This window comes from Pleurodeles waltl, chromosome 1_1, assembly GCF_031143425.1.
Source record: "Pleurodeles waltl isolate 20211129_DDA chromosome 1_1, aPleWal1.hap1.20221129, whole genome shotgun sequence".
In the NCBI taxonomy this organism is placed as follows: domain Eukaryota; kingdom Metazoa; phylum Chordata; class Amphibia; order Caudata; family Salamandridae; genus Pleurodeles; species Pleurodeles waltl.
Genome location: NC_090436.1, coordinates 331031228 through 331175406, shown reverse-complemented (window position 1 = coordinate 331175406; position 144179 = coordinate 331031228).

The following is a 144179-nucleotide window of genomic DNA, read 5'->3' as shown; positions in this document are numbered from 1 at the left end:
TGTTGCTCCTAGGGCACTCCAGGCAAGTGGACTGGGTCCTATCCAATCCTAGAAAAGAAGGGTGAAGTTACCTATCTGGTAGATTTTAACACCCCCATTAACCCGCACAGGGTCCTGCAGGTCAATAGGTTGAAACCCCACCAAGACAAGACAGACATGACCATGTTGATGGCCACAGATGAAGGTGGGAAGAGGAAACTTAGCCACTGCTGGACTCCCTCGCCTACAATGTGCAAGATGGGTCAATTGAAAAGATTGGAGCAGGATATTTATTGTGTGTTCTGTCTTACTTATTTACTGGATTGATGTATTTAAATACTTTACATACCTGTCTCCTAGGTTAAGCCTGCTTGCTTGTTGGCAAGCTGGCAGGGGCTAATGTTTTGAGACCTTGACTGAGCCTAACACTCCATGAGGACGTTATTGCTAGTGGTAGGTGGGTACTTACCCCTACTAACAACCAGCCTCCAATAGAGACCACTAAAATTGTTAATTATCAAGCAGCCAGTTGGGCTGTGCAAGGAGGAGAAGCTCTGCAAGACACCTGCCTGTGACCAGGCGTGGGGGCCAAGGCCTGCATTCTCCCAGCCAGGTGAGGGGACATCACCCAGGAAATCCAAGACCATCTCCCATTGGATCCTCGATCACCAGTGCCTGACTGCTTGACAAGACCAGTGTGCCCTATGAGGGAGAGGAGGGTGTTGGAGGGAGCAAGATCTAGTGGAGGGATCCTGGTGAGTGAATACCTGTAGTGAGGGGTGAGGAGACTACTGCTCCATTGCCCATTTCCAGGAGGAGGGCTGCTGTGATGTTGCTGCACCGAACAGGCCACTGCCCGTGTGGGACTCCAAATAGGTGACTCTGTATGCCACGTGGGGCTGCTGTAAAGATTGCTGTAGTTCCAATCAGGCCCTGGCCTGTGTGCCAGCTAGGGCCACTGTGATGACTACTGCCATGGCCATTGGGTTGTAGCCCACCTACGGTATAAAGATGGTGACCCCATATGCCAGGTTGGGCCACCGTAGAGTTTGATGCTGTGCTGACTGAGCCTTATCCTGTCTGCAGAGGAGAACTTACCAAGCATTGGAGGAGCATCAAGTCCCCACGTCCCCCTCCCCGGCCACTGCAGGGCTGCATGTGAGGAACTCAAGGGCACCTGATTGCAGTCCTCCCGGGCCTCATGTGAAAGACTTACTGAAGGCAGCTACTGCAGTTTCAGCATGCAAAAAGGGGACTCTCAGAGACTCCGGTTGCTCAGGTCCTGCTTGTGCGGGTAAGACTGATTTTCAGGCCTGACAGACCTGGGGGAACTTGCGTGTCAGCTACCACTGCAGCTCTGGAACACTTTTGACTTTAATAGAGAGTCGGAGTGGAACTACTAAGACTCGTACAACTAGAGAGGCTTAACCTGAATCTTACCTATAGTGAATGGGGAATAACCACTACTGCCTACTGGAGAAGAGTTAGATTCAGGGACCTGCCTTTGAAACACTAGAGACCTGCACTCAAAGTACTGTGTGTATTTTTTGTGACTGTCCTATTTTACTTTGTGGTCATATATAAATACTTTGTTTTTTAATAAAAGCAAGTGTTTGACTGGACAATAATGTATTGCTGCTGATGTATGCATTTTGAGTTGTAAGCCTGTGTTCACCCCCCCATGTCTACCTCCTCCCTGAGAAGCCTTGGACTGCTCGACCAGTGCTAGCACTGAGAGTCAAGTGCTTGAGGGGTACTTCGCCCAGTTGCTCAGGATCCATACTACGTCAGGACCCAGGGCATCAGGAGTAAAGGGCCTATGTTTGGGCACACGAGCTCTTGTTTGCCCCTTAGCCCCCTGAACAGGGTTCTGGCACTATCCAAGAACTCTTGCTTCTGATCTCAACTTCTTATTAGAGAGCATGCCCTCTGACTAGGAATGGGGGTCCTTATGCCACACTTGCCTCTTTGGCAGAGACGGTTGGGGCCTTCATCCATAAAGACAAGGGCAAGGACAACTTGACTAGATATTATGCAAATTATTTACTCTTATTATTCATTACTCTTCCTCGACCGAGTACTCCTGAAATGACCTTCCTGCCCACTGATCCCTGTGCTCTGTTGCTGTATATGATGCGTACCTCTGCGCTCTCAGACACAGCCATAAAATACGTGGCACAGATGAAAATGTTTTTTCAGAATGGAATTCACTATCTTTAGCCACTAAAAACATATGATGATTTGAATCCCACGAGTGTAAAAAACATATAAATGCTTTTATTCTGAATGTGTATTTGTGTTTGCCAATTCCGGACGCATAAACCGCACCCCATCCCTCCTGGAAAAAAAAAACCTCCGAGCAACATTTCAGAGCCATTGATTTGACAAGATCTTGAAATGTTTTTAGCCCAACACAATTCATTTCCTGACTATCTTGGTGAATAGAGAGCCTGGGAGAGTTAGGAACCATGCTGTGTAATGTATGCACGCTAATCAATCTTTGTCTCTAGCAGTCAGATAATGGAATGCGCTTCTGTCATTACATCTTCATGAATAAGCCAACAGGAAGATACGCACAACCATACTCTAACTTTTAAATCCTTTTGAGTCTGCTCTATTCAAAGGCACTATCAATTACTCCAAAAAATACAGTGCTACAAATTGGTTCAATCTCTACTGCCTCATTAGTTCGATTTGCTACAAATCTGAAATCTATGTCACAGTTTCAAAAAACATAATTCGCACATTGTCAGTATAATGAAATCACATTTCGAAATTGTGTTTTGGTGGTGGACGACTCCAGCGCATGTTTAATTCTGCTGCTACACAATTCTGTATACTTACACTTCTCACAACTTGGTTTCTAGGTCTACACAATGACATTTTTGCCAAATAGAGTAAAGCACTGGCAAAGCCAGTACGCATGGGTTTAATCTGCTAACGTAAGTAGTGTGAGCGCATTAAAACCATGGAGACACATGAAAGGCGGGCTGTATTGAAGACTCCCTGTTTTGGATACAATCCTGGTTTTGTTTCGCCAAACCTAAGTCGGATGGCAACGCAAACCATTATGGTCCTTTAATTCCTCTGACATAGAAAGAAAGGAAGAATGATAGTGAAGGCCCCCTTGTCCCCTGACCGTCTTTTGACAAAAATAGAAAGAAAATAATGTATTTAAGTTTCTATAAAAGGTGCTGGAGGCACCTCTGAGCCACTGGTATGGAGGAACAAAAGATGCAAAGGGAAGGAAGATCCGAGAGGGTGGCAGGTGGGGGACAAGGAATGCAAATGTGAATGAAGAAGGAAAATACCAAATGGTGGAGGCGGGAGAATGAGGGCAGGAGGGTGGAATGAGTGGGAGTGGTGGGCTAGAGGAAAGATAGCACTAAAAACAACAGTGATACACATGGCAGGATTGGCAATTTGTTGTAAATAAGCCCCTCATGCTGTGCAATGCAAGCACTGCACTGCTGGCAGAAAGGTAGACATTAACAGCCAATACCATCAGATGTGCGAGAAATACTCCTCTGGGCTGGGAGGTGTTGTGATTGACAAATTTGAAAGCCAATGAGTGAGAGAGACTGGTCAATAAAAGTCAGTGGTTGAAGGCGTGGCCCAAAGTCCAGTCTAAGGTTCCAACTGTAAGCTAGATTTTTGAGCAGGGATACGTTGTCACTGAAATGTATGATTCCGGATGGTATCCCCACACATAAATCTGGCTATTCCCAGGTTAATTCCCCATAGAAAGGGTAATACGTGTGTAGACTTTTTTTTTTTTACCAGGCGAAATTCTGCATGAAATTCCCAACTCTTTGGGAATTAACAATCCGCTTTACCACCTGCCCTGAGCACTTCAAGCACTTGCAGCCCAAGCCAAAAGTGATTTTAGTGGCTGCCAAAACTGGGTCAAGTTTTATATCACCCTTAAAGTCCAAGTGTAAGAACACCAGGCCATTTATCATTGGGCAGAGCATTGCCCAAGCCACAGATACTGATCCTTCAGGGAGGCACACGAGCAAGCTAAGGCCGACTGACAATTTAACATTGATGACTGCGGCTTCTACTACAATCCTGGTCCCCATCAGTTCTTCAGGCAACAAATTGGCAAAAAGATTCTAAGTCCCATTCCTTGCAGTTTGGGGACAGGAGGAGGAGCACATTCTAACACCAGCTAAGGGTATAGGACCTGCAGGGCACCGCTTGGGGGTTAGTACTCACTTCAACAGAGTTGAGCAGCAGGGTCCAAGACAGGTACAGTTGGAACTGCTCCACTGGGCAGTGGCAGGGAGAGAGGACAGTAGTCCAGCCAACTGACCCTTAGAGTAGCTTTTGGGGTCCCCGATTCAAGGCAAGCAGGTTCATTCTTCCTTCAGTCCTTCCTGTGATTCTTCACAGGTCCGGGAGGGTTCTGAGGAAAGTACTGGTGATACCACATTTATACCTAGTGACAGTCTGTGGGTGGGGGAAACTCCTGGTTGCTCCCTAACCAATGGGCTAAAAGTTCCCATGGGTGACCCTACCCATTTTTGCAGCACTGTCTTTGTGTTTTACTGTAAACTACCCCACAATATCCCTCTTTCATCTAAATATAACATGCCAGAACCTTTCATACTCTGATCAAAGCTCTCAGTGCCCACCCAGAAGTATGGCTCTCATAAAGGGCAAACCCTCCCTTTGGTGATTGCAAACCAGTTTGCAGGTAGTTCCCCCTCCCACTGGGTTTGGGGCCAAGTTGTATATGAAAACAAAAGGGAGAAATGCCTAGGTGTGAGGTACATCTGTGCGTTACAGGGTAGGCATTCTTTGAAGCTTTATAGCAAATTTCCATGGACAAACTGGCAATGTGTTTTACCAATATTTCAATTATTTTGGAACCAGGTACAGATTCTATCTTAGGACCAATGCCCTAAGCAATATAATTCTAATATATTTTTGAACTAATATTTTTATTCTCTATTTCACAAGTGTGGCTTCTATAAAGGTTGTTCATGAACTGGCAATTATCCGGCCAGTTCAAGCAGCCAAGAATTATGGCAGTGTGTGTATTTAACCTTTCCCTGAAAGGTTTAAGGTACAGCTGTTAAAGGGTTGTGCTGCAAAAATAAAAGTCTTGTTGGTAGAGAATCTGAAGAGGGCTATAAGGTCTCTTGATATATACATTTTCCCTACCACACTGCTCCTTGCACCCAAAGAGGTAAAATGGAGGGGGCATTCCTTTGAAGGGAAGATCATTGTACCTGATAAATATGGTCCAGCCAGAAGAGGTTCTTTGGAGCCCAGAAAGGTGAGTAAAATCAAAGCTTCTTCCACCTTTTCAAATAGTGGTTTATGCTGAGATAGCTTTAACCATAAACCAAAGGGAGTGCTGAAAACCAAGGATATGTGCAGCATGGGAAAGTCAAAGTGATATAAATGCACCACCACCTACTGCTGGGTGACTAATATAACATAAGTTGCCAATCTGAAAGCACAAGACACTGCAGAATATATACTCATATCACCTGAAAAAAGACAGGTGGAAATTATGTTTCCTTTAGAACTTCCCATGCTGAGGGGGCTTGAAGTTGACTGATGCCTTTGCCTGTGTGGTCCAAACAAATTCTGAAACTTTAGAAGTGACTGGAGTACTAAAGAAGAAGCTAGTCACCTTTTGATAAAGTTGCAACTTTCACATTTTGTTGAACTCTGTAACACTAGAACAAAGTACCAAGGTTACCCACTAAATGTCACCCAATGAATGTGCACTCCATGACGGAAAGATTTTCAGACTGGCCCCAACTGGAGCTTTGCAATGCAAAGTTTAAGGCTACTTCAGGGCCAGAGGAAGATGTCTCCTTGCCTCGAGGAGCGCAGGCCAGCTTCAACATCCAGCCTTTCCCTTCTGAAGGATTTTGAGCTCTGAAAATGTTTATACGTCCAAAGACAAAATGTGTACTCAAACAGCTCATTTATACTTTACCATTGCTCTATTGCTGGTCAGCCATGAGTGCCTAAGTGCCAGTACCCTAAAGAACTTGACTGAGACAGAAATGCAGCCTGTATTAGATCTCACCCCATTGTCTCTCAGCAACAAAATTGGCTAGGTCCCGGTCTCTTATGGCCTATTGACTTACATTGGATTTTGTTTCTTAGGGGGTGTTGTAAGACGTTTAATTAAAAAATTCATAACTCCTAATTACCTATTTGTCTGTTTCTCTATTTCATTCATTTATATTATTGCGCTGGGTATATATTTGAGCTATAATGGAGTGACATAATATAATGTTTCTGTCATGCAGGCCTAATGGAAGGTGTGGTTGCAATTCTGATTTGCATCTGCAAATGGAGTGGACAAAGCAATTCTCTGCATTAATTTAGAATGTTATGCTTGTGAAAGGCCACATTGTGATACGAGTACTTCTGCACTTTTAATCTTTCCCTTGACAACTGGGCCTTGTGTGCCCCTACAAATATTGGCTCAGATTCAAAGCATTTGCAGGTGTAAGTTCAACATACTATGATGAGAGCACATTTGTTCTTGTAATGGTGTGGGATTAGACAAAGTTTTTCACAGTCCACTCCTAACATGTGGAAGCGGAATGAGGTTTACTCCTGTTAAGAGCAGGAGTAAACAACTTTCATGGTTGGGAACAGGCAGAGCATGCCACCACAGTTGGTTCAGGAACAGCTATCTACAGATAATAGAGGGAAAAAAAGATGGCAAAATTGAATTAAGCAAATCAATTTTTGGATCCAATTGTATGTGGTGTACAAATACACATACAGAACTAACTTCACATGAATGTAGATTTTCCAGGTGTACTCTTGCATACATTTGTAAAAGTCGATTTCAAAATTTGACACTTCACTATCTGTGTAAACCTATGAGTTTACATCTATGTAATTATTTGAGAATCAGGCACTGTCAATCTAATTATTTTGCATCTAAAGTGGAGATACTTGAAACTATTTTTTTTACAGTTGATTCTGCAGATTTCCTGATTTTTCTGCAGATCTAGGCAATTTTTCTGCTACTATGTACTTCTTCTACTCCTTATCTTAACCCAGTAGATCTCAATCTTTTGACTTCTGTGGATTCCCGCTCAAAAAACCTACAGCATAGCCACCAACTGTTATCCACCTATTCGCCATCTGTTATTTTGAGGTTTCGGAACTTTGAAACAAATGCAGACACTCATAGGTGGTAACCTTACAATACAGTCTGAGAAATAATTTACATTTAACATAAGCTCCGTTCACTCTCCCTCCGTCTTAGTTTTATCGTATTTCCTCAGTAGCCCTTTCTCTGTGATAACTGACAGTGATTTATAACAGGTTCGTGTTTAGCTGTTTCACGTAGTATGTAACAATGAGGCTATCTGCTTTACATATTTAATATATGCATCCGTTTTGATGGCTTCAAAGCTCTTACGGCCCCAGGGATATTTCTGCGATATATAACATTACAAAATAAATTTATAAAATGTCATTAAAGACATAATGAAGATTTCTATTTCTGGCACTACGCATTTTTTGTTGTCGTTCACAATTATGCGAATCTGCTGTGTTGATATCAGTACTAAGCGGTGCACACCAGTATTATGATGTTTTTTTCGGTCACATGGCTGTTTCCTTGACTGGTGTTGTAGAGCTACCACCTCCTGTTTGTTGTTCTGACTGACTTCGCAGTGGCACGCTGTGGTGCTACTGCTACAACTGTACACACACACATCTACATGCGCCTGCTTCTCAATGTGCTAAATATAGACGCAGTTAGATCTCCAGAGGCTGGGAAAATCACCCTCAGGGTCTCAATGCAGCTAAAGTTGGAAGAGCAGCTGAAGACAGGAGCCCCACCGGCGACTCTCAGTGCTATCAAAGTTAGAGGCACAATCCCGCGTGTCAATTAGTGAGGGCCCCGGAGTACCGGTGCCTTAAAAATCTCTGAGTCTTGGTGCAGATGAATCCTGAGCTACAGTCGCGTGTAATGGAAGACAGGGTTCTTCGAGATTCCTGGCACAAACAATGACGCTCTTCCACCTCACGTACAGCACGTGCTGCGCGGCGGCGCCATAGGAGAAAGGGCGTCAAGTCTCTGTAGAACATTTACGTGTCATCATTTGCTACTGGTTTCAGAGCGGCAGTTCACTGAGGCCGTTCCTAACCGAAGTTTTCCATTTGCAGTGCGTTTAAAGCTGAACACTTCTGCATGTTAATGAAATACACTTTTTTAGTTTTGAAGAGACTTAATCATATTTTCACTTTTGTTGCAAAATGTGTAAATAAATTATGTTCCTAAAGACTTTTACTTCAGTTAGTGTAAATAAAAGCTTGATGTTTATTTAACATTTTTCTGAAAGTGGTACTTCTCACTCAAGTAAACAGCAGCCCAGTGCAGTCCTTCTGCTGGGGCCACATGTGAAGGTCAGGCGGACCACATGTGGCCCCCAGGCCGTACTTTGAGTATAACTGCTCTAGATATACAGTTTCGAGAAGTGACCTTGAGTGGTCACGCCTCCATTTATTTGTGCCCTCAGGCCGTGTCCAGTCCTCAGGATGCTAACTGTGAAACAAAGTATAGTAGAGGCTGGGTGGCACTCAACAGCCCTTCCAATTTTTATTAACTGAAATCACTTAACTTCTATTCAGTCAACTTCTATTCAGTACACACGTAATCTCTCAGTTTCTGACTTGATGCTGGGATGAAGTGAAGACCGTACTTCTAGTTTCAACCTACTCCATCCTGGACACCAGCCGGTGGAGTGCCAAGGTGAGATTGTCCTGTGCACTCTTCTGACTGGTGCAATGGCCCTGTGGGCATGCAGGTGTTGTATAGGATGCTGTCAGGGTATGGTCAGGCACCACCGTATCAGGACAACCACTGGGCACTTGTTGTGGCTGTCAATGATTATTGCAGTGAGACATGCATCTGAGAAGCTCCAAAATACCATGCTGACTTGGGACCAAGGCTGCAGACATGGCTCCTCTGTGACGGCTGATTCTGGGGGCGGGACTTCGCTTGTGATCTCACACGAATGACAATGGCAACCCTGCACCCTTTCGCCAACCAAGGTGTCCATACCGGGGAACCACACCTTGTTTCTCAATCTTGCTTTAGTCTTTACTACTACATGATGGTCCTGATGAGTCAACTCAACATCCCTGGCTTGGAGGCTCTGTGGTGTTATAATTTTCAATCCCCTGAGTAGCAGGCCTTCACTGCTGTGCTCAGTTCATCTCTTACACGCCAGAGCTGGCTCATCGTTCTTTGTACAATCTTTTCCAGAGATGTGGATTGATCCAGGAAGTTCTGCCATTGTTTCCTCAAGAGTGCATCTTTGGCCTTTGAGAGGCTTGTGTCAACAAATGTCGCTTCTGTGATCTCTGCAATGGACAGCTCCCTGGACATGTGTTGGCACCACCTTCCTCACAAATTCGTCTGCCCCTTCCACAGCCATCTCCAGTCCAGGCTCTCCTTGCGGATGTCCAGATAAGTAATCAGCTGGGTTGTTGAACCCAGGGTGGTACAGTACAACAGACTGGTAAGACTGTTGCTGCACTGCCCACCTCTTAATGTAGGGTGAGGCATGCCAAGATGTCCATGCAAACAGAGCGACCAGGGGCTTATGGTCAGTGATGACCCAGAACCATTTCCCACAGAGGTGTAAATGGAAATGGTGGCAGGCCCACCTGATAGCCAGTGCCTTGTGCTAGATCTGTGTGTACCTGGTCTCCTTATCTGACTGTGCTCTACTGGAGTATGTAATCACATCCAGGACTCTTCACTTTTCTCTTGTAGCAGCACGGCTCCTAGCCCCGCTCGGCTCGCATTGACCACAAGCTCTGTCTGGGCTTTGCACTGAAGTAGGCCATGGAGGCATTGAGAAGCAGCTCTCCGGTTACTTGGCAGAAGGCAAAGTCATCTAAGGAGTCCCACTCCCACAGGGCTTTACCTCTTTCAGTATCCTCAGTGGCTCGGACAGGGTTGCTAAGTTCAGGATGAATCTCCCACAGTAGTTGGCCATACCCAGGAAACTCCAGACCTCTGTGGCATTTCTTGGAATGGATGCCAATCTTATTGTCTCCACCTTCTTCGGGTCAACATGCAGCCCTTCCCATGAGAAGATGTATCCGAAGAACTGTATCGACTTCACAGAGAATGAACACTTTTGGCGATGGAGCATCAATCTACAATCTGTGAGCTGCTGGAGAGTGGCTCTGAGTCTGATGAGGTGCTCCTCGACCTTATCAGAATATCAAGATATTGTTGCTAATATTCACGGCACCCACCAAGCCAAAGCGGGTTTAAAGGATGGTGTTCTGAAACACCTCTGCTGCAGACGATATTCAAAAGTTCAACCTCCCATACCTTTGGAGGATTACGAAAGTACCGACTGGCAAGTTCTAACTCCAGCTGATAGTAGCCAGCATTTAAGTCTAGTTTGGAGAACTATTGGGCTCTGTTCAAGTCCGCCATGATGATATCCACTGAGGAGGTGATGTGTCATACTCTCTGTATGTCTTTATTAGGGAGATGCATGTCTATGCACAGTCAGATGGCTCCTAGCTACTTGGGTTTTGCCACAGTTACCATGAGTGAGACCCACAGGGTTGGGCCTATGACCTTCTCGATTACTGCTGCTGCTCCAGGTTCCTCAGCTCTTTTTCCATCAGTGGCTGCAGGTTGAGACACTCCAGCGTTGAAGCTCTGTGGATCTCAAGGTCTTGTCGATGTGTAATCGAACCTTAGTGTCCTTCAGTCATCCCAGCCCTTCGAACAACTGAGGGTACTCTACCATGATAGTGGCAGCATGTGACTCGTGAAACTGTCGGGCAAAGTAATGGAGCACCAGGTCTTCCACTGTGTGGCAGCCTAGCAGCCTGCTGGTGTCTCCTTAAATGACATGGAATTGGGCTTGCGTTGCTCTTCCGTCACCTACCACCTTGACTTCCACAACCCCCTTGAGCGATAGTGACTATGTGCCACCATAATTTAGATCTTCGCTTTCATTGGTGCTAGCTTGGGGTGAGGTACCAACCTGTCAATCTGTGACGAGTCCATTACATTGATAGAGTCCAGGGTGTCAATCCGTGCCCTCATAAATTTGAATAATCTCCACCGTTCACATCTTCCAGTTGCCCTCTCTCACACAAGCAAGATGGTTAATACCTCGCTGTTATCTTCATCATTTGTGTATGATCTCTGGCTGCCACCCCTGTTGGCCTCTCGGTCTTGACCTCTGTGATCAACAGTTGCTGTATTTTGCCTTGTTCCTGTTCCCAGGTTGGGGTCCTTGCCCCTTGCTGTGGCGCACTTTGGCAAATCAGCACCCGATGCCTGTAGGAGGCTGGCCTGGCTTGTAGTGGGTACCAAGGGGTACTTACACTCTGTACCAGGTCCAGTTATCCCTTATTAGTGTAGAAGAGGTGTTTCTAGCAGCTTAGGCTGATAGAAGGTAGCTATAGCAGAGCAGCTTAGGCTGAACTACGAGACATGCAAAGCTCCTACTATACCACTGGTGCCATATGCACAATATCATAAGAAAACACAATACACAGATATACTAAAAATAAAGGTACTTTATTTTTATGACAATATGCCAAAAGTATCTCAGTGAGTACCCTCAGTATGAGGATGCCAAATATACACAAGATATATGTACACTATACCAAAAATATGCAGTAATAGCAAAAGGAAGTAATGCAAGCAATGTAAAGTTACAGTAGATTGCAATAGGAGCATATAGGTATAGGGGTAACACAAACCATATACTCCAAAAGTGGAATGCGAACCACGAATGGACCCCAAACCTATGTGAGCTTGTAGAGGGTCGCTGGGACTGTAAGAAAACAGTGAGGGTTAGAAAAATAGCCCACCCCAAGACCCTGAAAAGTAGGTGTAAAATGCACCTATATTCCCCAGAGAGCACAGAAGTCGTGATAGGGGAATTCTGCAAGGAAGACCAACACCAGCAATGCAACCAAAGTGGATTTCCGGACGAGAGTACCTGTGGAGCAAGGGGACCAAGTCCAAGAGTCGCGACAAAGTCGAGATTGGGCAGATGCCCAGGAAATGCCAGCTGAGGGTGCAAAGAAGCTGCCACCGGATGGTAGAAGCTGTGGATTCTGCAAGAACGAAGAGGGCTAGAAACTTACCCTTTGGAGGATGGATGTCCCACGTCATGAAGAAGCTTTCAGAGGTGTTCCCACGCAGAAAGACCGCAAACAAGCCTTGCTAGCTGCAAGGGTTGCGGTTAGGGTTTTTGGATGCTGCTGTGGCCCAGGAGGGACCAGGATGTCGCCACTTGGATGAGGAGACAGAGGGGGCACCCAGCAAGTCAGGGAGCCCTGACAGAAGCAGGCAGCACCCGCAGAAGTGCCAGAACAGGCACTACGAAGAGGAGTGAACCAGAGCTCACCCGAAGACACTAAAGGGAGTCCCACGTCGCTGGAGGACAACTCAGGAGGTTGTGCACTGCAGGTTAGAGTGTCTGGGACCCAGGCTTGGCTGTGCACGAAGGAAATCCTGGAAGAGTGCACAGGAGCCGGAGCAGCTGCAAATCACGCGGTACCCAGCAATGCAGTCTAGCGTGGGGAGGCAAGGACTTACCTCCACCAAACTTGGACTGAAGAGTCACTGGACTGTGGGAGTCACTTGGACAGAGTTGCTGAGTTCCAGGGACCACGCTCGTCGTGCTGAGAGGGGACCCAGAGGACCGGTGATTCAGTCTTTTGTTGCCTGCGGTTGCCGGGGGAAGATTCCATCGACCCACAGGAGATTTCTTCAGAGCTCCTAGTGCAGAGAGGAGGCAGGCTACCCCCAGAGCATGCACCACCAGGAAAACAGTCGAGAAGGCAGCAGGATCAGCGATACAAGGTTGCAGTAGTCGTCTTTGCTACTTTGTTGCGGGTTTGCAGACGTCCTTTGCAGTCAGCGGTCGATCCTTTGGCAGAAGGTGAAGAGAGAGATGCAGAGGAACTCTGATGAGCTCTTGCATTTGTTATCTAAAGAATTCCCCAAAGCAGAGACCCTAAATAGCCAGAAAAAGAGGTTTGGCTACCTAGGAAGGGGGATAGGCTAGCAACACAGGTAAGAGCCTATCAGAAGGAGTCTCTGGCGTCACCTGATGGCACTGGCCACTCAGAGCAGTCCAGTGTGCCAGCAGCACCTCTGTTTCCAAGATGGCAGAGGTCTGGAGCACACTGGAGGAGCTCTGGGCACCTCCCCTGGGAGGTGTAGGTCAGGGGAGTGGTCACTCTCCTTTCCTTTGTCCAGTTTCGCGCCAGAGCAGGGCTGGGGGATCCCTGAAGCGGTGTAGACTGGCTTATGCAGAGATAGGCACCATCTGTGCCCATCAAAGCATTTCCAGAGGCTGGGGGAGACTACTCCTTTTTCCAAAGGGAGAGGGTGTAACACCCTCTCTCTGAGGAAGTCCTTTGTGTTGCCTTCCTGGGCCAAGCCTGGCTGGACCCCAGGAGGGCAGAAACCTGTCTGAGGGGTTGGCAGCAGCAGCAGCTGCAGTGAAACCCCGGGAAAGGTAGTTTGGCAGTAACCGGGTCTGTGCTAGAGACTCGGGGGATCATGGAATTGTCTCCCCCATGCCAGGATGGCATGGTGATGACAATTCCATGATCTTAGACATGTTACATGGCCATGTTCGGAGTTACCATTGTGACGCTGTACATAGGTAGTGACCTATGTCCAGTGCACGCGTGTAATGGTGTCCCCGCACTCACAAAGTCCGGGGAATTTGCCCTGAACGATGTGGGGGCACCTTGGCTAGTGCCAGGGTGCCCACACACTAAGTTACTTAGCACCCAACCTTTACCAGGTAAAGGTTAGACATATAGGTGACTTATAAGTTTCTTAAGTGCAGTGGTAAATGGCTGTGCAATAACGTGGACGTTATTTCACTCAGGCTGCAGTGGCAGGCCTGTGTAAGAATTGTCAGAGCTCCCTATGGGTGGCAAAAGAAATGCTGCAGCCCATAGGGATCTCCTGGAACCCCCATACCCTGGGTACCTCAGTACCATAAACTAGGGAAATATAAGGGTGTTCCAGTATGCCAATGTGAATTGGTGAAATTGGTCACTAGCCTGTTAGTGACAATTTAGAAAGCAGAGAGAGCATAACCACTGAGGTTCTGGTTAGCAGAGCCTCAGTAAGACAGTTAGTCATCACACAGGGAACACATACAGGGCACACTTATGAGCACTGGGGCCCTGGCTGGCAGGGTCACAGTGACACATACACTAAAACAACATATATACAGTGAAATATAGGGATAACATGCCAGGCAAGATGGTACTTTCCTACAATGCCCTAGGCCACAGTTGCTACACTGTCCTTCCAATGGCTTCTCTCCACTGAGTGTGCAGGGTCAGGCAGGTGATCTTTGTACGACATATCCCATTTTGCATTGATGGTGTGGGTTGTGCCCATCTGGGCCATCCCACTCACCAGGGCCACTTCCATCTCATCTGCCCTGGTGTCTGCCATGTAGTGCAACATCGTCAGTACCAGTATGGCGTTTGTGGTAATTCCAAGTTGGCTTTGGATTAGACGTCAGAGGGCTGCAAACTTGCAGCCTTGTATGATTTGGGCCCCAATTTCTTCTGGTTGGTTGATATCAGTGCACATGTTTGCCAGCATCTGAAGTGATGTGTAGAATACGTCTACTGACTCATTCTCTCATTTTCTGGCCTGATGCAGTTTGAACTGCTCATAGCCAGGGTTGAGCTGGGGGTCAAGGTGTTTGTTCAAAGCTGTTACCGCAGCATCAAAATCCATATTGCTTCCTGTGTTGGGCAGGGTCTCAAACAGGTCGTACAGCTCTGCCCTGCCACAGTGAAGCAAAAGTGATCTCTTGACTGCGTTGTCTGTTTCTCAGGTGGTGAAGAACTAGTGCTGTTGGAAACCAATCTACTTTCGCCAGTGTGGCACAGTAGTTGCGGGAATCACCAGCTCGCTGAAAGGTGGCAGCACCATGAATGAAGAGTGGATAACTGGCGGGGGTGGTGCCTGGTGTTGCTGTTTGACGGACAATGCAGGACAGGGCAAGCATCAGTACCCAATTAAGTGATGCAAGCTAAGATTATATGGTGCTACCACTGTTCTCCTGTTCTGCCTTGTATTGTCTCTTTGTCCTTTCTGTCTGACTGTCATTTATACCATACACCTGTTCTCTAGAAGCTAATTAGCTTACTTTTGATCTTTTTCCACTTTTATTTTCATTCAGCTGTTTTTTTCCAGGCTCAGTCTGAGCCTCACGCCTTCTCTCGGCAGCACTGATCCCACTGGGTGGGTCTCCCACTGAGCTTATTTGGCCTCCAGTACTGTGTCTATGTCGGGACAGCCTCATGGCACTCACCATGTTTGGCGCTCATGTTGGAGTGAAGCTTGGGCCTCCTTAACATTCCTTTGGCCCTCAGGCGCGATGGCCAGTCCCTGCAACCAACCCCTATAACAAACCAACCCTGCACGGCCCCCCTCGCCAGGCCAATCTTGGCCTCTAGGACCCCTTCCCCTGAGACCCAGCCTAAATATTTAACTTTTGTTGGGATGGGGAGCTACACAGCCCCCCCTACCCAGGCCGATCTTGGTCCCGGGATCCCATCCCCTTTGGTATGTCCTAATTTTTTTTCTTTTTGCCCAGCTGGCTTCCCACCTCCTGTGGGAGCCAGCATTCGTGTCACAGATAGGGAGCTGCTACAGCAGCTCCATCTCTGCGAGAGCAATTGTCTCCTCAGTCTAACCTCCACTCTGATGAAGGGAGAGCTGTTTGACAGCTTTCACTTCATCGGACCAGAGTGTTTGCTGTGGCTTGGTGGCAGCTTTAAAGCCGCAGCCAAGCCACAGCAAACATCTATCTCCCGGGGGTGGGCACCCAGGAACATAGCAGGAGCCGGCCCCCTGGGGGGTGGAGGTCTCCAGGGCCATCTATGGCCCCCCCTCCTACATGCATATGCCCAGGGAGGTGGCATCTGAAGCAGACCCTCTTTCTATTTTTGTTCACTTTGTCCCGGGGAGGTGGTGGTCCTCGAGGCTGGAGGGGAACCATGCGGCAACCCTGCTCATCATTAAAGGAACACCCTGGGGAGGTGATAGTCCCTGGGCTGCGGGGGGTGTCTGTGCAGTCCCTGATTAGAATTTCTGTTGGCACCATGGAGGTGGTGGTCCCCGGGACTGCGGGGGGGCCACAGGGCCCCCCTTTAAAAAAAAAAAATGCCACAGGACCTGGTCCATGTGGGGGCTTATTAAAAAACAAGCATAGAAGACTGCGCTTGTTTTAAAAAAAAAAATAATTGCTGCAAATTTGCGACATCGCAAAATTGCTGGAAAACTTTAATAAAAAAGCTTTTTTGCTTTGGCGACATCCTGCTGGGACCCAAGCACAAAAGCTAAGGGTCAGGGTGACTCTACCCTGGCCCCTTGTCTTTTTTTTTTTTTACACTTTTTTAGTGGTTCGTAGCTCAAGCCACATCCCAAGATGGCTGCCAACACTTCCTGGTTTGAAGTGTTGGCAGCCAATCAGAGCTGTGTATTTGCCCGGCACGAGCTCTTAATCTTTGCAAAGTAATTGCGGCTAGAGATATCCAAATTTGTTTACCTTTTAATATCTGGAAGACTACTGAGCAGATTCACACCAAATACACAACAGCACAATCTGCACGCCTCAAGTCACCTTTCTGCCAGATTTAGTCTAATTCTGTCCAGTGGTCCGGGCTGTAGTCGTGTCGAAAAGTCCAATGGTAATTAACATGGGAAACACAACTTTTTTTTACCCACCTTTTTTCCCACCCCGTTTGATGGATCACCCCAAAACGTTCTGTGTGCTACACGAATCAATGGGGCACTTTAAAAATTTTTTTGTGAAGATTCATCAAATGGTGCCAAAGGTATAGGCAAGTCAAAAAACGCTTTTTTATGGAAACATGTTGCTAACTACAACTACCTAGTGGCAACTGCCACTAGGCGTTTTTATATAGACAATTGCAGGGATCTGCAATGGGAACTTGCTTTGCCCCCAGCTATGCACATTTATTTTTGGGCTGGAGGAGCAGATTTCCATTGAGATTAAGGAGTTTGGTGAAAAAGTGATTCTGTGCAGTAGATATATTGATGATATCTTTGTGATCTGGAGAGGGGATGTACCTTCACTTATTCACTGCTGCATGCACTTACACATTCTCCCACTGTTGCACTAGCTGACTGAGGCCCTCACTTTATGCTTCACTCATTTACTCTTGTATGCCCATCTATTCATTCCTGTACTTGCTCGTTCACTTCTGCTCTCATTCACTCCTGGTCACACACAATCCACCATGCTGATTAGTTGCTGTACTCATTCTCAACACTCACACCATACAACTTTAACATTCACTGCCTCACTCTTTTTGCTTCTATACACTCACACATTTACTGCCATAATCAGCCAGCTTGTACATTCCATCATTCACTGCTGCATATACACTAACTTGTTTATTACGGCAGTCTTTCTCTCCTGTACTCATTCACGCCCACATTCGCATTCATTCCCTCCAGTATACTCATACATTAATTCATTCACTCACACATTGCCTGCCACAGTCATTCACCCTGTGCACTCATAGATTCCCTGCTGCACTCATTAATGCTTGCACACTTATTCATCCCTGCGTTCATTAACTCATGTAGACTAGCACATTTGTCCCGGTAATCATTCAGTGCTACATTCACTTCTGCATGGCTCTTGGAGATGCCTCGTATTCTTTCACTCTGGATGCAGCCTATCAGCGCTTTTCCAAATTCTGCCTGGCATGCAACTTCTTCCATTTCATGGGACAATGGGACCTGTCCCTGCCATGCTCTTTCCTAGGCATAAGGAAATATTTACTTTACAGCTGCCAACCTGAACACCTATTTACACCATGGCTCTGATTCTCCTCCTCGCTGTCTCCATTTTCAAGCCTTCATTTTTCTTTCCATTTCTTTTTTTTTACTCCCCCACACCCTTCATGCCATCTTCTCTTATTATTTCTTATTCTTTTCTTTTTTCTCTTGATAATTTCTCCTCCCTGCCTCTTTCTTCATTTCTTTCTCATTCTGTCCTTTTCTCCACTCTCTTTATCTTTCCTTAACTACTCCTTCAGACCACCACCTCCCCAGGGCTTGATCATTATTATGGGAGGGGGCAGAATGGAAACCTCTCCTAAGGATCTTTGTGCCCCAGAGACTACCATCTCCCTGGGTTTTCATTAAAAAAAGGGGATTTAATATGCCCTGGGGACCACCACCTCCCCAGGACTAAATAACTAAATAAGTAAGGGAGTCATGCTGACCCCCTCAGCCCCAGGGACCACCATGGCCCTGGGGTCAAATACATAATTTAAACAGGGAGGTCCCCCTTCCTGGCCCATATACATCCCCTGGGGCCACCACCTCCCCATGGCTGGCTAGTGAAAATTAAAGGAGGGGAGCTTTGTGGCCAAAGGAAGGAAGTGGTGTGGGGTTAGTTGCATACAGGGATAGGCTGCAGGGCCTGGCCCTAGGCCAATCCCTGTCGCCAAACCCTGCTGCACATTTCTGAAGGCGGTGTGTAGCACAGGGTGGGATGCTTAACTTAGGGCGCCTAACTCACACCCCTGCCATGCACAGATTTCTCTTCAATAATTTACTGCAAATGTTAAAGTGATATTATTAATGATAATATAGCTGGGGAAAATAGCAGTAATATCTGGGGTAAATAGCAGTGCATGTAGAGGGTGCAAGTTATGGTTACCTTAGGACGCGAGTTATAGTTACTTGAAATACCTCTAACTTTACCAATTGAATTTCTACGGTGTGGTGCCTGGTAAAGTCAGAACCTAACTATAACTTCGCTCTAACCTTTGGGTTTTTTCAGTGAATTTCCATGTTTAAAAAAAAATCTATTTTCTAAATATTACGTCCCTGTAACCTTTGTTTTTTTCTGTGAATTTCTATGTTTTTTTATGCTAAATATTTAATTACTTTATGTTAATCCAACCACTGCTGCATACGGCAGTGCGTGGTTGGCCAAACCCCCGTAAGCACCCAACCCCACACCACGCATGCTTTTGGCCATGTGTGGTGAGGTTTGGCCACAGTCCTGTGCACCTAACCCCACACCACGCACTGCCATCGGTCGAGCGTGGTGGGCAGTTGGCCCTTCCGGCCCTGCAGCTAACCCCCTCTAGGGCCCCTCTCCCTGGCTAATTCGGGCTTCTAGCTCATTTTACATACTTGTGGTAGTTAAAAGGGAGACCAGCGTTGTTAGACCTGACAGCCTTTGGGTGGTCACCCCTAAATTTTTGCCTGCCTCCCTCCACTTTTTGGACACTGTTTTTGCTGTTTTTTTAGACTCTGCGCACTTTACCACTGCTAACCAGTGCTAAAGTGCATATGCTCTCTCCCTTTAAACATGGTAACATTGGATCATACCCAATTGGACTATTTAATTTACTTATAAGTCCCTAGTAATGTGCACTGTATGTGCCCAGGGCCTGTAGATTTAATGCTACTAGTGGGCCTGCAGCACTGGTTGTGCCACCCACTTAAGTAGCCCCTTAACATTGTCTCAGGCCTGTCATTGCAAGGCCTGTGTGTGCAGTTTCACTGCCACTTCGACTTGGCATTTAAAAGTACTTGCCAAGCCTAAAACTCCCCTTTTTCTACATATAAGTCACCCCTAAGGTGTGTCCTAGGTAACCCCTAGAGCAGGGTACTGTGTGGGTAAAAGGCAGGACATGTACCTGTGTAGTTTACATGTCCTGGTAGTGTAAAACCCCTACATTTGTTTTTACACTACTGTGAGGCCTGCCTCCGTCATAGGCTAACATTGGGGCTGCCCTCATACATTATTGAAGTGGTAGCTGCTGATCTGAAAGGAGTAGGAAAGTCATATTTAGTATGGCCAGAATGGTAATACAAAAAATCCTGCTGACTGGTGAAGTTGGATTTAATATTACTATTTTAGAAGTGCCACTTTTAGAAAGTGAGCATTTCTCGGCACTTAAATCTTTCTGTGACTTACAATCCACGTCTGGCTGGGTTTAGTTGACAGCTCCTTGTGCATTCACTCAGACACACCCCAAACACAGGGTACTTAGCCTCACTTGCATACATCTGCATTTTGAATGGGTCTTCCTGGTCTGGGAGGGTGGCGGGCCTGCTCTCACACAAGGGACTGCCACACCCACTACTGGGACCCTGGCAGACAGGATTGAACTGAAAGGGGACCTGGTGCACTTCTAAGCCACTCCCCCACTCCAAAGGCACATTTGGGTATAAAATAGGGCCTCTGCCCTACCACCTCAGACACTTCCTGGAGAAGAAACTTGAAACCAGAACCTGCATCCTGCCAAGAAGAACTGCCTGGCTGCCCAAAGGACTCACCTGACTGCTTTCTGTGAAGGACTGCTGCCTTGCTGTTGCCCTGCTGCCTTGCTGCTCCCTGGCTGTGGTGAAGAAGTGCTTTCCAAGGGCTTGGATAGAGCTTGCCTCCTGTTCCCAGAACTCTCAGGACCAAAAAGACTTGTCTCTTGCAACTGGACTCCTTGTGCTAAAAACGACGCACAGCCTGCTCCGCGGTGAAAAATTCACCGCACTCCGACCCAGGATGACGCCGCTCGACTTCGCAAGGAAAAGATCGACACAGCACCTGTGGTACGACCGGAACTTCGACGCACGGCCCACCAGATCGACACACAGCCGACCTGGGATGACGACGCCTGACTTCCAGAGGGGAAATCGACAGAGCGCCTGCCGTGAAGGAGAAATTTCCCCGCACCGCCCACCGGAACGCCGCAGAGCTTGCCAACAAGCCCAGAATTCCACGCACAGACCCCGGGGCGTCTGAAAACCGAAGAGGATCCACGACCGAGCGCCGGAAATCGACGCCCAGCCGTCCCTGCGTGGAAACTAAACGACACATTGACCGTGTGCGGCCTGAGAAATCAACGCACACCCCTTTGTTTCCACACTTCTGCTCCTCTGCGGCTCTTTGCGGAGATTTTTCACTCAAACCAGGTACTTTGTGCTTGAAAGAGACTTTGTTTGCTTTTAAAAGACTTAAGACACTTTATATCACTTTTCAGTGATATCTTTACATTTTCTTATTGCATCTTTGATTGTTTTTGACCTGCAAATATCCAGATAAATATTATATATTTTTCTAAACACTGTGTGCTGTATTTTTGTGGTGCTATATGGTGTTATTGTATGATTTATTGCACAAATACTTTACACATTGCCTTCTAAGTTAAGATTGACTGCTCAGTGCCAAGCTACCAGAGGGTGGGCACAGGATAATTTGGATTGTGTGTGGCTTACCCGGACTAGAGTGAGGGTCCTTGCTTGGACGGGGGTAACCTGACTGCCAACCAAAGACCCCATTTCTAACAAGCGTGCTCTGTTCCCAACAGCAAATGGCAAAAAAAAACACTTGTCGTACTCAATACAAAGAAATATTGCGCTCAAAAGAGCAACACTGCAAGCACCTCCAGCAAGATAACTTTTGAAGGTGGAACTTCAGAGAGAACACAAGTGCTTTCCTTTGCCTAAGCGCAAGAAGTTTCAATGATTTGTACTTAACAGAATTGGAGCTTCAACTGGGGCACCTGCTTTGTTTACATTTGTAAGTGCTTCCTGTTGAGGTTAACTTTCTATGAAATGAATATCAATGCCAGAATGATTTCTAACCTGCTTATTTATCTAAGAATAGGTCACAGTTTAGAGCAAAATATCTATCCAACTGGAGTACTTTGTACTGGAGTACAGTTACTGGATAATTAGTAACTGCTACCTCGTTGGGTAAATGTATAGTGCACATTCTATACTAAAGCTCCGTAAAAGATGCTGAGGTAATGTCTTCAGTGACCTTGTGTCTTTTTGTTGGCAATGTAATAGTTCCGTGAGCGCCTACATACAGAAATCTGCGGGAACATGAATCCTGGTGTGGAGAAGATGACGAAACTACGACGAGTTGACTCTTCATCAAACAAGGACACTTTTTCCTAATTACCTCTTTATTTGTGGAGATGTGCTCATGTTCCTCCGCATCTGGGATTGCATGTAGAGCATAAATGTCCCTGCAGTCCCTGCTAGCTGTCTGTCTCCTGCGGGAACTGGCATTGCTCCTGCATGCAGGAGCAATCCTTTCATCTGACTGGGGGCAGGAAAGCAAATGAAAAGTCTGAGCGAGAGCAGTTTTCTTGCTCCCACCTGCTTTGAGCGGACTTACAGTTTGATCTCACTTGGCAGGAGCTGTCAAAGCTCCTGCCAAGTGACAGCAAACTGTCTCCCGAGAGTGGGCACCTCGGGAGATAGGGAGCCAGCCCTGACAGTAGCGGTCCCCATGGACATTAATGACTCCATGAGAGGAGGCAGCTTGTCCACCTCCTTTAGTTTGCACAGGCCGGCCCAGGGAGGTGGTGGTTCCTGTAGCTGTATATATCCCAGGAATGGGGCTGCACAGCCCCCTTCATCTTTTAATATAATTAAAGGCCTGGGGAGGTGGTGGTCCCCAGGGCCCTAGGGGTCTATGTAACCCCCACTGCAAATATTGAAATTAAGCCCCAGGTAGCTACAGGAGGATGGTCTGTGCAGCACCCTTTCATATTAGAAATCAAGGCCAAGGGAGGTGGCCTCCCCTTTTTTTTTTTTTAATCTTGCATGCCCCTGGGACTTGGTCCACATGGGTGCTATACTATAAACAAGCGCTTGTTTTTTTTGTGCTTAATGTGTGCATCCTCACAAAAAATGCTTAATTGCCCAGACAGGGTCCTTGGTGGAACCCAGCATCAGGGATAAGGGATAAGGATGTTCCTATCCTGCCCCCTTTTCTTTTCTTTTAATTTATTTTGTGACTCGGCTGAGTCCAAGTCCCAAAATGACTGCCAACACTTCATGTTTGAAGTGTAGGCAGCCAATCAGATCTCAGCAAGAGATCTCTGGGATCCACAGAGGCTCAGTGCCTCTAGAGGTACAAATTTGGTTTTCATTTAATTACTCCAAAACTACTGAATGTATTTACCACAAATAACAAAAAGGGCTCTTTCTGGACCAAGAGCTACTTTTCTGTCAAATTTGGTGTAATCCCGTCCAGTGGTTCAGGCTGCAGTTGTATTCAAAATCCCTATGGGAAATTTCATGGAAAAAAAGCATTTTGGGTCCCCCCTTTTTCTCGGCACCCACTCGACGAATCAGCCCCAAACTTTCCAAACAGCAGCAGAAGTGAGTGGCAAACTAGTTTTGGAACTTTCGTGAAGATTGGTCAGACAGCACAAAAGTTATTGCCAAAATAAAAAATGCTTTTCCTATGCCAACTAGGTCCTAACTATAACTATTTACTGATAAATAAATGTATGCATGTGTGTATATGTCTATTAATGTATCTATCGATCAATCTATCTATCTATCTATCTATCTATCTATCTATCTATCTATCTATCTATCTATCTATCTATGTTTTACCTACTGGCAGTCGTCAGTAGGTAGTTATAGTTAGGACCATGTTTCCATAGAAAAGGGATTTTTTGTCTTGCCTATGTCTGTGGCACAGTTTGAGTCTTCAATACATTTTACAAAAAAAGTGTGCTGGTGATTTTTGTTGTACATGGAAAGTTTCGGGGTGATCCGTTGAGCGGGGTCCTAGAAAAAGGGGGTGGGTTGGCAAAAAAAGTGAGTTTCCCACATTAGTTCTCATACGAGAATTGAACACGTCTACAGCCCGAACTGCTGGATGGAATTACACCAAATTTGGCAGAAAGCTAGAATTTGTTCTGCAGATTGTGCTTTTTTTTTATTTTGGTGTAAATACGTTTAATAGTTTCCAAGATATTAAAGGGAAAATAAATGTCTATATCTAGGGCTGCAGATCCGTTGTCACATTTTCTTAGCCATCAAGGTGTATTCATGAATGTGCACCAGTAGGAAGGCTGTGATTGGCTGGAAAAGCAAAAGCAGAAAGCTGCACCTGCCATTTTTGGTTACGGGACACAGTCCCCGGTGCTGAAAAATTAAATAAAAAGAGGTATAAGAGTACAGGTTGGCGGTACCATGACCACAGGGTGCGATATAGAGGTCTTGGAGGGTCAAATTTGGAGTTTAAAGTGTTGCAAACCATCTAAGCAGGCCACCGCCAAAAACATTCCCAGACTCATTCATACACTAAATCATTCACTCATAAAAGTAATCAGACACTCATGCACCCACTCACAGACCCACTGAGAGAGTCATACACCTACTTTCAGACCCACTCAGACATAGACCTACTCAGGCACCCACTCACACACACACTCACAGACCCACTCAGACACTGACGGACTCACTCACAGACCCACTCAGACACTGACCCACCCACTCACAGACCCACTCAGACTGTCACACATTCACTCATAGACCCACTCAGACCCTCATGCACCCACTCACAGACCAACTCAGACACTGACGCACCCACTCACAGATCCACTCAGACACTGACACACCCACTCACAGACCCACTAAAAGGCTCATGCTTGCATGCACAGACGCACTCAGGCAGTAATGCACCCACTCACAAACCCACTCACACACTGACACACCCACTCACAGACCCTCTCAGACACTGATGCACCCACTCACAGACCCACTCAGGCCATCACACATTCACTCACAGACCCACTCAGACCCTCATGCACCCACTCCTCACAGATCCACTCAGACACTGACGCACCCACTCACAGACTCATGCATGCACTCACAGACCCACTCAGGCCATCACACATTCACTCACAGACCCACTCAGACCCTTATGCACCCATTCCTCACAGATCCACTCAGACACTGACACACCCACTCACAGACCCACCCAGACACTGACGCACCCACTCAGGCCATCACACATTCACTCACAGACCCACTCAGATTCTCATGCACCCACTAACAGACCCACTCAGACACTGATGCACCCACTCACAGACCCAAACAGACACTCACACACCCACTCAGACCCAAACAGACAGACAAACACCCACTCAGACCCAGACACTCACACACCCACTCACAGAGACACTCACACCCAGAGATACCCTCCTACACCTTCTCTCACACTTTTGCACTTTTGAACGAATAACTTCAGAACCTAAGTATATTCACGTAAAAAATTAAAGGTTACTGGGATGTTATAATTAGGTTCTGAATTTACTTACACAAAATCATAGAAGTTCTGCAGTTTTAGTTAGAGATATTTCAAGTACCTATAACTCATGCCCTAAGGTAACTATAACTCGTGCTCTCATTCAGCAGGGGAGGAGGGCCACGTGGCACCCCTCCCCAGGCTGATTTTGGTCCCAGGGACCCCATCCCCCTGGGCCCAGCCATCTCTCCTGGGGGTCCACCCAACGGGAGGGCATCCAGTTTACGGTGGGACCACGGAGCAAGCCTCAACGCTCATGTGGTCCCAGTCGGCTCCCCACCTTGTGCTGGAAGCTACATTTCTTTTGCAGACATGGAGCTGCTAAACATGCAGCACCCTGTCTGCAAAAGCAATAATTTCATCTCTTTCCCTGCCTGCATCTCTGTGGACAGGGAAAGAGAATTAACCTCTGCTTCCAACGGGCGGTAGGATTATGACATCTCTCGCCCCTGGAAGCAGCATGTTTGCTCTGCACTTGATGGGAGCTGTCAAAGCTCCTGCCAAGTCAGAGCAAACAGCTATGTCCTGGGGTCAGCACCCTGGGACATAGCAGGAGCCTGCCCCGGGGATGGTGGTCCCCAGGGCCATTATTGGGTCCATGAGTGGGGCCCCCTCCAATGTTTAACTTAGCCCGGAGGAGATGGTGGTCCCTGGGGCAGTGGGGGTTGTCTTACAGGTCTCTCCCATTTCAAGTTACCATTTTGCCCTTGGGAGGTGGACCCCCTATTAATTGCAACAAATTGCCCCGGGAGGTGGTGGTCCTTGGGCTGTGGGGGGTCTGCATGGGCCCCCCCACATTCATTTTATTTTAGCTCCAGGGAGGTTGAGGTCTCTGGGGCTCTGGGGGAGGCCATATGGGCCTCCCCCATTATAAATTACTGTTTTGCCCTGAAGAGGTGGTGGTCCCCAAGGGGCCGTGCGGTCCTCCTGCATATTTTTCGTATAATCGCCCCAGGGAAGTGGTGGTCCCCGGGGCTCAATAAGCCACAGAAGGGGGGCCGAGTGCATCCCCTCCTTTTTTAAAGACAAAATGCCCACAGGACCTGGCCCACCCGGGGGATCTATTCAAAACAAGTGCAGGAGCCTGTGCTGCTTCTTCTTTTTTTTTATGTTCACCAAATTCATGGATCAGCCGCAATTTTCTGAAAAACGTTTTTAAATAATGATTTTTTTTTTTTATCTTGGTGGGGTCACCCTGGGACCCCAACACTGGAGCTAAGGGTTCAGGGTGTCCCTACTCAGCCCCCTTTACATTTTTTATGTTTTATTTGGGACTTGCCTGAAGCTGTGTCCCAGGACGGTTACCAACACTTCCTGGTTGAAGTGTTGGCAGCCAGTAGTCATGAAGCCTTTGCACCTTTTAATATCTCAAAAACTACTATACGGATTTACACTAAACAAAAAAGGCTTCTCTCTGGTCCAAAAGCTGCCTTTCTACCACATTTGGTGTAATTCCGTACAGCAGTTCGGGCTTTAGTCGTGTTCAAAATCCCCCTGTGAATTATAATGGGAAATGCACTTCTTTTGACCCTCCATTTTCTCTGCCCTGCTTGACGAATCTCCCCAAAAATTCCTGTGTCCAACAAGATTCCCGGGAACACTTGTTTTGGAAAATTTTGTGAAGCTTCATCAAACAGCATTAAAGATATAGGCAAGTCAAAAAATGTTTTTTCTATGGAATCATGTTCATACTGATAACTACCTACTGGTCACCACCAGTAAGATGGATATTATTGTCCAAATCTTTAATATAAACTTCATGTAGATGAATAGTTAGTTCTGACATAAGTTTGGAGATCCACTTTTAAATAAAAGAAGCACAGCTGTGTTACAGTAAAAAAATGATATCTTGTAAATATAATATAGCTGTGTAAAAAAAGAACTAAAAATGTTAAAAAGAGAAACAGTGTAATGAAAATACCTCTTTCATACCCTAACTCCAACAATTGTCCTTTATCCCATGTTGAAAAGCCCGGGGCTGCAAACTGCACAGATTGTCAACTTTTTTCTCCACTGCTGGTTCCAAAGTGAGGTTAACAGTCCTTTAAGGGAAATTCGGATATGTCTAACCTTCCACCTGCAGGAACAGCCTTGTACTCTTGCACTATGTCAGGTATACCGATCCACATCTCTTCTTTCCTCAAGCCTTCTTCGCTTACCGGGGGAAGAGCATGAAGCAGCAGCACGATAAATCAAGGGGCTTCTTGGGATTGACAAAAAAGCTATATGGATTTCATAGTGTCTTTTTAGCTTCAAAAGGATGAGTCAAAGTCAATAATGGAGCAGTTCTAGGGTTACCACAACCCACAGACAGCTGGTACGAATGCTGAAATACTAAGCACACAACACAAAAGTATCAAGGAATAAGGGCACAAGCATAACCAGCCACTTCTGTGGCTCAGAAAGAAGACTGAAATCAGTTCACATTGTGTCATTCTAGCATAGGGGGAATGAATTAGGCCTCATAGTGACTGGAATCAGGAGACATATAGCATATATAACCTGAGAGTTATAGGTCACCAAATTCTTAAATACGAGTGTCCGAGCTTTTGGGTGATTATTTTAAAAAAGTTGTTTCTGTGTAAACTAGGAAGATGATGGATGATCAGTGCAATGTGAATCCCAGGGGTACACACCTTCCAAGGGTCCTGTCACAGAATACACTTCTTGTGATCAACTCAGTGCTGGTCATTGCCCTGGATTATGCATTTCATTGTAGATTATTGATTCCGTTGTGCATTTATTGTGCCTAATACTCGTGTTTTGTGATTCATCACCAGATTGACTAGAGGACCAAAATAAATCAGTAAGACTTGCCATGGAACTGTAACATAGCTTTTCCTTACATCTTTCGGTGCCTTCATCCACCTTGGTCACTTCAGTGCTGGGAAAGGGTCCAACGCCTGAATAAACTGTGCCAAAATATGGTTGTGCTCTGAATATGCAACGAGGCACTGGTTAATATCTCATTCCAGGAGTTTGAAGAGATATGAAAAATAAATTACTCAATACAGAGCAGTTATCCAAGTGCTTTTTCAGAAGGTGGACCGCCATGTCTTGCTACCATATGATGGGGGTAATAAGTTTAAATAATAGATTTGTTGCAGGTTAACTGGACCAAAGGGGTCATAGCTGATTTGCCAAGCTGATAGAAATGGGCTAGCAATGGCTCAAGGGAGGAGCCAGAATGAGTCGATGAGAGAAGCCATTCTGTCTATTCCAGGGATATGAGAGAAAAGTAAACACAGTAAATGCCTTGCATATCATGCTGACTTTTTCTTTTTTTGGTAAGGAATGTGGAAGAATGACACAGTTGTTGCAAAGAGTTGAATGAAGTGGGCAGCACTCAGGACTTGCAAAGAGCTGACAATTTTGTCCTCCTCTTTGAATGAGCTGCTGGAATAGATAAGTTGAGTGGCGTAACAGAAGGCACAGGTAGAGCAAAGAGTTTTTGTAAGAATTCAAGCATGTGGATTAATAGTTCTACTGGAGGAGGAGTAATAGCACCACTAGGTTCATTTTAATTCCTGGAACTGCAGTTTGACATGTTTAGGTTGTTGACGGAACCAGGTAGCGGAACATGGGAAGTGATGTCTCTTTGAAATTTTGACATGAATAATAGATTTTAGAGAGATGCCAACTTATTCATTGGAATTTGTAGGATTATTGTCAAATCAAGAATTAAGGCTAGGGCTCATAAAGCATAATGAAGTTGGGGCCATTTCCCTGGTTGACTTGGACCAGTGATGGTTAGCAATGAGGGAGTACATTGCAAAATTATTGTTGGATAATTTTGGTAGATATCGGAATATGTAATTGATCAGACCATGATCAGGAGATCATCAATCCTTTGGGGGAACAAATAAGATCAGTTGAGTGGCCTGCATGGTGGGTGGGACTGATAATCAACTGAGAAAGATTTGGGGCACTAGAGCCATACCTTTATTTGTCAAGAAGGAAATAATGGATGTACTCCAAGCACTAACATTTGTCTTCATTTGGAACACAAAATTCGCATACATTCACAGATTATCTCACTAGATGATCATTAAAGTGAGAATTAGCCATACCTGACTTTCATTTGTATTACCAGGCACTCCGCTTAAAATATGTGATCACTTGGCAATGACTAATGTACCAATAATAAATATTAAATGTTAGGAGCCATGGTAACCACAGCAGAACTGTCAAACTGTATTTTTAAATTTGCATTACTCGAAAGGGCCCACAGAGTCCCAACATTTAAAACATAAAGCTTCAACGGTAGGGCCCAAGACCGATAGTCTGTAACCGCTTTGCTGCCAACACACTGAAGCAATAGTAGAATTTGCTTGCTGTAACAAACAAATTATATGGGAGGCCACAAAGTTTATTATCACCTACGACTACTTGAAAGATACTCTGTCATCGTTGAAAAGATTCCTGCCATTGAGACCAAGACTGAGAACGATGACCATGTCATTCTCATTCACTGGCCCATTAAAGTTCAAAATAATCTACAGTGGGAAAACCCATCTCCCTCAAGATCACTGCATCCTTTGTGGTTAGCATTTCTAAATCAGAAGCCCCTGAAACTGAATTATACTGATGTATGACAGTCAACCTTTTCCTATGAACCCTGCAGTTCTCATTACTGACCCAATACTGACAGTTCATAATTGTACTTTGTTAACCCACTTTACAATAATATTGTTTGCCCTTGCTTAACACACACTCCCCACCTTTTATGAAGTATCCTAAGTCATTAATAATTCACTAAATGTAAGAAAATGAAAGTGCACTGTTGCTTAAAACAGTATTACAGCAATAAACTACTAAACAAGCCTAACTTAGCCACTCTACCCTTGAATAACCTAAGCCTTTATTAGGCACAGAGGCACAGAAAAAAGGCGAGTTCTAAGAAATAGACCCCTAGTTTCCTAGTAGACAATAAGAGAAAAGTGTTTGCTAGTGAACTTGGAGTAAATGCCAACTTTATGTATCCCAGCAGGCTTTTTAGTACAGTTTTCCAAAGAAGTCAGCTGAAAATCCATTTTAGTACCCCAGGCCATATCTCGGTAACCTTTTTTGCGCAGAAGCAAATAATGCATGTGGCTCTCAAAGAGTGTACATATGAAAAAAAAACAAATGCTGCTGAAATATGTCACATATACAATACATATGGATGACATTCTGGTGATGGATAGTGGTCACCTATGCCAGGACAACTAAATTTGCACGTAGCTACACCAAAGTCCACCTAAGATGAGTAATGTACCATGAAATATTGCTGTTGTGAAGAAAGGCTGTCAGTTACCTGTAGCCAGAAGGAGAAAGGCTCTAGCACAGTGGTTTTTAATCTCTGGTCTAGGGGCTTCCAGGGCTCTGCAAAGCCTGCCTTGGGGGTCCGTTACTGCTTAGGTCATTAAATAAAATTAAGAGATTAATAAAGTGTACCAGACAAAGATGATACACATACATTTGAACATTTCAAACATTCTGTAAATGTGAAGAAATTTGAAATTGGAGCAGTGCAGTTGCATCAAACAGAGCATAGTATGGACCTCAATTGAGTTTAGAAACGCTCGAACCTTCTTATTAAGATGTAGATTTCTTTTTATATTTGTGAATCAAATAAAGTATTTTATCGTTTGTGTATGTGTTCGATGATCTTTTATGCATTGTTTTGCATTTCAAATCATCGGAAATGATTAGGCTGGGGTCCCTGGCTTGATGAATGATTCAGAGGGGGTCCCAGGTGCCAGTAATCATTAAGTAGGGCTCCTCGGAAGTAAAGTTGTTTGCAGTTTTAAGTAGTTCGCACATGGTCAAAGAATGATTGAACACCTATAACTGAAGGACAAATTTGCAAGTATACTGTATTACGCACCTCTTTACACACAGGATCATTGCAGGTACAAAAATATACAGGCGCACAGAAAAAAGGCAGTGGGATGGCAATAGAAGAAAAACAATGTACAAATGGGAGAAGGGAACAGGGAGATTCCTGAAAAGGTAACATTGTGAAAAGTTTTTATCTAAGGTGAGAACAAAATACCAAATGTAAAACTTGTGATAAGGCAGACAAAAACAAATGAAAAGACAGGACTAAAAGAAGAGAGTACTGTAGAGTGCAGGCAGTGCTAACGAGAAAGAATGGCTACATCAAGACATGGTAGTAAGATAGTAAGGCCCATATTTATACTTTTTTAGCACCGCATTTGCATAATTTTTTGACCCAGAAGAGGCGCAGACTTACAAAATACAGCCTTATGACCCTTGGAATCCACTTATTCATCATGGGTACAAAAGGGAGAGCAAATCTGCAGGCCTCTTCTCAGGTCACTGACAGCTGGTCCAATTCTCTTCTGTTTTTTCTTAGGTCCAGAAAGTGTTCTGAGGAGAGTACTAAGGGTGACCATTAATGTCTGTTGCCAGACTATGTGTGGGGACAACTTCAGGCCACTCCCCAACCAATGGGGTGAAAGATCCCAGGGGTAACCCTACCTACATCTGCAGCCATTCTTGGATGCCAAACAATCCCAGTGTCCCTTTCTCCTTAAAACCAATATGGCAGACTCTTTCATCCCTGTAGAGAGCTTCTGTGCCCACTCTAGAGATGTGGCATGGGTAATAACCAATCCCTCCTATGTGGTGACTCAAAACCTGTTCCTGGGATAGATTTTCTCCCACTGGGCTTCTTGCCTTGATGAATAGAGGTGCAAAGGAGGGTGAAGGCCCAGGTGCCTGTTTAATCTACGTGTGAAAGAGAAGGCATCTTTGAAGCTAATTAAGTTCCTGTACAGAGCCCCAGTGTCAACCTGCCAGAGGAACGAACACCTTCCCACACTGAAGGCCTTTGTCTCCGCTCTAGGAACAAGTTCACACTTCATCAAAGAAGCTATTCATCTCCTGGGTGACAGCTCTAGCTCATGCAAGTGGGTTGGGGCCCTTAGAGGCATTAGGCGGGGCACAGGTAGTTTTCTAAAAGAACCTTTGCCAAAATATTTATTAGAAATCCAACTTCACCAGTGAATTGGGCTTGTAATAAATATGTAAAAAAGTCCAAAATGAGCTTTGGAGCAACTTCCTAGTCAGAGATAGCAATATTCAATTTTAATATTGTATCCCAATGCTTTCCTATATCAGCCAACTCTGCTACTGTGAAAATTGTTTTTAGGACTTTTTCACTGTAAGGACATGTTTAACATTAACCTTTTATAAGTCCTACTTTTAAATACCATGTGTCCTGCCTCATGGGCACTAAGGTCTAGTTAATGATGACTTAGTAATTTTTAAAAGGTGGAATTCGGCCTGTCAAAAATGGTTTTTGGCCTGATGAATTTTCAGTTCAAACCTGCACAGTTGTGCTACAAAGGGCAGGCCTGAAGTCATGTTTGCCTTGTCACTGAAGTGGGAAGTGCAATGTGTGCTGCAGCCCACTTGGCATGTAACTTAACAGGCTCTGAGTACAGTCTGAAGCATATAGCAGGAACTTATAGGTACGTTAAAGATACCAGTTAGTGGTGTGTCTATTTAAATATATTGAAAGAGGGAGCACAGACACTGAACTTCTGGTTAGCTGGGATAAAGTGCACAGAGTTCAACAGGAAGCCAAAACAGTCAAGGCCAAACTCTGTGGTACACCATACAAAAGATGGTCATTTCCAACATGGATTCTGCCCAGGAGAAGGCAGGGAGAACTACCCACCCCCACGGGAGTTCTAATTGCTAAGGCAGAAAAACTTGGAAAGATCATCAGCATTGATGTGGTCAGCCCTAGGGAAATGTTCCACCATAAAGTATATACCCTATAGGATGCTGGACCACGACAACAGTTTAGGATTCTCACCCGCATTTGCATTAACCATCTGAGAGGCCTTCGGTCTGTCTGAACTCTGAAACTGATCTCAAACAGGTTTATCAAGTTGAAAGGGGGAGCAAATGACAATTTACCGCTGGTTAACGGGGATAAAGTGCAGAGAGTTGAATAGCCAGACTGTACCTGTAACAGAGGTAAATGGAGAAGGAACTGAAGACTACATTGGGTTGCTTGGAGAAAGCTTAAGACCACTACTAATGTCCATCTAGAATATGTTATCTTTCACTCCTGCGGATAACTGTTTGCAGCTTGCCATTGCAGCTACAAAATCTGATTGCAGGTTGGCCCTACTCCAAACTCAATTTCTACACACAGAAGCAGCCAGACCGTTCTTATCATCACTCCACCAAGTTTGCCTCAAACTGTAGGTTATCAAGTGGACCTTCTTCTCAGAGTTACACACTTAATACAAACTTTTATCCTAAATTTCTGGATCTGTTACCTTGCATCATGCTCAGTATTGTGTGGTCTATATTTCTTTATACAAACGTTTGTCCTAAATGGCTACATCTTTAACCTTGCTAGTGTTCAGCACCAAGCCGTGGCCAAAACAATAGGCAGCATTTGACAGAAAGTCTGTTTTCCACACCTAGAAGACTGATTGTAAACTGTAGTAAAAAAAATATGTGATGTGTTACGCATCAGGAGGTCCCGATAGCCTGCACATATTATCATTGAGGTCATTGTAATTGACTATTGAGCAAGGTTCACTGCTGATTTTGGTAGCCATTTTCTGGCTATGATACATCATCATGCAAAGTACCCCGAGGTGGAAATCGTTCAGACCAGCTCAGCTGAAAAGGTGATTTCAAAATTTAATAAGGCTACTCATGGACTGAGTTAGTAATTGCACCACGACAATGGCCCTCAATTCTAGGGACATGAGTTAGCCAAGTACCTCCTATGTTTGCAAATCAAACACTTAAAAGTAGCATCTTGTTGTCCCCAAGCGAATGGTGAGTGCCTCTGGAGTCAATATTGAGTGGTCTATTTGTTCCTTTATCTGGAAATATAGCAATACCCCCTACGTGCATCTGCTTTTATGAGCAGTGAGTAATGCCACTATCTTTCATAATGACCTACAATGATGAGTAGTGAAGCAGGGTCTGACCAGTCACAAACAGAACAAGGAAAATTGTCAAAGGAATGTTCACAACTCTGAATGGCATAGCGGTGTCAGGGTTCGTGCCAAGGACAACCATCCAGGCAGTAAAGTTTGGCTACCTCAGAATATCCGATTGATAATTTCAGATATAAAATGAGCTTTGTTCATGCGAAAGGTGGAGCTGAAAAGTTAAGACGCTCCAGTACTGATCCCACCCCAAAAAATAAAAATAAAACAAAAATAGGCCACTTTTGTGTTGAGTGCTTCCTTCTACTCTACCTTCAATTTCCAGCACCTCTTCCTTTCCATTCCTCACTCAAACCAAAATATTTATAGCCCCCGCCCTCCCCTTCCAAACACCATCTCACTGGCGGAGTGTGGCGAAAGTAAACATCATTAATAAACAAGTCCCACTTGACATTTTCATCAACACTCACAAATGTACCCTTCTGTCTGGTGCTGTCTGATAAGGAACGCATACTATAAGAAATATTACAATATCATCGTTGATTACAACAATTTAGTGATATAATACTCAGCGGATTGTCTTTCAGAGAGTATTAAGAGCCGCACTGTTTGTGCCTGAGATTAAAAAATATTGACTTGACCTTGTAGCTTTTGACTCGTCACTATACATAAAATATAACAAAACAGTAAAGCACAGTTTTCAAAAAATGAGAAGCTTTACTATTCTATTATATTTTTTGTTTTTCAAAAAATGAGTCTCTTTTTAAAAAACAACGGCTCGTCCTAAAAACAGCACTCTCTGTACAGGTATTTGTTTTTCTTTTCTCTGGGTACATTCTTGCAACCTGTGCATATTGCGAATGTTTCATGCATAGAGCGTTGTTCAATCAGTATCATCCCTGCTGAACTAATCTCAAACAGGCACATATTTTATGTCAGAATGTCGTGTTAGAAACTGTGTACACGCAGTTTCTTTGAGCGCATCTTGATTTTGTTGACTTGGGGTGCGTTGAAAGGGATTCTTAAGTGATATGAGCTAAAGTGAGAGTGCCATAAAATGGTCTTAGTGCTTAAGCAGCCCTTCTGTGCTGATGTCTCCCACTGAGCAGAGGAGCAGCAGCAGCGAGACTATTTACATGCCGTGATGTGCTATCTCTGCCTCGCGCCGTCGCACGAGTCACCTTTAGTGGCAGCCAATGAGGGTGAAGGCTCTCAAGTTGGTTCATTCAAGCGCCCTTAGAGGCCCCCACATGGCTGGATGAGATCCTGCAAGCTTAAGGGGCCAGGTCCTGTGGACCCTTCCCAGTACTTACATGCTGATTAATAGAGCTTGAAATATGCTAATTTATAGAATTAACATGCAGATGTCTGGTCTGTGATTTGGAGTTTGCATAACAGTTTCTTGTCTGCCCTTCATGTAAAGATAGATTATTATGCGCAGTCTACGCGTTACGCGCAAAGAAAATATGAAACACGTTTAATGAACATTAGACTTCGTCGGTGTTAATACTAAGTTAATAAAAAGAACAAAACATATGTAAACCAACACTTCAGGAACTTGCTTAAGGTTTGAAGCACACCTTAATATCATCAGATGCAACTATGTTTTGACTTTTTTTTAAAAGCATACACAAATGATGGATGGAATGCTTGAATTAATTTCAGCTACTGGTTATTACTCCGGGCAGTATTCCAGTCCATCGTTATTTTGCACACAATGTCAGCCTTGACCATGTTCCATTGGGAACAGTCAATCCTGAACTGCCAGGCCAGGTCCTACCTTGACTTGAACACTCAATCAAACATTTATAGAGCATAGCAAATCACCCATGAGTGTCTTGAGGCGTTGGAGCTTTATGCTGCCACCTGGTAGGTTGATCATTTGAACATCAGATCTTTACTCCTCTTCTGAGTCGCTGGAGTGACAGTACAGTCCTGAGGTGCAGGGAAGGTTGTTCCAAGCCGTGGCAGCCAGGTGCGAGAAGGAGCGTCCCCCGCTGTTGGCTTCACGGATCCGTGGGGTGTCTGTAAGGGAGTGTCTGGTCGGTAGATGAAACACTAGCAACCTAGGATCAGTGTTGCCCTGCTTAGGGATCATCAGCCAAGTATACATTGGTTCCTGTGACACAATGTATACAATACCTGCGTTTGGGCACACCCATCCCACTTGAGGCGACATGCTAATGTACACAAAAAGTGATGGATGGAATGCTTGAATTAATCTCAGCCACTGGTAATAACATTGGCCACATTCCAGACCATTGTTATTTTGCACACCATACAACCTCAGTTTGATTCCAACCATATGCAAATCAATCTTGACCTTTCTCCAGTGAGAACAGTTCAGCCCGAATGGCCAGGTCAAGTCCTCCCTGAACCAGAATACAAGCAACCTAGGACTGGCTTTGCCCTGATTAAGGCTCATCAGGCAGGTATAGCTTGGTTCCGAAACTGTTGGATCCACCACCTTCCCCGCTCCGCCAGCAATACACTGCCCTCCAAATTATGGCCAATGAATCACCACACCGGACCTTCAGCGGCATTCAGCCATTGCCAGTCCAGCCCGCCACAGTAGAATTGGGCACCTAACACCAACAGAAGCCAACATTGGCCAGATGAAAAAACCCACACCTGACACATATACACCCACCGTACACACCCACCAACAGCACAATAAAACACACACCCCACAATCCTTTGCAAATACCAAAATCTAGCTACATGTTGCCAGGCCAAATATTTACAGAACTGCACACACAAACCACAACCACCTATACACCCATCACGTATCACACACTATATCTCAACACCTAACACCCTCTGCACAACATACACACTACAACCACCACAGAAGAATCCCTGTTTCACAGATGAGGAGCTGCGGTGATGGTGGAGGAAATTGTCAGGGTATAGTCACAGCTGTTTGGTGCACAAGTACAGCAGATATCCATTGCCAGGAAGATGGAGCTATGGTGGAGGATCGTGGACAGGGTGAACTCTGTGGGACAATATCAATCCACAAGGGACGATATTTGAAAGAGGTGGAATGACCTACAGGGGAAGGTACGTTCCATTGCATCTAGGCACCAGGTTGCCATCATGAGGACTGGCGGTGGACCTCCACCTCCTCCCCCACAGTTGACAGCATGGGAGGAGCAAGTCTTGGCAATCATGCATCCTGAGGGCCTCACTGGAGTCACAGGATGGCTGGACACTGGTAAGTCACCATTACTACCCTACCTCCACTGATACCTGCATGGCATGTCACCCCCTCACCCTGACTCACCACACCCCACTCCATCTCATACAGTGCACCACCCCAATAACCACCCCCAGCTGTGTACCCCTGCATGCCCTACCCACTGCAAGCACACCCCTCCCAGCTCAGCGTACACACACAACAGCACTGCATGGGCAGCATGTAGCACTACCAATCCCACAATCCATCACCATACACTAACCAAAGGTAGGAGGACAACACCAAACCCATAGGGAAAGCCAGACATGTGGAATATGTGGGAGACAATGACTGTAACAAAACACTTACATGTTCACAGGTGCCCCTGCCAATGTCAGCGGCAAACATGTGCCACAGCAACCCAGTCCTCCACCAGAAGATGCCCTCAGTAATGACAGCAACTCTGGATGTCCAGATCTGGATGAACTCCTTGGCCCATCTAGGACCACTGGTCAGTCGGCTACCACATCCCACTGCCAGACCACCACAGGCCCCCTCCACTTCCGACTCAAACACCACAGCAGCCAGCCAATGTCCCCAAACCTCTGTCACCATAACATGTGGATCAATAGCATGCCCACCTGTACAGGGACCCGGGTTGACACCACACAGGCAGGATGGTGAAGGTCCTGGTGTAAGTGGGAGTGGGCACACCATTCAGGTGATACGGGCATAGGGGCCAGGGATAGTGGGAGGTCAGCTGTGCTCCCGGGGGAGGCCAGACCCAGGGATCCAACTGCACAGGAGGCACTCACACATGTCCTGAGGGCATACCAACAATTCCAGGACATCAACATCATGCAGGAGAACCAGCGGCTGCGAGGGGTACACCACCAGGAGGTCATGCAGCAGTTGCAGGGCCTAAATGTGAACATGGCCTCCATTGCAGTGGTGCTGGGTGACATGGCCAACACGATGCAGTAGGACAGAGCACACCAGCGGCCCAATTCTACTAGCCAGTCCACTCACAAGCCATCAACATCTGCTGCAGCTGATGGACAGGAGGGCCTACCTGAGTGTCATTGGAAGTACTACTGTATCATATGGGTCCTGTTGTCCACATTCTCCTCCTCCTCCTCACTGTCATCAATACCCTTTGCTGCCACAGGTGCATTGTCCCCGCCCCCCTGCAGGTAGGGCACATGGCATCTGATGGCCAAATTGTGCAGCATGCAGCAAGCCACCATTATCTGGCAGACTTTCTTAGGGGCGTAACGTAGGGATCCACCTGTTAAATGGAGGGACCGGAACCTGGCTTTCAGTAGACCAAATGTGCGTTCAACAACCCTCCTGGTACGGTCATGTGCTTCAATATACCGATTTTCTGACCCTGTCCTCTGATTCCTCTCTGGGGTCAACATCCAGGACAGGTTTTGGTAGCCTGACTCACTTGGAAGTGGTGAGGGGCACACATTGCTCATGTTCAATGGCATGGAGTACAACTTCCGTTGACATAGAGTGACATACCTTGTGTGAAGACTCAAGCTCACCAATGAGCCACACTCTCTGCCTCTGTAGTCGTGCCATCACATATGGGACAGTGCTATTCCTCAAAACATAGGCATCATGCACAGATCCAGGAAACTTGTCAGTGACGTTGGAGAGGTATTGATCAGATAGGCACACCATCGGGACATTTAGAGAGTGGTAACTCTTCCTATTCCTGTAGACCTGCTCATTTGCCCTGGGAGGGACCAAGGCTACACCTACCACTAAGGGGCACAAGAGTGCCACACTGGCTGTCCATCCCAAGCAATCACCTCTGCCCCCTAAACAACGGACCAAGGACCAGCCCCCTCCCACACCCAAGTCCAAGGACCCCCCTCCCAAGAAACCCCCCCACCCTCTGAGGTGCCTGCCTACCAGCACCATGATGCCTCTGCCCGGTGGAGTGACTTGGGCTGTCAGGAGTCAAGTTGGGACTTGCACGTTGCCCTGTGGCTTTTCAATGACATTGGACTGGCCAATGGCCCTTTCTGTAACGTATGCATGTGTGTGTATATATATATATATATATATATATATATATATATATATATATATATATATATATATATATAACATCAATAATGCATCTTCCACAAAGAAGACAGTTTTGCAGCCACTTACTTGCTACAGTCCAAATTCCTTTAATCAGGCAGACAAACAAAAATATTGTTTGCAAGGGTTTGCGACCCTTTTTGCAGCCTGCCGTGTTGGACGCTGACTGACACGTGATTATTCAGTATTGTTTTGAGATATATATATTTTTTCTATTGAGGTTGCTGTTCCCACCTAATTACACCTAATTACAGTGGTTGGACCAAAGGTATATGTCCTGGCTTTCTTTGCTCCTGGGTTATGTTGTTGTTGAATAACTCTGCAAATAGTTCTCAGTGTGTGGTATGTATGTATGGTGTGTGCTGTGGGTGTGTCACTCTCCTCTCCCTCCCTTGTGTGCTAGGTGGCTGCACTCATGGTCTTCATTGGCGTTGCTGCTCCTGGACTGCCATTGCGTCGTACAGCATTGGCAGGACTTCCAGTTCGGGTTCCATGGCGGCCGCAGACTCCTCTGTGTCCCTGGAGGTGAGTGTCTCCTTTTATGTGATGTGTTTCCGCCAGGCTTTTGGTGGCAGTGGTCCCGCCCTGGAAATCTGAGTCTACTATGTCATATGGTAGGTAGGTGTTGTCTTCCACCAGCCTGAAGATGACAACCGCCGTGGTCAGTGGACGGACCACACTGGTGGTTCGGGTGGTACATTGGCTGTCTATGGGAAGGATCACCGCCATGGTCATAATTTGGTGGTCTTCACCACCAGCCTGGTGACGGAACTGCCACTATTGCAGATGCAGTGGTCAGATGACCGCCAATGCATAATGAGGGTCATAGTGTTCATGGGACCCACGTAGATGCCATGAATGCTGTGCCACTGAAACCAAGCTATGCCTGGCTGATAAGCCCTCTTTAGGACAGAACCGGTCCTGGGTTTCTTATGTTCCAGTTTAGGGAGGACATGTCCTGGAAGTTCGAGGTGAACCTTTCCCATTGGAGCTGGGTCAAGACTGATTTCCATATTGTTGGGTCCAAACTGAGGACTGCGTGGTGTGCAAAAACAATGCACCCTACCAATTACAAGTGGCTGAGATTAATTCAAGCTTTACATTGTATGAGGCTGGCCTGGCTTGTAGTGGGTACCAGAGGTACTTACACCTTGTGCCAGGTCCAGTTATCACTTATTTGTGTAGAAGAGGTGTTTCTCGCAGCTTAGACTGATAAAAGGTAGCTATGGCAAAGCAGCTTAGGCTGAACTAGGAGACATGTAAAGCTCCTACTATACCACTGGTGTCATATGCACAATATCATAAGAAAACACAATACACAGAAGTACTAAAAATAAAGGTACTTTATTTTTATGACAATATGCCAAAAGTATCTCAGTGAGTACCCTCAGTATGAGGATAAGTTATATACACAAGATATATGTACACAAACCAAAATGATGCAGATAATAGCAAAAGGAAGTAATGCAAGCAATGTAAAATTGCAGTAGATTGCAATAGGAGCACATAGGTATAGGGGCAACACAAACCATATACTCCAAAAGTGGAATGCGAACCACGAATGGACCCCAAACCTATGTGAGCTAGTAGAGGGTCGCTGGGACTGTAAGAAAACAGTGAGGGTTAGAAAAATAGCCCACCCCAAGACCCTGAAAGGTAGGTGTAAAGTGCACCTACTATCCCCAGAGAGCACCGAAGTCGTGCTAGGGGGATTCTGCAGGAAGAACAAACACCAGCAATGCAACAACAGTGGATTTCTGGACCTGAGTACCTGTAAGACAAGGGGACCAAGTCCAATAGTCGCGACAGTGTCAAGAGTGGGCAGGAGCCCAGGGAATGCCAGCCGAGGGTGCAAGGAAGCTGCCCCCTGTTGGAAGAAGCTTGGAGTTCTACAAGAAGGAAGAGGACTAGGAACTTCCCCTTTGGAGGATGGATGTCCCACGTCGCGAAGAAGCTTGGAGAGGTGTTCCCACGCAGAAAGACCGCAAACAAGCCATGCTAGCTGCAAGGTTCGCGGTTACGGTTTTTGGATGCTGCTGTGGTCCAGGAGGGATCAGGATGTCGCCACTTGGATGAGGAGACAGAGGGGGCGCCCAGCAAGTCAGGGAGCCCTCACAGAAGCAGGCAGCACCCGCAGAAGTACCTGAACAGGCACTTAGAAGAAAAGTGAACCGGAGTCCACCCGAAGTCACAAAGGGAGTCCCACGACGCCAGAGGACGACTCAGAAGGTTGTGCACTGCAGGAAGGAGTGTCGGGGACCCAGGCTTGGCTGTGCACGAAGGAAATCCTGGAAGAGTGCACAGGAGCCGGAGCAGCTGCAAATCACGCAGTACCCAGCAATGCAGTCTAACATGGGGAGGCAAGGACTTTCCTCCACCAAACTTGGACTGAAGAGTCACTGGACTGTGGAAGTCACTTGGACAGAGTTGCTGAGTTCCAGGGACCACGCTCGTCGTGCTGAGAGGGGACCCAGAGGACCAGTGATGCAGTCTTTTGTTGCCTGCGGTTGCAAGGGGAAGATTTCGTCGACCCACGGGAGATTTCTTCAGAGCTCCTGGTGCAGAGAGGAGGCAGGCTACCCCCAGAGCATGCACCACCTGGAAACAGTCGAGAAAGGCGGCAGAATGAAGCGATACAAGGTTGCTAGTAGTCGTCTTGCTACTTTGTTGCGGTTTGCAGGCGTCCTGAGCAGTCAGCGGTCGATCCTTTGGCAGAAGGTGAAGAGGGAGATGCAGAGGAACTCTGATGAGCTCTTGCATTTGTTATCTGGTGAGATCCCCAAAGCAGAGACCCTAAATAGCCAGAAAAGGAGGTTTGGCTACCTAGGAAGGAGGATTGGCTACCAAGAGAGGTAAGAGCCTATCAGAAGGAGCCTCTGACGTCACCTGCTGGCACTGGCCACTCAGAGCAGTCCAGTGTGCCACAAACACCTCTGTTTCCAAGATGGCAGAGGTCTGGGACACACTGGAGGAGCTTTGGGCACCTCCCCTCGGAGGTGCAGGTCAGGGGAGTAGTCACTCCCATTTCCTTTGTCCAGTTTCACACCAGAGCAGGGCTGGGGGATCCCTGAACCGGTGTAGACTGGCTTATGCAGAGATGGGCACTATCTGTGCCCATCAGAGCATTTCCAGAGTCTGGGGGAGGCTACTCCTCCCCAGCCTTCACACCTATTTCCAAAGGGAGGGTGTTACACCCTCTCTCAGAGGAAGTCCTTTGTTCTGCCTTCCTGGGCCAGGGCTGCCTGGACCCCAGGAGGGCAGAAACCTGTCTGAGGGGTTGGCAGCAGCAGCAGCTGCAGTGGAGACCCCGGAAAGGCAGTTTGGCAGTACCCGGGTTCTGTGCTAGAGACCCGGGGGATCATGGAATTGTCTCCCCAATGCCAGAATGGCATTGGGGGGACAATTCCATGATCTTAGACATGTTACATGGCCATGTTCAGAGTTACCATTGTGACGCTGTACATAGGTAGTGACCTATGTACAGTGCACGCGTGTAATGGTGTCCCCGAACTCACAAAGTCCGGGGAATTTGCCCTGAATGATGTGGGGGCAACTTGGCTAGTGACAGGGTTCCCTCGCACTAAGTAACTTTGCACCCAACCTTCACCAGGAGCAGGTTAGGCATATAGGTGACTTATAAGTTACTTAAGTGCAGTGGTAAATGGCTGTGAAATAACGTGGACGTTATTTCACTCAACCTGCACTGGCAGGCCTGTGTAAGGATTGTCAGAGCTCCCTATGGGTGGCAAAAGAAATGCTGCAGCCGATATGGATCTCCTGGAACCCCAATACCCTGGGTAACTCAGTACCATATACTAGGGAATTATATGGGTGTACCAGTATGCCAATGTGAATTGGTAAATTTAGTCACTAGCCTGTTAGTGACAAATTTGGAAAGCAGAGAGAGCATAACCACTGAGGTTCTGGTTAGCAGAGCCTCAGTGAGACAGTTAGGCATCACACAGGGAACACATACATATAGGCCACAAACTTATGAGCACTGGGGTCCTGGCTAGCAGGGTCCCAGTGACACATAGCAAACATACTGACAACATAGGGTTTTCACTATGAGCACTGTGCCCTGGCTAGCAGGATCCCAGTGAGACAGTGAAAACACCCTGACATATACTCACAAACAGGCCAAAAGTGGGGGTAACAAGGCTAGAAAGAGGCTACTTTCTCACACACATCCATCACCTTATTTTTCTATCCCTGCTTTTTTTATTTTAGTAAAGCATGGGTTCATTTAATATTTAAAAAAAGCTGAGTCAAAAGTTAGAAATGAAGAATACAGAACTCATAGTATATTGCAGTGGTTGACAGCAGTGCTCCAGAAGGTTTACACCATTCGCAAGATGACCACTGTGTAAACGATCCCTTTATAGAATTATCGTATTTGAATGTATCTATTATGGACACCTCAAAAATATGACACAAATTGGGGATCTGATTGGACACTTGCTCTAATGGTTGGGATAGGCCCTATGTCATCAAACATTTGTGTCAAGTGCAGCCAGCACTGGTGTGGTATTGTTGCAGTTAGGTTGACCAGAGCTATTATAGGCATACGTATGTGTTTATTTGGAGTGTATAGTTGTATTATGTCTTACTTGGAAGAGGAGGGTGTGGTGTACAATGTCCTAGCATGCTGTCTTGTTATGTTGCTACAAACATGTAACTGTAAGTTGGTTTATGGGTGTGAGAGATTATTATGTGCTATTTGTGTAGAATTTATTCAGCATACTTGATCTCTGAGCCATCAGATGTGCACATTAACAACTGAGGGGATTCATTTCAAGGCAGTTAAAGGCTTTTCTGTTAGTGAGCACACAGCTGATCTAAATGTTTCATGACAACAGATAGAGTTATAGTTGGGTAACAGTATGAATTGTGGGGATGGTTTACACCGAGGGGTTCTGGGCGATGTCAAATAGACAAAGCGAGAGAAGCTTGAGTTGTCTATGATGTCAACCAGAGTGCAGAGGTGAAAAAGGTTCCAGTAATTCACTTTTTACCCATAGATAATTTTATGTTATGTATGGCATAATTCACTTTTTACCCATAGATAATTTTATGTTATGTATGGCGCCTCAAATCATCTGCCCCTGCCTTCAGCTACTGCACACAGGGCCAAAGAAACTAGGAGAGCTTTACATAACATGTCCTCTATTCCCTGATGCAAAAGTGGTATCCTCAACCACAGCACACTATCTTCCCTACCTTTTGTTAAACCTGGCAGCTCTAGGCGTGGTTTCCCTGTACTTTTTGCTTCTAACCACCTGTTTTTGGACCCTGTGCTGCAATTCATGCTAATCAGTGCTAAACTGCAAGTGCCGTCTGTCTAAATTGTATTCGTGATTGGTTATCCATGATTGGTGTATTTGATTTACTAGTAACTCCCTAGTAACTAGCACTAGAGGTGCCCGGGGCCTGTAAATCAAATGCTACTAGTGGGCCTGCAGCACTGATTGTGCCCCCCACATGAGTAGCTCTGTAAACCTATCTCAGACCTACAACAGCAGTGTCTGTGTGTGCAGTTGTAAAGTGCCCCATTGAACGTTGCAAGGGCAACAACTTGCCAGGCTCATCCCTTTCATATTAGTATGTGTAAGGCACCCCTAAGGTAGGCCCTAGGTAGCCCCATGGGCAGGGTGCAGTTTATTTAAAAGGTAGGACATTTACTGATGTGTTTTAAATGTCTTGATAGTGAAATACTGCCAAATTCGTTTTTCGCTATTGCAAGGCCTATCTCTTTCATAGGTTAACATGGGAACTGCCTCTAAATACCTTTTAAGTGCAGTTTCCCATTGGGAGCAGATAGCAATATGGAGTTTGGGGGCCTCTGAACGCACAATTTAAAAATGCATCTTTTGATAGATTTGGATTTAGATTGTCTGTTTAAAAATGCAACTTTTAGAAAGTGGGCATTTTCTTGCTTAGCCATTCTGTGTCTCTGTCTGCTTGTGTATTCCACGTCTGGGTCAGACTGACAGTTTGGCTGTTGTGAATTCCCTCTAGACAGTGACACAAAGGGATCTGGGGTATAGCCTGCATATCCTGATGAGCCTCCCGGGCTAGAGTGGGGAGGGAGGAGCTGACAATTACACCTGAAAAGGCTGTGCCTGTCCTCACACAATTCAGTCTCCAACCCCCTGGTGTGTGTCTGGGGCCAGGCCTGGGCAAGGCAGGATCTTGTGAACAACAGCAACATTCTTTTGAAGTTTGCCTACTTCAAAGGCAGAACTGGCTATAAATAGTGGACCCAAACCCCCAGACTTTTAGATTACTTCTGGATCAAGAGGAACCTCTGTCAAGGAGAGGAGCTTGATGCTTGAGAAGGACCTGCCACTCTGCCTGTTGCTTTGCTGGTCTGCTGCTTCTCCTGGAAGAGGGAAAGAACTGGACTTTGCTTTCTAAAATCCTGCTTGTGAAGTTTCTCCAAGGGCTTGGACTGAGCTTGCCCCCTGTTGTGAAGTCTCAGGGACAGCAAAGAAGTCATCTGCCAGTGCCTGGGCTCTTCTGCTGGAAGGCCTAACTTGCTAAGTAGTGCCAAATCCGGTCCCTGGGCCATTAGATCCACGCACAACTGTGTGCGCATCAGAAGCATTGATGCACAGGCTGTCCCACGACTGAAAATTTGACGCAGCGTCTCCCTTGTGGCTGAAGAAATGACACAGCGCCTGTTCTCACTGCGGACCCTTAGAACAGCACGTCAGAAATTTCCATGCACGAATCCTGGGTGTCAAAGTCTTCAACATCCCCCGAACAGACCAGAGGCTGCGCACCCAGAATTGATAAATAGCCTATCTTGCGAGAAAATAATCAATGCACGGCCTCTGGTGCGAGCAAAGAATCAATGCACGGCCTCACTTGCCAGTAAGCAATCAATGCATTGCCTGCTTTCTGACACACCGCCGCCCTTGCGACTTTATGTTTGGCGATACCAGGTCCTTTGTGTTAAAACAACACATCCATTCATTCATTTCAATGGATTAAGACTCTTTTTACTTTAATAATTCATATCTTTACTTGTGTATGTTGGATCTTTGTTGTTTTGGTCTTATTTAATTTAGATAAATATTGACTATTTTTCTAAATTGGTGTGGATTCCTTTTGTGGTGTTTTCACTGTGTCACTTTGTAAGTTTTGTACAAACACTTTACATATTGCCTCTGAGATAAGCCTGACTGCTTGTGTCAAACTCCAAGGAGGTGAGCAGGAGTTATCTGAGCTGTGTATCTCCCTTACCCTGACTAGACTGCCAACCAGAGACCACATTTCTAACACCTTTCTTCCCCCTACCGTAGCTGTGCTTTCTGCTTTCAGTTGAAGCAGAGAAGCAGAATTGTGCCTACAATCTCTCAGAGAGCCCTATAACCTGGCCTTGAAGGCGATTATGACCTCACAACAATTAATAACCAGTTTTACTATAGGCTGTTGTGATGTCATTGCAAAGGAGTTATGACTTTCAGAAACTGAAATAAATGATAGAGCCGTACTTAACAGTATATGTATGTGCCAGCTGAACCTTATTGAAAAGAAAAAATATTGAAAGCCCATTGTTTTATTTTGCAGGCATTCTCTGTGAAACATCAACATCACTGTGCTCTGTCAGGAAACTAACATCTGTTTCAAGAAATATGTGAGTTTAAGAGGTTTACTTTATACCTTCCTTCAGATTGACTTTTTACCCATGCTTGTCGTTCTGACATGCATACTCACTAAAAATACGTTTAAAGTGAAGTTTGGTTAACTTTGCTTACAAACCATAATTTATGTGTAATCAAACCTCAGAAAGTCACTGAAGTAACCACAGGTAAAGTACACTTTTGGTTACAAAATAAAAAATTGCAAACCACTGAACTTCACCAATTATGTTTGGATGAAATTAATATAACATGCACAACCATCATAATTTGATTTTAACCTCACAAGTTACATCAGTAATGGTATGTTAAATGACATCATTTATGATCTCACTGGCATCTCAAATGACATCACTGATGAAATCATCCACTAAATTGCTGTTGATAGTTTTTATTTTCCTGATGATGTGAATAATGGACTTAGGCCCTCATTTCAACCTTGGGGGGCGGCGGAGGCCGCCTGCCAAGGTTGAACCCCCAAACGGCCGCCTTTGCGGCTGCAAACCTGCTGACCGCATTTCAACATCCCCGCTGGGCAGAAACAGAGGTACCTTTGCGGTCAAAATGTGGCATTTCGTACCCCCAGCCTGTTGGTGGTACGAACGCCACTTTAACCAGAGGCCCTAAGTTATGTAACAGGGTTTAAACAAATTTTTGTAATAAGTTGGTTTAGCTACTGTTTTTGTGACAGTAATGAAAATGTTTCTATTGGTTACAAATCTTTTTTTGCAACATATTGTTGGGCCTCTTCTTCTGTAGAAATAGTTGAATGTTTATATGATGTTTATGTGGGTGTATGTTGCATATTCTGTGATTACATATTAAGGTAGGTGTATTTTTATCTATGTTTCTGTTTGCTTATGTAGATGTTAGTGAATTTTACATGATGATTGAGGGAATTAGTCACAAAGGTAAATTGAAATGTTAATAAATCTACACTTGTAAGATAATTCGTACACTTTTGAGTAACTTTTTTACTTTGGACTAATCACCATTTCTGAGTGTTAAGTTACTCAATAATTAAGCTTTACAGGTCCCCACCTCTTGAAATAGTGGGCAGAGTCATTAAAAATGTCAAATACAACTGTAAAGTTACTACTAGTACTGGCTGCATGACTGTATTTGATGTTCAGCACACTTGGCGGAGACCTCTGCTATTATATAAGATATTTATATCTATATATTGTAAGTGTAGAATAATATAACATGTTACAGCATCACCTTCAATTTAAATTAAATCTGTCATTATTTGAATAAATACACTTTAAAATGGAACTATTTTTCAGAATTTGAAAAAAAATCCCACCTAAAGTAACAAAAGTATTATGTATTTAAACTTATTACAAGTGATATATAAAATTAATAGTAAATGAATTATGTTCAACACATTTTAAACTGACCTTATTTTTAAATTAAAAAGGCTAATAAAATATCTTGAACTAATAAATATGCTAAATGTATAGAAAAGTGATTATTTTTATCATTAAATAAAATGTCTCTATACTTCTGAATAGTTTAAATAATGTCATTTATTTTAACATTGGTTCCTATGCACTTTTATTTTAAGTCCCCAGGATATAAAGTTCCTACAAATTTAGTAGAAATGTGTATTAGGTCAATAAAAACTTCACAATATGGAGACTAAGAGGCATATTTATGAGAGGCTTGTGCCACCGTTGTGTCACTTTTAGTGACGTAATGGCTGTGAAAACCTATCAACCATAGCTATGAGGTCAAATAAAGCCACTTTTCTTAGTTTTGAATCACCTCATAGATATAGAGTACATCAAGTCAGTGTAAATCGCTGTTGTCTTACTCTGCATTAGGGAGGTGTTCCATTCACACGGCGGTGGGTGTTCCCACCCAACACCCATGGATTTTGACGCATCCCCAGATTTACAAGGCCATGTAAACCTGAGATGCAAAAACGTACGCCTCCACAGGGGAGGCACAATAAGGAGAAATATCTTTATTTCTCGTTGTGCATTCTGCAGCTCACATAGAAAGAGGAAATAGCCTCACAGGATTGTTTTTTGGGCAGTAAGGTATCCCCTCCTGCACACAAACAATCCTGCATGCAATGCAGACACCTTTGCATAGATACAGTGCATTCCTGCCCCTTCCATTTGATGCAGGGCAGTGCAGCAAGGTGACTGGCTGCGCTGCCCTGTGTCAAAAGCCCATAAACCTGGGCCTAAGTCCTCTTATAGCATCAGTAAATGTTGGTTTGTTTAGGCTAGCTCACAGTACCACATCTACTGTAAAGCCCCTAACCTTTCAGGGTGATAGATGTTTTTGCTAACCTAGAACATGACTACTACTAGTCCCAAGGAATTTGTAGAACCAGACCTAACCCTTTTGTTTGTCACTTTTGCATGCCCAAGGTGTCATGAGGAAAAGATGCTAAAGTGCATTTTTATTTACTGAAAAGATCGAATCCTTGTAAATAAAACATGAGCTGTGATTGTTAAGCAGATGATACACATGACTGTAACAAGTATTGGTAGAATAGTGAAAAACGCGAACATTTCAACCATGTTTCATTGTTTGAAATATTATTCCTATCTGTCACTAGTTCCTAAACACTAAAGGTACCCTTCTGACAGACCTGTTGGAATGATCTAATTGCATACCTTGGCATTATGTGTCAGGAAAGTGGCCTTAATGCATTAACAAAAGCACCCATCTAAATGTACAGCCAGAACATTTCTCTTACGGAGCTACCTTCCTTCTGCAGGTAAAGGTGAGGGTCAGCAAGGCTGCATATCTAGATAAATGATTAGCAAAAGTTTCACATACTCATGCTGGCTGTGCTTGTCTCATCCCCCTCTCTCTGACCAATTGCCTGTAGAGTCCTGAAAGGAAGGAGTAGTACGTGTATCTGAATACTGATACCTGTTAGAAACTGGATCTCCATTTGGCAGAGGTAAGCACCCTGTTCAAATAGGTACCACAATCCAGTCAGGGTAAGTCACAACACACTTTAATTTATTCTGTGCTCACCCCCTGGTAGCTTGGCACAGAGCAGTCAGGCTTAACTTAAGGGGCAAATTGTAAAGTATTTGTGCAACATCCAAGCAGTAACACAGCGAAGACACTACAAAAGCACTCCACACTAGTAAGAAATGTTAAAGTATATTTTTATAAACAGAACATGGACAAAATGACAAAAATCCCATAAGTAGACTCTGATGGAAGGAAGGTAGCTGATTATCTAGGACTGGAGATAGATCTGCTATATATAGATTGAAAAGGAGTGGAGCTAAAACACAACCCTGCCTCAAGCCAGTTGTGGTCTTAATAGACCTAGATAGATGGGAGCCATCCCCAAGTTTGATTTTTACCCAGGTGTTTGGGTAGAGCATAATAATGGTATCAGTAGGTTTTCTGGGAGCCCCCATTGCTGTAATTTTTCCCACAGTTTGTGTCGAGGAACACAATCAAATGCGGCTTAAAAATCCGCAGAGCATACGTAAAGAGACATCCCTGTAGCCTTTGCTCTATTGATAATTAAACTAAGTGCCATGAGGTTAGTTAAAGTGCCCTGCTTCTTAGAAAAGCCTGTTTGGTTAATGGGGAGCATACCACTGTCTGAGGCCCACCATTCTAAATGCTGCAGAAGACCTATGGAGAAGTATTTGAGGTCCACATCCAAAAGGGCAATTAGGCAATAGTTAGATGGTTGGGATGCTTTCCCTCCCTTATAAAAAGGATGGATTATCAAGCCCTTACAATTGTCCGGGATTATACCTGTTGCCAAGATATAGTTAAACATTACATTAAAAAAAGCCACCCATCTTGTTGTCAACTGTTTAAACAGGGCCTGGGGTAGGCCACTGGGTCCAGATGCACAATCTGTACGTGATTTTTCTATTATTTTAGGTAATTTGAGTGGGGTAAACATAATGGAGTCCTGGGCCTCAGACGCACCGGGTCCCCTCTCCCATTGAGCTGGGCCAGCATATGCCAAGAATGATTCCTTAAAGTGGGATTTCAAATATCCCACCCATAACTTCTCGTTAATATTTGTGTTGCTGGCGGCCCTGGGGCCTTTTTCAATACTATTTTGACCAATCTCCAGAAACGTCTAGAGTTTACAGATGCCGATACATTATGTAGTTTTTCCCATAGTGTTTCTTGTTTTGATTTGTTAAAGAGCCAAATGTCCCATTTTAGGAGCTTACTTTCCTTCCATAGAGATTTTAAGATTGATCCATCTTCCGGTTGCCTCAAGAGTCTACTCACCACTGATTTCCTCAACCGTACTGCACGTGGCATACGTATGTTATTATTATGTCCAAGGTATGCACCCCTAGATCTACCCTTCGTAATTATTTGAGGGTTATGGTCGCTACCTGGATGATCTTGTATTCTGAAATCACTCACAAAATGAAATAAAGAAGCGTTTACCAGGGTATAGTCTAGGTATGAAACCACCTTTTCTGAGGCTATTGTCCAAGCAGGCAGAATATCCACCGGCAGCCGCCTATAAAGTGTACAGAGACCTGCTAACTCACAGCTCTTAATTAACTTTCCACCGATTTTATCTTTCTTCCTCTAGGGTGGCAGATATTGAATGGGCAGTGGGACTGCTATTTGCCCATGATGCTCACTTGCACATAATCCTCACTTGGTGAATGACATAGATTAGGATTATAATCACCTGAGACAAGCCAGTGGGCATAATTCAATGAATTTTTTATGTGAAGCAAATGATCTATGAGTTTACTTATGAGAGCGAAATTACTACCCACACTCTCCTATGGTACAGAAATAATGAGGGGAGCGGAGGTGGCCCTGTTAGATAAATTACTAATTAAATCATATAAACAAGTCTTTCGGCTACCTAGATCGGCCTCTCCGGCTCAAGTTAGATTGGAATTTTCCCTAGTAAAGCAATCCCTGGATAGGTCAGCAGCTTTTATCAAGGCTTGCTATAAATTACGTTTTACCACTAAGGGAACACTAGCTAATTTAATTTGGCAGGAAATTAATCTTGAAAGGGGTAATAGTAACTTCAAGGAGCATTTGGAAAAAGGTTTAGCACAGTTGGAGCTGGGTGATCTATGGGGTAAATCATTGCCGTCCCCCGACTTTAGGAAAGCAGTAAATAAATCAGCAAAAATTCTAAGCGTGCTAAGAGATTTGGAAGAGCTATCTAAAAGGTCACATGGATGGTCGGTTTTAAACTCATATAAACAAGGTATGGAATCACCCATTCTGTCTGCTCCCTTACCCCTGAAATTTAAACAGAACCTTTTAGGGCATAGATTGGGAGTTTTTCCAAACATTGATTTCTTTTCGAAATGGTAAAAGGAGGCTGAGATACACTCCCAGGATTGTAGATTATGCCACCAGACTAGGGAGACATTGATCCATGTGGTCTGTAGATGTCCAGTTCTCCAAATTAAGAGAAGGGAACTACTGAGAAGGAAATTTAATGCCCTAGGAGTTCGATCCTGTAGGACAGCAGTCATGTCAGCACTAAACCCAAGCAATGGAATGTTAAACATTAGGTTAGTTCAATTCTTGAGAATTTTTGCCTCCCTTGTCGCCTCTCCCCGTTCCCTCTAATGAAGGAGTAGGGGCTGCCTGGATGAATTTTTGTTTAGATCTGGTGCTTAAGACAAAGTGAAAAGGGTATGGCTTCCTGTCCATGACCTTTTCTATGTCAAGGAATGTCAGCGATACAGATGTTTTTAATGTAAATTTAGGCAAAGCGGGGAAAAATAACCCACTTAATAACTGCCCCCAGGCCTATAGGTATGTTGAAGCATCTAAGAGAGGGCTAGGCCGTATTTTTATTATTACTGTGTCGGGGCATCGGGGCTTTTATCATGATTGTGTTCTTTTATAAATGATGAATTATTGTTTTAATGTTTGGTGTGTTGTTATTTGTGTATTGCACTTTATACTGTCAGTATAACAGCCCTGCTTGCAAAGACCAAATGTGATATGTAATGATGTAATGGATAGTAGGATCTCTGTCTAAGAATTGTTCCCGGGTTTTAGTTGTTTTTAATATGAGGTATTTTTATCATGATTGTGTTATGATATTTTAGTATGTGTATGTTTACTTGACACTTTTGCACTTGCACTTTATGTAGCATAAGAGTTTTGCATGTTAACCAAATGAGGTTATGGGTGAATGGGTAAGATCACCCTTGGTATTGCTAGCTTAGTCTGCCTTTTCTATATGTTTTGTGGTTTTTATTAACTAATAAAGTACTTTTTCATTCATTAAAAAATAAGAAGAAGTGGAGATGCTAATTTTCAAAGAATAAATTAAACTGTAGTGCTTAGAAGCAGAAAGCTCCAACCGGATCTATCTGGACACGCTAGACTGGGCTAAAGCCAAAAGTTCATGCCGACCACGATGGAGCGCAGGCCAGCTACAAGACCCACACCAGACCCCCTGAGCAAGAGTACCTTAGTCCTTGAGATGCCTTGGATCTGATCAGCACAATGGTGTTGATACGTCGGTTCTGGGTCCGCAATGAAGAAAGCAGTGAATCGATGAGTGGGCATCAATCGAAAGAATGACAAAGATGTGTTGATTCCGGGTCATGCAGAGGGGACAATGCATTGCACAATCGGCAATGCGATTCTTCGATTCTTGCAGCAGCGGCACGCTGTCGCTGACGGAGATACAGTGACCTTGACCCATGCAGCATCAGCAATGCAGTAGAGAAGCGTCAATGGCAAAGACGATGCATTGCTTGCAATCGGTGCAACAAGGCCGATGCATGGATCTTTGTAGGAGCAGCCAAAAAACCCTCTCCTAAGGGCCCTGGGGTGGGGTGGCACCACTTAGCAGGGCAAGACAAAGTTGGCAGAGTCCACAGGCTGGATCAGGATTGTTGGAAGTCTTTTGTGTCCCTGAGACTTCAGAAAACAGGAAGCAAACCAGCCTTGGTGTCACTCTGGGTTCAAATGATGCAGGTCCAGTCCTTCTCACCCAGGCAGGGGAACCACAGGCAGCAGGACAGCCCAGAAAGCCAAGAGTCCAGCAAGACAGGGATCCAGCAGAGTAGCAGTCCTTTAAGCAGCACAGCAGTCCTTCTTCCTGGCAGAGTCCTCACAGGTCCAGAAGTATACTGAGTTGGTGGTGTCATAGGTCCAGTAATTATACCAAGTTGTACCTTTGAAGTGGGGGAGACTTTAAAGAATGGTCTTTGAAGTGCATGGAGCTCCTTTCTTCACAGCCCTGGCTCCAGACTATCAGTGGGGGATAACCAGCCTTTTGTGTGAGGAAAGGCTGCCTATTTAGGTATGAGGGTCAGCGCGCCCCTCCCTTCCTGCCCAGGAAGAGCCATCAGAATACAGATGGGTGCTCAGACACACCTAGCCTCCCTATGTTTGTGGCTGTCTAGAGGGACTGCACAAAGTGTACCTGTCACCAACCCCAGACATGCATTGGAGACAGGTTTTAGGCACACAGAGCTGTAAGAGCAGAGGAATGTCCACTTTCTAAAAGTGGCTTTACTAAAATAGTAATGTTAAATTCAACTTTACCAGTAGAGAGGATTTATCATTACCATTCCAGTGATATGAAACATGACATACCTACTCCTTCTCAATCAGGAATTACAGCTTAAAAGTATAATGAGGAATTCCCAATGTTAACCTATGAGAGGGGTAGGCCTCACAGTAGTGAAAAATGAATTTGGGAGTTTTTCACTATCAAGACATGCAAAACTTATAAGTACATGCGCAACCTTTTACTTACACAGCACCATGCCCTTAGGGCAACCTAAGGCCTACCTTAAGGGTGACTTATGTGTAATAAAAGGGGAGTTTAATGCTTGGCAAAGTGCTTTCAATGGCAGGTCAAGGTGGCAGCAAAACTGCACACACAGGCTCTGCAATAGGGCTACTGGAGTGGGTGGCACAATGAGTGCTACAGGCCCACTAGCATTTATTCTCCAGGCACAAGTATTACACATTATCAGGGACTTATAAGTACATTAAACATGCCAATTGAGGTTAGGCCCATGGTATCAAGATTTAGGGGAGATGGCACAAGCACTCTAGCACTGGTTAGCAGTGGTTAAGTGCACAGATTCCTAAACCATCAAAAATTAGGTTAGAAGATGGAGGGAGGCAGGCAAACATTTGGGGGAAAGACCATCCTAAGGCTGTCAGGTCCAAAACATGTTTTCTCCCAGCTGAAAGTAGGAAGAGGTACCCAACCCCTTGGGAGTTCTCTTCACTAGGGAGGAAAAACCTAGACAGACTATCAGCATTGGCATGGCCTGACCCTCCTGTGCATGAGCCATTGAGGGGCCTGTGGTCTGTCTGAACCAGGAACTGAGTCCCAAACAGGTATGGTCTCAGCTTCTTCAGTGCCTAGACCACAGCAAAAGCTTCTCTTGCAATGGCACTCTATCTTTGTTCCAGTGGAAGTAACCTCCAATAAATGAAGGCTACTAGTTTTCTAGGTCCTCATCATTTAGCTGTGCTAAGACTGCCTCCAAGCCTTGCTCTGAAGTGCCTGTTTGCACGATTAATTGTTTGGAGAAGTCTGGTGCCTTGAGTACAGGTGCTGTGCACATGGCTTCTTTGAGTGTGTCAAAGGCTTTTTGACAAGGATCTGTCCATATCACTAATCTGGGCTGCTTCTCCAAAATCAGCTCAGTTAAGGGGCCAACAATGCTGCCATTATCCTGAACAAATCCTGTTTAGAAGTCCATGAGTCCTAGGAAGGTTCACACTTCTGTTTTGGTTTTAGGTGGTTGCCAGGCCACAATGGTTTAAATTTTGGGCTGGAGAGGATGCACCTTGCCCTCTACCGCCAGGTGTCGCAAATACACCACAGAACCCTGCCCGATCTGGCACTTACTGGCCTTGATAGTACATGAACTTCATGTATGTAGACACAACATCTGTGCCTCTGTCAAACACTATCTCCTTTGGGAAACCCACATGGGTAAAGATCTCCATAAAAGCTCTAGCCACCATGGGTGCAGTCACTGACTTCAGATGGGATTGCCTCTGGGTAGCGGGTGGCATGGTCCACGAAGACACATCTGTTGCCTAGGGCCGTCTTTGGGTCCAAGGGTCCAATGAGGTCGGTGCCCACCCTCTTAAAGGGGTGCCAATGACAGATGGTGTGTCAGGGGTGCTTTGTGCTTTTTCTCTGACTTCCCACTGGACTGGAAGGTAGGAGAGGACCTACAGTATGCGTCTGAAGCTGTCCTCATTCTGGGTCAATAAAAGAGGGAGTCAGGAAGGCCCTGTAACACTGGGGGACCACCAGCACTTGGACTGTAATGGTACCAGAAGCCTTATCATTCTTCTAGTAGATTAGGTTATCCCCAGAGGCCTTACATGCTGCATGAGCTAAGGTCTGTTGCCTCAAGCCCTCAAGAGTGGGACACTCTCTCTGCACTTGGCAGGATTCCACCTTGGTGGGCCCACCCTCAACCCGCCAGCCAGCAAGCTTGGGTAGGTCACCTAGGGTGGCTATGCCTTTCCTGGTTGTCTCAGAGGCCTCCTCCTCAGGCACCCTGTCAAGCTCCACCTTGGGAACTTCAGGGACCAATTTTCCACCCCTCTTGCACCTCCCCTTGGCAGCTGTTTAGGCCATTGTTCCAGGCTCCAGGCGCCCTCAAATCCCTTCCTGGGCAGCCATGGACCATGTGGTCATACAGAGCCAGGCAATCCCATCATCTCCAAGTGAGACCTGATCTCTACTTCCTTCCAGGCAGTGTGCTCCAGGTCATTGCCTAACAGGCAATCAACAGGCATGGCAGGGCTCACAGCAACTTTCAGAGAACCTGAGATTCCCCGCTCACTCAAAGGGAACAAGAGTCACCAGTAGATGTCTCTTACAATTGTCTGTGACTATGACTTGGTGGGCTATACTTGTTAGGACCAGCTCTGCAGACACCAGCTACCACTTCACAGCTGTCATGCTGGCTCCTGTGTCTCGCAGAACCTCCACCTGTTGTCTATTAATGGTGACCCATTGTCTATACTTCAAAGTATTTTAAGGCACGTGGGCTTTTGGCACAATTTCTCTATCCCCCAGGGAAACTAGGGTCACCTCTGTCTGCCCAACCACCTTCCCAAGCAGTACACTCACCAACCCAGGTGTCTGCCCCCCAGTGGTGGGTTGTGCCCTCCTCGGACATTTGGAGTCACCCTTAAAGTGTATGCTTAATTGTAGCACTCAGCACATTGGGGTAGAAACCTCCCCGCCTGCTTATCGAAGAATCCCTTCTTTTCATGCTCACACTGGGACTGGTCACCACTACACTCAATAATTATTTTGGGGTCCTTTTTAGAACTCCTTATTTTTAAGATTTCTCCCCCTCTTTTTTCTGTTGAGAACACTGACCACCTTTGAGGGTGTCCCACCACCAGATAGCTTTTTGAACACTCTGGTGCTATCTCAGAGGTCGGCCTCCTCAGCAAGCTTCCTTTGGTCAGTCAGCTTACTGTTAACTCTGTAAGACAGACACTGGGCATTTGCTCTCTCATGATTAAATTGTATAGCCCAACATAATCATTAACTTTGCTGCCCCTCACCTAGCCACTCAGTGCCTTACTGGAGTAATCAACAAAATCTACCCAGGATTGGCTGCGGAGCTTCTGGTGTCCCTGAATCTTTGGTGATACTTTTCAGGAATCAGCCCAAATTTGGCAAGTAATATAGTTTTCATGGGAGTGTACTTGGTTTGGTCCCCAACCTCTGTCAGCAGTGTGACCTTCCCAAGTGTTGGCATGTGTTTCCACAGACCACCTCACAGTGCTCCTCAGGAGCCTTGTGAACCCTCACTGCAACTTCATAAGCAGAAACCCAGGTATTAATGTCATCACCTACAACATAATTGGGCAACAAATCCTTAGGGATATGAACCCTCTTGTCTCCATCAGGTACTGCATGTATGCTGCCACCATTGCTAGATTCTGATTTCTTTTCTTTCAGTTCTAGCTCTTTCAGGCTTCTCTCATGAGCCAACGTTTCCAAGGCAAGATTCTTCTCCATCTTTTTTTGCCATCTTCAACCTGAATTTTTTCTCCTCCCTGCTCTCTGCAAGGTCCTCTGGCCGCGGAAGAGACACTACTCCCTTGTCCTTGCAGAAAGCTCTAATTCTGGAGTCATTTCTTCTCCCTCTGCTACAGGTGGTTCCTCTGAAGGGACCCTCTCAGGGTCATCCATCTCCTCATCCTCTCCTGGGGTCACATTCAAAGCACCACAGCTCCTGCCCAGGCCCTCAGGGCCTTTTGCAGTTCCACCTTCCTGGTGGCACTCATGACAGGAAGCCCGGCTTCCTTTTGGAAGTCCTTGAGCTGGGCCACAGTATAAGTCTCCAGGTTGGCCACTCAAATCCCATTCTTGCAGGTGCAGATGTAGATCCTTCTGTTAGAAACATGATTTTAGGAAAAAAAAAAAAATGCCAATGATCAAGAATTTAATATTCAAAATGGCCTTGGATGTGAGTGGGTAATGTACACTTAATGTAGCACTGCACTAATACAAGTCCTATCCTCACCGTTGATCACCAATGTTAGAAATTGGGTCTCTAGTTGGCAGAGGTATTCACCCTGTCCAAGTAGAGACCACAATCTTGGTCAGGGTAAGTAACAACACATCCTAAATTATTTTGTGGTCACCCCCTCGTAGCTTGGCACAGAGCAGTCGGGCTTAACTTAAGAGGCACTTTGTAAAGTATTCATGCAACACCAGAGCTGTAACACAGTGATGACACCACAAAACACTCCACACTATGCTAGAAAAATAAAGTATATTTTTATGAACAAAACAAGCCCAAAATGACAAGAAATCCAATAGGTAGAAGTGGAGGTATGATTTTTTTTTTTTTAAGAATAAATTAAACTGTAGTACTTATTAGCAGAAAGCCCCTACCGGGGCTATCTGGTTGTGCTAGACTGGGCCAATGTCAAAAGTTCAGGCCGACCGCGATGGAGCACAGGCCGGTACAGGACCCACACAATGCCTGCTGAGCAAGAGTACCATAGTCCTTGAAATGTGTCGGTTCCGATTAGCACAACAATGTTGATGTGTCGATTCTGAGACTGCACTGAAGAAAGCAGTGAAGCAATGCATTGGCATCGATCCAGAGAATGAAGGGGATGCATTGTTTCCAGGTCACTCAGAGAGGACAGCACGTTGTGCAGTTGGCAATGCTGTGCTTCAATTCATGCAGCAGTGGCATGTTGTCATTGACGGCGATTCGGTGGCCTCAATCCTCGCAGCAGTGGCGATGCAGTAATGAAGCATCAGCGGTGAAAGTGATGCATCGGTTCCGATTAGCGCAACAAGGTCAATGTATGGTTCTTGCAGTAGCAGCCAGAAAAACCCACTTCGAAGGGCCCAGGACTGGGTTTGGTAACACTTGGCAGGACTCACAGTTGACAAAGTCCACAGGCTTCAGAAAACAGGAAGCAAGTCAACAAGCCCTTGGAGTCACTCTGGGTCCAAGTGATGCACGTCCAGTCCAGGCAGAGGGACAGTAGGCAGCATGGTAGGTCATCAAGGTAAGAGTCCAGCAACTCTGGGATCAAGCAGATTAGCAGTCCTTTAAGCAGCACAGCAGTCCTTCTTCCTGAGTCCTCACAGATCTAGAAATGTACTGAGTGGGTGATGTCAGATGTCCAGTACTTATACCCAGTTGTGCCTTTGAAGTGGAGGAGACTTCAAAGAAGGGTCTTTGCAGAGCACAGAGGTCTTTTCTTCCCAACCTTGGCTCCAGACTATCAGTTTGGGGGTACTCAGCCTTTTGTGTGGGGACAGACACTGCCTACTCAGGTGTAAATGTTAGCCCTCCCCTCCCTTCCTGCCCAGGAAGAGCCATCAGAATGCAGATGAGCATCCAGACACTTAACCCTCCTGTGTTTGTAGCTGTCTAGAGGGAATACACAAAGTGTAGCTGTCACCCACCCGGGGCGTGTATTGGAGACACGCTGCAGGCACACAGCTGTAAGAGCAGAGAAATGTCCACTTTGAAAAAGTGGCTTTCCTAAAATAGTAATGTTAAATTCAACTTTACCAGTAGAGAGGATGTATCATTACCAGTCCAATAATATGAAACATGAACTAACTACTCCTTCTCAATCAGGAATTGCAGCTCAAAAGTATAATAAGGAATTCCAAATGCTAACCTATGAGAGGGGTAGGCCTCATAGTAGTGAAAAATGAATTTGGGAGTTTTTAACTATCTGGACATGCAAAACATACAAGTACATGCCCTACCTTTTACGTACACAGCACCCTGCCCTATGGGCAACCTTGGGCCTACCTTAAGGGTGACGTATGTGCAATAAAAGGGCAGTTTAATCCTTGGGAAAGGGTTTTAAATAGCAAGTTGAGGTGGCAGTAAGACTGCACACAGTCTCTGTAGAGGCTAGGCCTGAGCCAAGGTTAGGGGGCCTACTGGAATGTGTGGCACAATGAGTGCTGCATGCCCACCAGTAGCATTTAATCTAGAGGCCCAGCGCACAAGCACTGTACTCCACCAGGGACTTGTAAGTAAATTAAATATGCCAGTTGTGGTTTGGCCAATGTCACCATGATTTAAAGGAGAGAGCACTTTACCTCTGCTAGCCAGTGCTAAAGTGCACAGATTCCTAAAACCAGCAGAAATGAGGCCAGAAAATGCAGGGAGGAAGGTAAAAAGCTGGGGGGAAGACCACACTAAGGCTGTCAAGGCTAATAATACCTATCAGGCTATATCACGGTTATGTAAAGTGTAACGTTTATTGGAAGACTGCAGTTGTGAAGATCCAGGCCATGTCTTAGTTTTAGTCCTATCTTTATTTTTATCTATGCACTTTTTAGAAGACTCAAGTGTCTGCTTGGTAGTATTTGTATCAAATTAATCTTTAAGTTGTGGTTTATTAGACGTGGTTCCCAAACTATCACAGCATATAAATTTATATGATTCAGGAATTATTGTAGGCAGTGGGAAACAACATGAATCAAAGGCATATCGCCAAGAAAGTGCCTCCCCTTTAATATTACTTAAAATTATTGAGGACACTGTGGCAAAGTTGCCAATGAATTTCATCCCCAAATCCAAGTCAAAGCTGATCCATGTTCAGCCTGAATCTGTTTAAGGACTTCAAGTAAAACTGCAATTGACAGAGTGTCATGAGTAATACTATAGATGGCAGCAAATACAGAGATCCTTGTATTAAACTCCTCAACAGTGGGAGCCATATCAAGGGGAAGACACAAAGGGGGTCATTATGACCCCGGCAGTGAGTGGTAATGTGGCGGCAGCTGGCAGTACATACCGCCACATTATGAGAATGGCGGGTTGGCTGCAAACCAACCCGCCACTTCTCCACTCAGACTGACATGGTGGTAGCAGCTGCCGGGTCGGAGATATCAATGTCTAGCCTGGTGGCCGCTATAGTACCAGCAGTAGCATTTTGAGCCAGCCTACCACCATGGTTTTCGTGGTGTTAGCAACACCACGAAAACCATGGCAGTAGGCCCTACTGGTGACAGGGAATTCCTTCCCTGTCACTGGTAGAAGGCTCACCCACCCCCGCAAACACTCCCAGGACGCCCCCTACCCCCCTCCATCCACGCTTCCCCCTTCTGATCCCCCATACATGCACGCACCCGCAGGCACGCACCACGCAGACACCCACTCACACTGGCATACATGCATACATAGACGCATACATCCAGTCATGCTCGCACACATTCGTACACACATTCACACTGACATGCTGACATGCACTCACACTACCATTCTTACAGGCATTCATACACATGCATACACCCACACGCACAGACGCATTCACGCACACGCACACACATTCATGAGCACAACCCCACACACAACACCCCCCACCCCTCTCCCCTGTCGGAAGCCCAACTTACCTTCCTCCAGGTGGTCTTCCGGCAGGGAACAGGAAGGGGAGCTGCTACCGCCAGCAGCGCCCGCCAGCAGAACACCACCATGCAGTATCACAGGTCATGATACGACTGGCAGCGGTTTACTGGCGTGGCGGTGCTGGTGGTAGCAACACCACCTTACCACCATCTGCCAGTATGATCACTGCCGGATTTCTGCCCTTCTGCTGTGGTCATAAATGGGCGGACGGATGGTAGCCACGGTGATGGTCTTTTGGTGGCCGTCACCGCGTCAGTAGGCGTTATTTACTGCCAAGGACATAATTAGGGCCATAGTGAGAATTCTAAATTTATCTTGTAGTCCAGTATGGGGAAACACTACTTCAAGCTCATTTGTTTTTGTGCAATCCGAAACAGAATTACATCACGTTTGATAGGTATTTAGCCAAAATGGCACAAATAGTAACTTGACTATTTGCAGTCCCAGCTAGAAAAGCCCTTGCTGGGGTAGTAGTTGATGTATAATAAAGTGCATCAAACTTTGATAGACTCTAACCAAATGGTTTAATAAAGCAAGCCTTTCATACTCTTTTAACATATTTCGTGTGTGGGTAAGGCATATAGCCTGCTAAGACTGACCAGGTTGACCCTTCATTACTGAGAGGACCCAGTCTTACCTTTTGAAGTGTGTGTAGAAGAGCACCTGGGAACCAATTATGATGTTCCTGGTTAGTTAAAGGTTTTTCTAAGTATATGTAAGGTCAATATGCAACAAGAAGTGCAGTCTCAGTGTATTTGTGAAGTGTTTGTAAATTAGCACTGACTGCAGGAAATTTAACCCAGGAATAACAAAGCGTCATATTTATAAGCTTTGTGTGCCTCAATCACAAAGGTAAATGTCTTCACCGTCATTAATGAGCCCAAATCTAGTTAAATCATTAGTGACAGCTGGTTCGGCAATTACCAGCAAAAATCACTCATTGCACCATATTTTGATGAATGGAATTCAAAGAAAGGAAATACTATAGGCGGGGGTAATCCTTTTAATAAGTTAAGTTTAATCAACCTACAGACATAAATAGGTGTTTCCATTCAAAGCAGAAGAGGATAAATCCTTGCCGTCATGGATGGCTCCGTATAGAGGCAATCATGGATCCTTGGACACATGCAAGAACCTATTCAGGAGCCCTGTTAAATAGATGCCTGACCTAGAATATTGGTGGTGCCATGTTATACAGTTCCTATGAATTAAGTAGAACTGTGTGTTAGGCAGGGCGACTGGAATTATGCAATTATGCGGCTGCAGCTTTTTTGCAAAATTGTCGATTTCCAGTATTTGCCATATAATCTATCATCTGCTGCATAATCTGCATATTTTAACAAACACAAAGTTGTTTGTAGCTCAAACTGTTCAAAACTTACTGAAAATGCAGTAATGCCTTTTGCTGCACAGTGGATGGCCCTTTGCAAAAGTTGACTGCTCACCTCTTGGTAGTTTATTTCTACCTATGTTTGGGTGTTAAACTGGTAGTAAAGAGGTGCAACCAATGTGAAGACAGTGTTGCCAATTGTCAAACCGAAAAAATGATGAAGTAATACTATCAAAAAGGGTGACACATTATGCCACATAATTTGGCTTTTCTTGCCACATAATTTACTCAACCCTGCTGCATAATTTGACCATCCCCTCCTGCATAATTCCAGTGGCCCTGGTATTAGGTAAAAGAAAACTTCACAATATGGAGATCAGGTTTTCTTATATGATCAGTAAATGTTGGTTTGTTTTGGCTAGCTCACAGTACCACATCTAAAACCCCTAACCTTTCAAGATGATAGATGATTTTGGTAACCTTGAACATGACCTCTTTGATTCCCAAAGATTATGTGGAAACAGATCAAACCCTTTAATTTGTCAATTTAGCATGCCCAAGTGCATTTCAATTGAAAATGTCTTATCCTTGTAAATAAAATAATGTGCTGTGATAACTATTCAGATGAGACACATCATTGTAACAAGCATTGTTTGAATGATGAAAAATACAAACAATTCAACCATGTTTATTGTTCCTAATATTATTCCTATCTGTCACTAGTGCCTGTACACTAGATAGAGCATAGCAAGAGTACCCTTCTGTCAGACCTGTTGGAATGATCTACTCCATACCTTGCATTAGGTGTCAGAAAGATGGTAGTTATGCAATAGCAAAAGCACCTGTCCAAATGTACAGCCTGCACATTTCTCTTGCATGGCTATCTTCTTACTCAGGATGAAGGTTGGGGTCAGCAGGGCTGAATCTCAGTCACAGCTCACAGTAGTTCTGTGATGACTTCAGTGCAAAGTGCCTCTCGCTGAGGTCAGAATGGAGGCTATATATATAATAAAACACTATCCTTATCGTACTAAGCCAGAAGAGCAGAATGGCATCTTTAGTTAGTTTGGAGATAAAGAGGCATCCCTATGAGCACACAAACAAAGTATAACAAGGGCATCACATTCTAAATGTTTACCTTGGAACTAGTTGTGACAACTACAGGGCGGCAAATGCCTACCATGAATAAATATGTGTGTGGCACATTCTCGTGTTAGGGGAAAAACATGTGTAAACCACCATTTAGAAAAAGATGCTAACTTAAAAGAAAAGATAACATGGAGGCTAAATGTAAGTCCTACAATACCCACATTTATTATTTGTAATGGGTGAGGGTTGTAGTACCGGTGGTCAGCCATGTGTGGTGCTGGACTTACCCCAGCACTGAGCTAAAGTACATTTGCGACTGGTATGGGTCCTTTTTGGCTGTAGTAGTTATAGAAAGGTAGTTTAACAGTAACAAAGTTATTCGTTTTGTGGGCATGTCCCTCCTGAAATCCCTCCCTAAACCCCTTCTGTCTCCTCCCTTAACTCCTCCCTGTAAGAAGTAATTTTTCCTTATTTCCAAACGCTTCCTACTGCTTCACCCACTTTTGCCACTAAAACGTTAGTTATGTATGCTGAGATTTTGCAGACAGAGCAGAGATATTCCCACAGAAAAAGTTGAGAGGCTGAGGCGTTACGTGAGTATGTTGGTTTTGTAATACATCAATAGTAGCACATTATTAGTGCTATTGCAGTACTACTAAACTGTTAGAATTGGGGTCTTTGGTTGGCAGTCAGGTTACCCCCCTGTCCAAGCAAGGACCCTCACTCTAGTCAGGGTAAGTCACACACAATCCAAATTATCCTGTGCCCACCCTCTGGTAGCTTGGCACTGAGCAGTCAGGCTTAACTTAGAAGGCAATGTGTAAAGTATTTGTGCAATAAATCATACAATAACACAATATAGCACCACAAAAATACACCACACAGTGTTTAGAAAAATATATAATATTTATCTGGATATTTGCAGGTCAAAACGATAAAAGATGCAATAGAAAATGTAAAGATATCACTGGAAAGTGATATAAAGTGTCTTAAGTCTTTTAAAGGCAAACAAAGTCTCCTTCAAGCACAAAGTACCTGGTTTGAGTGAAAAATCTCCGCAAAGGGCCGCAGAGGAGGAGATGCGTGGAAAATGGTGTGTGCGTCGGTTTCGCCCCATTCACACACGGACTTGCGTCGTTATTTTCCACGCGGGGAAGACATTGCGTTGATTTCCGGCATGCGGACGGGTCTCCACTTCGGGTTGCAGGGTTTCCAGGCGCCCCGGGGTCTGTGTGTGGAATCCTGGGCTTGTTGACCAGCTCTGCGTCGTTCCGGTGGGCGATGCAGGGAAATTTCTCCCTCACGGCAGGCGCAGCATCGATTTCCCCTCTGGAAGTCGGGCAGCGTTGTCCCAGGTGGGCCAAGCATCAAAGTTTCGGTCACACCGCAGGCGCCACGTCGATCTTTTCCTTGCGAAGTCGAGCGTCGTTGTCCCGGTTCGGCGAGCGGTGAATTTTTCACCGCAGAACAAGCTGTGCATCAAATTTTTCGCCGCACAAGGAGTCCAGTTGCAAGAGAGAAGTCTTTTTGGTCCTGAGACTTCAGGGAACAGGAAGCAAGCTCTATCCAAGCCCTTGGAGAGCACTTCTGCAGCAAAGCAAGAGAGCAGCATGACAGCAGGGCAACAGCAAGGCAGCAGTCCTCTGCAGAAAGCAGTCAGGTGAGTCCTTTATGCAGCCAGGCAGTTCTTCTTGTCAGGGTACAGGTTTTGGTTCAGGTTTCTTCTCCAGGAAGTGTCTGAGGTGGTAGTGCAGAGGCCCTGTTTTATACCCAAATGTGCCTTTGAAGTGGGTTGGAGACCTCAAAGAGTGGCTTAGAAGTGCACCAGGTCCCCTTTCAGTGCAATCCTGTCTGCCAGGGTCCCAGTAGGGGGTGTGGCAGTCCTTTGTGTGAGAGCAGGCCCGCCACCCTCCCAGCCCAGGAAGACCCATTCAAAATGCAGATGTATGCAAGTGAGGCTGAGCACCCTGTGTTTGGGGTGTGTCTGAGTGAATGCACAAGGAGCTGTCAACTAAACCCAGCCAGACGTGGATTGTAAGGCACAGAAAGATTTAAGTGCAAAGAAATGCTCACTTTCTAAAAGTGGCATTTCTAGAATAGTAATATTAAATCCAACTTCACCAGTCAGCAGGATTTTGTATTACCATTCTGGCCATACTAAATATGACCTTCCTACTCCTTTCAGATCAGCAGCTACCACTTCAACAATGTATGAGGGCAGCCCCAATGCTAACCTATGAAGGGAGCAGGCCTCACAGCAGTGTAAAAATGAATTTAGGTGTTTTACACTACCAGGACATGTAAACTACACAGGTACATGTCCTGCCTTTTACTCACACAGCACCCTGCTCTAGGGGTTACCTAGTGCGCATATTAGGGGTGACTTATATGTAGAAAAAGGGGAGTTTTAGGCTTGGCAAGTACTTTCAAATGCCAAGTCGAAGTGACAGTGAAACTGCGCACACAGGCCTTGCAATGGCAGGCCTGAGACAAGGTAAAGGGGCAACTAAAGTGGGTGGCACAACCAGTGCTGCAGGCCCACTAGTAGCATTTACTCTACAGGCCCGGGGCACATATAGTGCACTCTACTAGGGACTTATAAGTAAATCAAATAGTCCAATTTGATGTGATCCAAGGTTACCATGTTTAAAGGGAGAGAGCATATGCACTTTAGCACTGGTTAGCAGTGGTAAAATGCGCAGACTCTAAAAACCAGCAAAAACAGTGTCCAAAAAGTGGAGGGAGGCAGGCAAAAAGTTAGGGGTGACCACCTTAAGGCTGTCAGGTCTAACATAAACGCACTGCAAAATGCTGTTAGTGAATAAGTCCATGACAATATGTTGCTATATATGTGTGGCTTTGTTTTTCTTCATATTCATCAGGGGATCCGTGGTCATAATATACTAGTGGAATCTTTCCATTACCTTGGAGTATTTTAAATGATGGTGTGTGTTGTGGTATGATATTCAGTTTTTCTTTACAGCAGTTGTGTTGTTCATTATAGTATTTGCTTTATGTTGTGGTGCCACCAAAGTCCCAGACACTTGGAAGTGGGTCTAAGGTGCTTACCAGCCTCTGTGGATACAGCAGAACTGATGCATCTCTTCTGCTGTACGACACAAACCTAAGCAGAACTCGTCACAAAGACCTGCATCATATCACAGCTCTTCGGAACCACAGAAACTCCCAACTGTGTATTGCATTCTTGGCGCAGGCCCTCGCAAATCTCAATGGCAACCTGGATGATGACACCAGACTTCACATTGCAGCCTCACAGCTCCTTGGAACTGACAAATCACCCCAATTGTGTGCCGCGTACTTGACACCGGGCTTCGCATCTCAAGCTCTGTTGACAGGATCCTCAACAATGATGCAACAGAAACTCACACCGCAGCCTCGCCGCATCTCTTAACTGATGCAGCGAGTCAGCTGTGAGACGCATCTTCAATGCAGATTCTTGCAATACTCCACAAAGCTAGAATGACGGTACTTTGTTCATCGGGCCTAACTGGGTCCCTGTAGCCAGCCAGCCCTCCATCATCATCAGCCTAAACTTGTAAATTTATCCCAGTCCACCACAACCAGATGTCCACTGTTGAAGCTGTATGCCTTTTGACAATATCTTAACTAAAAAATTCTAAAATTGAACATATCTGGTTCTGTTGATTGGATTTTTGTCCTTTTGGTCTTGTTTTATTTATTAAAAATACTCTATTTTTCTAACTCTCCTGTGGGTTGCTTTGGTGGTGTGTTTCACTGTGTTACTTTTTGAAGTGTTGAATAAATACTTTACACATTGCCTCTGACTGAAACCTGGCTGCTCTGTGCCAAGCTACTCAAGGGCTGAACACAGGCTAATTTAGGGTTCTTTGTGACTTCACCATGAGAATAATTGTGGTTGCTGCTTAAGAAGAGTCACCCCCCTTAATCAATAAACCAGTTTCTCACAAGCGACATAATAGGTTTCCCTGAAAATTACAAATAACCAAGAAAATATATTGCTTCATGCAGATGGTGCATTGACATTCCTTGCAGATCCAGCAATATCAATCCCAGCTGGTCAGTCAGCTTTTCAAAGTTTTGAAACCTACTCTGGCTACCGTACAGCTGGGAGCAAACCATTGCCTAGCAGATGGGATACTAGGAGCACCTAGACAGGTTGGCAGGGGCCTTCTGTGTAACACAAGTAGGCCTTCAGTACTTAAGAATAGAGATTATGATGGGCAAAGAAAGGTTCATGGAATTGAACCTGAACCAAGTCTTAAGGTAATTCCATGAAGATGCAGAGAGGTGGCATAAAATCCCACTATCGCTTATGAGCAGGGCCTCTGTTTTTAAAATGATCACACTTTCTACATTGCTCTATATGTTGCAGAACACTCCCTTCTTAGTACTTCATGCATATTTCAATAAATTAGATAATACACTTTGAACGTTGCTTTAAGATAGGTGCACCCTGAGATTAGCCTTACGAACACTTCAGTCTACAATGGGGGCCTTGTGCTGCCAGGCATGAGGGCATTTCATAGGGCCACACAACTCCATGTCATCAGTGAATGGGACTACAACACAAACAGTGAGCCGGCACCTAGACTAGAAAGAGCAGTAATGATGATGGGTACTCATGTACACTATATTTGAATGGGAAGAAAGATCATGTGCTTATACTGACCAAGGTGGGTATGAAAGCCTGGAATTATACAACTAAAGGTCTAGGTTAGCAGAGGAAACTCATTCAGCTACATCCTTGTGGGATGATACACTACTGAAAGAGGTCAGCAAACTCATCGTCTTTAGTCACTGAGAACAGATTGGGATAGAATTGCTGGATGATGTATTGGAAGGGAGAGGTAAAAACATTTGAGACAATTCAGCAGGAATATAAATTGGCACCACCCAATGGTTTAAACATCTTTAATTAACACATGCCCTTATGGCAGAAGGTGTTCTCGTGCTGGACATCCCAGAGCACAGCCAGCTAGCGAGCTGAGTGATCGGGGGCACACTCACTCAAAGGGTAGTATCCCAGTTATATCACACCATAATTACAACACACACCAAAATCTCAGAAACCTCTGGGATAGATGGGATGCTGATCTGGTAGACCTAGAAGATATCGACTGAGAAGCAGCCCTTATGCATCCCAGAAAGGTTGCAATGAAAGCCAGACTGAGATTAATACAATTCATCGTTTTGCACGGTTTATACTATATTAGGTCTAAGCTACTTATAAGGTTACAATGAAAGCTAGACTGAGATTGACAACGCAACATTTTGCCTGATTATACTATATTAGGTAATTTAAATGGGGAGAGTGAAAGATCCCTACTGTCTCAGATGTTATCACATGAGAGGGAACGTTCCTCCTACAGTTTGGAGCTGTCTCAGAGTGAGTTCGTACTGGGGGGAAATCATTTGAGAATTGGAAGCCATAGTGGAAAGAAATATTCCTAAACCACCCGACCAAGTTGTACTGGGCATCCCAATGAACTGAACATCCCTAGAAAACAATTGTTGTTATGCATTTTGGGCTTCATTGTAGCAAAAAAGGGTGTGGCTAGAATGTGGGGGCATGTGCAAACACCAGCAAACATTCTGTAGCAGGAGGGCATGAACAAGTGCCTGAAGGCAGAAAGGGTGGTGTATAAAGGATGGGGATGCCCAAATAAGTTCAATAAGGGTGTGGGGGAGATAGAGAACCTACTACAGACTAAGTGAAAGTATATGTGGTATAACAGGTATGGTTGTCCCAAACCTAAAGCTCCTCCTACTGGTGGGAGTGATGGAAGACTGTACTCAAGAGGAAAACTTGAAATATCTGCATCTATGCCAGGACCGTGGAGAGGCAAAGATTGTGGTTGTTGACTGTCACTATGGAGGAAAATGTATCCTCATGTGATTGACATGTGTGCATTCCTTTGTGCCAAAAGCAATTCAAAAATTGGAAAGCCTTTAACATATTTAGGTTATGTCCACATGTCATGTTTAAGCAGATGAATTCAGGAGGAGCAAATTTAATAAAGGGGATCTAACAATCTCAGAAATGCTAATAACTATGGATCTTCTTGAAATATGGCAAAAGCTTATCAGGTTTGGCTTACTCTTGATGTATTGGATTTCATGCAAATCCATGAAGGAGGGGCAGGGTTCAATAGAAGGGGTCAAAATGTGTTTTCTTGCTTATAACTTTGGCCCTGCTTAATGAATTGGCATGATGTTAGCATGCTAAGCCCTGTGCAGGAATCTCTGGTGTTACCCAACAACTGAGAAAGAAGGCAACGTTAAAGTGGGATTAGAAATTATTTTATTTGCTACTTTCTTTGGTGCTATATCACAGACTGATATTTTGCATAGGGAGTTTCATGCAAATTTGTCAAATGACACAATCCCAGGTGGGGAGGAGACACAAAAGTACTTTTTTGGTAAGCATTTGTTAGCCTGCTGCAGGCCACCAGTCCCCATTGTCCACAGTCTTCTAACATGCATAGGAGGGTTTGGCTGTAGGGCTTGGCTAGATATTTTTTTAATATATGTTCAGGTCTTTGTGGACCGTATTTTAACCCCTTTGCTGCCAGGCCTTTTCCCCCTCAGGTGCCAGGCCTTTTTTTGGCTATTTGGGGCAGTTTGCACTTAGGCCCTCTGTTAGACCTGACATGCCTTAGGGTGGTCGCCCCTAACTTTTTGCCTGCCTCCCTCCACTTTTTGGACACTGTTTTTGCTGGCTTTTAGACTCTGCGCACTTTACTACTGCTAACAAGTGCTAAACTGCATATGCTCTCTCCCTTTAAACATGGTAACCTTGGATCATACCTGATTGGATTATTTAATTTACATTATAAGTCCCTAGTAATGTGCACTATATGTGCCTAGGGCCTGTAGATTAAATGCTACTAGTGGGCCTGCAGCACTGGTTGTGCCATCCACTTAAGTAGCCCCTTTACCTTGTCTCAGGCCTGCCATTGCAAGGCCTGTGTGTGCAGTTTCACTGTCACCTCGACTTGGCATTTAAAAGAACTTGCCAAGCCTAAACCTCCCCTTTCTCTACATATAAGTCACCTCTAATGTGTGCCCTAGGTAACCCCTAGAGCAGAGTGCTGTGTGGGTGAAAGGCAGGACATATACCTGTGTAGTTTACATGTCCTGGTAGTGTAAAACTCCTGAATTCCTTTTCAGACTATGAGGCCTGCTCCCTTCATAGGCTAACATTGGGGCTGCCCTCATACATTATTGAAGTGGTAGCTGCTGATCTGAAAGGAGTAGGAAGGTCATATTTAGTATGGCCAGAATGGTAATACAAAATCCTGCTGACTGGTGAAGTTGGATTTAATATTACTATTCTAGAAATGCCACTTTTAGAAAGTGAGCATTTCTTTGCACTTAAATCTTTCTGTGCCTCACAATCCACGTCTGGCTGGGCTTAGTTGACAGCTCCTTGTGCATTCACTCAGACACACCCCAAACACAGGGTACTCGGCCTCACTTGCATACATCTGAATTTTGAATGGGTCTTCCTGGGCTGGGAGGGTGGCGGGCCTGCTCTCACATAAAGGACTGCCACACCCCCTACTGGGACCCTGGCAGACAGGATTGAACTGAAAGGGGACCTGGTGCACTTCTTAGCCACTCTTTGAAGTGTCCCCCACTTCAAAGGCACATTTGGGTATAAAACAGAGCCTCTGCCCTACCACCTCAGACACTTCCTGGAGAAGAAACCTGAACCAGAACCTGCATCCTGCCAAGAAGAACTGCCTGGCTGCTCAAAGGACTCACCTGACTGCTTTTTACAGAGGACTGCTGCCTTGCTGTTGGCCTGCTGCCTTGCTGAACTCTTGCCTTGCTGCAGAAGTGCTCTCCAAGGGCTTGGATAGAGCTTGCCTCCTGTTTCCTGAAGTCTCAGGACCAAAAAGACTTCCATATTTCAACTGGACTCCTTGTGCGCCGAAAAATTAGACGCACAGCTTGCTCCGCGGTGAAAAATTCACCGCACACCGATCAGGAAAGACGCTGCTTGACCCCACAAGGAAAAGATCGACGCGACGCCTGCGGTGCGACCGGAACTTCGACGCGCAGCCCGCCTGGACAACGCCGCCCGACTTCCAGAGAGGAAATCAACGCGACGCCTGCCGTGAGGAACAAATTTCCACGCACAGCCCACCAGAACGACGCGCAGCCAGACGACAAGCCCAGGATTCCACGCACAGACCCCGGGGAGTCTGAAAACCCTGCGACCCACAGAGGAGATCTGTCGGCGTGCCGGAAATCGACGCACGTCTTCCCCGCGTGAAAAATAACGACGCAAGTCCGTGTCTGAAGGGGCGAAACCGACGCACACACCATTTTTCCATGCATCTCCTCCTCTGCGGCCCTTTGCGGAGATTTTCCACTCCAAACCAGGTACTTTGTGCTTGAAAGAGACTTTGTTTGCTTTTTAAAGACTTAAGACACTTTATATCACTTTTCAGTGATATTTCTACAATTTCATATTGCATCTTTTATCGTTTTGACCTGCAAATATCCAGATAAATATTATATATTTTTCTAAACACTGTGTGGTGTATTTTTGTGGTGCTATATTGTGTTATTGTATGATTTATTGCACAAATACTTTACACATTGCCTTCTAAGTTAGGCCTGACTGCTCAGTGCCAAGCTACCAGAGGGTGGGCACAGGATAATTTGGATTGTGTGTGACTTACCCTGACTAGAGTGAGGGTCCTTGCTTGGACAGGCGGTAACCTGGCTGCCAACCAAAGACCCCATTTGTAACACCCTCATAACTTTTTGTCCACATAAGCTACCCATGCCAACCTTACGTCCTTTTTTTCCCAACATCCTAGGGATTATAGAGGTACCCAGAGTTTGTGTGTTCCCCTGCAGGAGACCAAGAAATTAGCCAAAATACAGCAAAAATGTTGTTTTTTTCAAAAAATGGGAAAAAGGGCCGCAGAAGAAAGCTTGTGTTTTTTCCCCCTGAAATTGGCATCAACAAAGGGTTTGTGGAGCTAAAATCACCATCTTCCCAGCTTTCAGGAACAGACAGACTTGAATCAGAAAACCACATTTTTCAACACAATTTTGGCATTTTACTGGGACATACCCCATTTTTACTAATTTTTGTGCTTTTAGCCTCTTTCCAGTTAGTGACAGAAATGGGTGTGAAACCAATCCTGGATCCCAGAAAGCTAAAAATTTCTGAAAAGTACATAAAATTCTGAATTCATCAAAGGGCCATTTGTGTAGATCCTACAATGTTTTCCTACAGAAAATAACAGCTGAAATAAAAACATATTGAAATTGAGGTGAAAAAAACAGCAATTTTTCTCCATGTTTTACTCTGTCACTTTTTCCTGCGATGTCAAAGTTTTGAAAGCAATATACCATTACGTCTGCTGGACTCTTATGGTTGTGGGGATATATAGGGCTTTTAGGTTCATCAAGAACCCTAGGTACCCAGAGCCAATAAATGAGCTGCACCTTGCAATGGGTTTTCATTCTATTCCGGGTATACAACAATTCATTTGGTGAAATATAAAGAGTGAAAAATAGTTATCAAGAAAACCTTTGTATTTCCAAAATGGGCACAAGATAAGGTGTTGAGAGGCAGTGGTTATTTGCACATCTCTGAATTCTGTGGTCCCCATACTAGCATGTGAATGACAGGGCATTTCTCAAATAGACGTCTTTTTTACACACTCTCTTACATTTGGAAGGAAAACATGTAGAGAAAGACAAGGGGCAATAACACCTGTTCTGCTATTCTGTGTTCCCCCAAGTATCCCAATAAAAATGGTACCTCACTTGCCTGGGTAGGCCAAATGCCCGCGACAGGAAATGCAACATGGATACATCAAATTTTTACATCGAAAACTGACGTGTTTTTTGGAAAGTGCCTAGCTGTGGATTTTGATCTCTAGCTCTGCCGGCACCTGGGGAAACCTACCAACAGAACACCTTGGGGAATCTGTTACCCAAAATCCTATGCAAACGTCAAAATGTGGCCAAAAAAAATACTTTTTCCTCACATTTCGGTGACAGAAAGTTCTGGAATTTGAGAGTAGCCACAAATATCCTTCCACCCAGTGGTCCCCCAGGTCTCCCGATAAAATGGTACCTCACTTGTGTGGGTAGGCCTAGTGAATGCGAAAGGAAATGCCCCAAAACACAACGTGGACACATCACATTTTCCCCCAAAAAACAGCTGTTTTTTGCAAAGTGCCTAGCTGTGGATTTTGGCCTCTAGCTCAGGCAGCACCTAGGGAAGTCGACCAAACCTGTGCTGTTTTTCAAAACTGGACACCTAGGGGAATCCAAAATGGGATGACTTGTGGGGCTCTCACCAGGTTCTGTTACCCAGAATCCTTTGCAAACCTCAAAATGTGGCCAAAAAAAACACTTTTCCCTCTCATTTCGGTGATGGAAAGTTCTGGAATCTGAGGGGAGCCACAAACTTCCCTCTACCCAGCATTCCTCCAGGTCTCTCAATAAAAATAATACCTCACTTGTGTGTGTGGCCCAGGTGCCTGCAACAGGAAAAGGCCAAAAAATTGTAGAGATTGAGGGGATAGCACAGCGAGTTGATAAGCACATATTTTTCTTTTATACATTTTTAGACTGATTCTGCTTTGGGGTCCCACACAAGTGAGGTATCATTTTACTTGGGAGACTGAGGGGAATGCTGGGAGGTAGGAAATTTGTGCCGGCGCGGTGATCCTAGAAAGAAAAGTGAGGAAAATATGCTTTTTCAAGCAAATGTTGAGGTGTGCAGAGGATTCTGGGTAAGAAAATGTTGGGGGATCCACGCTAGCCACACCTTCCTGGACTCCTCTGGGTGTCTAGTTTTTAAAAATGTCTGAGATTGGTACGTTTCCCTAGATGACCGCCACACCTGGGACCAAAAACACAAGTGCCCCCCCCTTGAAAAACAGGTAGTGTTGCAATAGATAATTTTGATGTGTCCACGTCCTTCTGTGATGTTCCAAACACTAAAAGTGTGAAAAGAAACACACTTGGGTTATTATAAAAAGACCCCTCATCCACCAACACAGTTGGTGGCATGCTTCATCATCGGGGTCCCACCCGAGACACCTAGCTTGTCACTGGTGTGCTCCGACGCCTGATTACAGTGGAGCAGGTTTTGTCATTTTTACCACACATACTGCTTGGATTTGGCATGAGTGTGAGTAATGACTCAGCAGATCAAATTTTATTAACAAGAGATATCACAAAAATGAAGTTCACTATTAAAAACTGAAAGGCCAAAAAACTGAACCAATGACTCACAGCTTGTGAGCTGTAAAGCTCCATCAAGGCACCAACTGCTTTACAGTCTACTCACACACCTTTCATACATGACATGCACAAGACCATTCACGCCGCCAGCCGCGGGCCCAGCACATTGCAACACTCACATCAGCAGAGAGAGCCATTCAAGGGCCCATCACTTTCATACGCCCACATCCCTGATACAACAATCACACCAGCTGATGGGAGTGTGTGTACTGGCGTTTGGCTGGCAGTGTGTTGCAATGGTCAACAGCAAGTCACTATTTACACTGCCAGCCAAGCGCAACTCCACGCACCACTAACTAATTACAAATAAGTACAAAACTACAAACTCAAAAGCTCTAACTAAATGCATGACAGTAATGCCAACCGTGAAACTGAACAAAAAATATAAAACAATATAGAACAGGCAGTTTTCACTCATGGAAGTTCCCAATAATTATTTTGGGTGTGGTAACTTCTAAAACAGCCGGCCACACACAGCCCAGGCTTAGAAGGGCACTCAGGGCAGTAGATCCGAGTCTTCCTCAGGATACCTCTTTGGGCACAGACTCTACATTTCTTAGTGGGAAAGTATTTTTGGGGAGTGGGAAGAATGTGATCAGGGAAGTGGCGATCTTTCAATCTAGCCACATCCTCCACCACTGCTACTCTAGGAACTCTTGCCTGTTCCACCACAATAAGGCTCTTTATCACCGACTCCTGAAAATTAACAAATTCCATCCTTGACTCAGGGAAACATTCCTTGAACACAATAAAAGCAGTAAAATTTGCTAAATGAAACAAATGGATGGCCAACTTTTTATACCAAAAGTAAGACTTACAAATAGGAGTGAAAGGTTCCAACCGCTGGTCTACTCTATCAACACCACCCATGTGCTTATTGTAGTCTAAAATGCACACAGGTTTGCTCACTTCAGCAACTTGACCCCAAACAACCACAGGTGAAGTACTCTCATCATGTATGGTAGTTAACATGTAGACATCTCTTCTGTCTGGAATTTCAGAGCTAGCAGCTCATCATTCCGCAAGGCACTGCACTGTCCCCTCTCAATTGTTTTACAGTCAAGCTACCTTGGATAGCCTTTCCAGTTAGAGCGGATTCTGCCACACACAAGTGTCCACTCTGAACAACTCCTAAATAACTGCACTCCAGTGTAGAAGTTATCTACATACAAAAGGTGACCTTTGTTAAACAGTCGTCTACCAAGTTCCCCCACAATTTTCTCACTAACTCCAAAAGTGGGCGGACAACCAGAGGGGGTCAATACTGGAATCCCTACCAGCGTAGACCCAGAAATTATACACATATCCTGTATTATTTTCTGAAAGCATATACAATTTAATTCCATACCGTGCCCTCTTGCTAGAAATTTACTTCTTAAAAACCAAACGCCCCTTGAACAGGACCCAAGATTCATCTACAGATATTTCTTTCCCTGTAACATAAACCTCTGAAAACCGATCTACAAAATGATCAAGGACAGGCCTAATCTTAAAAAGACGGTCACATTCAGGGTGATCTCGTGGCAAGGCTAAAGCATTGTCAAAAAAACGCAGCATCCGAAGAAGAAGCAAATACCGATTCCGAGTCATGGCTGCAGGAAATATAGTTGTTGCCATCAAGGGACTAGTAGACCAATAAGAAGCCAGTTACTGCTTCCTTATCAAGCCCATCAAAAACGTAAAACCTAGGAACTTTTTCAACTCTTCCAGATTTGTGGGAATCCACTGGGTAACTCTAGACTGAGGCCTAAATCTGGCAGCGTTGTCCCTCAAATACTGCTCCGGATACAAATTAGTCTGCTCAACAGTCTCTTCCAAAAATACATCGTCCATAAACAACTGAAAGAAATTGACAGGCAAAAAGTTTTCCGTATTAACTCTACACCCTGGGAGAACTGTAAATGCAGACAAACTGTGGCTGCTCCATGTTTGGGGCCATCTAGGAGTCAGGTCTTTCAATGGGAAACCCTTCAGCCCCAAGCTGCTACACTATTGGCACATCAATGTCCTCCTCTAAAACAGGCCCTTCATCTTCACTGAGAGTGGCTTCCTCATCAGAAGATTCCTCCCAGACAGAAAACTCACTGCCAGAATCTCTCACTTCCTCCTCTGATGCAGAGTCAGTCTCATAATCATAGTCAGACGACGACTCAAAAAAGCATGCCAACAACCTGCTGAGTGGTCACTCTGCGGCTAGCCATGATCCTTTCTAAGAAGTGTACCTTCACAAAAGCGCCAACAACAACCAGCACTTTCTAAAATAAGTAATAAACAGTGTGGCTTTATCAAAAAGAGTTATTCAAAAACTGTACCAGTCACTTGCCTGAAACAGCTAGACTCACCAGCAACTACTCTGCACAGACACAGCAATCACCAATGATATCCCACTAAAAAGAAAAAAGGAAAGCAAATTAGACATAAGACAACACAAATATCATTGTGTACAAATCTAAGGACAATTTCACACACAATCCTACAAACATGTCATCCATGCATATCAACAATACACCTTTGGAGTAAATTGCTTTTACTTACCTAAAACATACAACTACGCAAACCGCAGGTCAACTACTGCCAAAACAGCAAGGATCTACAGGAAAGGAAGCAAAAGCTTTGAACTAGAACAAAAAGGAGAAATAAAATGTTATAATCACAAATACAAATACTTCGCCAGTTGACAAACACCCTGCCACCAAGCATTTCCAAATTTTCCCTGGTGCTTAAGTGGATTCTGCCCCCCTGGGGGCATATGGGTCTACAAAAAATAGTCCAAACTGCCCCCAAGGGGGGCAGAAATGGTCATCAGTAATGTTCCCCCTTTGGGGGGGGTGACCCTTTCCAAAGGGGCCGCCCCCACACAAAACACACACACACAAGATCCCTGGTACCTAAGTGGATTCTGCCCCACTTGGGAGCATATAGCCCTAAAAAAAAAGGCCCATCTACCGCCTGGGGGCAGAAATGGCCAACAGTTCTGTGCCCCCTTTGGGGGGCGACCCTTGCCAAAGGGGGTGCCCCCAGCACAAAAAAAACAAAGGGGAACAAAAAATATATATATTCCCTGGTGTCTTGGTGGATTCTTCCCCCTTTGGGGACAGATGGGCCAAAAAAATAGTCTGATCTGCCCCCAAGGAGGGTGGAAATGGCCAACACTAATGACCCTTGCCCAAGGGGTGCCCCCAACACACAAAAACACACACACACACTCACACAACATAATTCCTGGGGCCTAGTGGGTTTCGACCCCCCCTTGGCAAGATCGGCCAAAAACATTGCCGATCTAGCCCCAGTGGGGGGCCGAAACTTTTTTTTAAAAAATGCCCCCAGGGCAGCGACCCTTGCCTAAGGGTTCGCTGTCCTAAAACATTATGTAAAAAAAAAACTCCTCTGGTGTTTAGTGGGTTTCGACGGCCCCCACCCCGGGCGGCTGGTCTGCCCCCAGGGGGGGCGAAACATGGATATATTTATGCCCCCAGGGGAGCGACCCTTGCCCAAGGGGTCGCTCCCCAAAACAAACAAAGAAAACATCCCTGGTGTCTAGTGGGTGGATTTCTGCTCCACGGTTGCGGGCCTCGCCCGTGATCGTGGAGCAGGAATCCACTCAAAACAGGCACAGGGGAAAAAGAAAATTGTGGAGCAGGAATCCACTCAAAACAGGCACGGGGAAAAAGAAAAACTCTTTCCTTTCACCCTGTGTCTGTTTTCCCCCTTCAAACCCTCCCCCAAGGAGAAGGACTCACCTTTACTAGGTCCTCTTTCAAATCACGCTGGAAGCAAATGGCTTACAGCGCGTCCCCGGCAGCATTTGATGATGCCGGCAAGCTGTGAGTGTGCTGACCTCATCAGATTGCCGGGAGGGGGTAGGGGGAGGAAGGGGAAGTGATTCCCCTTCCTTTCCCAAATGGGGTGTGTGGGTGGGAGGCCCAAGGGGGGTACTTGGGCCAGGTGAAGGATGAGCTGGGCTCATCCTCTGCATACAGCAACCGTGGCCGAGGGCGAGCCGAGCTCATCCAAGGCACCCAAGGGGTTAAGGGGTCTGTGGACCAAATGTTGATAGTGCAGACTGCAAATGAACAATGGGAGCTAAAGGTTTCCTTATCTAATGGGGCTTTTATTTTTTAAATATAGGTCCATGGACAGTCTGCCTAGATGTGTTAAAGGTCTGACTGCAGACATAGTCCAAATATCTCTAACCTTTAACTATTACAATCTCACTTGCACATTACTGTAATGCTATGTTTTTGAAAACTATCAGACTAATGTATACCTAACCAGACAACAGCATTTCTTTGAATGAAGTTTTAGTTCAGAAGTGACTCCAAGGGCTCGTTTGCTGGCCTTCTGTTCAGAGCCACAGGGACATAACAGACTCCCAACATCTTAAACCCGCATGAGGACCCATCCTGAGTAGTCCTGAACCCCCGAGAGGTCTTCATCCACTCCTGGGCCCTTGGTTGTGGTGATAAAGGTGTCCAAATGGGCAATATCCAAAACTGAGGACTTAGACAACATTTGCCCAAAAAGTGCTTTGAGCATCAGTAGGGGAGTGGCCAAAAAGTGCTTTGAGAACCACGAGACTGGGACCAACCTGCTTGCATACCGCCTGAGGTGCATCGCCGGTTGTATTGACTTTGCAGCTTCTCTTGCTTCGTTCTTCTCCACAGCAGGAAATCAATTTCAGTGGTCCTTCGCCACAAGGGTACCTGACCTCATGGAACTGTCTTTGGCTACAGCCTTCTGCTTCGTCCCGATGGAGATGTTTGACTTCCATCTCGATGACTACGTCCAAAGGTAAAAGCCGTCACTGTGGCTTTGTTCCATGGCTATCCGATGACGATGCTTACTTCTTGGACACTCCTACACCTTGCCCCGCTGAACTTCTACCTTCTCCAAGACTTTTTTGTTCAAAACCTTTTTAAGCCTGAAGGTAGGCACTGACCGGGCATAATCCACTTTCTGTATCCGAACTGCGCTCTATCACAGTTAGCCTTAACTTTTAACTTTGCGCAGATCTAGCGCAACTAGATGTCTGTGGTTGTTGCTTTTCACTTTCAATGCTATTTTGAACCTTGGACTTTAAAAATTCATAGCTCCAATTCTACTGATTAATTATTGTTGTTTTGGTGTCAAATAATTTATTAAAATTTACCCTAGTTTTCTAAATTGGTTTGGGATCTTTATTGTGTTTTCACTTTATTACTGTTTATGTCGTGCATCAATACTTTAAACATTGTCTCTAAGTTAAGCCTGACTGCTTTTTTGTGCCAAGCTACCCAGAGTTAAGCACAGGTTAGTTTATTGACTTTTTGTGGTTCATCCTGCAAGGAATTGTGGCTGTTGCTTGACCAGGAATCACACCCCAGTCAACCAATAACCCAATTTCTCACACATATATGAGAAAAACTCATCCCATGTCATCCATTCTATTGCTAGTGTTATTGTATAGTTAAGGACATTTTAAAACACTGCTATTCTACTGCAGGTTATAAAAAATCAGTACCTCTGAACCTAGAAATGTAGTGATATCATCTAATGTCTTTCTGAAATCAATATACTATCACAGTGTCAGCCTTGGCGACCATTCATGTCCCAATGCTCAGTATTATTTCAGGCAAAGGCTGCCTGTCAAAGTCTATACATACCTTATATAAGTCCAGAGGGCAGGAGTAGTGGTTATAAAATGTAACATATCACATTTCTAATTACCTTGGAAATTAATTGAAAATAGTGCCGTTATGGTCTAACATCCTGCATACTACGTTGTATAGCTTGAACCCCATATGATTAAAAAATTAATAAGTGAAGTATACCGGAGTCTGGCTCATGTTATCAATAGATATCAGTTCTATACTTGCTACAATCTTGTTATTCCTTCAACCAAGAAATCAACAAACAAAATTTAGACCATTATGGTGGTGGGAGTTTATTTTCAACCACCTGGGATTTTGCTTGAAGAGGAAAATCCATACCTCTCCTTCCTGTATGCAAAAAATAGAATTACATTAAAAACTCATAGTAACTATGTATATCATTTAATTCACTGTCACAACAATTTTAACTGTAGTAACAATAAATTAAATCAAGTCTATGCATATTTTTTCTTCGGTAGTAAGTCCAGATAGGAACTTATTTTTTAAATCAGAAATGTAATTGGATATCAACTAGGGGTGCACAAAATTTACATAATTTGCACTTGAGTAATTATGCCAAAAAAATAAAAACATATATGAAATTACACATCATTATGTGACAAGCATCTCTGGTGCCTCAAATTAAACACTGACACTAGAGGCGCATTTCATATTCAGAAAATAGTATGAAACTGTATTGCCCTTTTTTCAACATTATTTTCACTTTTTGTTACTTTTTTGTCTGCCCCAACGCAGTTATTTTTCATTCTTAGCTCCTCCTTTGTCCTTTTTCATATCTACCATTTACTATCTATTTTCACAGCTATAACAGAGTCAGGCAGAGCCTCTGTGCTCTCCAAGACCCTTAAGGTCAGCAACAGTACAAGGGGAAGCCATTGCACATTTTTAGTGAACCAGATGTGGCAGTACTGATTATTTATAAGCAGTGTCACCTCCCCTCATGTGCCACCACACTGGGGTCTACTGGCTGCCTGTGGTTTGTTGGATGCAGAACCTGGCCCTAGGCCAACCCCACACTGGCCAAAGGTTGTGCCCAGTGTGGGGTTGACATTAGGTATGGTAATAAAATATTACTTTATATTTAAAAGAGCCTAGAAATTCACTGAAAAAAACAAAGTTTAAAATGACATTATAGTTAAATGGCTTACTTTCACAGTCGGTGTATTGCCATATATGCTTGCAGTATCATTGTTCTAGAATGCTTTCTGTTAGCTTTCCTGGCATTCACACAAATTCTGTACATAACCACAAGACAATATTGCCACACAATCCAATTCATAACCAACAGTGAGGTTCACATGATTACAGTATGAAGGGATGCCCGAGAGATGGGCTGATCACTCATGACAGTGAAGTGGAGTATTTAAATAAAACAATTGAAGTCAAAACAATATTAAATAATTTTCAGTTGTTTTTTTTTACTCTCCTCAAGCCACATAATTCAACAAAAAACCCAACCATAAAGGGCCCCTGTATTCCTAAGCTGAAGAGCAAGCTGTGGGAATACTTCAAAATGATCAACATTTCCAATGACCATCTTATATAGACCCCAGGAAACATAGTTATTTTTTAATGAATTTTGAAGGGCTGCTGTACTCCCAGCAGCACTTAGCAATACTTAAAAAATATTACGGTGGTGCCCCTTGCCAGATTACTTTTAAAACGGGATTTGATCCAGTTAGTTCAGGTATAGGGTGCAAGGATCGTTTACATATAAAGAAAACATCAAAGATACCCCAACAACCGTAAATTCAATCCAATCTTTAATAACCCTTGTACTCTATATATATAAAATATATGTATGTCACAGTAATGTAAAAAAAAAATTACTGTAACATATAACTCTTCAGTGGTCCCATGCCTATGTGCAATGACCCCCCCTTACACAGCCAATGCAGATTGCCTACCTTCGTGTCCAGCAACGCAGGGTCATGTTTTCTCCGGGGACGTGTGGCAGCAGCGGAGGGGCCTGTCTAGTCATGTGGAGCTGGAAATGGAAGGAGAATTGGGAGAAATGGTGAGCTTTCACCCCCTTACTCCCCAATCCGCCAAGTCAGAAGTAGAGGTTGGACCGCCACCTTTTGCTGGCAATAAGGCACATCCAATTTGGCAGTAAGTGTGGCTGGAGTCCTGCCATCAGCCACTCTTTCCTATGGCACCATGGTGGCAGATATGATTCCATGGCGGAGTTGGCGGGACTCAGGCGGGTTAAAGTTTATGGGACCGCAAACATCTAAATACAGCAGGCGGACCACCAAGGCGGCAGGCAGGATCTCCATCGGAAAACGGGCGGCAGGATCGTTACTACCAACATCTAAATCAGGCTCTATGTCTCTCTGAGGAGCCCTAATATGAGCGAAACATGCATCAGGGACTGCTTCTATTCATTACATGGTCCCTTGAATGGCATTTTACCAATCTAAATCTGTAATAATGTGCCTAGAGTGGTGAAAGGCTTTTGTCATTTTTCAGCTCGGCAAGGGTGGCACTAGCTAATCCTATGCTTAAATACTTGCTTGAAAAATGACTAAAGACTTTGTCACTTTTCTAGCTCAGCGTGGTTGGCACTATACTAATTCTATGCTTAAAACCTCTACTAGTAAAACAGATATTTGAGGTGAGAGGGTTTGGAATGTTGGTGGTGGTGTTGTACAGTGCTCTATATAAAGGAGCTGCTCTCCACCTAAAACTTGAGAACTACTCAGTGTTCCCTACTTTCTTTTTTTGTATACATATATGTCCACTGTTTTTGTTTTAAATGAGCAGATGTATAATATGTTAGAGTTTCCCGTTTACACTTTGTAAGTTGGGAGTGCTTGTGGTCCAGATAGTAATGGAGTATATCTGTGTGTCAGGAAATGTGTAGGACTGGGGGATTGGAAGAGGAGTGGAGTAGACACTAGGTGTATCATACTACCTGTGTCTGCGCAGAGTGGACCATCACCTGGTAATTTATTAGTTTATTTTTTTAGATGAAACACAAGCCTGTTCCCATTCTTCTGGAGTCACTCATCACCAACCGGGTGCACCCTTATTCCCGCTGCTGTGGTATACCTGTACATCCCAACATGGGCACCATCATGAGCAAGACTTATCCTGCGAAGCTCACCAAGATGCTAAGATGCTATCCAATGAAAAAGGGGTGTGTGTGTGTGTCTTCTTGAGTGCAGTAAGATTTCTGTGTCGGAGTGCGGGATGAGTGGTGGAGTGCAAGGTGGCTGGTGTGCCAACATGAGTCTTCAAGACCCTCAGCATTCACTGCCACTGCTTCCTTTCCAAGCTGCATGAGCTGGAGTGCCAAAACAAGCTCCCCAAAAAGCAGCTGGCCCAGGTGCTAGACAAGGGCGGCACACTGTTGAAGATAGTGTGCTTGGGTGATGCTTGCATAGCTCCTGCCTGTGCTGTAGCTGGGGTATGTGTCAATGTGAAGTTTTGAGCGCCGATGCCATGCCTCCAAATACACAGTCGGGCCAAGCCTTTGCTCTGTGTGCACGTGCAGGCCTTGTAACATGTTGGAAGGTTGCTCTCCTCCTTATGCTGTAGCTACTGTGTGTTAGGGAAGCCTGCAATGATATTGCACATTTACGCCAGTTTTGTATGTGGTTGAAGCTTGCCTTTGCTGTTTCCTTGGTTGCTCTTGGTGTGTGGGTTAAGAGTGGGTGGTTGTTCCTCTGCCACTTGTTCTGTACTGAGGTATGGGTTCTGTTGTATAATAATCTAGCACTTGTTAGTGCTCCTGACTACCTGTTTTGCATGCTGCCTCTGCTACATACATTTTTGAGTGCAAGGGACGCTTGTCTAACTTTCTGGGAGCAGGAAGCCTGCACTGTTCTTTAAGATGCTGCACCTGCTCTGTGTCTGGCTGGCACTGTTATGTTGTATCTGTTCTAAGTTTGGGAGGAACCATGCAGTGATGCATGTGATGTCATTTGTTCGCTGCTTCTGTAATTCCAGTACCGTGTATAAAACAAGAAGCATCTTCTAGCTTTGGAGATTACCAGTGCTTAAGGCCACATTCAGAAAGACCCCTACAAGATGAATTTGCTTTTAATAAAAATAATTGTTCTATGATTGTATCTTTTACTCCCAATTATTTTAAGCTTCAAACAGAAAGATTTTAGTCTGCAGACTCTTGCGGACCATACAAATAATTTGCAGCCATCTGAGAGCCTGCCCAATGTGCACCATTGGTTGGTTTTAATGTCGCTCTTGAGAGAGCGTAGCTTATAAAATCTATATTTACGTGAAATGGTTATGAACTAATGTGTGATAATGCTACATAGAAATTGTATGAACCTGTTTTGCTAAAACATGCGTTTGAAATGTGACCACGGGGGATTAATAAAAATGACTAATGCCTATGAATATTTGAATTAAAGAATGGTTTGCACTAATTATTAATGATGATGCTATTAAAGTTATGCTAAATAAATCTTGTAGGCCTTAAGTTAGCATGAGCCGAAGCTTAGCTGCCTGGCTCTCATATTAAATGTTTTTTTCTAACGTGCAGTGTGCTGACTCGCAAAAGGACATGACCTCTTGTTTTCTTCAAACTAGAAGCTGAATGTAACCATAATGGATCCGTTCTCATGAAATTCATATTGCTTGTAGAAATGTTTAATCGAAATGCAACAGTGTAGACTAATATAATGTACAAGGTCGTTTTATCCGGTGAAGACAATGGAGCTACTGACCAGAAGATGTGCAAAGAATTGCAGAAGGATGAAATCATACCGGACGTGCTACCTCTGAAGATGTCAATCATATGGACCAATAAACTATCAGTGAACTATCGTGGGGTGACAAAGTTGATGAGCTAATTCGAAATTAATTGGGTAGAGATAGTAGGGTGCAACCCCTTACCAATTAGATATTAGGGGAATGTACAATGAAAAAGGGATAAAAACCCATGACACGAGGAGCCTGAGAGAGGTGTTAGGGAATGCTATTGATTTTATCCAGAAACTCTGTCACTCTGTTTGGTGACTGATTGGTTTATTAAAACCATCCTCTTCCTTAGATTGCCCATTTACACTTTTCCTCCTTATGAGGGAAGTGCCCCACTTTTTGCCCTGGAGCTGAGTTTTGACTGATGGCGAATCGCCTGATGTCCTGAAGACGAAGACTGAACCTGAGTACTGATCTAAACCTTGGAGGGTAACTATGACAATGAAATTGTGATTTGTCTGTTTGCTTTTCCTTTCTAGGTACCAACTGCTTACTTTTGATAGAGACCGTAGTTAGATGTTTTCCAAATTGGTGTTCTAAATTGTTTTGCATGAAGCCCAACATGCCAATGCTAATCAGTGGTTAGGACAGGGTTCACTAAACTGACGCAAATAGACATATGACTGAATCTATGCTTTGTTGAACCGACGCGTTAATGACACTCTGCTAAAGTTGATCTATGTTCACGCCGTGTTATGTTTTGATGTTTGTGATCCTTGCCTTGATGAAATCTTATCAGAGTTGCCAAATTGTGACTATGCTGTTTTGCTTCTTTGTTTTGAGATTAACACATTTGCTCTTAGAATTGTAATTAATAGGGAATAAAACTCATGAAATTCTACTAAACTGGTGTGGTTATTCATGACTGCCAGGTCATGGCGGTGTCTTGAATTGATTAATGTCTCTGACTAAAGTGAAATGCATTGTTGTAATAAATATTGATGACATTATTGACATATTGATTGACATATTTATTAGCTATCTCGTCCTAAGGTGTCTCTCAACTGGGTCAAAAGATTCATTGGCCTAAAACGAGTCCTGATGTGTAATAAATTATCATAAAGGGACGCGTTAACAGTTCTGGTAGCAGAGCGATGGTTTGGCCCTTTGGGGCCCTAGGACGGAGAATTATTGTTTAGATTGTTTTTCTGAGATAATGCAAGTTGGAAATATGATGTGTTTCTAAATTCTCCATGACTCTCCCGGGATCTCGGAGCCTGCCTAAGTGAGTTGGGAATGTTCTCAGCGTCTTAGTATGTGTGGTGTAGAATTTGCGCTTGTTCAGCTCATGCATATTTCAGGTGTTTTGTGAAGATTATGTGTGTTCAGGCCAGGTAAATGTTGTTTTAGTAGGAGTGGGCGTTCTCCACAGTATGAGAGTAGGGAAGTCAGCGTACTTCATGTGAGTGTGGCGCTTTGTGCTAAAAAATTATCCAAGTGGTTGGTTGTTAATGTACGGACCCATCGTGGTCTAAGACTCCGGAGTATATTGATGAAGTGTAGGAGACACTTGGGTTTATGTTGTAATTTGTGCGGTTTAATAGGTCAATCGGGCGTGGTTGACAAGTTGAGTTTGAGTCTAAATGTGTGAGTGAAACCTTCGATGGAGATTTGGCAAGTTCTAAAGTGCACTAGAACGAACCATTGACAAGTTGAGAGTAGGATTTGCAGGTCGAATTCTGCTTGCGTATGCAGGAACTGAGAAGGAGAGAGTAGCGGCCGAGGCTTCAAGTGAAATCTCTGTAAAGTTCTAAAGCGATTGTGTACCCTTCCTGTAGTAAACCGGCAAATTTAAGTTGTTGTGTTAAAAGTGCTCGCAGTAATTTTGCATTAGTTTGGTGTGAATCCAGTGAGGGGCGTACAAGCCGCAAGACTTTGTCAGCTGCAGTGTGTGAGTGTGACATCAGTGGTGCCCTGCTGGGATAGGTCATTTTTTGAGAGGGGTCGCGCATGGATTGGCAGCCGTTCGTGAGAGGCAATAGGTTGAGAAAGGTGGGTGAAGAGTGTCCTGGGAATTAAAGTCACTTCCTGATTAAATACAAAACAAAGCAAAGACGCAAAGATGAACTTTATCAAGGCTTTTAGGAGCGCTCTGAAAGGAGATGCATACATTATGGCGAGTGAAGGGGAACCTACACCCCTTGGGGGTACTCCAGCTTATATAGTAACGGAGGAGAAGGGAGTCGCGCCTTGCTTGTGGATGAAAAAGTGGCGCAAATTGACAGAAAAGGAGGGATGTTTGGTGTTTCCGGAACACGGAACGTTCAATACAAGGATTTTAGAGCATTTGAGTTGGATGTTAAGTGTACAAAAGCCACCTCTGAGGCCAGTTCAGTATGAGGCATTAGCAACCTGGGATTTAATGGCTATCAAACAAAGACAGCAGAAATTCGAGAGAAAAATGAGGAGGGCAGAAAAGACCTTAGCCGAGGCTAGATGGGACAATGAGAGCAAAATGTGGAGAAGGGGAATAGTTGACGGACTCAAATAGTTTCCAGCAATAACACAGGGAGATGAGACACAGGGAAATAAAGCCACCTGCAAGACAGACAAAGACTCTAATAAGCTTAAAGAGACTAAGAGGTCCTGGATGGAAGAAGACGACTCAGACGATAAAGAGTTTCTTAATCAGTTATTGCATGATCGCCCGCCACCTTATGCAGTAACCCCATTCGTACCTACATCAGCCACTGGGAGCCAAGCTTTGGGATTTACTGCTCCACGGAGTTTGGGATCAGGGCAGACACCAGCTGCCATATTGTTACCAATTACTGTTGGTCCACCTGTGCCACTGTATGCACAGGATAAACCTGACACATGTGATCAAGGGGTGGGGACCCAGGAGATAATGAGAGAGGGATTCACAGGAACCCCTCAATCAATATCACCAAGATCGCAAACAGCCGAACACCTCAGATCTCTGTTAAGCCTTAGCCCAGTTGGGGCTCCTTTAGAGGCAATGAGACAAGTAGGGTCAAGTGTGTTAGCCCCGCAGACACTGAGTGTGGAGACATCACAGACACCATTAATGCAGACAGGAACTATCTCGTTGCAAGGTTTTTCCATGCAGCAATTAAACGAGTGGCTGGGAAATAACAAAACTTCACAACCTGCTACAGTGATCACAGAGAGGTCAGAAAGAGCTGATTACCTAAACTTTGTAAGACTGGGTGTGGAAGCTGCGTTACTAGTGGAAGGGACAATGGGGGTGAACAGATTAGAGTCATACACAGAAGCAGAATTGAGATATTTGTGCCCCAAAATCACTAAAGAAGTAGGTAAGGTACATCAGTGGTTGGCAAACCTGGCAGACAAATATAATGTTGATATCGAGAATACTAAAGATTTGAAAAGAAGCTACAGATTGGACTTTGACTCTAAGGACTTTGAGCACATGAGGTCTGCGGGAATGAAAGCGCATCTTAAAGAAATACTGCAAAGTGCGCAGATTTGGGGAGCTCTAGTGAAATGGGAAGGCAGATGGGCAAAGAAAAGAGATGAGGAGAAAAGTGATAGTCCGGGATCAAGTCAAGCTAAAACTTCACCAGATACAGGATCAGTAAAGATGTTACCGATGAGAGAAACAGTCGGTGGGGTTCTAATCCATGTACCGTGGACTAGGGGAGACATTCTGTCATTTACAAATAATTATCCCAGGTTGAGGGAGAAACCGATAGAGTGGTATCAGCAGACAGACCGGTTGTGAAGCTTGCGAAGTGTCTCTGGGAGGACTTGAATACCCTGTTTGAGATCATTGTTCCAACTGACTTATGGCTTGAGTGTAAAAGAGGTGTAGACTGGCCGACACAGGAACCGGCAAGGGATAAGGTGACTGAGCACCATCTGAGGAGGTGATGAAGTATTACCATAAAGAGATTGAGTTTTTGAAACAGAAAGTGTCGCCGAAAGTGACTGATTGGCAGAAAATCGACCGGACCTCACAGGAGGTTAAAGAATCAATCCATGCTTATTATGAGAGGCTGTTAAAAGCGTTCAAACATTACAGTGGCACTGAGACTATTGAGCCAAAAGACATGAACCATCTTGTGTTCAGATTCGTTGAAGGGCTGAGACCAGAGGTTAGCCAGATGATTAAGAATCATTTGATCTGTTGGGAAGCGAAGCCTATTGATGAGGTGCTGCAGTATGCGAAGTACTGTAGTGACGGGATTGAGCTGAAGCAGAGAAAGTTGAAGGAGAAAGTGATGGTGATGCAGATTAAGGCAGCACAAGCAGGTATGCAGGGAAATGGAATCCAGCAGATGATACAACAGCAACTGCAAGGGAATAGCGCGTTTCAAGCGCAACCGAGAGGCCGAGGTCGAGGTTTTGTGAATCGCGGTCCAGACTTGAATACTGTAGTGGTTTAAAATGATGCTCAGGGAATGAAAAAGATGTCACTATGTCACGCGTGCGGGGGCGTGGGGCATTGGAAGCGGGAAGGCCCAAATGTGGTGCATGATGGTGATGTTCAACAAAGCACTGATGTCGGTACATTTCAAAATGTGAGGGGTCCAAAATTGAGAGGTCAAAATCAAAACTTCCAGAATAACATGGTCCAGATGCAGGGGTTACAGCCCATGCAGCAAATACAAATGCTGCGTGTTCAACCAACACAAATGCAGCAGGCACAACAGCAGATTCCCATTGTACCTAGACAGCAAATGCAATTACCATTAGCTCCAATGGGGCAGCAACAGGTGATGCTTCCTCAGCAGGTCACAGTTCAAGTGATGAGCCAAAATAACACAGTACAGCAATTCCCATTGCATGGTGAAGATGGAATGAATGATGAATGGTCGGATGACAGTTCAGATAGTGAGGAGTGCAGGCTTGCAGCATCCCTAGAAGTAGATCAGAGAGGACCCTATGTAGAGGGGAAGGTGATGGGTCACAAGGTTTCATTTTTGGTTGACACAGGAGCTACACGCTTTACAGTCAGAAGTGCAGAGGTTCTGAAATTACCACTATCAGGGCGTACTATAAGAGTGGTAGGAGTACCAAACCAGTACCTGACAAATCCGATTACTGACCCGGTTCAAGTTGAGATTGGCAACTTTCAGGGACTGCATAAGTTTGTAGTCTGTGATTCGAGTCCCATGTCCCTACTGGGAAGAGACTTACTGTGCAAGACGAAATGTTCAATTACTTTCTCTAATGAAGGGATTGTAGTGCAAACCAACAGTGATGATGAGGGAGATGATGGGCAGTTTTCAGAATCAGAACAGAGACCGTAAATGAAGACTACCCTTTGATAACCTTATTCCCGATGCTTACAGTAACTGACTTGCCAGTTGAGTTGCAAGGAACTGTGACAGAGAAAGTGTGGGACCTGACAGGAAAGGAAGTGGGACTGATAAAGGGAGTGGAACCAGTTAAAGTGCAAGTGAAGCCAAATGCAGTGTTTCCCCAGGTGCTGCAGTACCACATGGCACAAGATGTCTTTATTCAGGTGTCGCAGATAATTGCAGACTTTGTAAAGCAAGGTGTCTTGAAAGTAAACGAGATTGTGGTAAAGTGTTGCCCCATAGTGCCAAATCCAGCAGTGATTATGTTCCAGGTTCCATGTGATGCAGAATGGTTCACAGTTGTAGACCTGTCACAAGCATTCTTTTCGGTACCTCTTCATGAGGACAGCCAATTTTTATTCAGTTTCAAATTCCTGGACAAGGTGTACAGTTGGTGCAGAATTGCATCCAGAACGAAAGATGACTGTAGGTATGACACAATTGCCTTACTGAACCATTTGGGAAAGAATGGACATAAAGGGGGTCATAGACCGTCATAACACAGCCGCGGTCGCGGTAAACCGCCACAGTCATTCTGACCCGCAACTGGCAAACCGCCAAAAACCCGACATCAACAAAAGTCCGCCACAGCAACGGCCAGCGAAAAACTGGCGATGACCAAACCTCCACCGTCACGCCAACAGAAATACGCCCATGCCATTCCGACCCACAAATCCCCGCAGCGGTCTTTCAACCGCGGTATTCCATTGGCGGTACACACCGCCGCGGTCAAAATACACACACCTCTACAAAACACAGCCACATTGGACAATTCAAAATACACACACCTGAGACACATACACACACCACTCCCACACACCCAATTAAATATAAAACACACACCCACATCACCCACAAACCCTTACGACCACAATTGCGACTGAAGGACAGAGATAGACAGCACAGAATAGAGTAGACCATCACACAGAGGCAAATCACAACATCACCCACACAATATCCACGCACAAAACACCATACACCACCACACTCACCACACTCTACAACACATACACCACCCCTCACCTCATCCACACCACCCCATGGCACCCCAAAGACACCCCAGGTTTTCTGACGCAGAGCTCAGGGTCATGGTGGAGGAAATAGTTCGGGTAGAGCCCCAGCTCTTCGGGACACAGGTGCAGCACACCACCATTGCCAGGAAGATGGAGCTATGGCAAAGAATAGTGGACAGGGTCAACGCTGTGGGACAGCATCCACGAAATCGGGACGACATCAGGAAGCGGTGGAACGACCTATGGGGGAAGGTGCGTTCCATGGTATCAAGGCACAACATCGCGGTGCAGAAGACTGGCGGCGGACCCCTACCTACTCCCCCAGAATTCACAGCATGGGAGGAGGAAGTCTTGCACATCCTGCATCCTGAGGGCCTCGCAGGAGTAGGCGGAGGAATGGACTCTGGTAAGTCAAATCTTCACTACTTCATTCCCCCCACCCCACCTGCATGCCAAATCATACCCCCACCCTCACCCCCACCCCCATCACACCAACTCCTTGCAAATGGCTCACCATCACAACCCACCCATCCCAAAACCTAGCCCTGCATGCGTCCACAAAGCATGGACACCCATCACCAAAGCATGCCCAGTGCACATACCCATCTCCCACACAAGCAACCGTCACAAAAGCCCCCACTGGGGTACACGGCCACCCACCCATTACACGAAATGGCACACACAGAAGCAATAACCATACTCTTATACCCCTGCAGGATCCGAACGCCACCACACCACCCAGGAGGGTCCAGAGATGTCCATCCCACCCCCAGAAGAGGCCCCCAGTGATGACAGCAGCTCTGTCTCCCTGGACCCAGATGACCAGCCCTGCCCATCGGGGACCTCGGGACAGTCGGTTCCCCACAGACAGCCACAGGCTACAGCAGACCTAACCCCCTCTGGGAACACCAGTACAGCTCCCACCCAGCGGGCCCATGCCTCTGTCTCCAGGACACGTCAATCAGCGGTGTGTCCACCACTACAGGGCACCCAGGTTGACCCACCACCCCAACAACAACAGGGACCTGGGGGCAGTGGTAGTGGGCACACGGTCCAGGGGACAGAGGCCCAGGGAAACAGGGGAACTGGGAGGGCTGCTGTGCGACAGGGGGGGACAGGCCCAGGGAACCGACTCTCCAAGAGGCCCTCTCCTCCATCATGGGAGCATACCACCGCTCCCAGGAGACAATGGCTACGGTACTGGCCAGGTTCCAGGAGATCCAGGTACTGCAGGAGGAACAGTACATGGGGTTCAGAGAGGAACTGAGAAACATTAGTTCCGCAATGGGGGCCATCGTCGTGGCCCTTAACCAGATAGTCACCACATTGCGGGACCATGTGGCACCACAAAGGGCCCCTGTCACTAGCATGGACCCAGACCAGGCTACCACCTCCGCCGGCGCTAGTGGACAGGAGGCCCCCACACAACGACAGGCCACCAGAACCCCACCTCCTGCAGAAGAAGAACCACCCCGCAAGCGGTACCTGAGATCTCAGAAGAAGACAGAGTAGGATGCCAAGACCCCTGCCAGCAAACGAAACCCCCTGATGTCATCCCACTGTCCCACATTGTCACCCTGTCCAAACTTAAACTGCCCCTGCTCCATCCTTCCACAGGCATATGGACAATGCACCTGTGAGACTGAAAACTGGACTCTGCCATGGACATTACTCCACCATCACCCATCACCGTTTTACAATCATGTCCCTAAATTTAGCACTTTAATAAAATCACTTATTGCACTTAAAAAATCTGGAGTCTGCTTGTATTTTGAACAAATGTATTAGACATAACGGTGCCAAAATGTTCAGTTACATTGTGATGACAACATACCACTGTCACACAGCTGTAGTCCATGGGCAAACAAAGCAGAGGTCACGCAGTGGGGCCCACAGCTCTGAAAACGGAAGGGAAAGTCACAACTCAGTTAACAGGAACTGGGGGGAAACACAGACAGTAGAGAGGCAGGAGACTTTAAGTAAATGTAAAATGGCGGGGTTGATTCGTGCCTGTGTGCTACTGAAAATACTGTTGTATCACTGTGTCCCTGTTGTCTGTGTCGTCCCCGTCGTCTTCCTCCTCTTCACTCTCCACAGGCTCCACAGCTGCTACAACACCACCATCTGGACCATCCTCCTGCAGGAAAGGCACCTGGCGTTGCAAAGCCAGGTTGTGAAGCATACAGCAGGCCACGATGATATGGCACACCTTCTTTGGTGAGTACATTAGGGATCCACCTGTCACATGCAGGCACCTAAACCTGGCCTTCAGGAGGCCGAAGGTCCGCTCGATCACCCTCCTAGTACGCCCATGGGCCTCATTGTACCGTTCCTCTGCCCTTGTCCTGGGATTCCTCACTGGGGTCAGTAGCCACGACAGGTTGGGGTAACCAGAGTCACCAATTAGCCACACACGGTGTCTCTGTAGCTGTTCCATCACATAAGGGATGCTGCTATTTCGCATGATGTACGCGTCATGCACTGACCCAGGGAACTTGGCATTTACATGGGAGATGTACTGGTCAGCCAAACAGACCACCTGGACATTCATCGAATGATAACTTTTTCTGTTCCTGTACACCTGCTCACTTTCACTGGGGGGAACCAAAGCCACATGGGTCCCATCAATGGCACCAATGATGTTGGGGATATGTCCAAGGGCATAGAAATCACCCTTCACTGTAGCCAAATCGCCCACCTCAGGGAAAACAATGTAGCTCCGCATGTATTTCATCAGGGCAGACAACACTCTGGACAAAACCTTAGAAAACATAGGCTGAGACATCCCTGATGATATGGCCACTGTTATTTGGAATGATCCACTTGCCAAAAAATGGAGTACTGACAGAACCTGCACCAGAGGGGGAATCCCTGTGGGTTGGCGAATGGGGGACATCAGGTCTGGCTCCAGCTGGGCACACAGTTCCTGTATAGTGGCTCGGTCAAGTCTGTATGTCAGTATGACATGTCTTTCTTCCATTGTCGACAGGTCCACCAGCGGTCTGTACACGGGAACATTCCTCCATCTCCTCGCAAGTCCCAGCGGACGGTGCCTAGGAAGGACAACATGGAGCACAGAGTCAAGCAACCCACAGGTACGTAACCACAGCTTGCACAGAACACGATTCGCTATGCATTGAATGGCTTGTATGAGTGGCAATGCAAGGCCTAGGCCTGTGTGACGCAGTAGAAATTAAGCCATGTGGGCCCTTGAAATGGCGGCTGCCTGACCTGTGAAGTGTGACAATGGGATGTGAGGTCAATGCGCTGGCGTGGCACACCGTGGCGGTAGGCGGTCGAAGACCGCGTGCAAAGCAGCATTGGTTAACATTGAACCCTATGGGTCTTAGGAGCCAATGACGATGTGCGCCGGCGGTCGCGGTACGCACCGCCGCGGGCGTGACCGCCATTTTCTATCTGCTTAATCACTCGAGACCTGATCATCCACAGGAGAGGACCTATACTGCAAGTGCTGCTGTGACCTCGGTCTGGAAGAGACAATGGCTGCTGTGATTGGGGAAAGGGCCCCTGCCTTCACATCTGAGGAATTGGAGAAACTTGTTGATGGGGTCCTCCCCCAGTATGCGCTACTCTACGGTCCTCCAGACCAACAGGTAAGTACACTGGGACCATGCTTTGTGGGCAATGCCTGGATTGAGTGGGGTGGATGAAAGATGGTGGGGAGGGGAGCGAATGAGGCATGCATCGCACGACCGATGAGAGCATGTGTCATATGGCAAGGTTGGGGAGGGGGGGCCACTCACATCGACCATGCAGAAAATGATGATATTTATTTTCCCACCCTGTCCATGTCACATAGGTCAGCGCCCATCAAAAGATTGACATTTGGCGTGCCATCGCCAAGGACGTCCGGACCCTGGGGGTCCACAACAGATGGGGCACCCACTGCCGAAAGAGGTGGGAGGACATCCGCCGCGGGAGCAGAAAGACCACGGAGGCTCTGCTGGGAATGGCCTCCCAACCTAGGAGGGGTGCCACACGGCAATTGACCCCCCTGATGTCCTTGATCCTGGCGGTGGCCTACCCCGATGTGGATGGGCGCGTGAGGACATCACAGCAGACACAAGGGGGTGAGTACAAGCACATTCTGCTATATTAGCGCACAGTGGAGGTGTCTGGGTGGGGGAGGAGGGCTGTGGGTATCTCTAGGCCAGGGCGATTTCTGTAGGCTAGGCCCCTCCGTAAGGCATGACCCTGTGCCCCCGCCCCCCACCTCTGTAGGGTGCTAAGTACAGCTATCCATGGCCCTGGGTCACCTATGTGTGCAGTTGTCGTCCATAGGCTTGTAGGCCAAGTCACAATAATTGAGTAGTGTACACCGAGTGCGCGGCGTAGTGCAGGGGGCTTCTGTGTCTGTCCTCTCCGCCAACGTGTCGCCAATGCATGCACTCAACATGTCATTCTTTCTCCCCCCCCCCTTTTTTTTGGTCTTCCTGTTCATGTGTGCATTAGCATCATCAGGCGGAGGAGAAGTGGCATCGGAGCACGAGGGAGCTGCATCTCACATGGCCCCGGAGGGCCATGCAACCGACTCCGAGATCACCAGTGAGACGGAGGGCGAGGGGAGCTCCACAACGGGGACCCGTGGAGACGTCAGCGACACAGACACGTCCTCGGAAGGGAGCTCCCTTGTGGTGGCGGCAACATCCGTGCCCACCACTACAACAGGTACAGCCGCCACCCAGCGCACCAGCTCTGCCCTCCAACTGCCCCTCAGCGTTCGTCCCGTGCCCGCTCGGCCAGGAAGGCGGGCATTTCCTTCGCCCCAGGCACCTCAGGCCCTCCCCCAGTTACCCCTGCTGCCTTCAGTGAGTAGATCATTGACCTCCTCCAGACGCTCATTGTTGGGCAGTCTACCCTTTTGAATGCCATCCAGGGTGTAGAAAGGGAGGTGCACCGGAGCAATGCATGCCTGGAGGGCATTCATTCGGGTCAGGCTGCCCATCAGCGATCGTTCAACGCTCTGGCCTCAGCACTGACGGCAGCCATTGTCCCTGTCTCCTGCCTCCCCCCTCCAATTTCCTCATCCCAGTCCCACTCTCCTGTTCCTCCGCCTATCCCAGCCACACCTACAGACCAGCCTGCACACACATCAACACCCAAGGGCAGCTCATCCAGACATAAGCACCACATATCACACAAGCATTCACACATGCACCATCCACATGCAGACATGCCAACAGCCACTGCCTCCTCTGTGTCCCCCTCCTCCTCGTCTCCCTCCTCCCTCCCTGTGACGTCTCCACTCACACCTGCATGCACACCACCATCAGCCAGTACGTCCATCACCAGCACTCCCACCAGAACACTCCGCACACGTGCAGTCACCACCCCCACTGCCATTTACACATCCCCTGTGTCCTCTCCCAGTGTGTCTGTCACCCCCTCTTCCAAGCCACACAAACGCAGGCAGCCACCCACCCAACAGCCATCCACCTCACGACAGCCTCCGCCACAAGCACTGGCACCCAAAGACACCACACTTGACTCTCCTACAACCACATCCTCTTCCTCCACTCCCATACCCACTGCACCTACCCTTCCCACGGCTCATAAAAAGTTTTTCCTCTCCAAAATTAACCTCTTTGCCTCACCTGACCCACCCCCTCCATCTCGTAAAAGTCCAAACAGCACCTCAGCCACCACAAGCCCTGCACCTACAAGGACCATAGTCCAGGGCTATTGGAGTCCACCAGCTTCTAGGGCAGCAACATCGGCCAGCAGCAAGGGGACAGCCAGCCCACCCCCTGGGAAAAAAACTAAAAAAGAGAAGGCCCGGCGCGAGAGGCCAGAGACTGCAGCCCCCAAAGGCACTACCCTGCCACCGTCACCTGGCACATCCACAAAGGGAGGCAAGGGCCCCAGCGAATCGGCGAAGGAGGGCAAGGGCAGCAGGGCGGACAAGTCCGGCAGCAGGCGAGCTGCCCCGGAGGGCCCCACCAGCCCCATTTCGGGTGTGAAGGAGGACACCCACGGGCCCAGGACTCCAGCACAGGAGGGCCCCGCAAGCGAAAGGTCGGATGGCGACTGAGCGGAAAATATTGGGCCGATCTGGTTCCCTGGGAACACATGTCAAGCACCGCTGGACAGGGCCCCGCCGTGACAAGCACCGCTGAACAGGGCCCCGCCGTGACAAGCACCGCTGAACAGGGCCCCGCCGTGACAAGCACCGCCGAACTGGGCCCTTCAAGACAAGCACAGCTGAACAGGGCCCCGCCGTGACAAGCACCGCCGAACTGGGCCCTTCAAGACAAGCACCGCTGAACAGGGCCCCGCCGTGACAAGCACCGCCGAACTGGGCCCTTCAAGACAAGCACCGCTGAACAGGGACCTGCCGTGACAAGCACCGCTGAACAGGGCCCCGCCGTGACAAGCACCGCTGAACAGTGCCCCGCCGTGACAAGCACCGCTGAACTGGGCCCGCCGTGACAAGCACCGCTGAACAGGGCCCCGCCGTGACAAGCACCGCTGAACAGGGCCCCGCCGTGACAAGCACCGCCGAACTGGGCCCTTCAAGACAAGCACCGCTGAACAGGGGCCCGCCGTGACAAGCTCCACTGAACAGGGCCCCGCCGTGACAAGCACCGCCGAACTGGGCCCTTCAAGACAAGCACCGCTGAACAGGGCCCGCCGTGACAAGCACCGCTGAACTGGGCCCTTCAAGACAAGCACCGCTGAACAGGGCCCCGCCGTGACAAGCACCGCTGAACAGGGCCCCGCCGTGACAAGCACCGCTGAACTGGGCCCCGCCGTGACAAGCACCGCTGAACAGGGTCCCGCCGTGACAAGCACCGCCGAACTGGGCCCTTCAAGACAAGCACCGCTGAACAGGGCCCCGCCGTGACAAGCACAGCGAATCGGCGAATCGGCGAAGGAGGGCAAGGGCAGCAGGGCGGACAAGTCCGGCAGCAGGCGAGCTGCCCCGGAGGGCCCCACCAGCCCCATTTCGGGTGTGAAGGAGGACACCCACGGGCCCAGGACTCCAGCACAGGAGGGCCCCGCAAGCGAAAGGTCGGATGGCGACTGAGCGGAAAATATTGGGCCGATCTGGTTCCCTGGGAACACATGTCAAGCACCGCTGGACAGGGCCCCGCCGTGACAAGCACCGCTGAACAGGGCCCCGCCGTGACAAGCACCGCTGAACAGGGCCCGCCGTGACAAGCACCGCCGAACTGGGCCCTTCAAGACAAGCACAGCTGAACAGGGCCCCGCCGTGACAAGCACCGCCGAACTGGGCCCTTCAAGACAAGCACCGCTGAACAGGGCCCCGCCGTGACAAGCACCGCCGAACTGGGCCCTTCAAGACAAGCACCGCTGAACAGGGACCTGCCGTGACAAGCACCGCTGAACAGGGCCCCGCCGTGACAAGCACCGCTGAACAGTGCCCCGCCGTGACAAGCACCGCTGAACTGGGCCCGCCGTGACAAGCACCGCTGAACAGGGCCCCGCCGTGACAAGCACCGCTGAACAGGGCCCCGCCGTGACAAGCACCGCCGAACTGGGCCCTTCAAGACAAGCACCGCTGAACAGGGGCCCGCCGTGACAAGCTCCACTGAACAGGGCCCCGCTGTGACAAGCACCGCCGAACTGGGCCCTTCAAGACAAGCACCGCTGAACAGGGCCCGCCGTGACAAGCACCGCTGAACTGGGCCCTTCAAGACAAGCACCGCTGAACAGGGCCCCGCCGTGACAAGCACCGCTGAACAGGGCCCCGCCGTGACAAGCACCGCTGAACTGGGCCCCGCCGTGACAAGCACCGCTGAACAGGGTCCCGCCGTGACAAGCACCGCCGAACTGGGCCCTTCAAGACAAGCACCGCTGAACAGGGCCCCGCCGTGACAAGCACCGCTGAACAGGGCCCCACCGTGACAAGCACCGCTGAACAGGGCCCCGCCGTGACAAGCACCGCTGAACAGGGCCCCACCGTGACAAGCACCGCTGAACAGGGCCCCGCCGTGACAAGCACCGCTGAACAGGGCCCCGCCGTGACAAGCACCGCCGAACTGGGCCCTTCAAGACAAGCACCGCTGAACTGGGCCCCGCCGTGACAAGCACCGCTGAACAGGGCCCCGCCGTGACAAGCACCGCCGAACAGGGCCCTTCCTGTCAAGCACCGCTCCGCTGGGCCCTTCCTGTCAAGCACCGCTCCGCTGGGCATCGCCGTCTCTGCTCCGCTCCGCTGGGCCCTTCCTGTCAAGCACCGCTCCGCTGGGCCCTTCCTGTCAAGCACCGCTCCGCTGGGCCCTTCATCTCAAGCACCGCTCCGCTGGGCATCGCCGTCTCTGCACCGCTCCGCTGGGCCCTTCCTGTCAAGCACCGCTCCGCTGGGCCCTTCATCTCAAGCACCGCTCCGCTGGGCATCGCCGTCTCTGCACCGCTCCGCTGGGCACTTCCTGTCAAGCACCGCTCCGCTGGGCCCTTCCTGTCAAGCACCGCTCCGCTGGGCCCTTCCTGTCAAGCACCGCTCCGCTGGGCACCGCCGTCTCTGAACTGCTCCCCTGGGCCCTTCATCTCAAGCATCGCTGGCCCATTGGCAGGGCCGGATCTGTGTCGGCCAGGGCTTCACGAAGCACTCTGGGCACCATGCCTCCTCCAGAACCAGTGGAGTCTGTAATCCACTTGATGGACTGTGGCTTTGCACTCCCCAGGATGGTACAGTGGGCAACCCACCCACTGTAGAGACTTGTGAGACTGTGGCTTTGCACTCCCCAGGATGGTACAGTGGGCATGGAGGCCCCTCGTGGATCTGGCGTCGTGGACTCAACAGGCTGAGGTGCCCCCCCTTCCCTTCCCCCTGAGGTGCCTGTAGTTTTACTATCTGATGCCGCTGCAGTGTTCTCTCCAATGGAATCGGGTCTCGTGTGTGGGCTTTGCCCATGTGTTTAGGCCCATTGGCCCACGAACAATTGATGATAGCCAATATGGGCCGGACTTTTGACCTATGTATATATTGTTCATGATGTAATATATTTTATTTATATATTTCATATTCACTTAACTTCAATTATGCTATAATATACTTCATTTTTAATGATCATTTCATTTTGTCTTTGCATTCTTCTGCGGGGTTCGGGGGGGTGTCACTCTGACTTGTTGCTCTGCATTGATGTGTGTGTTGTAGTGGGTGAGGGTGGGGGTGGGTGTGTGGCGTATGTGTGTCCCCGTAATTTTTTGCCTCACCCATCCCCTGTGTCGTAGGTGCAGTACTCACCGTTGTCGTCTGCGCCGGCGTTCGTGCTCCTGGTAGAAGAGCAGGAAGACAATGGCTGGGAGGATGTGTAGTTCCGGTTCCATGCTGTCCAGATTCCTCGTGGAGTGTGTAGAGGTGAGCGTTTTCCCGTTCGTAGTCTGTTTCCGCCGTGTTTTTATCGGCGGGGCTCCCGCCCCGGAAAAGATGGCGGATTGGTGAGTTGTGATAGGGTGGGCGGTACATTGTCTGCCGCCTGTCTGTTGGCGGTGACCGCCACGCTGCTTGTCTGTCCCGCCGTGGCGGTCGGAGTGTTAAAGTGGCGGGCTGTGTTGGCGGTTCCCGCCAGGGTCGGAATTCCACTTTTTTGGCCATCTGCCTGTTTGCGGGTTGGCCGCCGCTTTAACACCGACCGCCAGGGTTGTAATGACCCCCAAAGTTTCCCCAAGAAGCTGCAGTACTGTCAGAGAGAGGTAAAATATTTAGGGCATTTGATTGAGAAAGGGTCCAGGAGAATATCAAAAGAGAGGGTGACAGCCATACTGCAGATGAACCCTCCCGACAACAAAGAGAGATGTTAGAATGTTTTTGTGAATGATGGGTTACTGTCGTCAGTGGATTCCCAACTTTTCGATTATCTCTAAACCATTGATAAAGCTAACAGGCAAGGAAACTAAGGATGAACCGTATGCCATAACTCTATCTGAGGAAGAGCTTGAGTCATTCATAGAATTGAAAGAGTGCATGTGTAGGGCACCAGCCTTAGGTATGCCTGATTATACAAAGCCTTTTCTACTGTTTTGTCATAACGTGATGCTTGTTCTCTGTCTGTCTTAACACAGGTCCATGGAGGTGAAAACCCCCCTGTAGCATATTTTTCAGCTACTCTGGACCCAGTCGCAGCAGCCTTACCAGGTTGTTTGCGCGCAGTTGCAGCAGTTGGTCAGAGCCTCACACAATGTGAAGGCATAGTGATGGGACATCCCCTAACAGTAATGGTTCCGCATTCAGTTGAAATTCTGTTGACCCGAACTAAAACCCAGCACATGACAAATGCCCGACTTACCCGATATGAGGCAATTATTTTGTGGTCACCTAATGTCTCCTTAAAGCGATGTACTGTATTGAACCCGGCAACTCTACTTCCTGTTGAAAACACTGAGATTAATAACACAGAGGAAGTGGAGCATGATTCTCTTGAGGTAACAGAACTATGTACCAAACCCAGGCATGACATCAAAGATACACAGTTAAAGGAAAATGACTACATTATGTTTGTGGATGGATCATGTTTGAGAGACTCAGTCGGAATTCTGAGAGCCGGATATGCTGTGTGTACAATCACCGGTATTGTAGAAGCCTCCTGGCTCGAAAGAGTGTATTCCGCACAAGTGGCTGAATTAATTGCCCTTACTAAGGCATGCCACGCAGCTGAAAATCTGAAAGTTACTATCTATACTGACAGCCAATACGGATTTGGAATTGTACATGATTTTGGCCAATTATGGTCACAGTGGGGTTTCATGACCTCCTCTGGTTCACCAGTGAAAAATGGCGAACAGATTAAGGATTTGTTGCATGCGATTCAGTTACCTCTTGAAATTGCCATGGTGAAATGCAATGCTCATGTTAAGTCACAAGACTTTGTGTCGATGGGAAACGGCTAAGCAGATCAAGTCGCAAAGTTTTGCGCATTGAACTGTATATCATTTAAGGATCAGTGGGAATTGTTACCGCAAACAGAAAATGAAACGTGGTTAAACTTTGCAGTAAGGGTTGTTGACACATTAGATGAATTGAAATCACTGCAGGGTCGTGCTAGCAGGGAAGAAAAACGCTCCTGGCAGAGAATGCAATGTGTACAAAGAGCTGATGACTTGTGGGTCTCAGAGAAGGGAAATTGGTTTTACCAAACAGTCTTTTGTCACAATTAGCAAGGTTGTACCATTGACAGGCATATCTTGGAGAGATGCAATGATCAGATTGTTCACAATTGACTGGTTTCATCCAAAATTCAGACAAGCCACAGAGGTTACTTGTCACAGGTGCATCCTCTGTCAACAGATGAATGCGGGAAAAGGAACTGTAGTGACTTGAGCCACTTGGTCCGTTTAGCAAGATGCAAATGGATTTCATTGAAATGCCTGTTTGTGGAGGCTTGAAGTACGTGTTGGTAATTGTGTGTGTTTTCAGTCACTGGATTGAAGCCTACCCTACACGTAGAAATGACAGCCTCATAGTAGCAAAGCTGTTGCTTTGAGAGCTAATTACCAAGGTTCAGTTTTCCGGTCTCATTAGAATCAGATAGGGGCAGACACTTCGACAATGAGGTGATAAAGCTCCTGTGTGCCGCATTAGACATTGAGCAGAAGCTGCATTGTAGCTATCGCCCCGAAGCATCAGGACTAGTGGAGCAGATGAATGGTACCTTGAAATCGAGAATGGCAAAAATGTGCGCAGCTGCCAACATGAAATGGCCAGACGCATTGCCCTTAGTATTGATGTCAGTGAGAAACACACTGAAAAGAAGACAGGATCATCTCCCCATGAGATAATCATGGGCAGAGCTATGAGGTTGCCCGCAGTACCTGCAAATGTTCTTGTGAATATCACGGATGATATGGTGTTGGACTACTGCAAAGGTTTGGCTGATGTGGTCCGCTCTTTTTCCCACCAGGTGGAGGCCAATACTTTGCCACCAATCAGTGATCCAGGTCACACTCTGCAAGCCGGTGACTGGGTGGTTGGCAAGAAGCAGGTAAGGAAGTTGTGTTTGGAGCCGTGCTGAAAGGGGCCGTATCAAGTAATACTGACAACAACCACTGCTGTGAAGTGTGCAGGAGTTCCAAACTGGATACATGCCAGTCACACAAAGAAGGTAACATGTCCAACTGATGAGGAACTTGAAGTGCCCAAAACAACAGCTCCAGAGACGGAAGTCTCAGGGCCGGAGAGTATTCAAAGGGAAACTGAGACTGTAAGAGAGCCCACTGAGGACGGCCTAGTCCCTCAAACAGTAAATGAGATTGAGAGAGGTGACGGTGAGCCTATCTCAGTAGAGGCAGCAGGAAAACCACAACAAGGAGAGGTTCTCCCAGAAGTAGACGGATACGGGTTAGAGCTTGAACCTGTTACAGACCGAGAAGACGTGGGAGAGAGAGTAGAAGGAGATCAAAACACAGAAATACCTCCTGAGCCTATTGCAGGTCCGTCAAGAGAAAACACCATAGTGCAAGAGGAGGGTGCTGTTCAGTGTCCTGAAAGGCTAAGCAGGAAGAAAACACATAAAGGTGATAACTGGCCAGAGAAACAAGCTGCCAGGAAAGAGGTCGTCCCAGGTGAAACAATAGAGGAAGAAATTGACAAACCAGAAAAGAGGATCATAGTGAAGGAGAGTTGCAAAGCGAACGCAGACTGAAAAGAAAAAGAATCGCAAACAGAAGGTACGCAGGTCCTGAATGGGCATATCCAACGACATCTGAATGGCAGAAAAGACTGTGTTGAAAATTGAAATTGAAATTGAAATTGAAATCTGAAAGCTGAGAGACTTATAAATTACCGGATGTGACATATAAAACCTGAATTGACTCTGAAAAACCGATTATGACAAATTGCTAACCTGATTTGACAAAAAGAGGTCCTGGGGTGAGTGAAATGCTGTAAATACACGCAGAAAGAGAAAAAAAGAGACTTTTGCATAAAAATAAAAAAGAAAGAGCTTTTAATCGTCCTCAAGTTGATTGTTTGTTTTGAGTTATTTTCTAACTGATTCTTTACAGATCATGGCTTACACTAGGGGTAGTAGCAAAAAGAGTAAAGTGTGTGGTTGGTTAAGTGTTATATTGGGTATTGTGTGTGCAATAATCATTGTGGGTGTGATTGTGGGAATGCCATGGTTGGATAAGAAAGTGACTAACAATGCATCAAAACCTGAGACTGCTACACTAACACCATGGGAGAAGTTCGAGCAGGATACTAAATACTTGTATGAGGGAACTAATTCAAAGGTCCTGGAACTCTCTACTAACGTCTTCTATCGCTTGCTAAATGAGTATGTTGACACTATGGATGCGAGAAACTGTCATGTGTGCACAAAGATTCCTTCATCAGTACAAGAAGGGGTCACCTACCATAGTCTTCCATTAACTTACGGGATAAGCTTTAGTTTGCTACTAACAAGATTCTATGACCAGGAACATGTGCAATATTTTTATTCAAATGTAGATGTAGTGTTTTCTTTTGTGTCTGTGATTGAATTTTTTAATAAGTTAGCTAAAGAGCACAGTATAAATTAGAGGTTTCTTTGAGCTGACACTAACATTTGACACAGCTTATGCACACCGCGAAAATCTGACCTGCTTATTAACACCTGTGGAGAAAAGCTTCTTAGATCACACTGATGATAGACGCAAAGCACTGAAAGAAACATTAGAGAAAGGGCTGGAGAAACGCACACACGCAAATGATTATGCTTACACCGCAATAAAAACACAGGGAAAATTAGCTATGGATGCATTGCATGTAGGTAGGCTTTGTGTATATAGGCCGAAATCCTGTCATGACACTTTATTTGTAGAACGAGTGAATGCAGGCATGTGTTTTTGTTTCAGAGTAAATGGACATTCATGTTAAATGGACAGGATCCAGCGATCCCTGGGATCTATTACATCTGTGGACTCAATGCTTATTACCGTCTCCCTAAGGGATGGTATGGGACATGTTATTTGGGGATAGTTTTCCCAAAGATTTACCAGATTGATGACATAAAGCAAAAACCTAAAATGTCTGAATTACAACATACTAGACAAAAACAAGAGACAGCGGCTGCTGTCGTTGGTGACATATTTGGAGCCATAATTCCTTCAGTAGGGGTTATTTTAAACTCCATAAAGATTCGAAGGTTGTCTACGATTGTGGATAACATGCTGACAAACTTCCAAGGGGCTATACTCCTGATGGATACTGAACTTGCTGCGGAAAGAGCTATGACTCTTCAAAATCGGCTTGCTTTAGACATTCTTTTAGCAAAGAGCGGCGGTGTCTGTAAGATGTTTAACGAGCGTCATTGTTGCTCGTTTATTCCGGATAATAGTAGAAAGATTAGAGGTATGCTTACTAACCTAACTAGGGATAGTGCAGATTTGAAAGATTTGAAGGAACCCGGAGTTCGGGAGAAAGTTGGACAAGGAATTACCAGAGTAGGGAGCTGGTTTACAAATATTTAGAATAGGGTATTAGGGGTCTATTAATTGTCCTGGCTTGTTTATTGGGTCAATGGGGAGCATGCAAAATCAATGAGAAAATTAGAAGAAATTTGACCAAAAGGAATAGAAGAAACGAGGAAAGTGAAAGGGAGAAAATGGTTAATGAAATTTGGGAGAGTTTACACAAAGAACAGGGTGTTGAAATGCGCATTATGCGCAAAGTGAAAAATTAAAAGTGAAAGGTCGAAAAGGAAAGGTTTGTGTGATGACGAACGTCATCAGAGGAGGGACTGAGAGAGCGTACCTTATAAAATCTATATTTACATGAAATGTTTATGAACTAATGTGTGATAATGCTACATAGAAATTGTATTAACATGTTTTGCTAACACATGCGTTTGAAATGTGACCACGGGGAGTGGCCGTCAATATATACGTGGATTAATAAAAATGACTAATGCATTTGAATATTTGAATTAAAGAATGGTTTGCACTAATTATTAATGATTATGCTATTAAAGTTATGCTAAATAAATCTTGTAGGCCTTAAGTTAGCATGAGCCGAAGCTTAGCTGCCTGGCTCTCATATTAAATGTGTTTTTCTAACAAGCAGTGTGATGACTCGCAAAAGGACATGACTTCTTGTTTTCTTCAAACTAGAAGCTGAATGTAACAATAATGGATCGGTTCTCATGAAATTCATATTGCTTGTAGAAATGTTTAATCAAAATGAAACAGTGTAGACTAATATAATGTACAAGGTCATTTAAACCGGTGAAGACAATGGAGCTACTGACCAGAAGATGTGCAAAGAATTGCAGAAGGATGAAATCATACTGGACGTGCTACCTCTGAAGACGTCAATCATCTGGACCAATAAACTGTCTGTGAACTATCGTGGGGTGACAGAGTTCATGAACCAATTCAAAACTAATTGGATAGAGATAGTAGGGTGCAACCCCTTAGCCAATTAGATTTTAGGGAAATGTACAATGAAAAAGGGATAAAAACCCATGACATGAGGAGCCTGAGAGAGGTGTTAGGGAATGCTATTGATTTTATCCAGAAACTCTGTCACTCTGTTTGGTGACTGATTGGTTTATTAAAACCATCCGCTTCCTTAGATTGCCCATTTACACTTTACCTCCTTATGAGGGAAGTGCCCCCCTTTTCGCCCCGGAACTGAGTTTTGACTGATGGCGAATCGACTGATGTCCTGAAGACGAAGACGGAACCTGAGTGCTGACCTAAACCTTGGAGGGTAACTATGACAATGAAATTGTGATTTGTCTGTTTGCTTTTCCTTTCTAGGTACCAACTGCTTACTTTTGATAGAGACCGTAGTTAAATGTTTTCCAAATTGGTGTTCTAAATTGTTTTGCATGAAGCCCAACATGCCAATGCTAATCAGCGGTTAAGAGAGGGTTCACTAAAATGACGCAAATAGACATACGACTGAATCTATGCTTTGTTGAACCGACGCGTTAATGACACTCTGCTAAAGTTGATCTATGTTCACGCCGTGTTATGTTTTGATGTTTGGGATCCTTGCCTTGATGAAATCTTATCAGAGTTGCCATATTGTGACTATGCTGTTTTGCTTCTTGGTTTTGAGATTAACACATTTGATCTTAGAATTGTAATTAATAGGGAATAAAACTCATGAAATTCTACTAAACTGGTGTGGTTATTTATGACTGCCAGGTCATGGTGGTGTCTTGAATTGATTAATGTCTCTGACTAAAGTGAAATGCATTGTTGTAATAAATATTTATTACATTATTGAAGTATTGATTGACATATTGATTAGCTATCTCGTCCTAAGGTGTGTCTCAACTGGGTCAAAAGATTCATTGGCCTAAAACGAGTCCTGATGTGTAATAAATTATCATAAAGGGACGCGTTAACACTCTCATGCTTCTTATTCATTGACTTGTCTTCCTCTGCGTGTGTTTGTCCCTCCACTGGAGCATACCATCTTTACCATACATTTCATTGACTTGTATTCTTTTTAGAAAAATGCTACATTTTAGCTTTCACCCTCAAGCTGGTTCTTACTGCCCTGCATGCTCCGTGTTGCTTCCTCATCCCTCCCGATAAGCTCATTCATGCTTTCCCAACCGGCCACAGTTTTATTTTACTGGGCTCCTCGAGCCCAACCTCACGTACCTTTGTTGCTGCATTGCCTTGCCCACTCCGTATTGATCCCCACCTCCACATGCTTACCCCACCACCTCCTTGTCCATTGCTCCCAAAACTCCTTTTGGTCCATGACAATTTTAAAATTAATTGTATTTATTTATTTTTAACGGGCCTAGCAGCTGTCATTTACTTCCTGGTCACTCTGCAATACAAGAGTCTTTTCGCACTACTAAAATTACATTTTTTTATTTACCAATCTAAATGGTGCCAGCGATCAGTTAATAAACAATGCACTCATGCCATTTATGTGGCACGCACCTGCATGATGATGCATGCGCATGCATATGTCATCATACATGGGCGTTCCAGGAGAATGGACAACAGTGACCTTGTCATCAACCATTTTTGCCGACTCTACACAGCATCATCAAAACGTATTTTGCTTTACCAATGCTGCACAGCATCAGCAAAAAGTCTTGGCAAAGCAAATAGGTCCCAAAGGCAATAACATTCACAATGCTAGTTTGTTACTGTCACAGAAACCTTTCCCTTACACTTCTTTTACATATCTTCTTTCCATTTCTTTCCCCTCTTTTTAGCATTGTTTTTTATATCCTTTCCTAACCATGTCCCTCCATTAAAAAACTGTTTCTACTACTTGATTTTTAAAATGCCAAATAAACCTTTCCAAGTGATACTTTGGCTAGCAATAACTTCACTTTCATTAGGTACTGCTTTTTTGACTTGTGCAAATACTGTGGTTTTTACTTTTATTCTCTATAGGTGTGTTATGTTTCTGTTTAACTCAAACCTCAACCACAGCGGGCTGCGGAGGATGGCAAGGACCACCCTGTGCAGGGGGATGAAGTGGCTGCTGGGATGAGTGGTAGTTCACTTTTCTTTCTCAATGAGAACTACTGCATTTGTTAAGGTAATCCTTCCTCTCTTCCAAGCCCGGATACAAGCCATTTATGTTTTATTCACCTTCCCACGCTTCTGTCTCAGCCTCTCTTCTATTGAAAGTAATCAGGAGCAGAAAAGGTGTGTTGCTCAGTGCCCACTCATACCATCATCTACCACCTACCCAATATACACCAGCAAAGCCCAAAATACGATCTGGATACATATCAAAATTCTCCCATACTTTGCATCTAAGTGTCTTCTTCTCATGACTTCCATTTCATTGTTCTCTCTTCTAGCTTTCTTCTAGCTTCCATTAACCACACAACTACCCCTACTACACATGATACAACCCAACCGAACAATAGCTAAACCTAGCCTAAACATTTTATTAGGCCTACCTTAACTGACAGTCACTTGATCCATAGAACAAGAATAAAATATTTGTTATATATTTAATGAATTTGGGGTGGAGGATGTAGTGTGGGATACAGTCTAGGCTCAGAGTGGGACTCAGGAAGAATTACCACAACATCTCAAGAAGGCATGCTGCTCCACCAAGCTGGCTTAATTAATATTGAACAATATGTATGGGCAAATAAAATGTGCAGCATAAATTTGAGGTGCCATATTTTTCTGTGCTGCTATGCATGTATTTTTTCCAGCTCAGTCGCTTCATACATAACACATTAAGGTCATTCTTAAAAGTTTGGCGGGTGGTGGAGGCTGCCAGCCAAACTCTTTGGGTCGGAAAACTGCCACTCTGCTTTTCCGCTCACTAGCCCTATTATGTGTTTTCTGCTGGGCCAGCGGGTGGAAACAGTGTTTCCGCCCGCTGGCCCAGTGGGAATTTCACCACAACATTGATGCCAGCTCATAATCGAGCCAGTGGCAATGTTGCAGTACGTCAGGTGCGACAGCACCCATTGAGGTTTTCACTGCCAGTAACTCGTGCAGTGAAAAGCACAACGGGCTGTCTAAGGAGGCCCATGCACTACCCATGCAAGTGCAGGGGCCCCTATTGGGCCCCCATCTCTGCCAGCCTCTGCATGGCGGTGGGACCGCCGTGTAAAAGACGGTGGAGAGAGAGGAGTCGTAATCCCCAGGGCAGCGCTGCCTTGATGGATTAAGACTGTGGGCACCGCCAGGCTGTCTAATGGCAGCAACCTGGCAGTGCCGGACATCGGATTGTGGCAGCTCCTCCAGGGTCATAATGTGGAGGCTGGACCGCTGCTTTAGAGGCAGTCCGACTGCCACCGTGAGTCTAGCGGTCCCAGGACCACCACACTCGTAGTTAGTGGCTAAGTATGTAGTTAGAATATCTTCTATCAATTTATTTAATCTTTTCATCAATTTTAGCAAAAATAAAATAGTTTTGATTGTGGCCAAGGCTGTGCATTAACTCACACCATATACCGCATTATATGAATTATGTGTAGGGGAAAAAAGGCCATATGACAAATAACCACAAACATTTCCAGGGGCCATTGGGAAGCAGCAATGTTGTGTTACTGTCTGACTATATAGCCACATGTTTGCGGTGAGTGTTACAGTTTATGTTCTTTTATTCTTTCCTTAAATTATTCAGCTACTCCTCCCAGAGGCCAGACCATGGAATACTGGTGGAAAATAGGTGCTCTGCTGCACCTCCATGAAATGGAGGGCGCTGGGGTGGAGTATCGCCAGCTGGTGATCTTAGAGGAGAAGGAGGAACAAACTACTCACACCTTGGCTTATTTGAGTAGCCAGTCAGAAGCATTACAACAACGCCATCGCTGCGGCCATAGGCAACTGAGGTCCAGAGCGGCCACTCTGCCTCAACTAAATCAACTAGCAACATAGATGTGAGTTATGTACCAAGTTAAGCATAATGAAGCCATCAAGGTTCATGACTAGTAAAAGGTTACTTCAGTAGAATCCTTGGGCATAGATTTTGTAAACAAAAATAAACAAAGCATACACATGACCTATTCCTAGTCAACCATTGTTGAAATTTATTATCTGCACTTTGATGTCCCTTTCTTGCCTGAGTAGCAGAGGTGGCATGGGCAAATTTCACATTTATGTTAACCTCCTCCTATGACAGCTAGCTTAGCTTTCACAACATCTGCCTACCAAGTGTGCAATCTGAGAATGTTGGAAATTAACAGCACAACAGATCGGTCAACTTAGGGAAAGAGGGTTAGGCATTTCATGAATGGATAGGAGGAGGAAATTTGTGAAACACAACACTCATCAATTATATGAGCACATCACAACTATCATGGAAGGAAGATAAGAGTTCAGTTATCAAATTCAAACAGTCTTTCTCTTAGTGATGCCCAGAACCCCTGGTTAGTTTCCTAAGATGGAAATACCTAAAATATATATTTATCATAAAAGAAAAATGATAAATGGCCAGTGTATCTGCAGTCTTCTGGGATTGTCTGTCTAGGGTACCACAGAGCAGGAGGTCTGTGAAGGTTCCTTGCAGAAGCGAAGTTATGTTGAATACAAAAAGATAATGACAATATTGAAGACTCAAGGCAAGCATGGGGCACAACCATCAGAGGGTGGAGTATAGGCTGGTGCAGTGGTGTAGAATTGACTGAGATGAGCTCATAACGATACCACACAACCAGACAAGTAGCTACATGTACTTTGCTGATCATCCAAACTAAAAATGTAATTGATCATCATGTGATATATCCAGACTACAAACCACCTTATAAGAGTTCTCCTCTTGAGCCACTATTCTGCATTATCTTAATCAGCACACCTCTAACCAGTCCACAGGGGTTCCACTTCATTGAGTACTCTTGTTTTTCATAGAGATAGATAGGCAGTGGTGATTTTTATGGCTGTCTTAATGGTACTCGCAGATTTTATGTCACCCCCCCAAAAAGCAGCCTGTTGAACAAGAAAATGAACTGAAATTGAGTTTTAGCCTAGTGCAGGTAAACTGAGTGGTTTCAAAGAACCTAGAGATGATTGAGTTTAGTTAACAAAAGGACAATCAACTAATGTAACAATCCTAGTGACACGTGGAAACATTGGTGATCCAGAATGATCACTCAAACATCTCATATCAAGTTCAGTTTACCTGTACAAATCCTCCCAGCCATAGCATGAATAATCATCATTTAGTATTCATTGGTGCAAATTACTTGTTCCAAGTGTGATGTTTAAGCATCTATTTGTCTCTCATTTGCATCAAAGCAGTATTTTAATACATGTAAGTAGTGCAACCTTTTGAAACTTTACTGGCAGTCTACCATGGGAATGAAAGAAAGGATAGAGACTGGAGGCATCCTCTCAGTCTTTTTATGACATGGGGGCTTCTATTGTAGGCTGATACCATTGTCCATTTCAAATTATTGAGTTCAATCAATGATTGAATTACTCTTTGTCAACTCACACAGCTCACTCAGTCCAAGCAAGAAAATGGCTGGCCCATTTAAGTTTATTTACAATAGCTGTCATATGCCACACTACCGCACAGCAAATATACATAAATGTAAAATACATAGTTTGAGGATTGACTGTAGCTCAAATAAGAGCAAAAACAACAAACAGATATGACTGCTTTAAAAAGCATATGTGTGTATATATATATATATATATATATATATATATATATATATATATATATCTCGTACAAAAGTCCCGGAATGCAGGTGCTCCACACAGCGGTCCTGGATGGGCCCTGAGAGGCCCTTATACAACCTCCAACACTCCCTTAGATATCAGGAGAACCAGGACACCTCCAATGTGAAAATTCAGTTTATTTCAGCACAAACATCCAACGCATTTCGGCAACAGCCTTACTCATGGATAAATCATTGCTGGAGTGCTCCAAATAAAAAAAAGTTAATCATAAACATAAAAAACAGACAAGTCCTAAAATCATCCACCATGAAGCACATATTACAGCGGCCATCTTAAAGTGCACCTTCAATCCTATTACACAGTAGTTTGTACCATAGTCTTTCAAGTTGTTAATCCAGTTTAACTCTGATATTTGTTCAAAATCTATCAGAAAATTCATCATGATATCACTGTCCAACAGATAAAAGCTAATTGCAAAAGTACAAAATTATAAAATTGTTCATTATAACATTAGGGTAAAATAAATGTATATGTTTTCAAATTAAAATCCAATATATTTCTTATAAACATTTAATATTTATACACATGTCTAAATTACTAACATCGAATCTAATAACGCCCAAGTGGGCATACATACTTTCAAAAAGCTTTCTTGGAAGATATCATATTACTTCAGATGTTGTTCACAAATCCTTCTCCTATATTGGGACTTCTTAACCCAAGTGGGTAGACATACAAGATCTTCTACTGTAATAACCTACTAAACCCCAACAACTATTTTCTTAAATAAATAAATATCAAAATATCACCATCACTCAAAGTGCTCTTCTGCTAAAAGACCGCCATATTACCCCAACTTACTTGAAAATATATCAATTACCCTAGATGGATACTCAGCTCTTCACTCGAGTTCAGCCCCACAGGTTCCAATGTCTCAAAGTCTATTATATATTTAGACTCTAAAATACGCAGCAACCTTTCTCTATCGCCACCCCTTCTACTGATCTTCACTTGATCAATAACTACAAACTTCAACAAATTCTCATTGCCAAAATGTTGGTTGAAGAAATGCCTAGCTACTGGATAGTTTTTGTCATAGTTCTTAATAGCTCGTCTGTGTTCCAGAACTCTCTTCTTAGCATTGTGTATTGTACTGCCCACGTATAACTTCTCACATGGGCATATCAAACAATAAACACAATAAGACGTGTTGCAGTTGTAATTTCCTCTAATTACAAAGCTATCTGCCCTTCCTGGAACATTCAATGTCCTGCAGCTATTGCTGGTTTTGCAAGCTTTACATTTCATACAACAGGCAAAACCCTCCACTCTGGTATTCTTCATGTGTCCTTTCGATGTTACATCATTACGACACAAATTGTCCTTTAGAGATCTATTCCTCCTGAAAGTTATTTGAGGATTATCATCGATCCAGTTAGTCAGAATTGGGTCAGTCTGCAAAATATGCCAGCTCTTACTCAGAATGGAACGTATTTTGTAAGACTGATTACTGTAAGTTGTGATGAATCTAATGGCGTCATTATCCTTTTTCTGACTCCTGTTAGTCCCATACAAGACATCATCTCTATTCAAAGTCTCCACTTTCCGTCTGGCTGATCAATAACTCTAACCCTATAACCTCTGTTCCTAAACCTTTCACACATTACTTCACACTCCTGTTGAAAATCAGCTGCCTCACTACAGTTTCTCCGGGCTCTCAACAGCTCTCCAAACGGAATGCTACGTATCAGAGTCCCCGGATGCGCACTGTGGGCGCATAACAGACTATTACCGGCCGTTGCTTTCCTATACAATTTGGACACCAATCTGCTGTCCCTCACAGAGATTTCTACATCAAGGAACTCAATGCACCTCGAATCAAGATGTTTGGTAAATCTTAAATTACATTCATTAGTATTCAAATCCCGCACAAATTGCATAGCTGCTTTCTCATCACCCCTCCAAATTACAAAAATATCGTCAATAAAACGACACCATAAGACCACATTAGTATCAAATTGAGTGATCTCTTCTGACACCTGTTCCTCCCACCAGCCCATAAACAAATTTGCATAGCTGGGGGCAAAACAGGTGCCCATAGCTGTCCCTTGCAACTGCTTGTACAAATGATTATCAAAGATGAACAAGTTGTTCTTAAGATAGAACTCAATCATAGTGCACAGCATTTCTGAATGAAAAAAGAAAGACAATGACCTCGCTCTAAGAAAGTGTCTAATAGCTTTCACCCCCAAGTCATGATCTATACTTGTATAGAGGCTGGTCACATCTAGGGTTAATAGTAAAAAGTCATCTTCCCATTGGATGTCCTCAATGATTTTTAAAAAATGTGTGGTATCTCTCACAGAGGAAGGTATTGGCTCAACAAAGGGGCGTAGAAAGTAATCAATATATTTCGATGTGTTCTCCAAGAGGGACTCCATAGCCGAAACTATAGGTCTCCCTGGTGGACTGACTATATCTTTGTGAATCTTAGGAAGGAGATATAGTATTGGAATCTTCAGATGATCACACTTGAGAAACAGTAATTCATCCCATTCTATCATTCCCTGATCTATCCAATCATTAAGCATGTCATAATATTTCTCATTCATTGATTTAACATCTCCCCAGCTCACTTCTTAACAACACTGGGTGTTACTGAGCTGTCTCACTCCCTCTGCCACATATTTGGTGGTATCCTGAATGACTACATTGCCCCCCATGTCAGATTGCCTAATGACAATAGTATGGTCGTCTTTCAATTCATGGAGAGCTTGCCACTGTTCACCTGATAAATTGCTATTTTTCACATTCATCACACCATATCTCAACTTCTTCAATTGTTTAGTCATTTCCCGTTCAAAAACATCAAGAGCATCACAATGAATTTCAGGTAGAAAGGTAGATTTCGGTTTGAAATTGCTTGGACAAATTCTATCCAGGGCAATACCTGTTCCCATCAAATTCAAGATAGGATCCTCATGGGCATCCACCCCCTCACATAAGTCCGTTGCTGTATGTAACACATCAATAACAGAGATGCATACATTTCTAACATTTTTCCTCACACCCACTTTCTCATCACTTTTGACCTTAGTGTGGTGCCACTTTTTTAATTTCAATTTCCTAAAGAACTTGAAAGTATCAATCCTAGTTTGAGTATAGTTGAAACAGCCGGTTGGGCAGAACGACAGACCCAGAGATAAGAGGTCCTCTTCAACAGCAGACAACACTCTGCTGGAGAGATTCACAACATTCATAGTTTTTACTTGCGTGCACGAGTTACCACTCCCAAGGGCCTTGTATCGTCTCCTGCGTCCCCTCTTCTTGGCCTGTCTGTTCCTCTTCCTCTGACTCCTCGTCCTCTGCCCCTCTCGGGGTGAGCTCCTTGTGTTGTTCCATCCTTCCCTGGTTCAACAGTCTGAATTGTTTTAAAAAATTCAATCCATCCACTTCTTTATCTGATGTTGAAGCCCCAGACAAAACTGTGTCTGGTACATCCGAAAGGTTTCCATCGGAAATATCACTTTCTTCCTGTTCCTCAACTAGTTGACTCACTCGTTCAGATATATATATATCTTACCCAGTACCAGTCACCAATGGGAAGTTATAGTTAGGATCATGTTTCCACAGTAAAAAGCATTTTTTGTTTTCCTAAGAACTTTGGTGCCATCTGACAGCAGATTTCTTCTCCTCACTGGCCATTATCTTGGCAAGAACCACCTTCTTTGAGAGCCATGTTCTTTATTTCTTGAACGGATTAGCACTCAGCACGAGCAGAAGCCTTTAGCAGAGAACCTTGGTGTCACTGTCAGCCAATTCACAGTTTTCTCTCAGTCTCAGTATTGTGTGTGACGTCTTGTGCACTAGTAGACTGCGAAGAAATAGACAGTGAGTCAGTGAAACTTGGGGAATCTAGTCAATGTAAAACAAGGCATCATCATCATCACGAATGCTTAACAATAGTGTATCCAGGCATAAGCTATTTTGCTAGACATTACACAGGAAAATCTAACTTGGTTTCCTTCCAGGGATGATGCAAACCATATGGGAGGCATGCAAAAATCAAATAAATTAATTATCTAATAGCTAGCATTCCTCAAAAGCCTATGGGAGTCAGGGAATAAATTAATACATTAATTAAATAAGGCTGGTGTCCCTCCCAGGTCCACAGTATCCCAATGGGAGGCAGCCAACATTTTAAAAAAATGAATTCAATTATTGCTGGTGTCCCTTTAGAGCCTATGGGACCCATATCAGAGGCAGGCAAAAATTGAATGAATTAAGTACAAATTACAGCTGTAAACAACTACAATCAACCACAAGTACATTTATAATGAAAAAACATTAATAAAAATGAAATAGGCTATTTTTATTGATGTTCTTAGATAATGGCTTTTAAATGTGAAATGAAATGATTGAAACACACAAATGTCGGTCGCTCATCACCACTACATGGCCAGCAAAGAGGAAGGCTTGCTCCACAAAATGTTGGTTGCCAGAAGACCAGCTAAGAAAGAAGCTTACAGAACAAAGACAAAATGGTGGCCTATGACAAACATATCCTACCCTCCTCCCACCACAAAAATATTTCAGCACTGGAGGGAAATTTTGCACACATATGTATGCCTAAAATGTGTCTGAGGCCAGTCATTGGACTGTCCACCAGTAAGTCAGCAACTTCGGAAAATAAAATAAACTTTAAAAAAAACAATCACAAACAGCTCAAGGCAACATCCATTACACCTCCAAAATACTTTTAATAGTGCAAGAAAATCACATTAATCGACCATCTCACAACTACAAAAACTCATAAAAATAATTTTGCTGGTGGGAGGAGCAGGTGTTCAGTTCGCAAAGCCTTGTAGAATAAATTGCACATGTGATACTCTGACTGCAATTTTTTGATCATCTCTTTATACTCTAGAATGACCCTGAAAGCAAACCCAGATAATTCCATGGGTTGCTTAATGTCAGCTATTTCAAGCTTGGCTTCACATGTAAAATACAATTGTGTTTCTAGATGTGGAGGCTGTTATTGGTGAATGTGGTATAACAATGAAGTTACATCAGAAACCAACAGCTGGTAATAGCCTCCTACATGTTCAAAGTAGTCACCCTGGCCCCTCAAATAAAGTATACTGTATGTGTATGGAAAGTTACTATTAATAAGGTATATCATTAACAGTGAAATTGTTTTTAAGAAGTAACAGAAGATAATATTAATAGGTTCAAACAGAGAGGGTATCCCACATGGCGCATCAAGAAAACAGTACACCTGGGAACGTGGATCTCCCGTCATGCTCCGTGACCGAGTCTGGGTTCGGGTTGGAGGCAAGATGGTGGACCGGTGAGCTGAAGCGCTGCACAGCTAGGTCAACATGGCATTTGCCCGGCAACGAGTGAGCAGACGATGGTCGAGGCGGTCACCTAAGAGAGGCAGATTAGTGCAAACAGTGCGAAGCTGAGTAAGACATTACAGTATGCAGCACAATGGCGGCAGCAACAGTCGCAATGGGTGAGGAGGTGATGGTGGAGGCGGTCTACTAAGAGAGCCAGAACAGTGCGAAGCAGAGCAAGGCAACGGGTACGGTAACGGGTGGAGGCAGTCGACTAAGAGAGCCAGAGTAGTGCAGAGCTGAGCAAGGAATCACAGCACACAGCACGACGGCCGCAATGGGTGAGGGTGAAGGTGGAGGTGGTCGACTAAGAGTCAGAGTAGTACAAAGCTGAGCAAGGCATTGCAACACACATCATGTTGGTGGCGGCAGCAGGCGAGGTGGCGATGGTGGAGGCGGTCGATTAAGATCATTGCGTGGGAGCGGCAGACTAGAGCTGAACACGCCGTAGTGCTAGCAGGAACGGATCTGGCTCTCTTTTCTTGCTCATAATGCTGCTGCTGAGGTTGCATAGTGGCTCCGCAGTCTAGCGGTAAGCGGCAAGCTGGTTTCAAGCAGCAGATAACGGTCAGGTGGAGGGTGCCCCCACGAAGACGAAGGCAGAAAAGGTCACCTTAGCACATGCAAGGGGGAGAGGCATAATAATTATCTCGAGAGAGAGACGCATCTAATTTTTGATTTACAAACCTATGACTCTGGCATATCGGTGCTTAAGAATTGAACTTTTGGAAGCATCTTTTCAAATTAACTGCACGATTGTTTGTCTCCAAGGGCTAAGGGGGCAAAGACAATCTCTAAAGAGGCACAGTCAGCATCAGATCGCAACATATAACTCTGGCATTTTGTCATTACGGCTCATAACGCCCAAAGGGCATCAGAGAGCATGTAAAAACACTATAGCATCTTTAGCAAATCAGTGAGAAAACTCTAGAGAGGTGCAACTAATACTCAGCTCCATGCCCCCCCCCCTCCAGTGATAGATTCCACCTCATGACTCCAGCATAGTAGCATAGAAACAGCAAGCCAGCATATAGCTGACGAGACCAGAAGCTCGTGAACCCCTTAACTCGCCGCACAATTACCTCCCTCCAACTGCCAAGGGTTAAGGATTAAGGACCATAGAGGGGTGTAGCAGCCTCTGGTCCTGCTTGAGGCAGTTCCTGGGGCAGAGTAAGAACCCTGGGCGGCAGCGGAAATGGCCTGTGTAGCACAGATGCAGCCTGTTGTACCCTGGCTTCCCTCCGGCTCCCTCTTTAATACTTACTAGGGGCAGTATGAAACGCATTGCCCTGGATGCTTCATCTAAAACCCGTGAGGCAGCAAATCAAACAAAATAAAAATGTCTGACTCGTTTACTATCAGGAAATCAAAAACAGGGCTCAAAAAAGGACCAAACGGACCATATGGAATGTCATCAGGATAAGTCAAACGTTTCAATGATGCCTATGCCATACCCCTAATGAACTCCTCCACTACTCTACAAAAGACAGGGACATCCTGGCTACCATTCTGTCTGGGTCTACCGTCACCCTCTTCAGCTCTAATGAGCGGGGGAATCTCCCTGCCTTTCTCTTGACTATGGGACAAGACTTTCATTTACAAATATGGGTACCTCTGCTCCTCCTGCTCCGTCTCTTGTTGATGCTCAGCTTATAGGAAAGCCCTCCTTCCCCCTGTTTTTGGTATCCAGTAACAAGGGGGGCGAAAAAGAGAAAAGTTCCTCCATGGCTGAGAAAGCACTAAGTAATCAAATCACCAACAGCATAACAACTTCAGTCACACCAGTGTCTCACGATCCTTCCCCGCTGTCATTTGACTTATCATTTGATAGGGATGACGGGAATAACAGGGAAGTCAGTTCTGCTCTGATCTTGAATCCCCTACACTTGGCAGTATCAGCCCCTTCATCTAGTTCGACAGTCGAGACCATGCTGAACCAGATGTTAAGGGAGTTGCGTGACGTTAACATATCTCACGAGGAGGCCCATAAAAAAAATCAATGATCACGAAGCTCATCTTAATTCTAATATAACACATTGACAACACGGATCTCCCAAGTGGAACAGAGGGTCTCTGACCTCGAAGACACTCATTGTGGACATGCAACGGTGGCAAGTCAAAACCAGGCCAAGCTTGAGGAACTCCAATTTAAACTGGATGAGACTGAAAATTGATGTGGGCATTCTAATTTGAGATTCGTCGGAGTCCCTGAAGAACTTGAAGCAGAATCCTCAGTTGCAAAAGTGATAGCAGACCTAATTCATAAGTTCATTCTTCCTGACAAGACTACAGTCCTTCCAGAACTTACCATTATGAGGGTCCATAGGGTTCCGTCAGTACGGTCCCAGAACTCCAAATATCCACGCATTATCTTGGTCAATTAGGCTGACTACAGGATAAAGAAGCATATTCTATCTCAAGCTATTAAAATGAGAATGTTCAAAGTAGAGAGTGACTTCTCCTTCCGGATCTTCTCTGGAATGTCCATAACTACAGCACTTTGACACCGTGAATTTGTTATCCTTATTGATGATTTTAAGAAATTGGGGTCCCCTGCTGGCATAGTACAACTTCAAAACTGAAGGTTTTTCATGAGGGCCAGGCTCATATTTTTCAAGTGTTCAACAAGCAAAAGACTTTCTTGCCTCTCTCAAGTAATATTGGTGCTAGGGAAAATTTTAAGAGCAAGGCAAGATGTTACTAGGTCTTCATACAAGAAGTGTCTTGTGATATGGTCCCAATAACCAAAATCTATTATTATTTTCTCGTTGCAGTATGTATCTCAAATGCATTCTCACTAGCCTACACTTGCTATCTTCTCCAGACACAGACCTAATGGGTGCCATGTCAGTGCACTCCTACCAGGGGTTTGAGGGTGAGGCTATGACAGGTAGGCCCTGTTTCATGGGTGGGGGGGTAGGAGCACTTGGCGGCTGGGTCCCTGCACTGGGATGGGTGAAAAGAGCAGGTTACATACACAAGGAATCTAGCAACTCATGGTCTAGAATGATTGTGCTGAGAAAAAATGTTTTTTTTATGATAAAAAATCATCTTGAACATGCCTTGTACTCTCTCTAATAGGTTGCAAGACCAGGTTCAGTGCCAACAAGCTCTCAAATCTTCTTAACAAATGAGTGATAGTCAAACTAGTATGATCTCCTCTTGCTTCTTCAAAATTGCTTCATGCAATGCGAATGGGTTGAATAATTCACATAAATTTAGAGCAATACTCCATTGGGTAAGATCCTCCCAGGCGATTTTATTACAGGAAACACATTTTAAACAACAGGCTAACTGTCCTAGCAGCCCGAACTTCATTTTTCATTCCTTTTTTGCCTCTGCTAATGCGGCCGTCTGTGGGGTGGCAGTTCTCTTCACTCCGGACTTCCAAGGAGAAGTCCTCAAGGTCCATCATGAATCTATGATAGTAGTTAGCGTCAAGGTAGGAAGGCAACTAATGTATATTTCAAGCTTCTATTGCCCCATAGAAGATGAAACTACTTCTCTGCAAAGTCTCTACGACCTTTTGAGCACACTTCCTGGCCTCTTGGTAGTCGGCAGTGATTTTAATGTTATTCGAGATATAAATCTAGATGCCTCCCGCACAAATCGTTCACAAAACAAGCTGCGGCACACTGATTTTTGACAAAATATACCCGCAATCTGGCTCTGCATCCATAAGATCAATGTTATACCTGTTTTTCAAAAAGGTTTAACTCGGCATCAAGAATCGATTTCTTCTTAGTATCTCAATCTTGGGAAAAAGCCTTTGACCTCATAGAATGTGAGCTCCTTTTTGCAATCCTTTGAAAATTCAAATTTACTAATAAAATAGTCCAATTGTTCTCAAACCTTTACCAAGGGGTGGAGGCCAATGTCTTAATCAATTCACAAGTAGTCTGTAAGGTTTCAATACAGGGTGGGACCCGGCAGGATGCCCTCTTTCTCCGGTCCTCTTCGCTCTTTTTATCAAGCCATTGGCTTCGGCTTTGAGGCAGGATAACTCTATAAAACACCCAATGCCAGGTGCGCCCAAGCTAAAACTTTTTGCGGATGATGCAATCTTGTACCTTGCGGCTGTTTCCCAGAATAATGAAAAGGCCTTCAGCAAAATCCAAACATTTTTTAACCTGGGAGGCTATCGAAGTAATAAATCAAAATCCGAGACATTGCTTTTTAATGCTCAAGATTCAATCTTGCCAGATGAGATGCAAACTAATTATCGGACCCCTCAACTTATCAGATATCTAGCATCTATGTCACTCAAAACATGTCTGACCTTTGCTCTGTGAACTATCTCCCCACTCTTAAGAAAGCACAGGCTCTTATGCTTAAATGGCAGAATTCATCTTTGACGATAATTGGCTGCATTGCCTTAACCAAAATGATGATAATACCTCTATTCTTATTTATATTCTCTAACATTATGATCAAGGCTCCCCAAAAGTTTTTAAAGGATCTCAATGTAATATTACGTGAATTTATTTGGCCAGATAAAAAACCTTCCAGCTCAGCTCAGCTCAGCTGACTTTAGAGGACCGTGGCCTAGCTTTACACCATTTAAAAAAGTATTAGGAGGTGACCTACATAGATTGGATTGTAAGTGCTTCTTCTACGTACCATGTTGACTCGAACTTCTTCTTGAAAACAACATTCATCTATCTCATTTTCTTAAAATACCACAGCTTCTGAAACATACCAGATATAAGATCCCAAACCTTCTCTGGTCCAGAGGTGTAGAACTCCAACAAAGCTATCATTTTACTGGAATCTGGGGTTGGGAAAGCTTCAGGACTTCCTAGTAAGTGAGAGTGTCATATCATGGGCACAATTCAAAAGTAGCAATCCAGCTATTCCAGCACACGCAAGCTTTTTATATTTCCAGATATTTCACTTTATCCAATCAATGGGTTCTCTAGGTCACTATCCAGCTGAATCACTATCTTTCAGAATTCCACAAGCCATGTATGTGGGTTCAGAAACGGACAGGGGTTGGTAACTGGTACGGTATCCTTCTAGAAGAACTGCCCGCTAAAGCTCTCCCTCCCGCACTAAGCAGAATAGCAGCTGCTACAGCTTGCTTGATTGATCCACAGACATGGAAGCATTATAATAACTATGGGGGTAATTCCAACTCTGGCGGGCGGCTACTGCCGTCCGCCAGGCGGAAACCGCCATTTGGCCGCCACGCGGCCAAAATTCCGCAGCCCCCATTCTGATATTCCTGCTGGGCCGGCGGGCGCTAACCAAGTTAGCGCCCGCCGGCCCAGCGAGAATGAGGCCGCAACACAGGAGCCGGCTCCGAATGGAGCCGGCGGTGTTGCGGCGGTGCGACGGGTGCAGTTGCACCCGTCGCGCTTTTCACTGTCTGCCATGCAGACAGTGAAAAGCAGGCCGGGGCCCTGTTAGGGGGCCCCTGCACTGCCCATGCCAGTGGCATGGGCAGTGCAGGGGCCCCCAGGGGCCCCCAGGACACCCATTACCGCCAGCCTCTTCCTGGTGGTGAAAACCGCCAAAAACAGGCTGACGGTACGGGGGTCAGAATCCCCAGGGCAGCGCTGCCCTGGTGGATTCTCCCAGCCGGGGCAAAAACTGCGGATGACCGCCGGCCCCGGCAATCCGACCGCGGCTCTACCGCCGCGGTCGGAATGGGGATTGAAGCACCGCCAGCCTGTTGGCGGTGCTTCTGTCATTCGTGGCCCTGGCGGTCCAAGACCGCCAGGGTCAGAATGACCCCCTATTTCTCCAAAGCCTTAAGAGGCGCAAATTTTAAAAGAATGTCATTCTTCCCAAAGTGGATGCTTTACTATACTCCCGCACAACTTAATAAGATGGTTCCATCAATTCCAAGCAACTGCTTCTGCTGTCATTGTGAGGGTGGGGATTGGCTGCATGTCTGTTATCTTTGCTCTGTTGTCACTAATTTTTGGGTCCAAATTTTCAAATCAATTAGTTTGAAACTTCAGGTGGCGTTAACGCCAGAACTGTTGGGGCACTCTTTGGCATATCTAATCATCCTGGGCTGTCCAAATGCGGAAAGCAATACTTCTTTTTTGCAACATTGATTGCGAAATCCCTGATCTTACTACAATGGAGGACACCCCTAGCTCCATCATATGATCTCTGGGAAAAGAAAATGAGAGCAGTCCAAGCTAAAGAATTTCTGTATGCACAAAGAATCGGGGCCACAAAGAAGTATCATTCTGTTTGGTAAAAGACTTCTTCATCTTCAGTTTGATCTCAATCCAATCCAATGTATAATGATTTAGCACGTCTTCATGAATTATCAGATTATTATCAGTATGTAAAAGAAGCGCATGAAAACTCAGCACTATGTATTGATCTTTATACATATTTTGTAATAATGATTTGTAATCTCGAAGTTTTAATGTCATACCTGCTCGTTTATGGTTAATAAAACATATTTATTTTTTTAAAGAAAGCAGTACACGGAGCTAGTGAGAAGACTAGACAGTAGTTATTAACCCCTTCGCTGCCAGGCTTTTTCCCCCTCCTGTGCCAGGCCTTTTTTTGGCTATTTGGGGCAGTTCGCGCTTAGGCCCTCATAACGTTTTGTCCACATAAGCTAGCCAAGCCAAATTTGCGTCCTTTTTTTCCAACAGCCTAGGGATTCTAGAGGTACCCAGACTTTGTGGGTTCCCCTGAAGGAGGCTAAGAAATTAGCCAAAATACAGTGAAAATGTCGTTTTTTTTTAAAGAAAATGGGAAAAAGTGGCTGCAGAAGAAGGCTTGTGGTTTTTCCCCTGAAAATGGTATCAACAAAGGGTTTACGGTGCTAAAATCACCAGCTTCCCACCTTTCAGGAACAGGCAGACTTGAATCAGAAAACCCAATCTTTCAACACAAATTTGGCATTTTACTGGGACATACCCCATTTTTACGATTTTTTGTGCTTTTAGCCTCCTTCCAGTCAGTGACAGAAATGGGAGTGAAACCAATGCTGGATCCCAGAAACCTAAACATTTCTGAAAAGTAGACAACATTCTGAATTCAGCAAGGGGTAATTTGTGTAGATCCTACAAGGGTTTCCTACAGAAAATATCTGAAAAAGAAAAATATTTAAATTGAGGTGAAAAAACAGCAATTTTTCTCTACGTTTTACTCTAACTTTTTCCTGCAATGTCAGATTTTTTAAAGCAATATACCGTTACATCTGCTGGACTCTTCTGTTTGCGGGGATATATAGGGCTTGTAGGTTCATCAAGAACCCTAGGTACCCAGAGCCAATAAATGAGCTGCATCCTGCAGTGGGTTTTCATTCTATACCGGGTATACAGCAATTCATTTGCTGAAATATAAAGAGTGAAAAATAGCTATCAAGAAAACCTTAGAATTTCCAAAATTGCCACAATATAAGTGTTGAGAAGCAGTGGTTATTTGCACATCTCTGAATTCCGGGGTGACCATACTAGCATGTGAATTACAGGGCATTTCTCAAATAGATGTCTTTTTTACACACTCTCTTATATTTGGAAGGAAAAAATGTACAGAAAGACAAGGGGCAATAACACTTGTTTTGCTATTCTATGTTCCCCCAAGTCTCCCAATAAAAATGATACCTCACTTGTGTGGGTAAGCCTAGCGCCCGCGACAGGAAATGCCCCAAAACACAACGTGGACACATCACAATTTTTGACAGAAAACAGAGGTGTTTTTTGCAAAGTGCCTACCTGTAGATTTTGGCCTCTAGCTCAGCCGGCACCTAGGGAAACCTACCAAACCTGTGCATTTTTTAAAACTAGAGTCCTAGGGGAATCCAAGATGGGGTGACTTGTGGGGTTCTGACCAGGTTATGTTACCCAGAATCCTTTGCAAACCACAAAATGTGGCCAAAAAAAACACTTTTTCCTCTCATTTCGGTGACAAAGTTCTGGAATCTGAGAGGAGCCACAAATTTCCTTCCACCCAGCGTTCCCTCAAGTCTCCCAATAAAAATGGTACCTCACTCGTGTAGGTAGGCCTAGCGCCCACGAAAGGAAATGGCCCAAAACACAACGTGGATACATCACATTTTTTCACAGAAAACAGAGGTGTTTTTTGCAAAGTGCCTACCTCTGGATTTTGGCCTCTAGCTCGGCCGGCCCTAGGGGGGGCAAAAATGGCCTAAAATAAATTTATCCCCCCAACCCTACCCCCGGGAGCGACCCTTGCCTACAGGGTCGCTCCCCTTGCGTGACATTGGCACAAAAAAAAAATCCCCGGTGCCTAGTGGTTTTTGCCCCCTTGGGGGCAGATTGACCTATGGGGGGCAGAAATGGTCTAAATACAATTTGCCCCCCAGGGGTGCGACCCTTGCCTAATGGGTCGCTCCCCATCTCTAAAAAAACAAACAAACAAAAATAAAGCACAAAAAAAAATGGCCCTGGCGTCTAGAGGTTTCTGCTCCCCCGGGGGGCAGAAATTAGCATCCTAATAACAATAGGCAGATCTGCCCCCAGGGGCTGAAATGGCCTAAAATAAATTCCCCCCTCACCCCCCCCAACCCTCCCCCGGGAGCGACCCTTGCCTATGGGGTCGCTCCCCTTGCGTGACATTGGCGCAAAAAAAAAATCCCCGGTGCCTAGTGGTTTCTGCCCCCTTGGGGTCAGATTGACCTATGGGGGGCAGAAATGGTCTAAATACAATTTGCCCCCCAGGGGTGCGACCCTTGCCTAATGGGTCGCTCCCCATCTCTAAAAAAACAAACAAACAAAAATAAAGCACAAAAAAAAATGGCCCTGGCGTCTAGAGGTTTCTGCTCCCCCGGGGGGCAGAAATTAGCATCCTAATAACAATAGGCAGATCTGCCCCCAGGGGCTGAAATGGCCTAAAATAAATTCCCCCCTCACCCCCCCCCAACCCTCCCCCGGGAGCGACCCTTGCCTATGGGGTCGCTCCCCTTGCGTGACATTGGCGCAAAAAAAAAATCCCCGGTGCCTAGTGGTTTCTGCCCCCTTGGGGTCAGATTGACCTAAAATCGGCCGATCTGCCCCCAAGGGGGGCAGAAATGGTCTAAATACAATTTGCCCCTCAGGGAAGCGACCCTTGCCTAATGGGTTGCTCCCCATCTCCCATCTCCAAACAAACAAACAAAAAAAATACACAATTTTTTTTTTTGCCCTGGCGCCTAGAGGTTTCGCCTAATAACAATAGGCCAATCTGCCCCCAGGCCTAAAATAAATTGACCCCCCCAACCCCCCAGCCCGGGATCGCTCCCCCTGCGTGACATTGGCGCAAAAAAAGAAATCCCCGGTGCCTAGTGGTTTCTGCCTAAATACAATTTTCCCCTCCAGGGGAGCGACCCTTGTCCAAGGGGTTGCTCCCCATCTGTAAAACAAAAACAAACAAAAAATCCCCGGTGCCTAGTGGTTTCTGCCCCCCCCTTGGGGCAGATCGGCCTAATCAAAATAGGCTGATCTGCCCCCCAGGGGGGCAGAAATGGCCTAAAATAAATGTCCCCCCCCACAGGGGAGCGACCCTTGCCTAAGGGGTCGATCCCCTTGCGTGAAATTCACGTAAAAAACAACAACTCCCTGGTGTCTAGTGGTTTCTCTTAAAAATAGGCCAATCTACCCCCAAGGGGGGCAGAAATGGCCTAAATATAATTTGCCCCCTAGGGGAGCGACCCTTCCCTAAGGGGTCGCTCCCCACCTCCAAAAAAAAATAAAAAATTATCCCTGGTGCCTAGAGGTTTCTGCTCCCTTATTCCAATTTAAAAAAAATAATCCCTGGTGTCTAGTGGGCGTTTCAAAAGCCGGATTGCTTTGCAATCCGGCTTTTGAAATGCTCAGAGAGACTTCAAAGGGAAGGAAATTCCTTTCCTTCCCTTTGAAGCCTCTCTGGGCCTCCCCCACGTGATCGAAAGAGAAATGCTTTGCATTTCTCTTTCAATCGCACTGGAAGCTGAGCTTCCAGCGCGATGGGAGGAGGCCCTCTGTGATTGTCAGCGTGCGATGCGCGCTGACGTCACGGGGGTTGGGGGGAGTCAGGGGTGGAAGGGGAAGGGCTTCCCCTTCCATCCCTGCCTTGGTGGGGTGGGTGGGGAGCACATGATTCCCGGGAACCGGTGCCTTGGACGAGATCACCTCATCCAAGGCACCGTAGGGGTTAAATAGCAACAGAAATGTATGTGATAAGATTGACTTTCAACAACAAACTGAGAGTGAAAACACTGGGGAATCCCGAAATATGATAATTCTGTAGGTGATCTTATCGGTCAGAAGCTGAAGGTCACATATAGATCAAGCCCCATATGCTTAAGGACAATTTGGTAAAGAATGATATGGTGATTAGGAAAGTGAATATGACAGAACTGAAGTGCTTCTTCATCTGTGGCAAGTGTAATGCATGTAATGAAGTAAGAATGTGAACAAATTTGAGGGACCTCATGGGAGGGGGAATAGAAGGATGCAACAATTCATTACCCATGGCTCTGGCACTGGTGAGAAATAGAATAATTTTCTATGCATGTATGTAGATTTATGGTATTTCTATATTACAACATTAGCCAATGGCAGCATAGTTTTATCTATAGATGGTCAAAGACTGGCAAAGGAGAGAAGAGAAATGTGAGTTGTGGATGGCTAATGGATTGTGATATAGAACTTATTAAAAAAGGGAGACTATAACATGTTCCTAAATTGGAGTTATGCTGGGGTTGTCTCAATAAATACAGGATGTTGTTTCAGATCCAGGAATGGAAAACGCCTACTGTCTTGTTTTTTTCACACTTCTTAGACCACATTCTAATGGTGCCGTGGGTGCAGTTGTACAGAAAACCACAAAAGACGGTGAACAAGATAAGCAGGGCTACCGGTCATGATTACTTTGTAATTGATGCAGCTGGTTTTAAAGATGATGCTGTTTTTTTTTTGGCAATGTGTTCCTTGAGGGTGAGAATGGTGTCCAGAGTGAATTGAAGTGACTAGGCATTCAGTAGCTGAAGTGCCAATAATAAGGGCAAACCCAGTCCGGTGTTTCTTGTGCTCTGGTTTAGGTGGGATCTGGCTTGGCAGTTCAGGCTGACCTGTTCGCACGAGGAACAGGGTAAAGACGGATTTGCACATGACTGGATCTAAACTAAGGTGGCATGGTGGGCAGGCAAAAACAATGGATTGGGATCAGTGGCTGAGATTAATTCGAGCATTTCATCCATCACCTTGTTGTTTTAGCATTTGCCACCCTAAGTGCAGTGGGTATGCCCAGACTTGATTCCCGGGCTCACTGTGCCACTGGAACCTAGCTGTAGCCCCTTGAAGAGCCCATAAGTGTGAAAATGGTCCTGGTTTGTTTGTGTTCCAGAAGACCTTGCCTGGTGGCTCGGGCTGGACTGTTCTCATGATGAACAGGGTAAAAACTGAACTGCACATGACTGTGTCCAACCTACAGTGGCATGTGCAAAAAACAGTGGTTTGGGATGTGGCTCGAGCTATTGCAAGTGGCTGAGAATAATTCAATAATTCAAGCATTCCATCCATGACCTTGCTGTTTTTGCATTTGATCCCCTAAGTGCTCTGGATGTGCCCAGACGTGGGTCCTGGGCTCATTGTGCCACTGGATTCAAGCTATACCTGGCTGAAGAGCCCCTAGCAAAGGTAAAACAAGTTTTGGGTTGCTTGTGTTCTGGCTCTGGAAGAACCTGGCCTGGTCATTGGGGCTTGGCTGTTCCCATAAGAAATAGTGTAAAGACTGATTTCCACATGGCTGGGTCGAACTGAGATGACATGGTGGGTGGAAAATGATGGATTGGAATGTGGCCTGAGCGATTGCCAGTGGCTGAGAATAATTCATGAATTCCATCCATCACCTGGTTGTTTTGCACATCCAGGTTTAATACTGAAGAAGAAATGTCTATTAATTTGGGTTAGATTGTTGTTACTATTTGCTGTTAAAGTTGATGGCATAGTGAAGTAACTGAGATAGTTATGAGTTTTTAATGTGATTTAAAGTTTTGCATAGAGGGAGGAGAGGAATGGATTCTCTTCTTTGAATGGAATTTTGGGTGGTTAGAAATTTACTCCCACTGCTACCAAGGTTTAAATTTGTGTTTGTTGGCTTAAGGAATAACCAGATTTTGATTAAAATAGAAGATATATTTTTTGATAACATGAGCCAGAGTCAGGCATTTAATTTACTTTTCGAATGTTGATTATTCTTTAATAATATATCAGCTTTGATGTATGCAACTTACAAAGAAGGATATTTGACCGGGTAGGGCACTGGTAGTTGCTCAAACTGTTGTGTTTGGGAAAAATATTTTTGCAATTAATTTTTAAGGTCACTAGAGATGTGATATATGACATTCAGAACCACTAAACCAGGCCAGTGGGGTTCTATAAGGTATACAGCATAGCGTTTACAATTAGAAGGCATTAACACATCAAATATGTCAATTTTAAAACTGTATGGAATTTGACAAGCAACTGAAATCATACTGACCACTGGGAAGCTGAGGCTGATTACATGATTGTATCTTAATCTCAGAAATACATTGGATATTACTACATTTAGAGATTTCAGATCTTGATATTTTACAACCTGTACCAGCCTAACAGTCTATTAACATTTGGACATGGTTTAACAGCATAATTCAACACCATAAAGTTATCTAATGCACTTTAATAGCATTATAGTGTCATGTGTGTGCACCTGAAAGTTCAAGTTCAAGCAGCTAGATAAATAAACAAAATGATCACAGCTGCATGGAGGGCAAGCATCTTTTTGTGGAAGCCTACAAGAGCTGTCCCTTTGTAATGATACTCACATAATTGTCTGGCGACAGCTAGGCTGTCTAAATAGACCATAAAAATTGTGATTGAACAGAATTACACCAAATTCATCAGAAAGATCTTTGTTGAGAAAGTTAGCTTTTTCTGATTTGGTGTAAATCCGTTATTGTGAAACTATTGCGATATCTGGATAATTGGTCCTCCAGAAGTCCTGTTGTACTCCTGTGGTACAGTTAGTTTAAAAAATAAAGCATTGTGATTTTCCGAGAGGGCTTTTTCCTGATGCTCCCTTCTACCCTGAGGGAGCAGTACTGGTTCCGCAGGACTGGGTAATCTGGCTGGCTGCAACAAAGAGCAGAAATGTTGCAACCACCATCTCAGGACTTGGGGACCCCATCCTGTTTTTTGGAAATAAATGAAATACAAGGGGGTAGGCTAGGAGTACTCTAACCCCCCCCCCCCGCCAAAATAAATTTAAAAAAAAGCTTGTGCAGTGGACATTGAGGTATTCCTGCAGAACCCAGCATGGCCAGCCCGCGTGACACAGTAGGACAGTAGTTGGAGCTGCATTACTGTGAGAATACGCAAGCATCAACAAGTGACTCTTGCGTGGTCTTGTGGTACCGCGGGTGGCACTTCAGCTGCGGTACCACAGGAGTACCACAGTACTGAAAAAATAAATTTATTTAAAAAACAAGTAAAATGTGGAGTGGGGCTCTGTGGGTGGTTGGCCGCTCCCTGGGGGGTTGCCACTCCTGGGTGCAGACCCTGGCTAAAGTTATGCCTAGTGAGCAAGTTGCATGAATATGATAAAAAAAGTCTAGACATTTGTTGAAAAAAAAAGTTAAAGTGACTTTATAGTTAGGCATGTTAATACGTTTTCACTTTATATTAAAAACCTAGAAATTTACTGAAAACACAAAGGTTACAGTGAAATCATACTTTGGTGCTATCAAAGTATTTTAGCATATGTTTAAAAAAAAAACCTAGAAATTAACTGAAAAAAAGATTAAAGTGGCATTATTATTAGGTCTTGTAATATTATGAACAATAGTGTTTAAAAAACAAAAAACACTGAATTTCACCAGTTATACTTCTACTGATCAATCTAATTATAACTTGAGCCCCTAACAGGCACTGCTTATGACCTCTCATATTGCCTCACATTTGACATGTTAAATGACATCATTGACGACATCTCAATGACATCATTGATAACATCACTGAACACAACACTGATGACATCATCCAGGATACTGATCAGCAAATAGAAACAGTGTAGTACTGGAGACAAGTCTCATTCAGAAAGGTAAAAAGTGTATGTTGCACACTTTAGCCACGAATGAAGGTTTAGTGCAAGCTAACTATAACTTCACCTTAACCTTTGTTTTTCCAGTGAATATACATATATATATATATATATGTATACATATATATATATATATATATATATATATATTCACTGAGAAAACAGTGGCATTGCAGGGGTGTTACAATAAGGTTCACGTTTTACCCACACAAAACCATAGAAATTCACCAGTTAAAGTTATACTTATGTTAAGAAAACTTTGGCCCAAAGTTACTTAACGGCACAAGTTATAGTTTCTTCAGATAAGTATAACTATAAGTATAACCATAACTGCTGAAAACATAGACACATAGATCAGCTCTTGCAATGAACTGTCCCTGTGCAGGTAAAGAGGAAGAATTCTATACATCATGATTCACAGCTTTCCTTAGCTCATTAGCTGAATGGATGTTAAATGTTGGCTGATCCATATCTTACAACAACCAAAAGCTAATGGGATGGGTTAATATTTTGTCTCTGGTTGTAGAGGTGATATAAGCTCTGGCAAAACAGCTAATGCTCGCTCTAGCCACACATATAAATGCTTTTCATTCTTCTAGTATGCAATAACAGACATACTGGAATGCCCTTCTTTTTAAATGCATACTGCTTCAATAAAATGTTCATTCCTCCTTTCCATGTAAATTATTGATAATATTTGATGGCTTTAATTTTCTACCCCTCTTTTCTCAAGCCTCATGCTGAAGAACTCGGCTGCAAATGGAAAGTTCAATTCCTTGTGCAAATGCAATTACAATAACAGCCCCATTATACTTAGTAGGCTACTGAGACCTAAATAGGGGACTAACTGCTGTTATCTACTATTTGGCAAGTTTAATAAAAAACACTTTTTAGCTAAGGATTGTTAGTCATTCTTGCTATTAAAACTCAAAAGGAGTGCACATATTTTTGCATTTATCAGCTTCAGATGTGGTTGTACGGTAACAGTCGTCCATGCAATATCCCCACATAATTTTAAGGCCACTATCTAATGAAGAGTATTTGATTCAACTTCCATTGAGTTGGAAAGTGGGAGATTAGTGCTTCCTCAGGCCTCCCCTCTAACCTCTACCATGAATCCGTGTTTGAAATTCTCCCCATGTTTAGGCTAAATGTGCTGTAACTGGATTTATATTCCTTACAAAATATATACCGTGATAATTAAGTGGAGGGTGATTTTAAAACAATTTAAGTTAATTTACTTCAACTGCAAGGTATTACACCTAACATATTGTAGTCAAATGTTAAAATTGGAGGGGGAAACCAGTCAGTAAAAACTTTTGCCCTTGCACCTCACAAAACTGATGGTGGAAAACGCCTACCCTTGACCAAACTGTCAACTAACAAGTTTACTCATGATCCCTAACCCAATCCCAGTGGTGGGCCCTCTCTCATTTCTGGACTTGCATGCCAGTGCATAATATATGGTATCTCTAGATGACTCAACTGATGGTAGCCCCCTCCCTTAATAAGCTGCAACAATATTTCTTCCAGCTAATACTCAGTATGAGCTCACGTGAGAACTGCGGATGCTTTTTTGTTGCTGCACAGCAGTCACCTGAAAGCCTGGCCCAGAGCCACAGGGCAGAAAATAAATTGTGCAGCTTTTATTTATTTGTGTGCATGTTGACACACAGTACGCACATGATGTCTGCGCCCTACAGTCTATGACAGCATGTCAGTGCCACCTAACACCATTAACAAAGAACCATGGCAGATATGGGTGTGTTCTGGCCCTTGTCAGGCTTCTTTTCCTGACACCTAACTAAAATAAAGAAGATTTGTTTGGACACACTGGTGGGAAAACATGATATTCATAAAATGTCTGACATCAGGAGGATGGAGATTTTCTCATCAGGATGTGAGAACGAAGGAGGAGAGGCCTTTCCTACAGCTGATCTGAAGCACAAGTATGTGTACAAGAAGATGCTTCCAGAAATGCTGTCCATAGTCTGGATGAATATAGGATTCCTGTGAATGACTTCCCTTCAGCTTCTACTGAACAGGTACTGAGACAGTTAGTGAAATCTCAGACACTTACTAATTCACTAACATGTAATGTATATGATCTTAAGACCTAGACAGGATCATTTGTTTAATGCTCTTTGTGCAAACTATATCATTTGGAGGAAATGGAGAGGGAAATCAAAGAAACAATGCCAGTGAATTCTTTGGTAGCCAGTTTTGTGGGTCACTCTTTCATTGTGGAAGAAAACATGATCGAGACCCCAACCAACAAAAAGTCAGATTTGTCCTTAAAGAATATGCAGGAGCTAATTTGTCTATGCCAGCTGGAATTTGTGGGGCATATAAACTCAATTTAGGCTTTCAGACTTTAAAGAGCTGTTTAAATTCAAAGCAGTTCAGGAGGGAAAGGAATGTTTATCTTTATTTGAAAATTTGGAGAAGCAAATTTTGATCATGTCAGATATCTATGTTAACGCGGTAAGAGCAGCGGATTTGCCAGGAGCGGTGATAGCAGCTCAGAGGAATGTGTACCTGAGAGACAGGCATACAGATTATGTGCAGAAGAATGCTGCTTTCCGTATGCCTTTTGAATGTACTAAGCTTTCAGAGCCAGAATTAAATGAAAAACGTCATAGAAAAATTTGAGGAGAAGAAACTTTCCTCTTCATTTAGACAGCTGCAATCTGACTTGCCCTCACCTGCTAGCTTTAAATCAAATGGGTCATCAATTAGACAGCCTTCAAGACATAAGTGTATTTATGGTGGAAAAAGGCAAAGGAGAAAACCCTTTAAGGTGCATCTTGAGAACAAAAGCAGATATTTACCTCCAGGAAAGTCACAGAGATCCTGACTGTGCGGAGAATGGCCAAGGATGGCCAGCTGGAGGAAGGAATGCTCACTTCCTGGAAGTTTGAAAGCAATCTACTTCAGACCCCTAGGTTCTACAAATAGTGGAGACAGGCTATAGGATAGAGTTCCTTTCAACTCCTCTGGAAAATGGGACCATGAATACGCAAAACCAATCTAAGAAACAATCGATGCACTGAAGGCATCATTAATTAGCAAGAACTCAATAAATAAAGATTGCAGAATAAGAACTGGGAAGAGGCATCTACTCAATGAGGTTTCTGGTTCTAAAAGTAATAGCATTCTGACTGGTAATAAACTTAAAGGAAGTGAAAAAATTGATAAAGAATATCCATTTCAAGTTGGAGACCATTCAAAAGCTTCTACCTCTGATCCAGAGTATATTATGGTGACACTGGATCTGATGGATACATATTTCCACATCTCAATTGCAGCTGAACTCCCAAAATAGCTCAGACTCTTCACTTGCTGCATCCATTTGGTATCAAATCTGCCCTAACAGTCTTTACAAAGATGACGGCCCCTTTGGTAGCTTTAATTCATTGTTAGGTTCTTCAAGTTTTCCTGTATCTGGACTATTGGCTTTTGGTAGGTAAATCAGAGGGGGAGACTCTAAGAGGGCAAAAATCAAGGATCATTGTCTATATAATTATAGACTCATCTTGAGCTTGCAAAGTGTCATCTGACTCCACCTCAAGAGCGGACTTCTGTAGGGGGTATAGTTCAACATGGTTTATCTTCCACAAAACAGAGCAGAGAGACTAATACAGACCTTACGTCTTGTGCTGAAACAGAAATAAGTATCAGTACAACTCTGGATGAGAGTACAAGGACAAATGGCAGTTTGTGTATTTCACAACATAACACACAAGACCTCTTGTAACTCATGTACTGACATTCTGGAAACCATTATATACCTCATAAGACAAGAAAATCCCAGTGACAAGACACATCTCAATCCAACTCCTGTGCTCAGGGCATTTTCCTTGACCAAGGAGTTTCATTTAAATCCCTATTCCCCATATATCCTAACAAGGAATGTCATTCTAACAGGGTGGGATACAACTCAGGTAAACCACACAGCTCAGGGAAGATGGTCTATAAAACAGAAACTGCAATCTTCAAATTTAAGGGAACTGAGAAGCCTTAAAGAATTTCTAGGACATTTTGACAGAATATCAAGTCCTGATTCGTACAAAAAGTAAGTAGAGGTGGCATATATCAACAGGCAGGGGTATCACAATCTTAGTTCCTTTATCTGGTAGCAGGAAAGATAGAAGATTAGGTACAGAGGTGCCTCCTATCTATTTCAGCAACTTTCATCAGAGGTATGATCATTTCCAAGGGGATGTTTTGAGCAGGAGGTTTCTAACATCCAGTGGGCTGTGTCTCCTATGAGTAGCATTCAGGGAGATATATCACAGATTAGGGAACCTTTCTTTGACTTGTTTTCTGTTCCCACAACTGTCAGCTGGAGACTTTCTGTGTAAAGTTTCCAACTTCAGGGGCATGAGGGATGGATGCACTGGTGATCCAATGTGCTCACAAACTTTCTGCCTTACTCATTTTCCTTTAATTGCCAAACTTTTATTGAAGGTTCAGAGGGGAAAGGCAGAGATCATGTAGTGCTCCCTTACTTGCCAAGAAGATAATGGTTCCCTCTTCTGTCAATGACTTTTTTACATACTTGAAAAATTCCCCTGATTCACTCACCCCTGGTACACTAGGATTCTCCTTCACCATATCACTTGGCTCAATTGGTTTGGAGAAAGGGTATGGCTAATAAATAAAGAAGCACTAAACGATCTGACCTCTGTACTCCAACAATCTATGCATCTGTCTACTTCAACAGCAGATTCTAGAAATTGGAAACATTTTCAGAAATGGTGCTCAGAGAAACACATTCCCTCCATAGATTGTGAGAATGGAGTGCTCTGTCAGTTTTTGCTACATGGTTTCATCAAAGGTTTGGTAGTTGCAGTGTTAAGAGATCTATGGGCCGTGATTAGAGCATTTATAGAGCCTTGTGGAGGTTTTCTGGATAATGCAAGTCTAGGATTCAGACTACTTAGAAGTTTGTGTATTTCTACACCTTTCGTCCCTCCTTGTGACTTACCTTTGGCTCTTAAAGCTTTGTAAGGTTTTCCCTTTGATCCATTAACCTTGGGAGATGTAAGTGGCTATATTGAAGGTGGTTTTCCTTGTGGTCATCACGTCAGCCAGGAGAATTATTGCGCAGACCCCCAGGTTTAAGACTTTTGAAGTATGGCATTATATTAGGAACTAATCCTGCATTTCTGACTGAAGTTCCTTCTTTGCTTCATAGGGAACAGGAAATCTCATTTTTTCTCTAAACCTTCTTCTCAGGAGGAAAGTTTACTTAATTCTTGGATTCGTGGATGTAAAGAGACCAGCATTGATGTATTTGGCCTATACCAAGTGTTACAGGAGGACAGATCATTTGTTATCTTTGATAGAGTTAACCAGGATAATAAAGGCTCTGTTATTACATGAGTTTAGGACATCTACCATTTCTGCAAGATCATCCCTATATTTTATGCCTTTTGCTAAACCCTATATTTTGTGCTGTCTTTAGAACTCAATGCACTTTAAACCTGCTAACTAGTGCTCCCCCTTTAAACATGAGTGAATGTGCATATTCCTAATTGTTATATTTAACTTAAATCCTTAGTGTATGGTACAAGCTGTACCCAGGATTTGGAAGTTAAATGCTGATAGTGGGTCTGCAGCATCAAATGTTCCATCCACTACAGTGGTAGTGCAGAAATGGCTTCCGGCCTACCCTGTTTAGCCTGACTGTAGAAGTGTAAAAACTGAAATTCAACCTGTCAAAATAAACCCCTATGTAGCCCACAAGTTAGATTGCATGTTATTTAAAAGTAGGACAAGTAGAATGTTACAGTGACTAGCACCCAAAAACTATCTTTCATAAAGCAGGCCTAACGTCCTATGTAGTAAACCAGAGTACAGATTAAAAATCCGAATTCTGTATCTCGAGAATGGGATTAGCTAGAAAAACAACTGAACAACTACATTTAATTGTTACTAAAATCTGTGAGTATGGTGAAGTGAGATTTTTAAAGAAAAGTGACTTTTAGAAAGTTACCTTTTGGCTAAATTCACATTTGCTCTCCCACTTCTGCCAACCAGTGACTAACACATGAATAGGTATGAAAAAGGTGTGAACTTCCTCCCAGAGAAAAACAATAGGCTGACTTGGATGGGCAGAGGTAACTCATCTAAACCTTCAAAAATTTGAAGGGAGTGGATTAGGAGTATCCTTTTTGACATTACAGTGTAAAATCCAGCGTAGATGTCAAATTATGCTGGATGGTCTGCTAGCTTTACATATAACACTTTGAGGCACACTTGAAAGAAAGGGAATTGGGATACCAAAACAATTATTGTGTAACCTCTGTCTGATTGCCAAAAATCCTACTTTTGTTTTACCAGGCTTCTGTCTCTCAGTTTTACATATGACGTCTGTCTCTCGGTTTTACATATAACACCAGGGAAGCACTTGAAAAGAAGGGAAACGGGATGCCAAAACAGTTCCTGTGTATCCACTGTCTGCTTTCTGGAACACCCTACTTTTGTTCTATCAGACTTCTGTTTCTGGGTTTATTGTGGGTACAGTGACTACCCCACACTGGATAGTGTTAGATGTGGGAAAACACTGAAATTACCACTCCCAGACACATAACCACAGCCCTCAGAGCCCAGGTTTAGTGTAGTTGAAGATGTCCGCCATCTAGAAAATGCCCAAAGTAGATAGGGTTGGACCTGGGAACATATACCCCATTGCTTGGTACGAACTCAAGGGGTCATTATCACCCGTTAGCTCACTCTGGACATAAATGTGATCTCCAGGTAGTCACTTCAGAATACTTCTGGACAAGAGGAAAAACAAAAGAGGACTGGACCTGCTATCTGTAAGCAGGGAAGAGCCCCGACAGCCCAAATATTTATTTTGATCTTCACATGCTCTGTCTTGTATCCAGGACAAAGAAGTGGACTCCAAGTGGCAGTTGGCTGATCTTCTGTTCAAGTTACAGGGATATAACAAGCTACAAGAGGCCTGTCTTGCAAATGTCCAGCTGATCAGTGACACACAGACCTTGACTGGACCCTATTATTGGTCGCTGCCTGACACGCTGTGAGTCTCTAAGTTCCTCCCTGGATGTCCTTGGTGGGGACTTCAGAAAAGTACTCCTGTGATTGATTGGGACTTAAAGGACAAGGGGCCTGATTTAGATCTTGTCGGTTGCACCACCAAGACATGTCAGACCCGAAAAGACCTCCAAGTCAAAGGTCTTCTGCCCTGCTGCATTTAGATGTATTGCAGCTGATCCAAAGACCACCGTAATGGAGTCCACTCTGTTGCACAAGCTGCATCCCACTGAAGAGTAGGCATTCCGTTGCTGTTTGACGGTGGGATCCTGCCAACCTATTTAAATCATGCTATCTCGCTGGCAGTGTTTCAGTGGTGGTCCCAGGGTGGCGGGAGTCCGTCTTGGGACCTGTTCAGCATAGTATTATGGCTGTGGCTATTGGTTGGTTGCTAGTAGCCCACACCTGTTGTGTATTGGACAATTGAGAACACCTGTAAAACACACTATAAAACACATTCCATTTCAGACCATGATCCTTTGCCATCACAATGCAGAAGAACAGTCAGCCAGCAGATTTTAAACCCAGGAGACTGTTTTTTTTTTTTTTTAACTGTGTTCCTCCCCCTCTGTGTTTTTATGTTAATTTTACTTTCTATCATTATCCTTCCTTTTTTTGGCCACTATAGTTTTTTTAGCAAACATTCTCAATCGCAGGGAGGAGAAATCCCTGGTTTTCAGTCGGAGAATTGTCTGTCATGGTAGATGAAATCATAAGAGTAGGGCCACAATTGTTTGGAGCACAAGTACAAAATACAGCCATATTTCAGAAGAGGTAAATGTGGTCCAGAATAATTGACTGCGTGAATGCTGTAGCTAACAATCTGCGCACACAAGAGATGATTAGGAAGAAGTGGAATGACCTGCAGGGGAAAGTCCGTTCACAGGCCTCCAAGCATCACCTGGAGCCCTGAAGGACCGGTGGTGGTTATCCACACCTCCCCATTACAACTCATTCTCTGGGAAGAGGTCTTGCAAGTCCTGCATGCTGAAGGCTTGACTGGAATCCCTGGTGGAGTGGCGTCTGATAAGTTACACTTAGGAATGTCTCAACAGTCACAAATGGAGTCTTGCCCTTAAGTTTGATGCTTAGATTGCTTTAACTCCCTTAGCAAAACAGATATATCTCAACTGGACTCCACAAAATATCTTGTTTCATACCAGTTCCTAGCATCATGGTTATACCTTTCCTTTTAACAATATGTATAGTCAGTTTGTGTGTTGTTCCCATGGATCACCCTTGCATTTTCTCTGCCCTCTTGCTTTCTATCAATTTATGTTGTTATTCTCTCTAAACAGGTCCAAAACTCCATCAACTTCCACAAGAAAGTATAGTGTTTCTAAGTGGCGTTTTAGCCTTTTCACATAATGCCAGTATATGTGTGTACATGTTGCAAATGTGTGTTCATCTTCAGTATAGTCATTGAAATAGATATGTGTAACTCACTTTTCAAACCAAGTGTTGTCTATGGTGTCAACAGATGACTACAGCTACCATGATAGCATGTTTTTGGATCTGCAAAACAATAGTGCAATGTAATGTTATTCAACCTTCTTTTACTTCTATATGTCCACAAATCTCAAATACTAGTGCATTTGATAGTCACCATGTCATGCTATGGATTAAAATGTCATTTCCTGAAATGGTCCAGTACTTTAATCTGCTCACCACTGTGTTGGGCAGAATGTCTGCTACACATGACAAACAATTCTGGAATAACAATTTAGAATTTCAGGACATCTGTACAATGTCAGCACTAGAGTTGGTATGTGTGTAAATCAGGCTGCATGTTTAAAATAATTAAAATAACACCAAGGCCTAATCGGTCTATCACTCTGTTTCTACATTTTTTAGGTTGGTCCATTTGTAGACAAAGACACATAAAATGCACAAACTATATATTAATTACATATTCTTTGCAACCTTCATAGGTCCATCCACTGGCCCAGTGGACCACCATCTGCCAGGCAGGGCACCTCCACTCAAGACCAGGAGGAAGCCTTCATTGATGACTCCACTGCTGCAAGTCCGGATGATCAGGAGCCAGCTGGCCTATCTGCTCTGCCTGGACGGACAGCTCCAGTGAGTCCCACTTGACCCACACCGCCACCTCCCACCATAAGAGCAACACCATCTCAGCATGAGGACACCTCCTCTCCCTGTATACCAAGGAGGTATACACCAATCCTGTGCCCTCCAGTCCTGGCTGCTATTGAGACAACACCAACACAGCCCCCTGTTCTATCTGGAACCAGTGGGTTGGGGCAAACTTCCTCAAGGGCACAGGCTAGTGGGGGTATAGGTCCTAGGAGGGAATCTGTGAACCAGCAAAGTGAGGCCACAAGCATCTAAGTCAACAAGACCACCATTGACCAATTCTTGGGAGCTATACAATAGTCCCAAGACGTGATAGGCCAGGTTGTAACTAAGTTCTGGGAAATCATCTTGGAAATACACAATCATAATTAAAAAAATGAGCTCTCTGACTAGAATGCTTTATGACATCTACCATCATGTGAGCAGGGCTTGTCCCATTCCATCTGCACCTGTCTAACGCCCCACTAAATCTGGGCCAAATACACCATTGACAGCAACAGACAGGGACACCCTGTCACATTATGAGCCTCCTCCTCACACCCCAGTCGCTGCACCTGTGCCCCACCCTGGACAGAACAGTCATGCGGACCTCCAGGAGCCACCACCACCACCTCCAAGAGACCCAAATCCTAATTTCCTCCAGTGTGTGTCTACCATTCACTCTGTGGACAATTTCATGAACGCATTTACATTTTCCGAGAACAGTTGTCCTCCAAACTGTTTTTGGCTCTACTATCATACTTCCATCCACCACGATAGACTTTTTTGGTTCATTTCCTCCTTCTTTGATTCACCTTAATGTTTTTTGTGTCATGCAAATAGTGCTGAATTATTTGTGGCCTTCCATTTGTCATGTGTCTTCTACCATCATGTTGTCAATTCTTTTGACCATTTATTTGCTAATGAAGATTAGAAGTGAAAAGAGGTAAAATGTAACCCTCTTTATTCAAACATACAAACACAATACATAATGTATTGGGAACATACATATGTAGCTAATAATTCTTTAAAAAAATCAGAGCTGCATCTCACTAACCATGCCTAAGCCAAATTTCCTGTGCCATTCAGGGTTAGACGCTCTACCAGCTTGATACCATGGAGGAAAGGCAATATTTAACTGGATCAAATTAAAAAGGCAAACTATCACTGTTGCATTACCTCCGTTTATGCCATATACCCTGTCCTCACAATAGGAAACCCAGATCAATAGCACCAATAGTCTATATCATGGCAGTAAGAACATTTGAGGCCTTGTTACCATTACAGGACACTGTGGCAGTGTCTGGTGCAATGACACATTCACCACTCAGTGGTGTACTAACAAAAGGGTATATCAACTATGAGAAGACACATCAATAGCTATCTCCACAGTCCACAAATTGAAGATTTAGCCAATGTTTGCTAGGGCTTAACATACACATGTGGTTTGAGCAAGGTATGTGGCACATATTGCTGTGGTGGCACCATCACACAGAAAACAGGCCTTAAACAATCTCCTGAACTTCCATGCTATCAGAGTGCAAGTTGACTCTGTACAGGATCTGTTCATCCCAAGTGGGTGTCTGTCCCAGGATCAACACATGTTCACTTGGTACTTTCAAACATCAACATATCACAGCAAATGTCACAACTTTGAAATGTCCAAATGAAGGCGACCTGGTGAAGGATGCTGAAGCAGAATAACAAGGGGTAATGAATGATTTCACATATTAAATCTGACTCAAATGACAAATTATGAGGACACACATACTGAGCACAAGCAAAGTTAATCTATTTCATTGATCACATTACTCAATGTAGGGAAACTCTGATCCACTAACATCATTGCCTTGGACTTTCCTGCACTGACCATCCATAACAAATTACTTTTGTAGACTGATAAGTTCCCGTTGTCACAGGTTTTTGTTGACATTGGAGATTTGGATTTGTAAAGGTAAATTTATACTCAGGTGAAGAAGTGGTCAATCACATCTTGATGTAAGTTAACTCCTTCTTCACCACTGTCACCTTCATTGGGCATTTCGGCACCCTCACCTGGTGGCTCTTCACTGTCTCCCTCCTCTGGATTATAAAGATGTTCTGTCGCAGGGCGATGTTATGGAGAATGCAGCATGCAACCGTGATTTGGCACACCTTATTAGGTGAGTAGAGTAAGGCTCCACTGTTCTTGTCCAAGCACCTCAACCTGGCCTTCAGGAGCTCAAAAGCCTGCTCCTCTGGCCTCCTCCTTTATCTATGGGCCTCATTGAAACAGACTTTCCCTGGCATTGGTGGATTCCTCAGCG